Here is a 137,158-nt window from a genome sequence, read left to right on the forward strand (position 1 = left end):
ATTCCGGAGAAGCCTAAAGGAGAAGTCTGGGAAAGTGCGACCCTTGTAGTTTTAGGACTTTGTCGGAGCCTGCCGACGAGACGAACGGTTCCTGAAGTGGGGAGTGAGGATTGAGAAAAAAATAGACAAGAGACAAAGATGGGATCGGGAGGGCTAGCAGTTCTAATTAGACTGCAGCACCTGTTTTATTTTCCAGCTTTCTTTTATACACACAGAAACAAGAAGGTTATATAGAGCAGCTGAGGCAGCAAGTACAGATTAGTTATGTTTTTTCAAAGTTTGACCCTGACTGTCTTTACCTTTTTGATAATTCCTCATCCCCAGAACAGCTGGTGTCTGTTCTTTATGCTTATCGGAGTTCTCCTTAGCGATCCTCCCAAACTCTGCTTGAAGTTACATTTTCTTAACCCTTAATGTTCCAGCTCCCTACAGGACTTCATGCGGCCGCTTGAGGCCGACTCCTTTCAGCTTGATTAGGGGTGGGGCCAAGATACCTGGTCAGAGGGGACGAGCAGGGACCGGAGGCCCCACGTGGAACTGTCCATACATTGGTTCCCTCCTAATGTGTAGAGGGTTTTGGCCCTGACACTGGCGTAGACTGCAGTCTTGTTTATGGGAACCCTGGCTGTGCCCAGAAGGATTGACGGTGCCCGGGGAGCTCTGGCTTGCCCAGAAAGTAGGTGGACATCAAAGGACACCCCCTGAGACATTACTTGAACTGGACTGTGACCTTCTTTTCTCATGAGCTGGGTTCCTGACACAGGCCCCATTGTAGAAGATGCTTGTCATGTAGATTGTGAGGTGAGACCCTGGAGGGGTGGAGTGTGGGGACAGAGTTCCAGAGAGCAGTTTCCAGGCTCTCAGCCTCGCATGGGGGGTGCTGGCTTGGGTGGTGGTTGGCTGTTGGTGTAGCCTGTTGGCCAATTGGTTGCTAATGTAACTGCTGTGACTGCGTTGGTTGGTTGGGAGGCAGAAAAGTGGACGGCGGATTGCGGATTGTGTGGATCCTACTTCGTGTGTCTCGCCCAGCCGCCAGTGAGAATATAGTGGTATGACTCCCCTATCTATGGCTCCATGGGTGTTCCTTTTTGGCCTCACCATATCCTGTGTTCTTATGTGAGGAGCGGGAGCTGAGATCCCGCATGACACCCTGCATGACAATATTATATTATCCGGTCTTATAGTAAAATAAGACCGGGTCTTATATTAATTTCTGCTCCAATCGCATTAGAGGCTATTGTCTGGCCAGGTCTTATTTTCAGGGAAACACAGTAGTCCTCCCAGTTCTATGGTTAAGCATCTTAACACTTTGTAAGTGGGCATTTTCCTGCCAAATCGCGTCGTAATGCGGGGCTTTTTTGACATTTTCTCGCCAAAATTAGACTTTCCGTAAAATATTCATATCTTTCGATCTATTTGATATTTTTCTATGAAACTTTCAGTGTTTTAGTTTAAAAAGAGGTCTCTATTTATTTACTTTGCAAAATTTTTGCCGGTTCCAACTAGAGGCGATATGACGAGTTTACTCGTTTCCCGCAAAAAATGTGTTAAGATGTCAGTTTACTTTTGACATTTCCCTTCTCTTGCTCAAGATCTTTTCTCTAAAAGCATCATTGATCAACAGGCAGGTCTTCTAGTCTCAGGTTTCCAGTGTCCAGCTTTTTGTCCCTCGTCGTCAGAAGGGCCTCTTTTGGGTATCATCTCTTAAATCATGGGGAAGAGTATATGGATCAGGAAACACCTGGTGTCCAGTGTCCACCGGCATCAGAAGCAGAGCTTAAATAGATCAAAGTAAAAGAGAATTAGAACATAGAGGGGCCGGCCCCGTGGCTCAGGTGGTTGTAGTACCATGCTCCTAACTCAAGGTCGCCAGTTCGATTCCCACACAGGCCAGTGAGCTGCGCCCTCTACAGCTAAGATTGTGAACAATAGCTCTCCCTGGAGCTGGGCTCCCGTCAGCAGCTGGAGGTTGGCATGAGCAGCTGCAGGCTGTTGGGGGCTGCTGTGTGTGCTGCCATGAGTGACCGGTGGCTAGCGTGAGTGGCCAGCAGGCATCATGAGCTGCTGTGGGCTGCCATGAACCAACAAGAGCTCCAGCGAGCTGCTGTGAGTGGCTGACCAATGACCGGCAACCAACTGCCTCAGCTGGGGGCAGTGCAAGGCTCATAGTACCAACATGGGCCAGGGAGCTGTGTCCTACACAACTAGATTGAAAACAACGGCTTGAACTGGAGTGGAGAGGGGCAGGCGGAAGGCGGGGGGTGGGGGGGGAAGAACCTAGCAACCTAGCTTATGTGGCAGGCACAGACCAGGAACTCAAGTTCCTTAGAGGTCACCTGTTTTAAATCTTGACAGTTTTAGTTTCAGCTCATCAGACATTTTTTCAGTCAGGGTTTGCTGCCTTTTTTAGGTGTGACACACGTATCCAAGAATCTGCTCCCTGCAGTTTAAAAATACAGGGGTTAGTCAATAGTACCTGGTAAGGGCTCTTCCAGCATGGCTGGAGGGAATCCTTTTTGAGGTGTATTTTCCAATAAAAATCTCTAGGTTGTAAAGCATGAATTTTTAGTTTCACTTCCCAGAGTGTATGGTGAAATGATTGCTTGATTAAAGCATGATTATTGTCGATAGAATCAATTAAGCCCTTACAATATTCAAGTATGTCTCCTTTCACCAGCTGTGGATCAAGAGAAGCAGGGGCCAGATGCATAGGGTGTCCTGTAATTATCTCAAAAGGTGAGATCTCATGCATAGATCTGAGATTTAAAAGGATTAATGGCAATGCTTTTGGCCAAGGTATTTGAAGTTTCCATAAATTTTGCCAATTGAGTATTAATAATGTCATTAGTGTGTTCAACTAATTCTGAAGATGGGATGGTGAGCACAGTGAAAATGTTGTAGGAATGACCAAACAGCATAGACTTGTTTTAGCACCAGACCCGTGAAATGGGTTCCTCGATCACTGTGGAGTGAGTTTGAGTTCCCCAAGTAGGAATAATCTTTTCTAACAGTACTTTGGCTACTGTAGCTTGTCTGCAAGGGAAATCTTCAGTCCAGTGAGAAAACACACATATTATGACTAGAACATACTTATATCCATGAGATGCGGAAACTGTATGAAGTCTATTTGCCAGACCTCAAGGGGGCCATTTGGCAATTTAAAATGTCCAGGGGCAGTACAAATAGGCTTCCCTGAGTTATACTTTGGACAGGTGGGACACCTGAGGGAGGCACTTTTTGTGGCCTTATTAATATTTCCCCACCAATATTGGTGCATGAAAGCTACCCTTTTGTCAGTAAACCAATGGTTCAATGCATGTACAGTGGTTAAAAGTGGGAATTTCAAACTTTCTAATAGGGTTGGGTTGTTATTTGATCCAAACCAGAGTCTTTCTTCCTTATTAAACCAACAATTGTTGGATTTCCAGTTGTTTTTCTTCTTCAGAAGTTGGTTGTTGGACTTCTCTGGCCAAGTTTTCTGTCATCAGTGGGAGAAGATTCTCTCTGGACTATGACAGAGACCTGACTACTGTTGATGTCTTTAAGGGCAGCATTTTTAGCAGGAATGTCAACGAGGTGATTTCCTTTGGCTTCCAGGGAATCAAGTTTAGAGTGCCCCAGAACCTTTTTTTTTTCCCCTCTAGTTCACGTCAGATGGGTAATGTGCCGATTTCGTAACAAGGTTTGTGGGAGGCACATCTCACACAAAAGCGTGAACACCCAATCATCACACTTATGAACTACAAAAGGATCTCCCCAGAATCTTAATAATGGCTAAAGCATCAGGTAAAAGTATAGTGTCTAATAATTTCTGTACATATGGACCATTTTTAATTTTATCTCCATTGGAGGTAAGGAAACCACACTTTTTCCATAGCATTCCAAAGTCATGAGCCACCCCAAAGGCATATCTGCTGTCGGTATAAATGTTGACAGCTTTACCCTTTGATAAAATGCAAGCTCTAGTGAGGGCATATAATTCAGAAACCTGCTATGCCGAAGTAACCAGGGGCAAAGATGCTGCTTCAATAACTTCAGAAGGAGTTACAAAAGCATAACCAGCACAGTACTCACCATTGTCATTCCTTAAGAACAATTAGTAAACCATGAGAAATTAGCTTTACCAAGAGGAGTTTTCTGCAAATCATCTTGAGGAGTCAGGAAGTCATGAGGGGCTTCCTCAGTCTCATAAGAAATCCAGCATGATATGTCTCTAAGAAGTCTCTGTCTAATAAATGGCTAGGGGCAGAAGAACTAAGGATAAAACAATGTTAATGTTTATCTCTTAAGGGACCTAGACAAAAGGGAATAGCTTTAGATATGTAAACCTGTTTTTCTAAGATGATTTAGGGGAAGTACTGGAAAAAAAAACTCCTGTAATTCCTCAGAGCCCTGTCACTCTGAATTAGGAAAACCTGAAAAAGACTGGTTAGTTGGCAGAGAGCGTCTTGTACACTTTAACTTATGACAATCCCTTTTCCAATGTCCTTGTTTCTTGCAGTGGTGGCAAAAAGTTGTAGTTCTTTGATTTCCCACAGGGACTCCCTTTTGCCATGGCTGAAAGTCAAAAGTCTTGGCGATCTTGTGTTTAGGCAGCCCATCTAGGGTACTAGCAAGCTCCTTAGCGAAATTTACCAAGTCTAGGGTAGGCATAGTTCCCCATCCTATCCTGAGTCTCCTACCCAGAAGGTAAAGGTTTTTATTTAGCCCTTTTACAAAGAATTAAAAACTGTCCCTGTGTGGCCAGCATCTAAAGGAAAACCTGAATGTTCCTTAAAAACGGCCTGGAATCTTTTATAATAGTCATTAACAGATTCCTCAGGCTTTTGTGAGCAATCCTGAATTTTGTTCCAATCAACCTTTGGAAAAGCCTCAGGAAATGCTCGATGTTGTTTCCTAGCAAATTGCCTGGTTTCCTCCCAATAATCAGGAGTTTGCTTTTCTAAATCCCTTTCAGGATGTTCCCATCTGACAATTCTCATTCAATATCTGGCTTGGACTTCACCAACCAACATATTAATTAGCTGATATAAATCAGAAAATCCAGGCTGATAAGCTTGAATAGTAATATCAAATTCCTTAGCAAAATTACCAGAATCCTTAGTTACTATAGGAAATTCCTCCACTATAGCTCATAACTCAGCTTTAGTCAGGGAACGAAAGAGATGTGGGGTTTGCTAGGATCCCCAGGTGTCATCTTAAATGCGAAAGTACTGATAGGTTCTGAGGAAGTTGAGAGAAGATTTAGAAGTTTGCAGCCAGGGGCTGATTTGAAGGTGGTGGAGGTGGCAAAGAGGAACAAGATGGCATTGGATGTGGAGTTTGAGACAAAGAAGCAGTGGGGGAAGGACAAGGCAATGCACAGGAGGGAGGACACAAGGTTTCAGGTGCCATTCTTTTTAAATTTTTAACAGTCTCTGTTAGCTTTGAGACTTTATTTTGTAAAAATGTAACTTTAGATTCACAATCTCAATCGAAGGCCTCCATTTACCACTCCAAATAGGCTTCTATTCCTCTTCTTAGTTTTAGCGTTGTAATTACACAATCTAATTTTCAGAAATTCAAGTTTGGGAATATTGAAAGTTCCTCAAAGCGGCCACTGATATTTATCCATAGTCAGATCTTCCCATTCATTAAATACGTGCACAAAATTTCTCTGTGGGTTCCAAGCATATACTCGGCGGGTGTCCCAGGAGGAGGGACAGTTTGAGAAAGCTTGGATATCAGAGATCCCTTTAAAAAAAAAAAAAAAAAAACTGGGCTCAAACAATTTACTACTCAAATAACTTGCAGGTCCTTTAGTTCACCTCATATTGGAACAGCCGGATCACTGTGAACCAGGCTGAAGGCTAGAGCCAGTTCCAAGCAGATAGGAAGGCTAGAGCCAGTTCCTGCTTTCCGAAATCAAGCCAACATGCCATGAGTACACAAAGAAATAAGCCGTAAAGCCGTCACACATATGCACATCAACAAACAAATAAGTGACAAAAAAAAATTTTAAACAATTCCCAAATAAAACCTGGAGAAAGCCAGATGCAAAACCTATTGGCTCGGACCCAGGAAAGGAACTCACCAGAGGATTCTAAGCCAGGGAGCAAAAATCCAGCAGAAAGCAGCTCAGTTAGGCACCATAGTTTGCTCACTGGTCAGAAGCCGTTGGAGTGCCACTACTCTCTGGGCCCCACATAGGGCACCAATAATGTCGTCTGACCAAATAATTCTCCAGGTAATCCACCAAAATAAAACAGTTTGTTCAGGAAAAGAAAAGAAACGGAACCACATTCGCAACCAGACTACCTTCCGGCTGCCTACATGGAAAAAGGTGCAAGCTCAAACATGCCTTCTCCCTTTATTTGCATCCCTCTCCCACCCCCACCCTCTCACCCATGGTCACCATAGAGTTCAACAGGAAGTCAAGACTAGAGCGTTAACAAGGGGCCCAGCTCCACCCATAGTCCTCCCAGCTCTATGGTTAAGCATCCCAAGATATCAGTTTACTTCAAACAGTGGGCTAGGATGTTTGCTCCCCTCAGACTCATACTTGTCTAATATAGGACATTTTCTGCGCTTAATCGGTGTTACTGGTATAATACTATCTCTCTTGGTCCTAGTTTGTACATGTTATACTAGATACAAAAAAAACACATAAGGGCTGGCCTAGTGGCTCAAGCGGTTGGAGCTCCGTGCTCCTAACTCTGAAGGCTGCCGGTTCTATTCCCACATGGGCCAGTGGGCTCTCAACCACAAGGTTGCCGGTTCAACTCCTCGAGTCCTGCAAGTGATGGTGGGCTTCGCCCCCTGCAACTAAGATTGAACATGGCACCTTGAGCTGAGCTGCCACTGAACTCACGGATGGCTCAGTTGGTTGGAGCACGGCTCTCAACCACTAGGCTGCCAGTTCGATTCTTCGACTCCCGCAAGGGATGGTGGGCTGCGCCCCCTGCAACTAACAACGGCAACTGGACCTGGAGCTGAGCTGAGCTCTCCACAACTAAGACTGAAAGGTCAACAACTTGAAGCTGAATGGCACCCTCCACAACTAAGATTGAAAGGACAACAACTTGACTAGAAAAAAGTCATGGAAGTACACACTGTTCCCCAATAAAGTCCTGTTCCCCTTCCCCAATAAAAAAAATCTTTAAAAACAACAACAACAACAACATAAAACAGAGGAAAAAAAACTCGATAGCTCAAAGATTAAAAATGAGCTAGAATATATTTAATTTAGACATATAGGATCTGATTGCCTCCCATTTTCTCACATTTTCTTTTAAATATAAATAAATAATTCAGCCTTGACTGCCATCTAAGATTATGGTCTTCCCCACCCACAATGGTCCAACAATCAGCAAGACAAATACTGACACTAAGTCTTCTAGGAATGAGCCTTTCTAACACCGTAGGACCACATTATCCAACCAAAGGATGGTCATCAATGCATCCTTTGGGTTGATTTATGACCAAAAGAAGGAAGTGTGGACAGAAAAAGGGCCACATATTAAACCTGACAAGCTCAGAGACTGAAAATTTCGGGACTGTTTTTTCATGCAGGCACGGCTAGGAGCTCCATCCCCCTCCTCCTCCCATACCTTATTATCGGAGATGTCTCTGGTGGGCACCATAGTTAGAGGCCTCCCTGTCAAAACAATGTTGAGCGATCACAGCTGCTAGGGACGGACCTCCCCAGCACTCCAGCCAGATTTCCCCCTAACCCGGAGGCCAAACCTTATAAAACAAAGCACCTGACCCCAGTTAGTGCTCAGTGTTTGGGAACAATCCCACTGAGCCCGCTGGCGTAATAAAGCTGTGTTCTCCCTGATCTCTACGTGCCGCTTGAGTCTCTCAGTCTTCATCATTTTTCCGCAACAAAATAACCACATAACATGGCGTGAGCATAAAAAATTTCATAACTAAGTGGGACATGGCGGGAAGTCACATCTTTAGCTTCCTTCATAAAGTTAATATGTGCCTTAAAGTGGGCCTGTCTGTTGTCTTTTTGCACCTAAGATAACATCTTTGCAGTGTCAGTAATCCTTTTTCAGGACCAGAACTGGAAACTACAAAATCCCGCATTGTTATGCTTGTCTACTGATTAATATCTCTATGTGCTGTAAAAAGGGAACTGTAAACTATTCTGCACCCACCTATATAAAAGAAGTACCTGTCTCTCCAATTTACTTTTATCCAACCCCAGAGATTTCCCCACTTTGCTTTCTCCCACCCCCGTAACCTATCACCAATAGATTTCATGCAACCTCCTTTCCTTGATTTTATGTGTAAAATAAGCTACAAACCACCATTTCGCAGAACATTTTCTCAGTCCATTGGGATTTTGCTTCCCAGCAATTGTCAGTTTGGCTCAAATAAACTCTTATAAGCTTCCTCTTAGGTTGGATGTTTTTCACCGACACAGGTAAGGATGGGAGTGGTCCCCAAGATATTACAGGTGCATGTGTAGACCTAACTATGTATGTCCATGAAGCAGCGCAGCATACTATGGTAAACTGCCAGCAGACACTCCATGGTTCCCCTTAGCCAGAGTAAGTCAGTTCCCAACCACTACACACTGACGGCCCTATGGCTTCTCCCTTCTCACGGAGATTCCTGCTGAAGGGTCAGATCTGTCATGGGCATTGCAGGTGGAGATCAGAAGAGGTACGCCTGTGCCCCTTCTGTAGCATTTCTCTCCACTGGCTGCTTCTGGTCCTCGTGGAGGTTGGTGCTGAACCAGGAGCCTCTCCTCTGTGTTCCCCACATGAACACTTCAGCCAGGAGTGCAACACTGGTGTGTGGCCAGGTAGCTTTGAAGATGTGTGCACACATGTCACTGGGTGGGCTTTCTGGGGCTGCCTGGTGGTCCTGGCCTGTGACACTGACCACGTTGGTACAGGTGCACTCTGCTCAAATCGCACTCCCCCCCACTGCCCCCCCCCCGCACTCTGTGATGACCTTGGGGTGGGCTGGGGACTTCTTCACAAGTGTGTGCCACACCCAGAAGGGATTCCATGGGCTCCAGGGCAGGACAAAGACACTGAGATTTGGGTGAGGTGGGGGCCCAGCCAAACCACAGCACAGAAGAGCCAGACTAGGGACTAACCCACAGGATTGGTGCATGTGAGACAGGTTAGAATATCCTTAGGTAGACAGGGAGATCCCTGGTGGAATCAACAAAGACAGCCATATCCTGAAACTTCAGGTTTTGAAATCACTCCTTCGCTCTAGGACATAATGTAACAAGGCCTTGAGGTTAATCATAAAATTCCTTTTGGCCTGACAAATGGAGCAGATCTGATAGATAAGAGTGGGTTACTTTGCTAATTCCTTCAGGATGGGCAAGTAAACAAACCTGGTAGACGAATTTCATTAGAAGGTGCCAGTTCCCTTCTTCAGACAGCAACCTTTCCCCAAACAGGCAAGGGAAGGTATAAAAGTAAGAGCTTTTGCCTCAGTCACTGGGCACCCCCATTTGGGACCCCCTCCGGCTCGGGAGCTCTGACCGTTTGCTTTCAATAAACGATCCTCTTTTTAAAACTCTTGCCTCTGCTGGGTCCGTGTTTCCATTCTTCGGTCTCACGAGACACGATCTTGACACTCACTCACTCACTCCAAAGTCCCCTACATCATTTGGGGACTCACAGAGACATATTCCTCCTTTATATGTGTCAACAAAAAACATCCAGGCTAAGAGAATGCTTATGAGTTTATTTGAGCCAAACTGACGATAATTGCTGGGAAGCAAAATCTCAACGGATTGAGAAAATACTCCATGAAATGGCAGTTTGCAGCTTATTGTATACATAGAATCAAAGGAGGAGGGTTGCATGAAATCCACTGGTGATAGATTAAGGGGGTCAGAGAAAGCAAAGCCGGGAAATCTCTGGGATTAGATAAATTGGAGAGACAGGCACTTCTTTCACATAGGTGGTACAGGATAGTTAATAGTTCTCACAGAGAAGTTAATCAATGCACAAGAATAATAATGAGGGTTCTATACTTTCCTGCTCTGGTCTGGAAAAAGCGATTACTGACATCCCAAGGATGTCATTTTAGGTGCAAAAAGACAATAGACAGGCCCACTTAAAGGCACAGATTAACTTTATGAAGGAAGCTAAAGATGTGACTTCCCACCATGTCCCACTTAGTTATGAAATGTTTTAGGCTCATGCCATGTTATATGGTTATTGTCAGTCTCCTGAGCTTGTCAGGTTTAATATGTGGCCCCTTTTCCATCCACACATGCAAGGAGGGCCTGCTTCTCCAGTTAGCCTGTCTGCAAATGGGATTCATCCCACCCTTAGTGATGGTGACAGGAGTGCCAAACTATTGAAAAGTCAGTGACACTAGGGCCCCAAATCCTCAGAGGGAACAAGTGCCTGTCTGCCTCTAAATAATGACTTTCTATGATTCAGGAAGTGAGCTGCTCAGTGTTGATAAAAAGGGGCCATGTACTGAACCTGACATGCTCAGGGGAGGCCAGCAGGGCAGGCCCTACAAACTCAGAGACCGTCTCATTGATAGCTTGTTCCCCAAATACCATCACTATGTGCTGTAAATGTTAATTATTAATCATGTCAATGAAAAAACATCCAGCCTAAGAGAAAACTTATTAAGAGTTTGTTTGAGCCAAACTGAAATAATTGCCGGGAAGCAAAGTCTTAATGGATTGAGAAAATGCTGCGGAAAATGGCTGTTTTCCAAATTATCTTACACATTAAAGGAGGAAGTGTACATGAAATAAAGCAAAGCAGGTAAATCTCTGGGATTGGATAAAAAGTAAAATGGAGAGACACACACTTTTTTTTACATTGGTGGGTACAGAATAATAGTATTTTACAGCACATATAGTATTTGGGGAAAAAGACAACAATGAGGGATTTTGTAGTTTACTACTCTGGTGTGGTGGGTTGTGCCCCCTGGGGGTTCTGGAAAAAGGGATTCCTCTGATATTGCAAAGGTATGTTATCTTAGATGCCAAATGACGACAGTCTCACTTAAGGTAAAGATTGACCTTTGTCAAGGAAGCTACAGGCCAAAGACGTGACTTTCCGCCATGGTCCACCTTAGTTGGGAATTTTTATGTTCACGCCATCCTATGTGGTTATCTTCAGTCTCTTGAGCTTGTCAGGTTTAACATGTGGCCCCTTTTCCATCCACAATTGTCATGGACTCGCCCATATAAAAGAAGTATGTCTCTCTGTTATACACAACCCCAGGTATTTCCCCGCTTTGCTTTCTCCCACCCCCTTAACCTCCTACCAACGGATTCTATGTAACCCTTCTTATGGCTTCTTTGATTCTAATGTATAAAATAAGTTCCAAAACTGCCATTCTATAGAGCATTTTCTCAATCCGTTGAAATTTGACTTCCCTGCAATTGTCATCAGTTGGGCTCAAATAAACTCATTTAAATTCTCTGCAGGTTTGGAGGACAGCAGAGAATGTATTGGTTTCCTATGCTGCTGTAACAAATTACCACATATTGGGTGGTTTAAAACAACCCAAATTTACAACTCTGGCGGCCAGAAGTGTGAAGTCAACTTCACTGGCTAAAATCAAGGTGTTACACTGTTTCCTCCTGAGATTCTGGAGAGAATCTGTTTCCCTGCCTTTCCCACATGTAGAGGCCCGTATGCACGCCCTGGCTCCCCCACCCTCACAACACCCCACCTCTTGCTTCAGTTTTTTCATCTCCTACTTCCTCTTTTCTTTTTTCATTGACATTTAATTTTTCAGGTAGCAAAGGGACTTGTTAACAAACAAAATCCAACCAAGTAAATTTGAAGACTAATTGATTTGTTAAATGATTCATGAATGGGCAGCATCCCATCTAGCAACTAGAGGGGCACTCTTAGGGGTGTACCAAATGGAAGGTTTCTATAGGAAGCAGGGTGGGGCAAGAGAGCTATTGACAAAGAAAAGGATGTTTTCTGAGCAAGGATGTCTTTTCTTTAGGGGAGGAGAACAGGAAGGGTTTTTATCATACAAGATTGCCTCTTTTTCTATTGAGGGGGACGGGGAAGGAGAGGGTCCACGTGACAGATTACCTTACTGGTGTTGACAGGAAAATTCAAGACCGGTTGATTAAGATTATGTTTCCGGGAAAGATTGAAACTGCGATGATATCAGGTAGTAAATCTAAGTTTGATATCTTAGGCTTTTAGCAGGAGTGACACCATCTTGGATCTAAGGTTTTCTCTTTGACATTGACCCACAGAGAAGTCAAACTGCTGGGGGTGGGGGGTGGGGGGAGAGCACACAGCCACCAAGAGCCAAAACTGGGTTTTGAACTCCTCCGCCTTTTAATCCACCCCTCTTGTTAACTTTATACTTAGTGCTCCGCACTGGGGTCGCCTCTGGAACCTCAGTAGTTTCTAGCGTTTAGTCTTGGGGGCCGCTTGTATGGGCGTGGGTATCTTAGGACCCCAGCAGAACGACCCCACAGAGGGTGGTGCGCGACGTGGGACTCCACCTCCCAGCATCCCGCGCAGTGATGTTTGGCAGTTGCCCTGGAGATCCGGAAAGGCATCACCTTCCAGCGCGGAGAGCTGCAGGAAACTACGCCTCCCAGGAGACGCTGCGCGTACGTCGCGCGCACATTGGGCCAATGAGGGTGACGGGGCCGGACTTCCGGCGTCCGGCACTGTCACTTTGCTGCCGGGCGTCGGACCACGCCGGTGTTGTGGGCCGAGCGCCGCTGGTCGGGCCAGGTTTCCAAGAGGTCTGGAAACCCGAGCCACGGGCACGAGGAAGGCGTGGGCGCAGGGCCCGCTTCGCGCCCCGACGGCTCCGCCCCCCAGCCTGGGTTTCTCCGGGGGTAGTGTGGGCGACCCCGTGGGGCCTTCGGGCTGTTCCCGGAGCCACGTGCTCTTCGGCCCCTGAGCGGCTCTGGAGGCAGCGCCCTGCTGCCTTGACGGACCAGGAGACTGAGTCCAGGGGCGTCTGGGTCGGCCGCCTCAAGTGCAGGTTTCGATGTCTGCAGCGGCACAGGTTAGTAGAACCTCAGACCCCTCACCCGCCGGGACCACACCTCCATGGACCTAAGACCCGACTGAGGGAGGGACTTCACCTGGACGTCTTGTCTCTTGATTCGCCTTAGGCCCCGGTGTCCATGCCTTTGGGGCATTCACGTGTGGGATTCCCCACTACTGGCAGCGAAGGGGGTGAGGTGTGGAAGTTCCAAAGGAAGGATCCCGCACGTACAAAAGTTGGGAGGGGTGACAGCCTAGGTGCTTACGCAACTGAGCTTCTCAACGTGGAGCTCGGGCGAGAAGATAAGTGTATCTGAAAGCCAAGCGGAGGAGTTAAGACTATCCCGAGAGCTCAGGAAGCCATGTAAGATTTTGACCTGAAGCTGGACATGCTTTAAATTAGGATTTTTAAAGTATCCCACCGTTTGCCGAGTGGAGAACAGGCGCAGAGGAGGCGGGTGGTGTGCAGGGAGGAAGCACGTGGACCATATTAGTTCAGTGGAGACAGGAAAGTGGTTGAATTCTGGATAGATCTGCTGATCATCAGGTACGGGGTATGAGTGAAGGACTGTCAAGTTTTTTAGTCTGAACACCAGAAGAATGGAGCTGCTGTAGACAAAGTAAAATTTAAAGGGAAAGCAGGTTTCGGGGGAAAATAAGGAAGAGTCTGCCGTGTCCCAGAGTGGAGGCATCACATGGACCTGGAATTGTAGATATCCAAAGACAGAGTCCTAGTATCCTGAATGGAGGCAGGACCTGGGAATCAAACGTAGGAGAGGATTTCACGGACTCAGCAAGGGATGGGCAGTTGGTGCTCTAGGGAGATCAAGAGATGCTGGCAGTCCCTGGGGCACTCAGGAAGTCTGGCAGGTGGCTGAGAAAAGGGAGGGTGGCAGCCCAGAGAGGAGGAAATAGAGGGAACTGGCTCCTGTGTGCCCACGCCATCGTTGGGGCCACCACTGTGGAGACTGGTGGGAATCAGCCAGTCCTTCAGGCTGGGGCAGCAGCCTTAAAAGGTCAGGCAAATTCAGCAGGGGCATCTAAGGCTCAGATAGGTGAGGGAAGTTGCATCGGCAGAGCCCTGGGGATGGAAGGTGAACGTCGGAGGGACATCAAGGAGGTATCATTGGGACAGGGAGTTGGGTCCTGGGTCACATGGCCATAGCTTAGATTATGTCCATCTTCCCCTACCCACTGTTATAGGGCCTGATGGTCTTTGAAGATGTGGCCGTGTACTTCTCCCGGGAAGAGTGGGGCCTCTTGGATGCTGCCCAGAGGGCCTTGTACCACCACGTGATGCTGGAGAACTTTGCACTCGTGGCCTCTCTGGGTAAGGCCCTGGGTCCTCCATGGGAAAGCTCAATTGTTGCCAGGTTGATCCAGCAGCACTAACTCCTTACCTCCTGGCGGCCTGTGAACAGCTCCATACCCAGTGGCTGAGTGTCCCTGTCTGGCTGTGGCACCTCTGTGCCTGGGCTCAGTACCCTTCCTTGGGCACTGCCAACACATTTCTCCTCACAGGCACCACTGAGCTGTTCCTATGAGTCCTGACTTGTGGTGCAACCTGTGGGTTTTCTTGGTTGCACAGATGACACTGTCTGTGTCCCATGAAGCCCTGACTCCTACCATCTGTTGGGCAGTTGGTTGTCCTGAGCTGGGGCTGGTCCCTCACTTGGTTGTTTCTCACAGGACTCTCTGCCTCCCGACCCCGTGTAGTCATCCAGCTTGAGCGTGGTGAGGAACCCTGGGTCCTCAGTGGGACAGATGTGACCCTGGCCAGGAACAACCAGAGGAGGCCCAGCCCTGGTGAGTGGCCAGGCTTCTGTCCCCTCTCCCCACCCTCCTGGACATGTTCCTCTCCTGCCTTATACCGATTTCCTTTTGTTCTCCTTCCACCATTAGCCTCTCCTGAAGGCTCCAGCCTTGGCTTCCCTCAGGGGAAGCTCCAAGAGCACCCCCAGGCCATGCTGAGACCTGCTCAGAATCCCACCATAAGTCAGGGTGTGTGGCGTCAAAGCTTCCCTGTCCTACCTCACCACCTCATCTGTGACGCCATTCCTTCATTCATTTATGTGTTCATTGTTTCTTGAGCACTTGCAGTTACCAGTCCTGTTTCCGGCACTGGGGGCACAGCCTTGATCAGGACGCTCCTGGTCCTGCCTTCGAGGGGTTGGCCGTGCTAGGGGAGAGGCAGTCAGTAAACAGTTTGTGAGTAAAACTATAGCATCGGGGAGCCATCAGTGTAAGGAACAAAAGGAGGCTGGGGTATCCCTCAGACAAGTGAGCTACATATAGGAAGGGTCTCTGGCTCCTCTTCTCCCCAGCTTCCACACCCAGACCTTAGGGTCCCCTTGCCCACTCACTCGGTCTGCCTTGGTCACGCCCTCCTGGTGAGGATGACCCCAGGCATCCACTGTTTTCTGTGTCTTCAGGTTCCCAGCATCTGGCAGAGGACAGAGATGTTTCTGGAGAAGCAGTGTGGCCAAGAACCTTCCAGAACACCAGGGTCCCTCCCACCACTGCTGTCTGTGTGCGTGGGAAATGCCTGGGAGCCGGCAGGCCACCTCCTCATCCCGGGAGAGAAAACCCACGGGGTCTCTGTGATCTATTGGGAAAGGCTCCTGCTAGGCCCTGGCAGTGGTGAGGCCAGTGTCAGTCTGCGACTGACTTCCCGCTGAGGGCTACCACGGGCAGCCCAATCACGGAGAAAGCCCTCACAGACCACCTGGAGCCAGGCAAGCAGCCAAGGGTGCCCGAGCAGCAGAAGCCGTCGCGCGGTGCGGCCGCCGCTTCTGCCGCAACTCGCACCTGATTCAGCACGAGCGCACGCACACAGGCGAGAAGCCGTATGCCTGCGCGCTCTGTGGGGCCGCCTTCAGCCAGGGCTCCTCACTCTTTAAGCACGCGCGGTGCGGCCGCCGCTTCTGCCGCAACTCGCACCTGATTCAGCACGAGCGCACGCACACAGGCGAGAAGCCGTATGCCTGCGCGCTCTGTGGGGCCGCCTTCAGCCAGGGCTCCTCACTCTTTAAGCACCAGCGCGTGCACTCTGGGGAGAAGCCCTTCACTTGCGGGTGGTGTGGCACGAGCCTCAGAGACTCCAGGAGCCCCGACCTGGGATGAGCCGCGCGGTGCGGCCGCCGCTTCTGCCGCAACTCGCACCTGATTCAGCACGAGCGCACGCACACAGGCGAGAAGCCGTATGCCTGCGCGCTCTGTGGGGCCGCCTTCAGCCAGGGCTCCTCACTCTTTAAGCACCAGCGCGTGCACACCGGGGAGAAGCCCTTCACTTGCGCGCAGTGCGGCAGCGTCTTCGTGAAGAGCTCCGACCACCGGGCGGCCCCACGTGCGGGCAGTGCGGCAAGGCCTTCAGCCAGCGCGCGGTGCGGCCGCCGCTTCTGCCGCAACTCGCACCTGATTCAGCACGAGCGCACGCACACAGGCGAGAAGCCGTATGCCTGCGCGCTCTGTGGGGCCGCCTTCAGCCAGGGCTCCTCACTCTTTAAGCACCAGCGCATCCACACGGCTGAGAAGGCCTTCCGTTGCGGCGAGTGCGGCAAGGCCTTCAGCCACGGCTCCAACCTCAGCCAGCACCGCAAGATCCATGCGGGCGGGCGGCCCTATGCCTGCGCGCGGTGCGGCCGCCGCTTCTGCCGCAACTCGCACCTGATTCAGCACGAGCGCACGCACACAGGCGAGAAGCCGTATGCCTGCGCGCTCTGTGGGGCCGCCTTCAGCCAGGGCTCCTCACTCTTTAAGCACCAGCGCGTGCACACCGGGGAGAAGCCCTTCACTTGCGCGCAGTGCGGCCGCGCCTTCAGCCACAGCTCCAACCTCACGCAGCACCAGCTGTTGCACACGGGAGAGCGGCCCTTCCGCTGCGGTGACTGCGGCAAGGCCTTCGCCAAGGGTGCGGTGCTGCTCAGCCACCGGCGCATCCACACGGGTGAGAAGCCATTCGTGTGCGCGCAGTGCGGCCGCGCCTTCCGCGAGCGCCCAGCTCTCTTCCACCACCAGAGGATCCACACGGGCGAGAAACCCATGCGGAGGCTCAGGGCCAGGGCGGGCCTGAGCTCCCATGCCAAGCCTCCGGAGGCACCCTCAGCTGGCACTCCTGGGAGGGAAGCCAGGCCCACTTCCAGCTCAGGCCCAGCCAGGGTGCCGAAGCCAGCTGAGGCCTGAGGTCCCAGCTCCCCGTTTCCGACCTCTCCTGAGTCCTTTCCACAGCTAAAGGGCCACGCGTCCTTTGCAAATCCACACTCTGGAGAAGCTCTGTGTGCACTCTGCAATTCCATCTGTATGTGGTGACAGGATTTGCCATTTCAGCCACAGCTGACTCCTTCATCCCCAAGAGGTCAGGCTGCGGAAAGGTCTAGAGGAGGGATATGGAGGCTGGGACTTTGGTGGGGCTGAGACATTGCAGAGCCAGTGGCAGGACAGCAGGATGGCGCCACTGCTTGCATGTCGTGACTGAACGCTAAGAGGAGGGCAATGCCGGGATGGGGTGGAGGCAGGCCGAGAAATTTTTTACATCGCACATTCAGGATATTCCCCCCAGGCCTGGATTCATCCAAGGCTTCCTGGGAGCTGGCCCAGTGGACGAGAGGTCATGTGTGGGTTGGGTGCTGGCCTTGGGTTAATAGCTGGGCTCTGAGCCTCAGCTTCCTCCTCTGGGGGAAAGAAAGGGAAAAAAGGGATTTCATCCTACAGAGGGTATTTGCCATACCCTGACAGACAGGCTCTTGATAAGGCCAACATGTGCCAAGTGCCAGTCCCTGTGAAATTGCTCCAAACAGCCCCGTGAGGTGGCTGCTGTGGCTGGTATCCCCACTTCTCGTAGGAGGAAACTGAGGCACAGAGAAGGGGTATGAATTGCACAAAGTAGAGCCAGGCCCCACATCCAGACAGCTTACCACTGCACATCTACGCTCTAATCTGCTTGCTGTGAGGGCTGAGAGAGGCCTGGCCTGGCTTCCTGAGCATGGCCGACCCATAGGAGGCGGAGGTCCGCAGGGGAAAGACAGATGGAGAATGATGGCTCCTTAACCACAATCGTTCCAATTCTCATCCAAGCCTCAGCATTTCCGTGTCCTACTACCAAAGTCAATGTGATAGGAGCCTTTATAACCTACTATCCTGACAGGAGGTGACTGAAGTGACAGGTTCAGAGGACACAAGATGGGGCTGCTCATTTCTGCAGGGCCCAGGGGCCACATGCCTACCTGTACTCTGCCCATATGAGGTACCCTCCCGAGATCCCTCCTCAGTGTGACACCTCCACACAGCGGGAACACTGAGGTAGACAGGTGCGTGGGTGCCCAGTTTACTTCCTGTGGCCCTTAGCAGACTGAGGCCCATCTTGACTTCAGGCCTCATGCCTAGGGAAGTTAATGGTCTTTTTACTGGGAAAAAAAGACTAGAAGTTACAACTTGGAACGGGCATATATTGTAAATTCTTGCACAGCGCTGTGGAATTCCACCACTTCAGCCTCCCTTCCCACCAAGTCCAGAGAGGCTCCCTGATAAAGGTTTCTTTTTAAAAACGTGTGAATGGTAACAGCCTGATTTCACCCTAGCACAGTGCAGACATGCCCTCAGGGCATATCACTGTCACAGAGCTGTGGGGACTTGGCTTCAACCTGAGTCCCTTTGAGAAGCCACAGGGAAGAGATGCAGCCTGTCTGTGGCCCTGAGGGGTTGGGATACCTGTGTCCCCTTGGCAGCCAGAGGTGGGTGGGGAGCCACAGGAGACCTGGGTAGGGTCTACTAGGAGTTGGGCCTTTGTGGATCCAAGCTGTGGAGTCTGAGTCAGGGGCCATCACAACCAAGACCTCAGAGCCATCTGCCATATACAGTGAGCACAGACATAATCTCCCTACTCCCCACCTTCCAGCAGGACCTATCTTCCCCAGGAACCTCACAAGTTCCTACAAGGAGGGGAGACTTGGAGGCATGGAGAGGAGTCATGCAGGACCCAGCTCCCTAAGACCCTTCAAGGGCAGGTCCTCCAAGCCAGGCCTCCTGATACCCTGTGGGCCCCTGAGCCATAGTCTGCCCTTCCTGGACTCATCCTCTCTGCTCTGCTCTGCTCGACACCCTCACCTTTCCCCAGGCTGTCTTCCACGAGGCAGCCTTGAACATGTCACATCTACCTCAGTCTGCACAGCTGTGAAATGCAGACACCCTCACCCTGATAAGGATTTTTCTGGGGACCCATAGGATTCAGGAACAAAAACATCTGTCGAACTGCAAGTGGGTACCCAGAATCACATGCAACCTTTTCTGCACTTGGGACACGCATAGGAGCCCAGTTTCCACCATGAGCCCTCCAGACCACTCATGCTGGCCCTGATGCCCTTTCCTGTCTTCTGACTAGCCGCCTCCTGTTTTCCTTGAGCTCCTCCTGGGTAAGGCCCTGGGTCTCTGTTCTTTCACCCTCCACCAATCCACCCCTACCAATACCCAGGACTGGTCAGTGGCCTCCACCCTGTTCCTGTGGGAACAGCAACCATGAGCACTTTCCTTCACCCATGTCTTGAGCACCCAACTTCCCCTAAGTTACTTTCCCCAAAACCTCTGTGGCATGTTGGGCCCTGTACTGCCAGACTGGCTGCTCTTAACCCTGAACAAGCTCTGAGTGTAAGTGTCCCTGGTCTTTCTGGGTCAAGATGGTGAACTGAATACATGCTTCTCACTTGGTTCAGAAGCCCACTGAAACCAGAGTTTAAAACACAAATCCTGTGGGTTGATGAGGATGAGAATGGTGAAAGAGGAGGCAGTTACAATGGTATTTTGAACCCAGGTGGGGATGCTGGAGCTGTCAGTGACTTACAGCAATTCAGATAATGAGTTGCTACTGGGTGAAGTAGACGGACGTCCCGCCAGCCTTACACTGCAGAACTTCAGAAGGCTTGAAAACCAGCCACCTCCTGGGAGGGGAGACCTAAAATATGACAGGTGGGAGAATACTAGAGAAAGCTATAAGAGCTTCAGCTCTCTATCTACATGGTGGATGGTGGGAGAGTCATTTCTGGGGAACCCACACAGTCCAGAGAAAAGACCTAAGCCCCCCCACAAAACAGCCCAATCCTGTGACACACTCCTGGGAAGACTTGACAGGCCCTAGGCTGAGAGCTCCCAATCATGGCAAGATGGCAGTTAGGGATTCCTAGGTATCAGAAAGAACCATGACAAACAGTTGCAATTTATGATTGAATATACAAGTCACAGTTCAGCCACCTGATGTATGGAAGCAAAACTGGCCCAGTCCCAGTCAGATTTTGATAACATTGCCTGTTGAGATAAACTAAAAGGTCACCTTACTGGTTCTGGCTACCCAATTAAGTAAAAGGTTGAGCATGTCCCATAAGCCTGGACAAAAACTTCCATCCTTCACTTTGCAACACAATACTGATATCTGAAGATATGTCAGACTAGGTATAAATCATGGGACAGTTCTCTCATCAGTAAATGGGTGCCCACTAGGGGCAGGGCCCTCAGCGGAGATCGAATGAAGGACTTCCTCCTCCCTGGAGAATGCCCATGGATCAGGCCGGCCTTCCCAGGTGAACCCCGCTTCCTCCTGGGACCACCCGGAGGTGCTTTCTGCCGAACTATTAACAGTATATTACCTAGGCCGTCACTTCTGGCCTCCCGGGAGGGCAGGGCGACGCTCCAGCCGTTGCCTTTGAAACGTATGCAGGCGGGGACATGCTTTAGTGGTTACCAAGGGGACCGATGAGCGACCAAAATGAAGCCTCCGGAAGAGCGCTGGGGGAGGAGCCTGGACGGAGTGCAAGCTCTGATTGGTCAACACATCATGCTCCTCACCTCGCTTACCAATAGGAACCAGGTGCGCTGTGCACATGCGCAGGATTCTAACGACCCGTCCAGCTCGGCAGTTGGTGAGTCCTAGGGCTCGGATGTAAAGGAAGAGCGGCCTCCAGTAAGGGGAGGGAATTCCCCCCAAACTCTGTTCCTCTGCAGGTTACAAGGAAGAGAGCACCTCAGTTATGAGCGGCCTCTAAAAGTGAGCATCTGCCGACAGGCCGCGCCTGTCCTTATTTGCTGAGGCTCATGGGAAACGTAGTCCGGAGCGGGGGTGGGGGGCGGTGTCTTCGGAACATGAGCGTGATTGGCCAGGGCAACGAGCTGAGGGGCGGGGCGGAGGGGGGCGCTGCCATTTACCGGAAGTGGCCTTCCAGGCCCGGCGCTGAGGCTGAGGTGAACGTGGTCCCCGCTGGGCTGAGAGCGATTTCCATCACAAGGACCTGCTGCCTCCTGCTCCTTGCGCTCGGAGCGCTCACCTACCTTCCAACGTACCCTGCGTGCCCCACTCCAAACTTTTGCCTAGGACTTTCCTCCCACCCAGAGCACCGTTCCGCCGCCTCCAAGAAGACTTCCTCCCAGTCTTCCATTTTTTGGAGACCGACTCCCGGGGTTAGGCCTAGTGGTGCCGGTCTGACAGGCCCCCCCAGGTGGGCGTTTCAGTCCAGACCCTCTTCAGGGCCAGGTCACAGGTGCCTGCTCACGACTCCATGCAGCTCATGGTTTTGCTTTGCTTTAGCTTTTTATATGCACGGCGCAGATGGTATCCACAGCTCGCTGTGGTCAGCAGGCTCGGAGTCCACAGCAGCCCCTGCCTCAACCTAGGGTGCAGATGTGCCCCGTCCGTGTAGCCAGCCCCTCAGGGTGCCCACTTCAGTCAACATGTCTCGCTATAGCCCAGCCTGGTCCCACAACAACCGTTTCCGTTCCCACCCTGGTTCACCGCCTCCCTGGCTTCAAGTCCCCCAGTCTCCTGTGAACTGACTACTTCCCTTCCTCCTCTGCTGAGCACTTCCCCTGGCTCCTCAGCCTGACCTTGGAAACCTGTGATGACTCCCCGTGACTACATGTAAACCATCATCTCCCAGCAGTCCTCTGTTCTACCCAAATGTTGGCATTTTCCTGGAATCTCCATTGGACAACCTGCTTCCAAGCATTTGTCCATAAGGCTTCCTTCTGTTCTCAGTTCCCGACAACAGCCAGCTCCTGTGACCCCTCTCTCCATGAAGCATCCCCACCAGGGTCCTCTGTCCTGACCTCAGCCCCCAGGCTGGGCCTGTCTGCAGGTGTCTTCCTTGCCCAGGTGGTGGCCTCTTGGCTAGCATCCTGACCCCTCCTTTTCTGCAGGTCTCTCAGAGGCTCCAAGAAGACTTCCAGCACAATGCTATCCTCACTGGGCCCCCCATGCCTGCCCTCCGTGGACCCCACAGCCACCCTGGAGGAGATCGATGCAGCTCGCCTGCGCTTCCGGGGGTTCTGCTATCAGGAGGCAGCAGGTCCCCGCGAGGCCCTGGCCCAGCTGCGTGAGCTGTGCCGTCAGTGGCTGCAGCCCGAGGTGCATACCAAGGAGCAGATGCTGGAGCTGCTGGTGCTGGAGCAGTTCCTGGGTGCGCTGCCCCCGGAGATCCAAGCCTGGGTGCGGGGGCAGTGGCCAGGCAGCCCTGAGGAGGCTGCAACCCTGGTGGAGGGGCTGCAGCATGACCCTGGGCAGCTGCTGAGCTGGGTGAGTATGGCCAGTTTTGGCTTGGAGGGACAGAGCAAGACTAGAGCCCCTGTGACTTGCCTCTCCCCTTCAGATCACAGCCCATGTCCTGAAGCAAGCAGTGCTCGCGGTAGCACAGAAGACAGAGGAGTCCTTGGGGAGCCCCCACCCTTCACGGATAGTGGAGCCCCTCAGGGCAGCCTCTGGGGAAGGACCACAGGATGCCCAGATCGAGGGGTCTGCCCAGCTCAGTTGCAGCGTGAAAGAGGAACCTGATGCTGATGGGCAGGAGATGGGTGAGAGTGGGGCCACATTAGGTTGAGCTTCTGGCGGGAGTGTGGGCATCCTGGGATGGGGACCCAGGAGGGACCACAGACTGCAGAGCTGGGTCTCTGGGAGGCAGAAGGAAAGGACTAGCTGGCTGCATGCCATGTGACTGGCACACAAAGTGGTCTCCTGCCTGCTGGCAAAGGAAGGCCAGGGCTGTAGTACCAGCTCCTCCTCTGCCATGGCTCACCTGGGCAGCCCCTGACCCCCGTCTGCCTCACTTCCTAGCACCCTCCAGTGCCCCAAATCAAGCCCAGTCCCGCGAGGGGCCCCTTGGACACCGGGCACCAGACTCCGAGTCCTTCCACCCATCCAGGATTCAGGTGAGCAGCCCCAGGTGAAGGTGCAGGCAACAGTGGGAGGACAATGTCCTGGTGACCACTCCACTCTGCCAGTTTTCCAGGCTCCTTGGTCAGCGGCTCTTGTGCTGTTTGCTGCCCAGAGTGGAGTTGGTATCAGGGTGCCCTGCAGGGCCTAGGGGACAGAGGGACAGTCTGGTGGTCTCCAGTTGGGAAGGCTTTTAGAAATCTGGTTTAGAGTGACTGGAACTAAAGTGAGGGCTGGCTTCATCACTTGGAGAGATGTCAGTCAGGGGGTTGCAGCTCTCAGCAGTCTTGAGCTGGCACCCTCGTGTGCAGTTGGGGAGGGGACAAGATGCCCAACCTTGGCAGGAAAGCCTGAGCACCACGCAGCTGTCCGGCCTCCCCAGTACACCTGACATCGGAATGGAGAGGCTCTTCCTTGGAAATGCCAACAGCCACCTCTCCAGCTGGGTGGAAGCTCAGCTGAGGGCCCTGCTACCTGAGTGGGTAACACGGATCCTGTCCTCTCCCAGCAACCTTGCTCCTAAGCCACTCCCCTCTGCTCATCCCAGCCAAAGAGCTGGTTGAGATGTGCTTGGTGCCTGAGAAGTGGCACAGCAGGAAACAGGCAGGTGGCAGAGACACCCTCCACAGTCTCTTCACTTCCAGCCAGCATCACCCTGGCTGTGGGTCAGTGTGATTGCCGCCTCCCTGCCCCTAACTTGTTGTGGTTTGTCTGTCAGGACTATTTTTCCCAACCCAGCAAAGCCCCACCTAGATGATGGGAATTCTGGGAGGAGAGGAGGAAAGACCTCTCCCCGGAAAGTCTGCAGACCTCACCCTCTGGCAACAGGCAGGACCCAGCCCACCACCCCCACCCCCACCCTGTCCACACACATCATCTGCGACCGGTGGGCGTGGGGGGGGGGGCCTGCATCTCCTAACACAGGTGCCCACATCCGGGAATGCTGGCAGCCCTCCACAGCTCCCCAAGAAGTGTCTGTTAGGAGAGGGGGCTGGGGCCCCGAGGCCCCTGGCCCTTTGCTTTCCATGCAGCACACCACCCAAGGCCCGGAAGTGGGAACAGCCACATTTGTCCCTGCCACTCCCAAAACCCAGGAGGCCTCAGCTCAGCCTGTCCGCCCAGAACGTGGGGTGGGGGCAGCTGAGGAGGACGGGTATTGGCAGCTGCCAGGTTAGCTTCACGCCGTTCCCTCCTCACCCCGCTTTCCCAACACTCCACGATGCGGAGTGGAGGCCGGCAGTGATGGGCTGTGTCCCCGCAGGAGGAGTGGGGGCTACTGGATCCCTCGCAGAAGGAGCTGTACTGGGACGTGATGCTGGAGAAGTACGGCACGGTGATCTCCCTGGGTGAGGACCGTCCTCGACCCCCTGCTCCGCTGCCTACTTCCTGCTTTCCTTTGTGCGCACCCGCCTTCTCCCTCCTTCCCAAGGGGAACCCCTGTTACCCGCCAGAGCCCCCACCCTGTCCCTCTTTCGCGCCAGCCCTTCACCTGCAACTGAGCCGGGACTGGCGCCTGACTTCCCCTCACCCCAACAGGTTTACCGCCCCCCAAGCGGGATGCGCTGGTGGAGTCGGAGACCCGGGCGCCGAGGGCAGGGACGGACAGCAAAGGAAGCCTCTGCCTGGGTGAGTGCTGCTCCGGGTGACGCGGGTCACCCAGTTCTCGGGTGGGTGGGAGCTTGTGCTACGCGGGGAGAGGCAGGCTGACATTCTGGGGCCACTGGGTCCGCTGCCTCTCCTTCCCCCAGGAGACGATAGCGAGAGCCACCGCGAGGGTCCGCCCGACTGCCCAGAGGCACCGCTGCCCTGGGAGGGCCCGTCTGAGACTGCAGCATCCACCACACCTCCACGGGTGCTGAGCCCTGCGCTGAGCAAGCCCTACACGTGCGACCAGTGTGGCCGCAGCTTCGACTGGAAGTCGGTGTTTGTCATGCACCACCGGACACACGTGGGTGGGCAGGGTGCACAGGCCCTGGCGCTGGCCGTTGGGGATACTGAGAAACCTCCTCAGGGCCCCCGGGAGCCAAGTTTGCCTCACCACCATCGGCGCACGACCCCGGGGCCCCAAGGCTATGTGTGCGAGGAGTGCGGGTGCAGCTTCAGCTGGAAGTCGCAGCTCGTCATCCACCGCAAGAGCCATACTGGCCAGCGGCGCCACTTCTGCGGTGACTGTGGCCACGGCTTCGACTGGAAGTCCCAGCTAGTCATTCACATGAAGAGCCACAGGCCGGGGGCCCCATGAGTGGCTAGAGAAGGCAGCCTCGCCTTGGGGTCCTTGGAGTCCTTGGATGCAGCCCCTGGGCCTGGGCCTGGGTCTGGGAGAGGCAGCAGAGGTCACCAGAGTAAATCAGGAGGGTCCCTTGCCCCTGGCTGTCTACCCCCAAGAGCCACCTGGGTACAGGGAAAGAAGCTGCTCCTTACCCTCTTGCCTGCCTTCTGGAGTGAGGCCTGGGTTCGAATTCATCACCGAGCAAGCTCGGATCGCCCTGCCGGTGACATGATGCAGACTGACGACTCTCCCTACCCCTGGGACCTCACTGGCCGCAGGTAGATTCTCAAAAACTGCCCCTTCCCACCCCTCCTGAAGCAGTGGGGTCCTCAGTCTCTGTTTGGAAGGTGCACAAGAGCATGGCCTGCTTCTATTTGCAGGCAGATGGAAAACTAATGCCCTTCCATGTGTGTTGTAGATTTTTAACAAATTGCACTTTTATAATATGGAAGTCTCTGCATAGGAATCCTGATTCCTGGTTTCTGCTGGTTAGAAGGTCAGCAATGCTGCTCCTCCTGCCTGGCAGCCTGAGCCACAGAGCACCTACCCATGAGAAGGTCCACTGGCCCTGGCCCCTGGCCCCTGGCCTACCTTGTTTCTGAGCTGCCCACATCACTCCCCTGGCCTCCTTGTCCTTTGAGTTCTCACATCCCAAATTGAGTGGACACTAAGGGAAGTTCCTTTTCAAATACGGGTGGACAAGGGTGTTCTCCGAGAAAAAGGGCCACAAACAGATGTCACTTAGTCCATGTACACATGCAGGTCAGGGCTGCATCCCTACAGCCCACACTTTTGGTCAGTTGGTCACAAAACAGGAGAACAAGGGCTCAGCTGCCTACTGTCCACAGAGGTCCGTCTGGATTCCTGCGCAGTCATTTGGGATTTTAGTCAATGTACTGTGCTATTTTTCTGTTGTTGTTCTAACAACTTGGTGGCTTGAGACAGCAAAAATGTATTCTCTTATGGCTCTGAAATGAGTCTCACTGGGCTAAAATCAAGGTGTCACAGGTCAGGTTCCTGGAGGTTCTAGCGGAGGATCTGTTCTATTGTCTTTCCCAGCTTCTAAGAGAGTGCTGCATTCTTTGGTTTCCTGCCGCTCCCGCCATCTGCAAAGCCAGCAGTGGTGGTCAAGTCTTTGTTATGCTGCCATCTCTCTGGCTCTTATACTCCTGCTTCCTCCTTATAAGGACCCTTGGAGTGGCCTTTAGGGCTCATCTAGTAATTCATGATACTCTCCCTATCTCAGGATCCTTAATCACATTTTGTCTGCTCCTGACCTGCACACCTGATTGATCTGCAAAATCGCTTTTCCGAGTGAGAGAATGTATTCACAGGTTCCAGTGATCAGGACCTGGATGTCTTTGGGGGCCGTTATTCAGCACCCTTCTCTGAAAATAAGGGGCATTTTTGTGGGGGATGGTTTTAGGAAACAGGTGCACTCAAGAAATCCTCTGCAGCCTGGGACACATGCCGGAGTGGCAGGTGGGTGGTGAAGGTGGCTGCTACCATGGCTACCCAGGTAAGAGGGGGGCTATCTGGGGGAATCACTTGGGCTGGGGGTGAGCTGAAGCCTGAAGCTAGGAGTGGGAAGTCTCTGTTTGGGGTGGAGTGTTACCTCTTCCATCCACAGCCTTCTGAGGACTTGTTGACCTGTTGCTCTCACACTGGGGCCTGGGGAAGCACTGACAGGCTGGAGATGGAGCTGGGGGCGTGATCTGATGGGCAAGCAGGAGGCGAGATCACACTGGGACATGGAGCAAGAGGATGGTGGATCCCCTCGTCCCTGATAGTCCCAGGTGTCCCTGGGGAACCCCAGTGTCTCTGGTGGATCAAATCATCCCTAGTGGACCTTAGAGGATCCTGGTGTCCCTTGAATCTGGTGGTCCTGGGTGACCACTAGTCCCTGGTGGATCCCCTTGTCCCTGGTAGATTCTGGCAGCACTTCTGGACCGTGAGGCCTCTCACTACACATCCCAGAGGACTAGACATCCACTGCCCTCGCAATCTTCCACAATGCTCTGGGTGGTACCTCCAGACCCTGTGGAGGCCCAGTCTAAATCACAGCAGCCTCACCATCTGCTGGCCTCTACCTACAGCTCCCACAATGCCCTGAGCAGCACTTACAAACCTTGATGGCCCTCCTACAATGTTACTGAAGGCACAGTCAACGTTACAGAGGATTCGCCGTCGACTGTCCTCTTCCTACAGCTCCCAAAATGCTGCATGCGGCACTTACAGACTGACAGCATACCTCTACATGTCACTGGTGGTGGAGTCTACATGTTCACAGAGGCTTTGCTGTCTGCTGGCCACTGCCTACAGTTTCCACAGTGCTACAGGTTGTACTTCTGGCCCATGATGGCGGGCCAGTATATAGAGCATTTAAAATATATATGTAGATTGAGGTTTGCAAAACAAGTTGTTTATTAGTAGGGACAGGACTATGGCCACATATGTGTGAAACTGATAAGAGTGAAGTAAAAAACATGTTTTTGTGTGAAACTGAGCATAACAAAATTGAGTGATAAATACGTTCACCAAAACAGCTTCTGCTTATCACCTAAGAGGTAAACAACTCCTGGCAAACAACTTCTGGTTCTCACCTAAGAAGTAAACAAGTCCAGAAAAAGAGGATAAAAGCAGACCTCCAGAGCAATGCCATGAGTAGTCTGACTGGGCGCTCCAGCTAAGACCCTCTGTGAAGCTCTGAGGAAGACATTCCAAATGACCCTCCAGGACATTCGTCTGGGCGATCCCACAGAGTCCTCTGTGAGATGCAAGCTGCAATACTCTGGAACTCTCCAAAGTTCTTCCTTGCGAGACCAGCTCGCCTCAGACCCGTCCTGGGCCCAGTCGTCTCTCCCAGACCAGGGACCTTCTCCACCTCGATTTGACTCTGGACTTGGGTTCGTTATTAAATTCTATTTTATCTGTATAACCTGTGCTTGCCAGATCATTGGCCTCTGGAGGGACATTGGTTCCCAAATAAAACTGTGTTATTCACTCTATCTGAACCTGTGTGCCTGGGACTTTGTTCCCCACTCACGTCACAAGTACCATGTAGGGATGTAAGGCCCTGCTGCGGGGTTAATGTCCCCTTGACTTTCAGGAAGAGACTGAAATGTGGCGACTGCCCTTCCAGAGCTAGAAACTGATGGCATAGTCGGCATCATAAAGGCCACAACATCCACTGGCCTCTGCCAACAGCTCCCACAATGCCCCAGGCAGCATTTCCAGCCTTTGAGATACTCCATGGAGGGTTGGGCTATTGGGGCTGCCTCTTCTTCTTTCTCTTTTACCCTTCTATCGATCCCACAATGCCCCGGGGAACACTTCTGGCCCCGAAGACACTGTGGACCCATTTTTCAGAGGACTCTGCACCTGCTCCCCTGCTCCCCAGGACTTGCCTCCGGGGTTTTGCAAGTGTACTTTACTGGGACTGCTCCTCTCCCAGTTACTTCCTGTTCACCCTTCATGCCTCAGTCCAATGCCTCAGTCCAATGCCTGCAGGCTCCTGTCACATCACCCATCGGACTTTTCCCCACATCCTCCGGAGCACATGCATGTCCGCTGGCCCAGGCCCATCAGAGGCCCAAATAGACCAACAGATGGAGTCAGTGCCCTCCTCTCTCCACCCTGGAGTGGTTGTAAGGTTGCTGGCTCCTCCCACACCCTTTGCCTTGCCCACAGGACTACTCCTTGAGGCTAGCTGAGGTCTTGGTTGGGAGACCAACGGGGGCCCTGAAGTAAGGTTTTTGGAGAGCCACTGGGCCCTGCATGCCTCACTTGTTTCTCTATCCATACATGTCACGTCCAGCGCAACATGGGCAGTGAGGGTGCGAGAAGGGGTGGCTTTGGGTTAAGTTTTTAAGAAAGAAACATACAGAGACTTAATGCAGTTAAATCTCAGAAGGCCAGGGGTCTCACAGTTCTGAAAGACTGGAGCCCAGATTTGAGCCAACTGGAGGTTTTTATTGATAAGTATACAAGGGAGCAGCAGTGTTTTTGGCACGGTCTGTGAGACTCAATTATCACGTTATAGAAACAACCCAAACCAATTATGTTGATCTTCAAACAGCTGAAGCAGAAAGTCCTTGAGGTGAAGTATGCAACTCTTTTAAGGGACATATATTATATGTTGAAATTGTTTCACAGAGCTGAGCAGAGAAAGTTTAATCTTAATCACTCTCAAGACTTTTCTCCCAATTAGGTGAGAAGGGAAAGCCAGAGTCAGCAGTCGCTTTTCTCAGGCAGGGGGAAGGGGAGACAAGGCCCCTTCCCAAATCTTTCTAAGGCAGCTCATGGGGGGGAGGGGGTCTCCATGGGGTTCCGCCTGGCTTGAGTTGTCCCCCTGGTGGGGGATCTTACTTGTCTTTGGCCACAAACCCTCTTTTGGAGACTAAATAGAGAGAAATATATAGTCCCAGAGATGCACAGTCTCACAGACTTGTCTTTCCTTAAGGAAAGACACGGGGGGACAGTCTGCTAGGCTGCTGTGTGACAACACATACAGACATCTGTGTACATGTGAGTTTATTCTCGCTGATGCGGGGTCCAGTGTCAACCCTCTCTGTGCAGCTAGGATTCGGGATGACCCATGAAGGTCCATGGTGGAGAAGACACTTCAAGCAAGCGTGGTGGTGTTAAAAACAAAAAGGCCTTACAAAGTGAGAGGAAACAAGCATTTATTTGAAATTTTAAAAGAAAGAATAGACACTCAGGAAGAAGCCAAATTTGCATTCCAAGTAGGACACAGAGACAAGAGGTATTTATGGGAAGGGGAGGGAAACAATTAGATTAACAGAAGGAAGTCATTGGTGCAGATTAACACAGTGATGTTAATTCTAAAGAATGTTTTTAATTTTCAGTCTGGTAGTCATCAGTCCAGTAATCATAATATGTGCTTTCTTCTTATCTTTGAAAACAGTTTTGGGACACAAGTTTCCTTTAGTCTCAGTCCAAAGGTTCTTTTGCCCTGTTTTAACATCCAAAGGTATGAGGCATAAGACATGCAAGGCAGTTCCTCTGGGATGGCAGCTCCTGCTCCATTTTAAAGTGGCTCCATTTATTATTTATTTTTTGACAGAGGCCAGCATTGGGCCCTGCCCCTTCAGATGTCCTGTTGACTGGCCAAATGGTCAGAGTTTCCAGGTACCCTCACACACAGCCTTGTACGTGTCAGGCGTCAGGGGCCGGAAGGTCTGGGCTTGGCTGTCCAGCACGAACAGGGAGTCGGCAATGACGCCCACGTTGAAGCCCTCACGCACCAACTGGGACTTCACCAGTTTGAACGTGCTGGTGATCTCCATGGTGTCCTGCAGGGGCAGTGGCTGTAAACTCACTGTGACTACCACCGCCAAGACTTCCCACCTACCGACTACAGCCACCCTGAGCTCACCTGGATACGGATGAAATGGGGAACAGCATAGGCAGGGAGCCAAGTACAGACGTGCTGGTACAGTCTCTGCCCATCGAAGGTCTGGCCGGGTGCCAGGTGAACAGCCGCCATGCCCACCTTTCCCTCACACCCTGGGAAGCACGCCAGTCACTCTTGGCTGACCCACCTCACAGAGCCCACTGCTGATCCTCTCCCCCTCCCAGTTCTGCTCACTGATTGTGTCCCAGCAGCTCCCCAACCTGTAAAATCGTGGTAACACACCTCCACCCACAAAGCTGTTGGAGGTTAAAATGAGGTGACCCCTTCGCACCTGGCACAGACACACCATACACATTCACCTCCTGCAGGAAGTCCACCAGCGACAACACGCCCTCCACCTCCCGCGTGGACACGTTCTCACCCTTCCATCTGCGGGGTGGAGCTCGTGCGTGTGAACACGCCCTTGGTAAAGTGGAGGCCCCGCCTCTTGCCCACCAAGCCCCGCCTCCCAGGGAATCTGATAACCCTCTCTGCCCAACTCCACCCCCTTCATGATCGAGAACCCCGCCCCCTCTGGCACCCGGAAGTCCCGCCTCTTCAGCCAGCCTCCCTCCAGGATCAGGAAGCCCCAGTGGCCCCGGCTCCCAGTCCTGCCCCGGGAAACCCCTCCCCGGACCGGAAGGTGTCCCCGAGGCGGTCGCAGAAGTAGAGGAATCCTTCACGGTCCATGGAAAGCAGGTCCCCTGAGTTGTAGTAAACGTCGCCGTGGCGCCGTACGTCCCGCACCAATTTCCGTTCCGACAGTTCTCGGGGCCCGTGGTAGCCCACAAAAGGGTGGCGGCCTAGCACCTGAGCCAATAGGAGCCCGGGCTCCCCTGTGGACCAGAGTAGGATTTGGGACATTTACTATGTACAAGAACCTCAGGAGCCCAGCAGCCCCCGGCCAGAGGTTTCCGACAGCGATGGACTCCATCACCCAGGACCCTGCCAGAGAAGAGACAGAGACCCAGAGATACAGACGGCGAGATCCGGAAATGGGAGAGACAGAGACTCAGAGACACAGGGAAATAGAAAATGAGAGACAGGAGAGAAAAGGTGGCATGGGAAGCCCACTTAAAAAACAGGAAACTGAGAACTAAATGTATTGACCAATTACTTTCCTCACCAATGCCTCTTCCATTCTGTTCCTTCCATTTACATTCCAAATTTTTCTTACAGTCTTTAGTTGAATTACTGAATTGTGAATGTCCCTGAGAACTAAGCTCTGTCCAAAAGGGATGGAGAGGGACAGAGACAAATGGTGGGAAGAAAGAGATGTGTCTAGGACCTTGCGAGGCCCCAGAAGAGAAGACCCTAGGTAGAAGGCAAGAGATTGATGCCTGGGAGGATGGGGCTTCCACAGAAAGCTCGAGATAACTCAAATGGACACCCAAAACCCAGGCGAGCAAGAGATTGAGGCGCGGAGCTGGGCAGAGTTCAGAAGCTGAGAGGCAGAACGTCCCAGACAGTGGTCAGACAGGCTGGGGACTAAGGGTCCAGGTGAGAACTGCCGACACCACCACTGGGCACTGACCTCAAGGCTTTGGGTAGCTTGTTCCAGCCAAGGAGGAGACAGGGTCCCCATCTTTCCCACACCCAGGGAAGGCTCCCCAACCCCCTACCTGGCCCCACAGGCACACAGAAGCCTTGTTTGTCCCTCACAGGCTCTACGCCTTCCGTGTCGAACTGTACAAGCTCGAAGGGGGACAGCATCTGAGTGGAGGGTGGGGAGGTGTCAGCAAAGGTCTTGTGGGCTCAGCCTCAATCAGGACCACTGTCACACCAACCCACTCACTCGAAGAAAGCAGCTTGTCTTGCCCACTGCCCCACAGCGCCCTGGATAGTTGACAAAGCCGATGTTGCCTTCTGTGGAGCCGTAGACTTCCAAGATCCGAATGGGGCCAAAGCGCTGCTGGAAGGTTTCCCACACATCTGCCCGGAGTCCATTGCCCATTGCCAGGCGGACTGTATGTGTCTGGTCCTCTTGCCGCTGCAGGGACATGCCAACGCAGGTGACAAGGAGGTGACCTCGGGTGTGCCCAGATACCATTTCTGCGGAGAGCTATCTTGGGTCCTCACCTGGGAGGTGATGGAGGGCCATAAACCTAGGGGAAATACCTGGGGTTCTTACTTGAGAGTAGTTACCTGGAACCTGTACCTGGAGATTATCTGCAGAGGTTGCTTGGGGATGGAGGAGTTACCTGGGGGCTTTACCTGGAGGTAACCTGGGGAGTAACGTGAAGCTTCATCTTGGGGAGTTACTTAGGGGCCTTACTTGTGGGTAGTTACCTGGAGACTCCCTGAGGGCTTACCTTGAGGCTTTATCTGGAGGGATATCTGGGCACCTTGCTTGGAAACAAGTTACCTGAGCTCCATACCTCATTGCTCTGGAAGGATAAGGCTGGTTCACGTCTAATGAGTTTGCCCTGAGTCACACCCTGTTCTAAGCAATTTAGATATGTTTAATTCTCATAGTACCCCTTGAGGTATTATCCTGTTTTCCAAATGAGGACTCTGAAGCAGTGCAAGGAAGTGCAGCTGATCACCAAAGGATCCATGATTAGAAACCTTGTGTGGGACTCATTAAAGTGGCTCTTGCCTGGGGAGTTTTACCTGAGTGACATTGCTTGAATCCTGTACCTAAATCTACCTGAGACCTTTACCTGGGATGACAGCTGGGGTTTCATACCTAAAGTATGGAGCCCTAATATTAGCCCCTCACCTGGGGAGTGTTACACAGGTACCGCAGGACCTCGCCCACATACTGGATCACAGTCACACTATGCTGCCGACAGTCATCCCAGAAGCAGGAGGCAGAGAACTTAGGGGCCAGGACACAGGTTGCTCCTGGGAGGCAAGAGAGGAAAAGGTTTCAGGTCATGCTTCCAAGCCACTGTGAGAAACTGCATTGATCCCTTGACTGTGGCCCCCTGAAGCACAGGATGGTATCAGACTCCTGTTAGACTCATCTCTGCGTCCCTGGCTAAGCCAGGACGGCCTCTATGAGAAAAGCATAGGCGGGCCTGTGTTCACATCCTGGATGTGTGGAAAGCTCGGTGCCTGGTACAAAGTGAGTGCTGCTAAATAGGGCTATAAATATTAATCATTCTTGATTACAAATGTTTTATGAATGTTTAGCTGAGCAGATGGATGGGTGGGTGGGTGGATGGAAAGGTGAGTGGATGGATGGATGAAGAGGTAGGTGGTAGATGAATGGGTGTTTTGGTGGATGGATGGATGGATGGATGGACACATTGATTAATTAATTTTAGGTGCCACAACATTCACTCCAGGAAAGCGACCCCTCCTTTTCTGATCCTCTTCTCTACAGCTGGCTCTGTGGAAGGCACTCTCCCTAACTCAACTTTTATCCTCAACAAAACCCTACAAGCAAAATATCATCTCTGCACCCAAAGGGACAGTTGCGCATATGTTTGATGAGTAGCAAGTGTGTGTCTTCTTTGAGGCTGGATTTTTGACAGGGAGGTAAATACAGTGCCCTTTCTGTGAAAATGGGTGCTGGGTCCTTGGATAGCTTGATTTGCAACCCCTGATGAAACACCCGATTCAGGAAAGGTCTTCAAGAGGTAGTAAAACCAGAAGGAAGGTTGATGGGGAGTTTTCCAATTAAAGCTCCCCAATTCATCTTAGTCTCTTGAAGGAAAAGTAACAGTTATGAGCTGCCTCCAGTGTGACAAAGTAGGAAGCACAATGCACCCCAGCAAGGTTCTTGCCCAGAATGACTGAATGACTCTAACAACATCTCTAGAGGGAATTTCCAGTCTAACAGGAAACACAGGAAAGAGCAAAGACCAAACCATGACGAGATTAACTGTAAAGACAACGAGGTAACTAGGGACATTTGAGCATGAAGTGGGCATCAGGCAATATGTTAATTGTTAAGGCTGGGTAAGGACATGTGAGACTTCATCCAACTATGTGCTCTACCTTTGTGTATATTTGAAATTGTCCACAATAAAACAAAAAATATTTTAATAAAATATGAGAGTAAAAAAGACAAGCAGGAGTGAGGAGGTGATAAAAGAAATAAGTACAGCAAAATGCTGATGGTGGCTGAAGCTGGGTGGTGGGTACATGAGGATTCATGTGGAAACATTTAGAATTTTTATGTTTCAAAATTTTTGTGATAAAAATTTGAAGGGAAAAAAACAGACTATATAGAGATCCCAATGTGGATTCCTAGTAGGGGGTTCAGGGAGACAGCACAATGGCATGGACTATCTGGGTGTCCCAGGCTCTGCCCAGGATCTCTTGGGGCCCTCTGCTGCATGTCCCTTTTTAAAGGTAAGAATCCAGGGTGTTGGGTAAGGTGTGGGTTCTTGTCACCCTGACAGCCCCACCCTGACTTCCAGTCTGGCAGTCCCATGGATTAGAGGGGTCTTCAGGGAAGGGCTTACCGAGCTCCAGGCAACCAAGGACCCCAAGGACAAGCCCCATCACATGGTACAGAGGCAAGACCGTGTAGACCACGTCATCAGCTGTGACCCCGCTCAGGGACAGCATCCTGCACATTTGTAGAACCCGCTCATGCGTGAGAATGGCTGGTTTCGGTAGCCCTAGGGGATGAAGGAATGGGAAGGGTAGGGTGGTTAGGACAGCACAAGAGGGACCAGCACCCAGGGGTGGGTCTCCATGGTCAGGTCTGCAGGGCCACAGGTATGGGAATTTGTGGGTGGGTTCAAGGAACTCAAGTTGGGTTTGGGGTTCAGAGGCTGAATTCTAAAAGCTGTTTGCTGGGAAGAGGCAGGGTCCTGGCGCTGACCACTCAAATCACACTGGGAGTCAGAGTTCAGGCCAGATGTCTCAATCAAAGCACATGGTAGGTTTCAGAGGTCAAGTTAGAGGCATGGGTCAGTGTGGCTTGGGATCAGGTCAGCATGAGAGTTCAGAGGTCAGGACTAGGGTTGCTGGGTGCCCTCACCGGTGGTCCCTGAGGTGTAGATGAACAGGGCAGGGCTCCGCGGTGTGATCCCAGCACGCAGGTCTGCCGGCACAGGGTCCGGGGGTGCATCCTGCAGGGCAGCCCCCAGAGCCCCCACCCCCGGTGTTGGGGAGGAGAGACTGAGGTAGAAGCAACGGATGTTCTCTTCCTGCAGTCTGGGAAGGACCTCCTCCAGGTTTTCCCGGAGGTCTGCAGGGATGGATCAGAGGAAAAACTGAGGCAAGGCCCACCCAAAACCCAGAGATGGAGAACAGGAGCCCACAGCCGGCCACAAAGGAAGCAGCCAGCAGAGCAAAGCTTCGGTGTTCTTCTGTAAAGAACCCCATGGTTAGTATTTTTTGGCAGAAAGGATTGAAATAGCCACGGTGAATAAAAAAACAAAACTGTGGTGTCCTCAGAATTACTTTGTAGAGGCTAAGTACTACTGCCTGTGGGGGTGGGTGGGGAAGAAGGCGCTTCTTGCCCAGGACCCTATGAGCAGCAGGCCTCCACGTCCGTCCCCGCCCCTTTCTTCCTCCACTGGCCTCTGGGGTCCTCACCTGCGTCCACCACCAGCACCCGAGCCCCAGAGCTCAGTACCGAGTGCACCAGGGGCGCCCCTCGGCTGTGCGGATTGATCCACGCCACGGGGCAGCCCAACTTGGCCAGCCCCAGCCACAGGCCAAGGGCGGGAACGACCTGGGAGGCCAGCACCAGGAGGGCAGCGGGCTCCCTGGCACCCCGGTCCGTTGGACTGCCCAGCTCCGCCTTCAGGGCCCACGCCGCACGGCAGGCCCTGGCGTCCAGCTCCCGGTAGGTGACCGAGCGGCCCCCCGGTCCTGTCCACACCAAGGGTGTGTGACCCGGCTGCGCCCGCGCGCGCCGCTCAAAGGCATCCACGAAGGTGTCGGGCGGCATGCGGCTCAAGCGCGTCCTGATATCCAGGCCCGCGTGGAGGATCCCAACGATGAAAGCCACGTCTGCCGGCAGCCAGCGCAGCCCCGGTGGTGGCCTCACTGGCAGCAGAGCCAACGTGAGGGCCGCGGCCGCCAGACTGAGCCAGTGGGGCATCCAAGGTCTGAGCCAGGGCCGCGCCAGCGCGGCCAGGCCCAGCAGCGCACAGCAGGCGGGGTCCCCCAGGAGCCAGCGCAGTGCCAGGGCCACAGCGGCCGGCCACGTATGCTGCCCCAAGCCGCGCAGCAACAACAGCAGCAGCAGCAAAACGGCCAGTCTCGACCAGACGCCCATGCTCCGTCTTCAGAGGAGTTCCTCGGAATGCTCTCCTCCGCGGGCTGCCAGCCTCAACCTCTGGCCCGCTCGGGAAGCCCATCAGCCCCGCCCCGTGCTGTGGCCCAGGCGCTGTTGACAGCGGGCTCCTTGCCCCAGACTCCGCCCCCAGCCCTCTGTATTTGTTCAAATACAGTTCACATTCAATATTATATTATTTTCAGGTATACAGCACAGTGGTTAGACATTTATATAACTAAGTCATCATCCCCATAAGTCTAGTGCCCACCTGGCACCACATTACAATTTTATATTCCCTATGATTATTTACATCCCTGTGACTATTTTGTGCCAATCCTTATTTCTTAATCCCTTCCCTTTTCACCCAGCACCCTAACCCTGCCTCCAGCCCTTCTGAACCATGTTTGTTCAGCTCTGCCCATGTGGTCACCTGCTGTGGACCAGACACTTGGAAAACAAGCCCAAGCACACAGAATCAGCAGAGCAAAGCGAGTGGGCTTCAAGCACTGCTTGCTGCTCTTCACAGCTCACCTGGAGGTTCTCCTGTGACACCCACTTAAGCTGCACTTAAGATGGTGCTTGGCCAGACTGAGCCTCTAGCCAGGTATACAGCAGCTGCTCAGTAAATGCTGAAAGGGATAAATGCAATGCCAGCCCTCCCACCCATGTGCTGCACTGACAGCCATACCCCTGGCATAGGAGGGGACTGTGCTTAGGGTTCAGGAGGCTGAACTCTGCCTGGAACGTGGGAGGTGCAGTCAACACATGGTGGGATGCCCCCTCACCTCTGAGAGGCAGTCACAGGGTGGAGCTCAGAGATGTGCTGCCATTGGACCAGGAGTCAACAGGTCTTCTGGGGAACCTCCCTCCAAGCTACACCCGCCCCGAGCTGCCCCAAATCCTAAAGGCAGGGCACCCAGGTCAGCTGTCACACCAGCACTGGAGGCGGGAGGTACAGCCTTGCTCTGGGCTGGCAGTTTAAGTGACACGGGGTTGCGTGACACCAGCTCACCACCACAGATTGCCCTCAACAGCAGCCCAAGGGTGTAGCTGCCACTCCCCACCACCCTAACCTGCCCAGCACTCAAGCTTGTCCCCCTGAGCAGGCATCCAGGGGCTAAGGTCTTCTCATGGCAGTCTGGCCCCAAAGACCCCCTGGGTCCTCCAAAAGGAAGTTCAAAGGGTTTGGAGGATCTGGGGGCAGAGGCCTCAACATTTTCAACTTGGACTGCAGCAAATGTGACTGGGGTGGGGTCCCACATGTGGCCTCCCTCCCTGAGACCCACCTCGTATGGAGTTGGCCTGTACCCCACCCCACAGGACCAAGGGCTCTAGGACGCAAGCACTGATCACATGTGCACCCCATTGAGGCATGAGATGACCAAGCCCAAGTGGGGAAGCAGGGGTGTGGCCCAGGGAAGGGGGCGCTGAGCCCTGATGCCCACAGCCAGTCTGTGAGTGAGAAATTCACGGTTTTGGCCCCATGGGCCACAGTCCTTTATTACAAAGTGGGTATCCCAAGGTCTGGCCCCAGTCCATGATGGGTCCATCAGAGCCCTCTTAAGTGCCAGATGAGGGAGGGGTAGCTTGGGGTGGGGCACCCAGCCTGACACTGGGTTAGAGAAACAGGCCTAGACCCCACCCCACTCATGAGAGGTGGGGTGCGAGACAGTTGGAGCCACGAATCCTGGGCCCTGCCCCAATTCTGAGCGTCCAGTTCAGACTAGAGATGATCCAGTTCTCAGGTGGTTAGGTCTCTCTGACCAGCCCCAGCCCCAGCCTGCCACTACCTGGAGGGTCCGAATGTAGGAGTTAGGCAGGTTGGGCTCCTGGTTGATGGTGAAGAGGGTGGGAGCAGGGGGAGGGTCTGCACTCAGAGGAAAGCCTGGTCTGGTGGTGGGAATATGGTCATGGTGCCCATGGTGTGACCAGGCTCAGCACGGATATTACTAGTCCTGCAGTGGGTCTGACTTAGCTCCACAGGATATACAGACCCCGCCGTGGGTATGGCCAACTGCGGAGTATGGTCAAACCCACGATGAGCGTGGCGAGACTCCGGCCTGGATCAGGGCGCAGGGTGGGAGGCCAGGTGGCGCTCCAGCAGTGCGCGGTGCGAGAAGACCTTGCCGCAGGCAGGGCAGGGCGCGCGCTCTGGCCGGTGCGTGCGCATGTGCACGTTGAGCGAGCTCTTCTGCGTGAAACGCTTGGCACAGACAGCGCACTGGAAGGCACGCACTCCCGTGTGTGTGACCATATGCTTGAGCAGGTAGTCGCGCAGCGAGAAAGATCGCCAGCACACGGCGCACTGGTGGGGCTTCTCCCCTGCGGGCGACATGGGGGGCCGCGCACGCAGGGTCAGCTGGGAAGGAACCCCAAATGCCTTTGCCCTGCATCCCCTCCCCGACCAACCATCAACCCGGAATCCCCCACCCAGCAGGGACACCTCCTCCACTCTGGGACCACCCCATCACTCCCGCACCTTACTACCCAACAAGGGCCCTCACACATGGCCTGGTGTGTCCCCTCACCTCCGCCCAGCTGTAACATCCCCCTCCAGACCCTTATCATTATACCAGGACAGTGCTGTCAGTGTCCCCCACCTGCAACAGGTAACCTCCCTGCAGGGAACCTCGCCAGTGTGGGACATCATTGCGCACTGGAACTGACCACTCAGGTCTCCCGACGTCGAGGGATCTTCCCTCACCCGTTCCTCCCATGCCCATAAAGCATTCTGAACTCTGATCTCTGGCCATTCTAGGGACAGTCTGGCAAGGCTTAGCAACCTTACACTGGGAGAGAGCCGGGTACACCCGTCCCCTTTCTTCTGGGAGCCCCTGCTGCCCAGAACCCCTGCCTGCTGGTGGGTATAATGTCCCTCAGGTGTTAGAGCAGGCTACCCCACCTCACCCTGGATCAGAGAAACGGAGGCCTGCTGTGTTGGCCTCTAGAGTCAGCCAGTATTAACAAAAAGCCTTTCTGAGCAGCAAGCGGCTGCAGGGAAGTGTCTGGGAAGGGGTTCTCCCAGACCACCTGGGCCTGGCACCTAAAATCCCAAATTCCTGGCCCAGCAGTCCTCCCCACTCTATTCCCACTGGCCTTCCAGCCACATCTTTGCTTTTCTTAACAGCCAGCTAGGCCTTTGGAATTCCACACCTCAGTACCCAGGGAGCACCCTAGCATCCGCCCTTCAACATACCCACAACATGCCAGCTACTACCTTGGCCCCTCACTCCACAATCCCCAGGGCTCTACTTCTCCCCCAGCGACTGAGGAGCTGCCTCCTGGACACACAGAGGTCCAAGGGGCCCTCTCTGCGGCCATGGGGAGCCCCATCTCTCTTTTCCAGCCCTGATCAGGCCACCTCTCTGCTGGCTTTCCACACTTTCCCAAGGCCGGCAAACCCACCCTCCCATGCATCCAGTCTCAATCACTGGACCTGCTGACAGCCGACTAGACCCGGGAGGGTCCTTTAATCACTGCTCCCGAAACTGGCCATGTTCCCTCCCTCCAACCCATCTCAAGCTCTGTCATGGTGACTAAAGGCTCCACTGCCAGCTTTCCAAAGGCCCTGGGCAGGTTACTTGCTCCACAACCCAGCCTTAGGATCCCTGCACCAGCCCCTCTGGCATGCTCACCCCAATAAATTGAGGTAGGGGACCAGCAGGAGAGCCTGCTGCTGCCCACAGGCATTGTACTTGGGGCTCAAATTCCGGGTTCCCCTGGGGACATGAAAGAGCAACAGAAGTGCATCACTGCCCCCACCCAGCACCCAATCCTGCCTCAGGTGTGAATCTCAATGACCCAGGGGCTCCGAGACCCCACCACGGCTCACCGGAGTGGATGAACATGTGCTTTGTGTAGTTTTTCCGCGAGCTGAACGTCTTGCGGCAGTGACTGCATTCATAGGCGGGTGGCTCAGCACCCGAGGCACGTGCAGGTGTGGCAGCAGGAGCAGAGGGTGGGTCGGGAGCCTCTCCCAGAGGCACACTGGAGGCCCCATCAGGCTGAAGCGCAGTGTAGAAGGCAGGCGGGGGTGCAGCGGCTAGCCCAGAGGGTGCGGAAGGGGGTTGAGCCGATGGCCCTGAAGCGCCCAGATGGAAGGGGAAAAGCGTGACAGGCGACCCGGGGGTCTTCACACCAGGCGGTTGGGATCCGGACAGAATGCAGTCTGTGGAACAGCTTTCGATGACTGTACCGTCTTCCTCTTGCCACGGGGATACGTAGCTATCGGGGAACACGTCCTCTGCACCCGAAGGCCCCCGAAGGAAGTCCCTCCCGGCGCCACCATAGTCAGAAAGGACTGCAGACGCAGGCGGCTCCTCTCGCATGCTGTCAGCCGCGGTGGTGAGGAAGCTGGCGGCGCAGTCAGGGAAGGATGGGGGTGCCTGGCCCTCACCCCTGACGCCGCCTTCGCCTTCCTCACCGTCGGTCTCATCATCGGTCTCGTCGTCGTCGTCACCACCGCCGTCTTCTGGGGCCATGGGTAGGGCGAGGTCGGTGTCCGACCCCTCTGTTTTGGCGGGCGCCGAAGGCGCAGGCAGCTGCAGGCGTGCGGGCTGGCGCTGCTTGCGGCTATGTGCCGCACCAGGATGGCTCAGGGGGCGCGCGGCCAACAAGTGGCGCAAGCGGTGGCGCAGTTGCGCGGGTGCAAGTGAGGCCGGAATGGGAGTGGGCAGGGGTGGGGGCACGGGGGTGGCAAGGGCGGGGGCGCGGGCGCGGGCGATGATCTGTGTGCACTCGTCTATGACGGTCTGGATGCGCAGCACCGACGCTGCCGTGAGCACCTGCAGCGCTTCGCCTTGTGCCACCACGAGCGAGCCGCTGTAAAGGAACTCAACCAGCTGGCGTACGGTTTGCGCAGGCACCACCGGCGGCACGCGGATCTCGGAATGGCCAAGCAGCAATTTATCCTGGAAGAAGGGCGAGCCAGCGGCCAACACGCAGCGGTGTGCACGCAGCGAAGCCTCACGGATACGCACGGTCACGTCACAGAAGTGCCCACCCAGCCGCTGCCCGTTGAGGGTCTCAAGCAGTGAACGTGAGAAGTTCTGCAGGTGGATGTGGTGCACCGCCTCTGCCGCTGCCATCTACACCAGACGAGGGAGGGGGGGTCAGCCAGGGACCCCCCCTCTGCGCTAGCGTTCCCAGTCCCTTAAGCCTTTTTTGCAGGACAGGGCCCCAGGGCAAACCTCAGCCCTCCCCAAGGGACTTGCGCAGTCCTCTGCCCAGCACACAGGTCAGAACAGGACTTTCTCTATTCCAGGACTTACGCATTTCCCTCCACCTCTGCAGCCCCCAGTGAGGGAGGGTTAGGAATATCAAAGGTCTACTTGCTCCCAGTCTTGCTTACTGCCCAGGGGAGGGTCCAGGGATCACTCCCCCTACTTAGGCCGTCACCCACCCTTCTACCAACTCCAAAATCTACAAAGGCCATCCCCACAGGCCCCTCTCAGGGGGCAGCCCTGTAGAGAAGAGACCAGCACCCAGAACTGGCTGACTCCCCAACACGATGGCTGCAATTCCCTCTACTCCTGGTCTTTTGTTCTGCCTGTCACACTGTCCAACCTTAGAACATCCAAGGCCCTATGCAGACCCAGGTCTGCTGCCTCAAACAGGTTATGTTAAACAGTGTACACCGAGATCTTCACGGGTGGGGTGACATGACCTGCCTCTTGGACTAAGCAATCAGAAGTCTGCATAGTCACAAAGGGTTGAGAGATTAGCCTGGCAGGCGCTCCACAGGAGGAAAACACAGCCTGGTGCTTCTTGGAATACGGAGGGGCCAGTGGGAGCATAGGGCATGTGTAGGGGGGTCACAGAGAAGGGGCTTCTGTGGACTGGGCAGGGGTGTGTTGATTGGGTTGGTGCAGTGGAGCAGCAACAGCCTCAGATCAGCATGTCTGAGCAATCCGGATACTTGTCCAAATGTGACAAGAGGAGGGGTTACCACCACCCCCTGGGGACTCTGAAACCCAGCCTATTTCCCCTCTATCGAACAGCGGTGAGATACCTGGTTTATCCCACATCCTGGCCATACACATCTCCAGTGTAGGGGGAGGAGAGTCAGGAGACCAGACAAACCCTGGGACCCGCCCACACGTCACCAGGCCTCACTCAGGCAGGGTCATACAGTCCCAGGGTGAGACCTCTCTTAACCCTCAGCGTCTAATGGGGTCTCAGACTCACCCCATCCGGCTCTTTATACCCAAACCGCCTTTACTGTGACCAGACCCCTTCGTTTCTTGTATGCCCCACATCTGACCGCTCAGACTACTTCGCACACCTCCACTGCCCGGGTAATGCGGGTCTAGACTGATGGCAGTAACCGCCTCGCGCGTTCTCTTACCTCCGGGTCTCTAACCCACGCGACAGCCAGAGGGAGCCTGTTAACACCTAACGCATCTGGACCCTCTGCTCACAGCCCTCCGTGGGAAGAATTCTTGGCGATTCCTCAAACAAGCCTAGTCTTTGCACGTGCCGTTGCCTCTGCTACAACACTTAAAGTCTTTATTCACCCAGCATCCAAAGGACTTCAAATCAGTGCCCGGACGATGAGGCAGAAACCAGTGCATCGGCCCGCAGGGCCTAAGCCCTTCCTTTTCCGATCCACTACTGCGCTACTCTCCGACTCCTCGGTCCAGATGCAGCAGGGCCTTCCTGGCGCCTCAGAACAAAGGTCCACCTGGAGACGCGGCTCCAGGCCCACCTTCCCGGGTACGCGGCGCATTCTCGCCGCCACGCCTTTGCCCACGCCATACACTTCGCTCACAGCACCCTCTCCCTCACTCTGCGCCACTGCGCGCGCCCTACCCTGAGACCACAGCACCCCTCTGATCCGTCCTGGCTGCATCCGCTGCAGCCCCGACCAACCTAGATTTCCAGCGTCCGCGACCTTGCCGGCGCCGTGCCCCCATACTGCAGCGCCCCCTCACGTCCGCAGCGTGCGCTCCACCCCTAGCGCCGGCACCCCTCCCAGGCACGCCCCAGCCTCCCTGCCGGTCTTGCGGCAGGGGGATGCCCGCTCGACCCCACCTCCGGCTCCTCCTCAGGCACCAGGCTGCCGTGGCCGCCTCCAGCTTACCACCGCCAAGGCCGCACTTCCGGGCCTCGACAATAGCAGAACTGAAGCCCGCAGCCGCTGCGGCACTGGGAAGCACTAGGTGGGAGCACGTTTCCGGCGTTTCTATGGAGATCAGCTGCCGCCGTCAGTCAGCACTTCCGGCTCTCGTCAGAGTTGGAACCAAAGTCGCAGAGGCGGGGACGGAGCGGCGAAGAGGAATCTCTGGGCCACAGCGTGCTTCTGGCGTCGCCGTAGAGACGGGGCGGAGGCGGGGCCTGAGCTGTCAATCCGCGGGCCACGCCCCCGTGCGCCGCGGCCGGCTGAAGCTGATGCCCAGTAATGAACGATGGGAAAGCAGTCTGCGGTCTAAGTTCGCGATCGGCTTAAACCCCACTGCGACCTCGGAAGGCGGCTTTCTCCCCATAACACGGGTAGAAGGAGTAGGGTTCGCGAGTGGGATGGGGGAGCAGACGCAACCCTGGCCTTGGTGGCCACCTTCTGCCCTGCCTGAGCTGGGATCCTAGGTAGAAGGTGGAGACAGCCTGACTGGATGCCCCCCTACCCCACCTCCCCAACCAGGCCCACTCTCCCCAGGGTGAATAATGACAAATAAATGAAGTGATATCGAACTGAAAGCCTTCTGCACACCACTATGGGCCGGAACTCAGAAAAGAAAGGGAGTGGTGGTGGGGGGGTGAAATGGCTGGTACCTCTGCCAGGAGAGTGGTGAGCAGCCAGACTCCAAAGACTGGAAGTCGCAAGGGACAGAATCTGTCGGAACAGCTGTCCAGACAGGGAACAGCATAGTCTGAAGAGACCTTGAGATAGGGCTGGCTGTCCAGGACATGCATGAACCATGCCCACTAGATGGTGAGGCTGGAGTGGTGGGCTGGCCTGGCTTGCTCTACTCATGGGGGCTGAAGGGAAGCAGCAGGGCCTGGACCTCACGGTCGGAAGATGCCCCCGGGACCTTAGTGGACCCCATGCCTTATGCAACAGGTGTGGAGTCCAGTGGGAGGGAGGGGGCTGACTTTTCAGCCTTTAGTATTGGGACAAGGTCAGAGTGCCTGTCTCCACCTCTGGCAGCTGCTGGGCATGTATTGGAAATGTGTTGAAGGTCAAGGAGGGCAGGGGATATACCAGGCAGGGAATCACCATCCCCACTGGCAGCCCATCCTGTGGGCCACGATCTGAGAAACCTTATGAAAATCCAAGTGTAATGGCCTCATTGTCCTTGTTCAGAATGTGGGCCACTCACAATGGCCTGCCTCGTCTACTGGGTCTGCTCCATCTAACCTCAAAGATGCCTCTTGATTCCTCTCCTCCCCAATTCCTATTACTGATCATTCCTCTCTGGCTTCACAGGCCACTTTGCTGTTCCCACTTCAAGGACTGCCCTTGTAGTTTCCTATGTCTATCGCACGCTTTCACACAGCTAGCTGCCACCACCTTCCCCAGGGAAACTCCTTGACTTCAAGCCCATGGCCATCTTCTATCACAGCACCTATGAGAACAGGGTTTCATCTGTGTCCATCACCTTGACAGTTGCTGCCCCTACAACTTACACAGGTGCCAACAGCTGCTTCACCATACCCTGGATCTGATTCCATTGCATTCAGGGGCATTGTAAGTGTGGACGGAAAAGGGGCCACATATTAAACCTGATAAGCTCAGGAGACTGAAAGATGGCGTGAGCATAAAAAAAAAATTTTAATAACTAAGTGGGCCATGGCGGGAAGTCACAGCTATAGCCAAGAGCTTCCTTTATAAAGTTAATCTGTGTCTTTAAGTGGGCCTGTTTATTGTCTTTTTGCACCTAAGATGACATCCTTGGAATGTCAGTAATCCTTTTTCCGGACCAGAGCTGGAAACTGCAAAATCCCTCATTATTATGCTTGTTTCCTGATTACCATCTCTATGTGCTGTAAAAATGAGCTATTAACTATCCTGCACCCCACCTATGTGAAAGAAGTACTTGTCTCTCCAATTTACTTTTATCCAATCCCAGAGATTCCCCCCACCCTTTACTTTTTCCCACTCCTTTAATCTACCGCCAATGGATTTCATGTAACCCTCCTCCTTTGATTCTATGTATAAAATGAGCTGCAAACTGCCATTTCGTGGAGCATTTTCTCAGTCTGTTGAGACTTTGCTTCCCGGCAATTGTCATCAGTTTGGCTCAAATAAACTCATAAACTTTCTCTTAGGCTGGATGCTTTTCGTTGACATAAATCATCTGATGTAGGGGGGTAAAATTTTTTAAATGCCCGCCCCCCCCAAGATCCCATGCCCAAATCCCCAGATCATGGCAGCTATAATTAAGATTCCTGATCAGCTGACCTCAAAATATGGAGACAATCCTGAATTGTTTGGGTAGGCCCAGGGTAGTCACAAGGGTCCTTAAAGGTAGCAGAGGAAAGCAGACAGACTTGAAAGTAGGACTCCAAGTACTTTGGAGGTGGAGGGTCCATGTGACAAGGAATATGAGGGTGATGGTGGACTCCTGAGTCTGAGAAGAGCCCTGGATGACAGCCAGCAACAAAATAGGGATCTCAGTCTTACAACTGCATGGAAGTGGATTCTGCCAACAACGTGAATGAACTGGGAAGCTGATTTTCCCCCAGAGCTTCCAGATAAGAGCCCAGCGCTTCCTGCAACTTGACTGCAGCCTTTGTGGGAACTGGAGCAAAGGATGCTGCCTGGGCTTCTGACCTACAGAATGGTGACCGAATAAATAGGTGTTGTTTTATGCTACTGAGTTTGTGGTAATTTGTTAAGTAGCAATAGAAAACCAATACAGCTGCCAGAGACCCAGGGCGTCCACAGAGAAAGTGTCTGATAAATGCCAGTTTCCCCATCTGATTCTGATGAATGCCTTCCCATTGCCTCTCTCTTGACAAAGGCTTCATGTCTGCCTCACCAGCATTTACCTGGTGGTCTTTCATCCTACAAGCAGAGGGACTTGGGCATGAGAGGGGGAACCAACTGTCCAGACACAGGACTAGAACAGCATCAGGGCAGGTGGAAAGGCATGTGTGAGGGCTCTGAGGAGGGAGGGTGTGGGAGGCAGGAGGGAGAAAGTCAAACACTGACTCTTCTCAGGCAGCCAAAGAGGTGAGAGCTGTGGCCTCCAGCATCACAAGCCTCTAGAAACATGTTTTGCTTTCCTGTCCAAAGACCTTTGTCACTGTGGTTGTGAGGGCATTTTGGGGAATAGTGTAGCTTAGCGCACAGGTTTAATAAGACAGGGAGGGCCAATGTGGCCTGCAAATATTGAAAATTCCTTGATCTGAGAGTCTTGAGAGTAGTGGGGGATAACAAGGGACAGGCCACACTGGCTCTCCATCCAGGGAAGAACATGTGAGGTCACAAGGATCACAGGGGGCAGAAGAAATTGAGTTCCTGAGTGGCTAGTCCTCCTCAGCTGGCAGAAGCAGAACCCCCCACCTCCACCCCCAAGGCTTAGATTAGAAGTCAGAAGGCTCAGCCCGATCCAAGCTCAGTCAGGGACCCCAACCTCCTTCCACCCTCCATTGTTACTAGGACAGCTCCTCAGGCAGGATCCCCCACTCTAGCAGAGTAAAGCCCAGCAATCAGGCCCTAGTGTCTATAAACCCAACTCTCTCCTAATGGGTGTGGGCTGTGCCAGGTATGTGATGCAGGTTCCAAGACCCAGGTACACACCTCTGTCAGCCAGGTGTTTCCCCTTGGCCCAGGGGTTAGATGCTAAGCATGTCCCTAGAAAAATGCTTCCTGGTACAAGGTGGATAAGGTGGAGACTGAGGGAGGTCCCTGGCAAGACAGCTACCAGCAGTTTAACTCTCCTGACTGGATTGAGAGGAAATGAGGAGCCCTTTTGGGTGGTTAGGGGCAGTGGCAAGATCCCATTCAGACACCAGAAAGGCTGACCTGGCCCGGTGGAGATTACTGAGGCTAGGAGCAATGGGTGGGACCTAGAAAAAGCTTACCAAGAAAGAAACATCCGGCTGATCAAGGACTGTGGATGAGGAGGTGAGTGAGGGTGGGGTGAGGAATATTTGCAACACAGAGAAAGGTTTAATTTGCTTTCATATGTAAAAGAAAATCCTATTAACTTTCTAGACAGAGGCCTAAGGAAGCCAAGTGGGAAGGAGGAGACTTAAACTGAAATAATCTTTAATGACACAGCTATCTCTGTCATTTTTGCAGGGCCTCTACACCTGGGCCATTAATTTTGAAGTAAAAAACCTGATAAACACTACAATACACACTGGAGCGCTCACATCCTCAAATTAGCAAATTTGTTTTCTAAAAAACATATATATATTTTTTTAATTAAATTTATTGGGGTGACAATTGTTAGTAAAATTACATAAATTTCAGGTGTACAATTCTGTATTACATCATCTATAAATCCCATTGTGTGTTCATCACCCAGAGTCAGTTCTCCTTCCATCACCATATATTTGATCCCCCTTACCTTCATCTCCCACCCCCCACCCCCCTTACCCTCTGGTAACCACTAAACTATTGTCTGTGTCTATGAGTTTTTGTTTCTCATTTGTTTGTCTTGTTCTTTTGTTGTTTTTGGTTTACATACCACATATCAGTGAAATCACATGGTTCTCTGCTTTTTCTGTCTGACTTATTTCACTCAGCATTACACTCTCAAGATCCATCCATGTTGTCACAAATGTTCCTATATCATCTTTTCTTACCGCCGAATAGTATTCCATTGTGTATATATACCACAACTTCTTTATCCATTCATCTATCAAAGGACATTTTGGTTGTTTCCATGTCTTGGCCACTGTAAACAAAGCTGCAATGAACATTGGAGCACACGTGTCTTTATCTCTAAATGTTTTCAGATTTTTTGGGTAGATACCCAGGAGAGGGATTGCTGGGTCATATGGCAATTCTATTCGTAATTTTTTGAGGAACCTCCACACTGTCTTCCATAACGGCTGCAACAGTCTGCATTCGCACCAACAGTGTGTGAGGGTTCCTTTTTCTCCACAGCCTCTCCAACACTTGTTACTATTTGTATTGTTGATGATAGCCATTCTGACTGGGGTGAGGTGATATCTCATTGTGGTTTTGATTTGCATTTCTCTGATGGTTAGTGATGTTGAGCATTTTTTCATATGTCTATTTGCCATTTGTATGTCCTCTTTGGAGAAATGTCTCTTCAAGTCCTCTGCCCATTTTTCAATTGGGTTGTTTGTTTTTTTGGTGTTGAGTTGCATGAGTTCCTTGTATATTCTGGATATTAGCCCCTTATCGGAGGCACTGCTTGCAAAAATCTTCTCCCATTCAGTTGGTTGCCTCTTTATTTTGTCGATGGTTTCTTTTGCTGTGCAGAAGCTTTTAAGTTTCATATAGTCCCATTCGTTTATGTTAGCTTTTACTTCCATTGCCTTTGGAGTCAAATTCATAAAATGCTCTTTGAACCCAAGGTCCATAAGTTTAGTACCTATGTTTTCTTCTATGCAGTTTATTGTGTCAGGTCTTATGCTTAAGTCTTTGATCCATTTTGAATTAACTTTGGTACATGGTGACAAATAGCAGTCCAGTTTCATTCTTTTGCAAGTGGCTATCCAATTCTCCCAGCACCATTTATTGAAGAGGCTGTCTTTGCTCCATTGTATGTTTTTAGCTAAAAAAAAAAAATATTTTTGATGCAGTGTTTAGTATATTAAAAACAAAATTTAAGTAAAAAACAACAAAAACATTTTTATTTATTTATTTTTTAAGTAAAACTTGTAGGTGAAAGGGAAAGCCCCTCGAGGTGGCACGCCTAGGTAGTTCTGTTCTTTAAGGCCTCTAGTTCCTTCCCGGTTCCGCCACTGGACACCAACACTCAAACAATGATCATTTCAAGAGTATCTATGATCCTATCATTTTCAGTAAATTTACCTTGTTGTGTGGCCCTTAGCACCCTCCCTTTTTTGGACACCTGCGCTTTCACTGGGAGTCCCTGTGCCCACTCTTGTCCCAGGATGCCGCGAATCTAAGGTCACTGTATATTGGCCTCTGCTGGACATTTCACATCTGTGTCATCACACAATGAGGTGTAGGAGATTGTGCCTCCGGCTCCTGTGCCATCTGTAAGTTGTGAATTTTGTCTAGTTAGAGAGTTTTCCATTCAGGAGCTGTGTCCTTGGCTTCTGGTCTGAAAAGCACTTCCTGCCATTTGAGATGGGGCAGAACACCACCCAGCCCTGATCTTTGTGGCTATCCTCCATGGTGGCTGACAACACCCTGACCTGGTCCTGTCCCCCAGGATAAGGGCTGTTCTCCACCCTGCCTTACATTGATTAACTCCTTTTTTAACCTCCCAGTGCTCCTTTTAAAAACAAGTATGAAAAACAAAAACAAAAACAAGTATGGTTTCCTACTTGCCTGTCTTCTGGAGAGCACTCACGCCTTAGCACACCTAGTCTACATCGCCATGTCACAAGCTGTCCACAAATGCTCCCTGATGGCTGGTTTCTCTCTGCCTGGGACCCATTCAGGGCTGGGCCCTGTTGACCCAGAAGTCCCACTCCCCCATTTAAAATTAAAGTGAAATTCACATAACACATTTAACCATTTCAAAGGAAAACATTCAGTGGATTTTAGTATACTTACAATGTTATGTAGCCACCACCTCCATCTAACTCCAAAAAAGTTTACTCCAAAATAAAAACCTGTACCGGTTGGCAGTTGCTCCCAGCCCCCACCCCCAGATTCCCCACAACCACTAATCCACTTTCTGTCTATGAATTTGCATATTCTGGATAGTTCATATAAATGGAATCATATAACATGTGGTCTTTTGTGTCAGATTTCCTTCAGTGCGTAATGTTTCTAAGGTTGATCCATGCTCTAGCACATATCTGTGTTTTCTGCGTTTTTATGGCTGAATAAGACTCCATTGTATGGAAAAGCTCATTGTTTTGTTCATTCATCAATTAATAAACATTTGGGTTGTTTTCCACCTCTGACCACCGTGATTAGTGCTGCTATGAACATCCCTGTATAAGGATTTGTTAGAACACCTAATTTCTATTTCCCTGGGTATGGACCTGGGAGTTAATTCCTGGATCATATAGTAAATCTATGTTTAATTATTGGAGAAAGTGCCAAACGTTTTCCCACAATGGCTGTACCATTTTACATTCCCAACAGCATGTAGGAGGGTTCCAATTTCTCCACATCCCTGCCAACTCTTGTTATTGTCCATTTTTTTAAAGCCATCCTAAGTGGCTGTCAATCGGTATTTTCGTAGTCATTTGATTTGCATTTCCCTGATGACTAATGATGTGCAGTCTTTTCATGAGCTTATTGTCCCGGCCATTTGTACATATTCTTTGGACTACTACTAATCTGGTGTCAGGCTAGAGATTTACAGCCCCCTCTTTGAGGACTGGTGGAGGACAGTGGACCCTAGCTGCTGGCAGGACATAACACTGCTTCTGGATGGACACACTGGCGGTTGCTCTTTCTCCCTCTGACATCCCCTTTAGTTCCCATAGACCGGAAGTTAGATCTAAAGACTTGGTTTTCAGGTCAAACATTGCTGGCTAGAACATCTCACAGGGCGTGTTGGGTGGGTCCCACTGCATTCCATGTAGGATCTCAGTGTTGCTGACCCTAATGTGGGGGCAGTGACAGCCTGACTGTCTACTGCCCACTCATGTGTCCACCCCGGATGGCCACAGTGACACCCCACCCTCCATTCACCTTATAGTGTATACAGTAGATAATTCTGGCCTGCTCAGGAATCTCATTATGGGTTGGGGAATGATGTTTTCCGAATTTCAGCATGTAATTATCTAAGCAAGAAGAGGACCATGTGTTCCTCTGAAATACAGTTTCCCTTGGGAAGACAGGATCAGTGCTGAGTTCTCAGAGTGAGGGGCTGGCTTGAAAGTGGCATCATGTGGTGACAGATGGGCTTATTTTTCTCTTTTTTGAGAACCTTTAAGGACTCACAGATAGGTGGATTCATTGTGAGTCAGTCAATAACAGTCTTTTTTTTTTTTCTGATTGCTTGAGTTATATATCGTCATTCAGATGAAAAAAGGGGGTTCTAGGGAAAGTAACCCCACAGGGTGATAAGATCATAAATTCCTACCTGGGCAGGTCATGGTGGGTAGTCACACCCCAGGTCTATAACTTCTTTAGTGAAAGGTTTTAAGCCAGCCCTGTCTATTGCTCCTGTGCATTTAGGTTATCATACCTTTATAATGCCAGAAATAATGCCCTCAAAGGGGGCATTAACCCTCAAGAGAACACATAATCTGGTTAGCTGTCCTGTAATCCATCCCTGCCTTACTTTCTCCAATCTTCCTTATGTCCTCTCCTTAATGTCAAATGCATAAAAGAAGCTGCAAAAGTGTCCTTCTCCAGAGCATTTGAGATCTTGCTCCCTGGCATATATCATCAGTTTGGCTCAAATAAACTCATAAAAATTCTCTACAGGTTTGGATGTTTCTTACGTTGACAATCATGTTTGGCTTCTGTGTCCTTTTAACATGTTCCTGTCATTCTTTGGGTACTTGTTACTTTGTGACATAACAAGGTGTTCCAGGCTCACCCGGGAATTTCTCTGTACAGTCCTCGAATCAGTCATCTCCTCTGGTTCCTCTCTGCAGAGAAAGGAATGACACTTCAGGTTTTGGAAGACTCCTGTCCTTTCCCTCCCCACCCTCCCTGGGGGACATAGATTCCTCCAGAAGGCAGCTGATGGGAGGGTGAGGGCACCCACTGAGCCCAATAACTGGGTTGGACTCATATAGGCTGTGGAGCTCTGGACAACTCCTTTTGGTCTTGGGCATGGGCTTGCCTATCTGAAATGTGGTAGGAGGGGAAAATGGCCCCCAGGGATATACACAATCTAATCCCTGAAACCTGGTAGTATTACCTTATAAGGATAAAGGATCTTAGCAATTGTATTTAAAGATCTGGAAATGGGGAAATTACCCATGAATTATTTGAATTCACATACATCCTTATTGGAGGAGCAAGGCAGAGGGAAACTGGACAACTGTCTTAGTCTGCCAGGCTGCCATAACCAAATACCATAGACTGGGTGACATAAACCACTGAAAATGTACTTCTCATGGCTCTGGAAGCCAGGAAGTCCACGATCAAGGTGCTGCCATGAAAGGTTTCATTCTGAGGCCTCTTCTCTGGGCTTGTAGGAGGCTGCCATATTGCTGTGTGCTCACATGACCTCTGATGGTGACAACAGCAAACTTGCTCTCTGGTGTCTCTTCTTAATAGGACACCAATCCCATCATGAGGGCCCCACCCTCTTGACCCCCACCTAACACTAATTACATCACCAAGTCCTCATCTCCAAATACTGTCACATTGTCAGAGCTTCGATATGTGTATTTTGGAGTAGACACAATTCAGTCCACAGCAAGGGCACACAGAAGAAAAGGCAATAGGAAGGTGTTGGTCTCGAAGACTAATATGGTGCAGCCACAGCCAAGGGATCCCTGGAGCCACCAGAAACTGGAAGAGAATGTCGACAAAAAAAATCCAGCCTAAGAGAAAGTGTATAAGAGTTTATTTGAGACAAACTGATGACAACTGCTGGGAAGTGAAGTCTCAATGGATTGAGAAAATGCTCCAGAAAATGGCCATTTTGCAACTTATTTTATACATTAGAATCAAGGGAGGAGGGTTACATGGAAATCAATTTGTTGTAAATTAAGGGGGTGGGAGAAAGCAAAGCAGGGAAATCTCTGGGATTGGCTAAAAAGTAAAAAGGAGAGACACACTTTTTTTACATTGGTGGGTACAGGATAGTTAATAACATTTTACAGTGTAAATAGAGATAATATTTGGGGAACAAGATAACAATGAGGGATTTTGTAGTTTACTGCTCTGGTGTGGTGGGTTGTGCCCCCTGGGGGGTCCAGAAAAGAATTAGTCTGACATTCCAAAGGTATATTATTTTAGATGCAAAAAGACAACAGATAGGCTCACTTAAGGTAAAGATTCACCTTTGTTAAGGAAGCTACAGGCCAAGCATGTGACTTCCCTGCCATGGCCCACCTTAGTTAGGAATTTTTATGTTCACACCATCCTATGTGGTTATTTTCAGTCTCCTGAGCTTGTCAGGTTTAACATGTGGTCCCTTTTCTGTCCACAAGGCAAAGAAGGATTCTTTCTCCCCTAGAATCTTTGGAGGGACTGTGGTCTGGCCCTCCCTGTACCTCAACCTCAGAATTCTGGCCTCTAGGACTGTGAATTAAATTTTTGTTTTAAGCCATCAAGTTTGTGGTAATGTGTTACAGTAGCCACAGGAAACTAATGGAGGAACAATCATGATTTTAAAGGGTGATTTAGAGGGTCTAGTGCCTTCTCTGCCTTACCTGCATGAATGCTTATCTCTTGCTTTCTGTCTCCAACCCATCTACTCCCCACCTGGAACCCTTAAAATGGGAATCAGATCATGTCATTCCTCACAATTAAAAAACAGCCCAATCAGAAGCCGTATGTGGGACAGCGTTTGTGTGCATTACAGCACAAGAAGGAGGGAGGCCCAAATGTGATCAAGAGGAGGATGCACAAACCAACTAGGGTATTTGCGTGATGGGGCCCACATACAGCCACACGGATGTACACTCAGGGAAGGAAACCAGGCAGATGTGCAAACTCTGCGTTTCATTATACAGACCAGCGAAGCTTCTGTGTTGAGAGAAGTCAGGATGGCAGTGGCTATGAGGGGCATGGAAGGCTCCTGGGAGCCAGAGACGTTCCGTTTTTTTTTTTTTTTTTTTCTCTCAGAGCTGATTCTGCAGGGAGCTTGCTGTATGTAAGATGTGTGTGCTTTCCTCTACTTATTAAAGCTTCCATCAAAAAGTTAAAAAGTTCATAGAAACAGAAAGATGATCAGTGGTTGCCAGGGGCTGGTGGGAGAGGGGAAGGGGAGTGCTGATGGATACAGGGTTTCCTTTTGGGATGTTGAGGTGGTGATTGCACAACATAGTGAATGTATTAAAATGCCACTTACTAACTGCATGCTGTAAAATAGCTAACATGATGAATCTGAGGTCATGTGAATTTTAACCACATTTTAAAAACAGCTTTAAAAGTAGTAGAACCCAAAACTCATCTTGTAGCCTACAAAATTGGCAGACTCCAGACAGTCATCATCTCCATGCATCTGTTTGCCCTTTTATACATGTACTGAGTGCCTATGGTGGACTAGGCCCTGGGCTAGGCATGGCAGATAAACTGCAGTGAGCACAAACAACTTGGAGCGCCTGTCTTTGTGATTCTCTGTAGTTGAAATGTGTAGGAAGAGGGGAACCAGGCACAACCCCAGCTCTTATCAAAATCTGATTTTCATTTGTGTGGTAAAATATACACAACATGAACTGTCCATTTTTACTATTGTAAAGCATGCAATTCAGTGGCATTAAGTATATTCATGATGTCCTACAACAACTACAACTGTCTAGTTCCCAGATGAAATCTGTGCAGATGGAGTAAGAGATTGGTGTGATGCAGTCACTAGATCTCCCAGAGAAATAGCTTTGGGGGTGACACCTGAAGATTGGAAGGAGAGCCAGGTGTAGGTGTGGGGTGTGGGGAAGGGAGAGGGTGGCTGCCTGCAGGCCTTGGCTGCCCTTGGTGCAGTATGAGTGATTCCTATAGTCTCAACCCTTGAGACCTGTCTGCAAAGCCAGGATGTAGACAATTTCTAATGAGCAAGGACTGGAAAGGGTGAGATACTGTAAAGGATGGACAGGGAGCACAGGGGATGAGAGCACAAATGACACTGACTGCTCTGTCAGACCTAGTAGCCCGGGGTGGGGGTGGGGGGCAGAGCCAAGATGTACCTGTGTCTTCTGGATCTCTGGATAGGCTGACTCCTCAGAGAGGACCTTTGAGCAAGGGTTCTGCCCTGGCCTTGCTCGCTTGTATGCCCACTCTAGCTCAGCTAGTCTTGGGATGCCCCTTTTGCCCGAGTCTGCCTGAACCTGGTTTCCAGTTGATCCCCCTGTCCCAATGCTGTCTTGGCACTTCCAGAAGCCTTGGTTTCCCCATTTGGACAATGGGGCTGGCAGTGGCCCAGCATTGGGTGGTAAGGCGACTCTCCAAGGCCTGCTGCTGGCACCCTGCCTGTGTGGCCATGTACTGGGAAGGTCCCGAGTCCAGGAGGAAGGGGGCTGTTTAGAGAGAACAGGATAGGCCTTGGCAGGCCGTTGAAACCACAGGACCAGTTACCAGAGTCTAGTGAAGGGCCTGTAACCAGGCAGCTGTCTGGCAACTTCTAGGTATGATGCACCCCTGCTCACTTCCCTGCTCCGCATGTGCCCAGTCAGCTTCAGGCCTTTGCACTTGCTTCTGCCTTAACTGTCCTTCCTTGAAGGTGTTTGGGGACAGCACCTACGGAAGTCCACTTCTACACTCTTTACCATCAAGTACTTATTTTGACTCCCTGACCCACGTGCCCCCCTACCCCCCCTCCCTCGTCTGCCCCTGGGGCCAGGGTAGGTATGGGTTACACCCCCTTTGGGGCCCAGCGCGGGACGGGGTCGCCCAAAGTATCCAGCAAATATTACTAAAGGACGTCACATCTCACCCTATGGGCGGCCAGCTACCAACTTTCCCTCCCAATTATCAGAGAAAGGAAAAAAGAAAACAAGGGCCCGCGGCCAGAGCCTCGGAGGGGGGTGGGGTGGGGAGGGGGCGTGGCCCCACCCGACGAAGCTTAGGGGGCAGCGCCAGGGTTGGAACAAAGGCAGGCACCGAGACAAAGCCCCAAGGCCCCCAGTACCCTCCGGGAACAAAGGCTACGTCAGTCTCTCCTGGACCAGACACGCCTCCGCCGCCAAGGGTGGGCGCCTGAGGAGCTAGGTGAGGGAGGCCGCAACTGCTCCCCCTGCAGCCTCGGCGTGTGCGAGCCGGGGAGACTCCGAGCAGTGTCTTGCGGCTGGACGCCCAAGCCCCCGGCTCTGCATCCTCTAAAGAGCTGACCCCCGCAGACAGGATTCACTTCTCCAACCCTGCTTCCCTGCTTAGAACTCCACCGCTGTTGAGGTTCGGTTCGGCCACCTGGAAAAGCATCCAAGTCAACATAGCTGCCGGCTGGAAACGGAAAGGGGCGCTTGGTGGGCCAGGCGTGATCTCAAGACTCACTGCTCTGTAGCCCCTTGGGACCTATTCGATTCGGGCAGGTTTCAGTGTTTCTCATGTTAAACAATGAAAAGGTTAAAACCGAAAAGTCAGCCGGCCGGATCAGAACGCAACTTCTTTCTGGGATGGGAACCCTCCGCCCCTTTCTCGGGCCCGCCGTCTCCTCCAGATCTCGGCCCCGCCCCCTCTCCCGAATGCCTATTGCAATGACTGGAGACGTCTCCCGGCCGCCAAAGGGGCGGGCATTGAGGCGGAGGCCTGGGCTGACTACGCGTGCGCAGCACAGCGGCCAGACTGTGGGCCAGAGGGGAGGTGAAGCACTCTAAAAACCGTGAGCGCGGACTATGTTGTAGCTATAACGTCAATGATGCTCCGCCCTGCCGCACAGGCGGCGCCAGGGTGGTGCCGGCGAAGGTAGGAGGCTCCAATTCAGGCGCGTGCGTACTCGCTGCCTCGTCTATAGCGATCGGCCCGGGCCCCGCCCCCAAGCTCAAGGCGCCCAGCGCGCGTGCGCAACAGCGTCGGCGCCAGTTATTTCTGTCCCGCCCCCGAGCCGCGGCTCTTTCTGCGAGTGGGCGCACGGGCGAGCGGTTGTTCGCGTTGCGTGTCTTGGGTCTTCGAGGCCACCGAGAAGGAAGCGCGGGCGTCGGCGGCGGCGGGAGGCGAGCAGGCGGCGGCTGGCCGTGCCTCTGCAGCGCCCTGCGCGCAGCGGGCGGAGGCCCAGGCGGCGCGTGGCGGCGCTCGGCCTCGCGGCGGCGGCGGCATCGGCAGCGACCCAGCCGTTGGCGGCGAGTGCATCTGCGCCTGCGCGGCGGGCCCCGCGCCCCTCCTCTCCCTGGGCGCCCGCGGCGGCGTGTGAATGGCGGCCTCAGCAGCAGCGGCCTCGGCCTCGGCGGCGGCGGCGGCAGCCGCTTCGGGCAGTCCGGGCCCGGGTGAAGGCTCGGCGGGCGGCGAAAAACGCTCCCCTGCCGCGGCCTCGGCCTCGGCCTCGGCGTCGGCTTCCGCCTCTGCATCGTCGCCTGCGGGGGGCGGCGGCGAGGCGCTGGAGCTGCTGGAACACTGCGGCGTCTGCCGGGAGCGTCTGCGGCCCGAGAGGGAGCCGCGCTTGCTGCCCTGCCTGCACTCGGCCTGCAGCGCCTGTCTTGGGACCCCGGCGCCCTCCGTCGCCAACAGCTCTGGGGACAGCGGCGCGGCGGGCGACGGAGCCGGTGGGTACAGTTGGGTCCCGCTCTCCACCCGGCAGCTTTCGATCCCACCTGGCGCGCAGATTGGGTGTTTGTGCTCAGTGTGTGGCGGGTGAATCGGCTAGGCGAGAGGATAGGGTCCTAGAGAGTGCTCTACCGGGCGCTGAGATGGGGCGTGTGCTTCAAGTTCGATGAAAGAAGGGTTTGGCTTCTGCTCTGGGAGGGGAGGTCCGGCCCAGTATGGGATGTCTGAGATGGAAGCTGGGGTCCAGTGGGGCGATGGGTGTATATATAGTCTGGATGTGAACATGGAATAGTTTCAATTCTTTTTATCCTCAGCAGTCGTGGATTGTCCTGTGTGCAAGCAGCAGTGCTTCTCCAAAGATATTGTGGAGAATTATTTTATGCGTGACAGTGGCAGCAAGGCTGCCGCTGACTCCCAGGATGCAAATCAGGTATATTTTGTTCTAGCAACAATTAGGAGGCTTTGGGCCTTGGGGGGGGGGGGGGCGGGTCATCAGCTCAGGGGCATGGTTATATCTCCAAAGTTTACTCTTCTTACACTGAGCATCTGGGTAAATTGTTAGGCTAGGGAAAGGCACCACTTAACATTTCTTGGATTGCAAATGCCAGCATTTCTGGTGGTTCTGTTTCCTGACTCTATCTTTGTCTGGCAGTGCTGCACTAGCTGTGAGGATAATGCCCCAGCCACCAGCTACTGTGTGGAGTGCTCTGAGCCACTGTGTGAGACGTGTGTGGAGGCACACCAGCGGGTGAAGTACACCAAGGACCACACCGTGCGCTCCACTGGTACACAAGGCGGATGGAGGGGGGCCTTGGCTGCTCTTCTACATAAGTCCTCAGCTGCTCAAGTGGGTTGCAGATGGTGGATGTGTCCCAGGAGCTTCACTAGGGGGCACTACCTGAAAGGCCTGGTGGCAGAACTCAAAATCAGGAGATTGGGGCTCTGGTATGCGGTCTGATGGTCCAGGTTCGGGAGGGGAAGAAAGGCCCCAGGCAGGGGGGTTGGTGCTGGGGGGAAGAGGAGACAGAAGAAGCTTACAGGGACCTACCTCATTGTGTCTCAGCGTGTACAGAGGGTTCAAGGAAGCTCATCAGGGGAGGCTCCCCCCCCCCCCCGTGGTGGAGGAACTGCCCTGTGCAGACAGGAAAATGCAGTGTATTTTGGAGAGCGATGTGAGGGGCCTTTTTGACCTGGGGTTCCTTGGCACCTGCCTTAAGGCTCTGTAGGAAAAAGGCCCCCCAGCCACAGCGTCTTGACAAGCTGTGAGGTCTGGCCTTCGGGCCATTACTGACAGTCCTGTTTTATTTTTGGGGTGTGGGTGTCTTAAAGCGCAGCTGGGTATTTCTAGATTTTCTGTGAATGTGCTGGCAGTGGTATGGTAACCGACTTGTTAGCTTTCTGAGTGTAGCCTGGTTTTTCATCTACAAGTTCTGAGTGGCCTTTGGGTAGTTAAACTGGCAGCTTCAGCACAGAGGACAGTACTGGTGGGAAGATGAGGATGGCAGTGGTGGCTGTGCGGCATGAGGAGCGAGGAGAGACAGGCAGAGGATCCTGGATTTTAGGCAAAGGTCAGGGTGTAGGATGAGTTAACATTGAAGGAGCTGATGCCTGGTTTGTATCCCAGTGTCGCGTAACTCAGGCTGGGTTGGTATTGCCAGGATGTTTTTGGGATTGGGGAGGAAAGCGGAACAGACTCCCAAGCAGCTTTCTAATGGTGACAGACTCTGGGTGGGGCAGGGGTTGTCAACGTGGTATACTGGTCTTTGGGTGGTGTAACAGCACCGGGACCTGCCGCCCCCAGGGGGCCTGACACCTTTTTGAGAGTCCTGGTCTGACACCTCATTTCTGCCAGCCTGAGGAGGCTCTGCAGTGCCGCCTGTGGGCCTATGGCTTGTAAGGTACACGGCCTTTTCTGACCAAAGAAGAGGGGAGGTCAGCAGGCATGGCTCCTAAGGAAGTTGCCTGAGTGGTGCCTCTAGGCCCTGATTCGCTTTCTGTCTGTGCCAGAAAGCAAATGTTCTTCGTGCCCGGGATGCCTCAGTAGCCAGAAAGCCCCCCTGCTGGACAGAGCCTGCTGTGAGTGGAAGAGAAAGGGAACCCAGTGGGGGGTTCGGAGGCGGAGGAACTCTTTGGAGTGTCCACCTGGAGAAGGTTCCAGTAGAGGGACCAGCAGGGGGGAGGTATCCTGTCAAAGGCCATCATCCTCACAATGCCAGAAGCTGGAGGGGGTGGTCTCTTGGTCAGGCTTGGGACAGGAGGTTTTGAGAGGAAGGGTCTGGGCTCGGGGGCCTGTGCTCTTCCTGGGCCCTGGTTGCAGGGCCCCTGGGTTTTCCCAGTAGGTAGCCCAGGGCTGCAGGACAGGCAGGAAGTGAGGCCCGGAGTTGGACATGCTGAGGTTGGGCTCCCTCCTTAAGGTACCCATTTCCCAGGGCCAGCCAAGTCCCGAGATGGCGAGCGCACAGTGTACTGCAATGTTCACAAGCACGAGCCCCTCGTATTATTCTGTGAGAGCTGCGACACCCTCACCTGCCGGGACTGCCAGCTCAACGCCCACAAGGACCACCAGTGAGTCCTGCGGTAGGACCGGGGAGGGGGCCCTTCTTTGTCCAGCGCCCAGGCTCATCTCTTTCTGCCCTTAGGTACCAATTCCTGGAGGATGCAGTGAGGAACCAGCGTAAACTCCTGGCCTCTCTGGTGAAGCGGCTTGGGGATAAGCACGCCACCCTTCAGAAGAACACCAAGGAGGTTCGCAGCTCGTAAGTGGATGCCAGCGCCATGGGGTGTCCCCAGGTGAGGCCTGCCCGGCTTGTCCTGACCCAAACTGCCCCTCAGGATTCGCCAGGTGTCTGATGTGCAGAAGCGTGTGCAGGTAGATGTAAAGATGGCCATCCTACAGATCATGAAGGAGCTGAACAAGCGGGGTCGCGTGCTGGTCAATGATGCCCAGGTGATCTGTGTGGTGGGAGGGTCCTGGGGACTGGTCCCCTCTGCTGGTCACTGGCCCCATGTTTGGCGGGAGGGTCCTGTGGCCTGGCTGCTGATGCTCCCCTTTCCACCCGTGCCTACAGAAAGTGACTGAAGGGCAGCAGGAGCGCCTGGAGCGGCAGCACTGGACCATGACTAAGATCCAGAAGCACCAGGAACACATCCTGCGCTTCGCCTCCTGGGCCCTGGAGAGTGACAACAACACAGCATTGTTGCTCTCCAAGAAGCTGGTGTGTGCTGGGGCAGCAGGCGGGATGCAGGCAGGTGCCCCTAGCCCCCTGTGGTGGCCTCTCACTGCTGTGCTCACATGCGTCCCGCCCCCAGATCTACTTCCAGCTGCACCGTGCCCTCAAAATGATCGTGGACCCTGTGGAGCCACATGGCGAGATGAAGTTCCAGTGGGACCTCAATGCCTGGACCAAGAGCGCGGAGGCCTTTGGTTGGTCCTTGTCTGTCCCCACGCTGCTCCTTGCCAGCACCTAGGCACTGTGACTCATGTCTCCCTCCTTCTTGCAGGCAAGATTGTGGCAGAGCGTCCTGGCCCCAACTCCACAGGCCCTTCGCCCATGGCCCCCCCACGGGCTCCAGGGCCCCTGAGCAAGCAGGGCTCTGGCAGCAGCCAGGTGAGCAGGGGAGGGTCCTGGGTGGTGGGATGGTGTGGTCCTCTGGGATGCCTGCCCACTGAGGCCCAACCTGCTTTGTCCACAGCCCATGGAAGTACAAGAAGGCTATGGCTTTGGGTCAGGTGAGTGAGTGTGCTGGTAGGTGGGAGACCCCAGAGCACTGGACCACCCCAGCCCACTGTCCGTTTTCTGTCTTTGAACAGACGACCCCTACTCAAGTGCAGAACCCCACGTGTCAGGCGTGAAGCGGTAAGTGTGGCTGTTCTGGGACAGCGGGTGGATGTAGGGATAGAGGTGTTGACACCAAGCTATATCCATAGGTCCCGCTCAGGTGAGGGTGAGGTGAGTGGACTCATGCGCAAGGTGCCACGGGTGAGCCTGGAGCGCCTGGACCTTGACCTCACAGCTGACAGCCAGCCACCAGTCTTCAAGGTCTTCCCAGGCAGCACCACGGAGGACTACAACCTGATAGTCATTGAGCGCGGGGCTGCGGCCGCTGCTGCTGGACAGCCAGGGACTGCGGCCCCTGGGGCCCCTGGGGCCCAGCCTCTGCCCGGCATGGCCATTGTCAAGGTAAACTTGCCTCCAAATGACCACAGCTGGGAAATGACTACTGCTGCTTAGGCCTGCACCGTGCTGAACACCCATCATTTTTCTTCTAGGAGGAAGAGACAGAGGCTGCTATTGGAGCCCCATCTGCTGCCACTGAGGGCCCCGAGACCAAGCCTGTGCTGATGGCCCTGGCGGAGGGCCCTGGTGCTGAGGGCCCACGCCTGGCCTCACCCAGTGGCAGCACCAGCTCAGGCCTGGAGGTGGTGGCTCCAGAGGGTACCTCCGCCCCGGCTGGTGGCCCGGGTGCCCTGGATGACAGTGCCACTATCTGCCGCGTCTGCCAGAAGCCAGGCGACCTGGTCATGTGCAACCAGTGCGAATTCTGCTTCCACCTGGATTGCCACCTGCCCACTCTGCAGGATGTGCCAGGGTGCGGGGCTGTGGGCACTGGGGTAATGGGCTGGCCGGGGTGGGGGCAGCTCCTCATTCTTTGTCCCATGTAGGGAGGAGTGGAGCTGCTCACTCTGCCATGTGCTACCTGATCTGAAGGAGGAGGATGGCAACTCGAGCCTGGACACTGGTGACAGCACTGGAGTGGTGGCCAAGCTGTCACCAGCCAACCAGCAGGTGAGGGTGGGACCTTTCCTTTGATGGTTCAGCAGCTCTATGCCCCATACCCACTAACGTTCTCCATATTGCGTTCCTCTATAGAAGTGTGAGCGTGTCCTGCTGGCCCTGTTCTGCCACGAGCCTTGCCGGCCCCTGCACCAGCTGGCCACTGACTCTAGCTTCTCCCTGGTGAGTCCTCGGACTTGTGGGGAGTTCCGGGCAGGACTGGGCACCCTGCCTCACCTCCCACCTGTGGCCTTTTACTGTAGGATCAGCCTGGTGGCACCTTGGACCTTACCCTGATCCGGGCCCGCCTCCAGGAGAAGTTGTCACCCCCCTACAGCTCCCCCCAGGAGTTTGCCCAGGATGTGGGCCGTATGTTCAAGCAGTTCAACAAGCTGACAGAGGTGAGCCTCTGGAGAAGGGCAAGGTGGGGGTCGGCTGGGGGAGGGGGAGGGGCTGGAACCCACCCTACCATGCCACCCATCTTGCTCAGGACAAGGCGGATGTGCAGTCCATCATTGGCCTGCAGCGCTTCTTCGAGACGCGCATGAACGAGGCCTTCGGGGACACCAAGTTCTCTGCTGTGCTGGTGGAGCCCCCGCCCCTGAGCCTGCCTGGTGCTGGCCTGAGTGCCCAGGAGTTGTCCAGTGGCTCTGGTGATGGCCCCTGAAGCTGGTCCCCTTGAGCCAGCTCAGCCTATTGGTCCTGTCAGCCCTGCCCATCCCCCTCTGGTGACCTGGCTCCCACTCCTTGGTACCCCATTCCCCAGCCCTTCACAATATGGTTTTTACTTCTGTGGATTTAATAAAAACTTCACAAGTTCCTCAGCCTTGGTTGGTGGGGGCAGTGTTCTGGGGCTTGGTCTCTTTCTGCAGCTATCTCACCAAGCCCTGGTGGGCCCTGCAGGGGTAGGGCGTCCCTCCTGGACAATCCCTGATGTGGTGAGTCTCAGTTGAGTGGGAGGGGGTGCCCTGTGGGTAGGCAGGGGGAAGCCTGTTATCTGCTTAGTGGTGGCCCCTTTTTCTGAGCACTTCCTGGACTTGGCATGACTAGATGATGCACTGGTGAGCTGGATGGGCTGAGGCTCCAGAATTCTACCAGAGTATTAGGAGCCTGCTGTTTTGGTAGTGATAGTGCAGTGTTGAGGCCAAGGTACTGGAGGCCTGGAAGGGATGCTGCAACTGGACCCAGAGCCCCAAGTGTGAACATGGGTGAGCTTGGCCTGTGTACCCCTTCCTTCCCCAACCCACACCCCAAGTAATCTGGCACTTGTCCTCTTGAGAGCCATGCCCTGAGTGATTCAGGCCCCAAGAGACCTATGTGAGGCCAGTCACAGGCCCAGGAATAAGTGTCCAGTATCTTTTATTACAGACAGGGTAAAGTGAAAGTGGGTGTCACTGGCCTTGGATGGGATGGGGCAGTCAGTCCCTCCGCAGGTTCTTGAGACGTTCCTCCAGGTCCGCATCTGCATCCACAAGGGCTGAGGCTGAGGCCGCAGCCTCTGCCTTCTTCCCACTGGCAGCCACACTGAGTGAGCCTCCAGTGGATGGGAGGTCTGCAGAGAGATGGGGGTTAGAGCCCCTTGTGGGAGACAGTGTTGGGAGGGAAAACCGAGCCCAAGCTGTGGGCACTCACTGGACAGCTCGTCTGTCAGGCTCAGTCCCAGCTCATCCAGGACCTGGGACACAACTGCGTCACTAGATGAGAGAAGACAGAAACTGAGGGTCAGGCACGAGAGGGGCAGTATCCACTCCCACCCCTACTGGTGTCCGTACCTCTCCTCTTCATCTTCCTCATCGCCCATGGCATCGTCAATGGCATCATTCATCATCTCCTCTTTCATGTCCATTATCTCTGCCTGCCGCTCAAACTCCATCATGATTTTCTGGATCTGGGGCAGCTTGAGCTATGGGAGGAGGGGTGTGTGTGTGTGTGTGCACGCGCGCGTGCGAGCCTGGTGCCTGAAGGGTATGGTGGGGGCGGGGGCCCAGGGCGGGAACAGGCTTACCTACCTGCCTGTTCATGGTGCCCATGGCCTTGGTGACGCCTTTCATGGCTTGTGCCATGGAGTTGTTGGACTTGAGCGTCTGAATCTTGAGGGACACAGCCTGGATGTTGGCCCGCATCAACACAAACTTGCGCACGTAGCGCCGTGTGCGCACCAGATCCTTGGCCATGATGCGCACAGCATCCTGAGAAGACGGGACAGGTGGCAGGCAGAGGCCCTGTGGCTAACCCCAGCAGTTACTGATCCCTCTTTCCAGCTTGGTCCACAGGCTCCTCTCTGAGCTCACATGCTGGGAGGGAGGCTGGGCCACACAGTCACTGCCTTGACTTACACACCCTGTCTTGGCCATCTCACACCTGGCAGTTGCAAACCTGCCCAAAGCCAGCTTTTCACTTCCTCCCCAAACCTCTTCCTTGCCTTGCCCATCCCAGAAAATGGCACCTCCTCAACCCAGCTGCTCAGGCCCAAACTGTCACCCATCACAGGCTTTGCTCACTCCTGGTTCAGTCAGGCTGTCTCCTCATGGCCCAAAGGTCCGAGTACCCCAGGCCCTGTCCTTCTCGCAGCAAACCCTTCGGCTCAGCTTCCACTGTGGCCCAGGTTTCTGAGTGGTCTGAGCTCAACCATCACTTCACCTAACATTTGCTGCCTGGATCTTCACAGGCACGCTGCATTACTCATGGTTCAGCTCTGATCACTTCCTGGGAGGCCATTTTCCTCAAAGCACGTATCTGTTGGTGTCCTGTCCCACTTGCTGCAGTCACAGCAGTGCCTGGCCCCGTGTCCCAGCTCCTGCCCAAACGAACTCACCATCTGGCCCTGCTTGGCCATCTTCTTGATGTCTGCAATGATTTTCTTCTCCTGTGTCTCCAGCTTCTGTCGTTCACGGTCTAACTCTCGCATGGCCCGGTTCAGGGCCCGTTGGTTCTGCCGCAGTAGCTCCTCCGGTGTCTTCCGGCGCCCAAACAACAGGTCCATGGCAGCAGGAGCCTGCTGGGGGGCCTGGGACAAGGGCAAAGCCTAGCTGCAGGGTGGCAGAGGCCCAGAAAGGTGGCCAGAGGCAGAGCCAGGGTCATGGCGTGTATTGGGGGAGGGATGAGGGAGCCAGCAGGGAGAGGAGTTGGGGATGGAAGACAAAAACAGTGCAGCATGAAATATCGGGGTAGGAACAGGAATGGGAACAGCCAAACCTGAAAGTCATCCACAGCGTACCCACACAAGCCCCATCTCCATCACAGAGCCCCAACAGAGGCTCAAGGTTTCAGCCTCCCTCTCCAGACCGGGAGGTGAGGTCTTGTTGTCTCTGATGTAATGAGACTGGAGGTGGATGTGTGTGGGTGCACTGGGGGCATTTGGGACCCTGAGCGACAAGGGCAAGGCGGCTTGTGATGGCAGGGCAGGGTAAGTGGAGACCCTCGGTGCCAAGTTGACAGCATATGGATCTTATTCGTACCGGGAGGTCCTTGAATGCTGAGGGAACCTGGTTTTGGAGAACACGGTTGGGGGCGGTCGGAGACCCCTGTACCACGAGAATGGTATGGATGTTGGGGCGCCCTGTAAACACAGGCCAGGGTCTGGAGTCGTCGGGGACCCCTGAACATCGAGGACGGGATGGTGGGCATTGGGGCGCTCTGCACATTCAGAACAGAGTCTCGCGGTGTTAGGGGTCCTGCGCTCCAACAGCAAGGCGGCGTAAGGCACCCCGATGGTGAGGCCAGGGTCCCAGGGAAGAGCAAGGTCCTCGACGCCGGGGCGAAGAGGCCCTCGTACTTGGCCGCCCACGAGCCGCCCCCCGGACCCAAGGCCCAGCAGGGGCCACTCACCGGAGCTGGGACAGGGACCCGCTTCCGCTTCCGGGCCTCTCGTTCGGATTTCGGGCGCGCCCACCGACAGCCCCTCCGATCTGTCGCCTCTACCGTCGCCGTTTCCGGATTAAACGACCTGACGTCATATACCCCGCCCGCACCCGGAATGCTGGGAGGTGGTAAGAACGCGCGTGCGCACGCGCCGTGGAGCAGGCCGGCGTGCACGCGCATGCGCACTATTTCCCGTTTCTCCGTGTCAGGCCTGAGGGTGTGTCACACGTTTGTGTCCCGCCTCAGGAAGCCGGGCCACACCCGAAGTCCCGGTGCCCGCAGGGTTGGTGCACCTTCCGACACCTTCTCCCAAGCCACCCCAGAGGTCTTGCATTCCATCACTTCACACACTAGAGGGCCCAGCTCATCCAAGGGCCCCTGAAGTCTCCCTGATGTTTTTGGATCTCAGGCACCTGGTAGTACCAGGCAGGGTCCTCTCCTGTGGGTCCACCAGGGCAGGAGGGGGCTGAGGTGGAAATGGCGCACTTTCCCCTAACCTAGTCTGCTAGCCAGATAGTCAGTGCTTACTGGATCCCACCCCTGCCTCATCCCAAAGTGGGAATCGTCCCACACAGCCCAAGACTTGGGGCTTGATCTCCCCATTGCCCAAGGTAATGGACATCCTGCTGAAGGGTGCCCCAATGCCACCTGGGACCACACACCTCCCAGCACTCTTGTCCAAGGAGCCCTGCTGGATATCACCTGCCCCTCCCCGTCCACAGAAGGAAGAGGCGGAGGCCATGCAGTAACATTCCCCTTTAATAGCCTGGAGGAACCTCCAGTGGTGGAGGGATGGGGTGGCAGGGCCCAGGCCACCCAGTCCCCTTGGCTACCCACCCCAGTGCCCAGAGTGGGGGGTCGGACGGCACCCAGCGGGGGGCTAGACAAGCCAATTCATTTCCCATTGCTGAGCAGGTCGGGGGGAAGACAGAACCGACCTTAATCACACGGTGGTTAAAACAAAAAAAAAAAACTAGGAGTGGGTGGTAGAGAGGAGGCAAGGCCAGGGCATGGGATCTCCCCCCACTTGCCGCCCCATGCTCCCCACCTGTGGGCCCCAATAAATATTTGCAGGGGACGCCAGGGCTGTTGGCCCTGGCAGGGGTGGGTACGCGCCAACCCTATTTCAGGCAGCGCTCGAAGTAGGTGGAGCCGATGTAACCACCTCGCATGGAGCGCTGCACATTCTGCTCAAACAGCCGCCGGTTGTTCTGCAGGACCTCAGCGGCCTCCTTGTTCAGCGGGTCTTCAGGGTTGGGCTCCTGTGGCCAGTATGGGCAGGGGTCAACATGCCCAAGGGGCCGACAGCTAACCTCCCCAAACCCTACCCATCCAGCCCTACTCACCAAGAAGAGATACTGCAGGCCATAAATTATGGAGTTTATCGTAAGGACTGGCTTCCAGTCCTCTCTGTGGACAGAGAGCATCAGGTTCAGGGACTGGTGAATGTGCGGCTGCCACACGCCCTGCTGGAACTGGACATGTCAGGCCCAGGGCGTGGGACAGTGCAGATGTGAGAGGCTAGGGGGAGGGTGCAGAGCAGCCCAGGCCAGGGAGAAAGCCAAGGTCTAGCCATGAGGAAGAAAACATGGAGATGAAGAGAGATAGGGACACAGACCACAGGGGGAGGGAAGGGACACTGGTTCAGTGCAAAGCAATGAGGGGGGCCTGATAGGGCTGGGTAGAGCAGTGGAGGGCCAGCGCCCTCACCTGAGGATGTTGAGGCAGACGTTGCCCTCGAGGTCAATGTTGGGATGATAGACCATCGTCTCACACTTCACCTTGGGGGGGTCATGCGGGTAACCCTGGCCCACCTGGCTCCAGGAAAAGAGAGGGGGAAGTGGATAGGTACCCAGGCAGTGCTTGGCTGGGGCTTCAGCTGTTGCCTCCTCAGCCCAGGGAGCCACCCCTGCCCACCTGGAACTCACCTTAAAACTGAACACAAACTTCCCACTCTTGTAGAAGCCCTGTGCGGAAAGAGAAAAAGGTGTTAGGGCCCCATCCTGCAGGGCCTGACAGGTGAACCAGGTCTCCCTACTTGGGAACCAGCCCCTGGACTGTGCCTGGGAGTCCAGCTGAGTGTGCCCTCACCTCATCAGGACAGATAACCAGTTTGAAGTTGAGGAGATCGTCGGGATCTGAAAAGCTGATGTCACACGTCTTGGGCAGGTTTAGCTCGTTTATGTCTGGGTTTGCACAGCAGAGAAAGGGAACAAAGAGGGAAGAGTGAGAGAGGAGGGTGCTCGGAGCACGTACAGGTGCCAGCAGAGCCCCTATGGCTTCATCCAAGACTCCCGGGGCTGTCCTGGGCTGTGCCCCACATCCCCAACTCTCTCCTTGCTCTTTCTGCACCTCAGTCTCCAAGCAGGATCTTCTGGGTCCACAACAACACCCCAAATATGCATCTTCAGTTGTGGCTGTGCCCTAGCTCCCGGCCCAGGATAAACTCTGACTCTTCTGAATACACTGCTCCCAAGTGGCCCCCAAGAGTCTCTGACAACCCCAAACCACAGGATCCCCAGCCTTGACCTCCAACTTTCTAGTGGACCCTGCTCGTCCCCACTTGTCCACCCAAACTCAAGGACCCTGGCACCTCCATACTCTAAATCATCCCCTCACCAGTCCCAGGTCTCCAGCATCTCTCCTCTGCCTGTCATCCCAAACCCATGTTCCTATCTGACCTCCAGACCTGTGAGTCCCCAGCCTCAATCTCCCTGGCACCCACTATCCCTCCCTCCTCTACCTGTCACCCCAAACCCCAAATTGCCGTATGATGACCCCCAGTCCGTCTCTACCCATCTGACTCTCAGATTCCCAGTGACCCCAGCATAATATACGAAATCCTCTCCCACTCTTATCCCCAATCGGTGGCTCCCACTATCCCCATCTCCTTTGCTTGTCATTCAGGTTCCCGTTTGACCCCCCGACTCTCAGTCCCCCGCCCCCTACCACCACCCTCCACCGCCTGATCCTCAGATTCCCGGTCCCCAATACCAGACGCCTGCCTGGCTTTCCAAATATCCTAACTGCCCCATCCTGTGCCCCGCTTCTCTGATCCCCTTTACCCCCGTGACTGCATTACCCCACGCGATTCCCCCATCACTCCATCTCAGGCCCTGACCTCCGACCCCCCACATCCATGGCCTCCAATCTGACATCTCTGGCCCTGGGGGGAACATTATCCAACTCCTGGTCCCCCCATAACCCGACCCCGGCCCTGACCCCCGACCCCTACCCTTCTGGATCCGCAGCTGCGCCGCCGACGCCTTCTTGCTGCTGCCCTTGGTGCCGCCCGCCGACTCCTCCTCCTTCTTCTGCTGCTTCAGCGAGAACAGCTTGATCATCCTGCCGCCGCCGCCGCCGCCGCCGCCGCCGCCGCGGGGCCCGGGACCCCGGCCACACGGCCGCCCGCCGCTGCCCGCGCCACTCGAACCCGCCGCCGCGGCCTTCTCCGCTGCTGCCGCGGCCCGTCCGGCCTGCCGCGCCGCTCCGCGCCCACCGCGCGGCCCGCGTCGGCTCCCGTAGTCCAGCTCCGGCCTGCCCCGGCGCCTCGGGCTCGCTCGGCAGTGCTCGAGCAGACTCGGCTCTCCTCGGGACTGTTCGGCCCCGCCCCCACCCGGCCGCTCCCTCCGCCTCCTCGCCCGCTCAGGTCTCGGGCCCAGCTGTGGCTGCGGCTGCGGCTGCGGGCTGTCTGGGACGCGCCGTCAACTCGCTCACTCACTCCTCCGCGAAGGGGTTGCAGCAAGGGTGGAAGGAGGCGGAGGCGGTGTATAGGAGTCTCGGCAGCAGCGGCTTTGGCGCGGAAGTCCGCAACGGCCTCGGGCGCCCTACCACTTCGGCTATTTCCGCCGCCTTCCCGCTTCGGCTCTTCCCGCCCGGCCTGCGCTGTGCGCCTGCGCAACCATCGCCGCCATCCCCGCCCCGCGTTGCTCAGCGATGGTGCATAGGGTTCGGGCTCTTTCGGCTGGGCTCGAGTATTTCCGCTTGTCTATGCGTCTCGTGGTCACTTCCGGAGACGCTCGCGGATACAGGCCAGGGGCGGTGTCGCCGCCATCTTTAAGTGGGGCAGATGCGGCTGCTTCGCTCGCTCTCGCCTATTCCCACTGGCACTAGTGCAGACCGCGGCGGGTGTGGGTCAAATGGGGTTTTTTCCCCGGAGGTCACAGACAGGGGCATGGTGATCGCTGCGGGCCAGATCCCAGCGCAAGGCCAGGGGCGTTTCCCAGCGAGTGCGGAGTCTAGTACTCTCGTGTTCTATCTTAAATCCAATCAAAGAACCCGCTCGGGGAGATTCTAGTTGAGGTAAACTAACAAAATGTATTGTGCCAGAGTGGTCAGCACCCTGGACGGCAATGCGGGTGGACACTCGGGTGGGGGTCGTTCTCGGTGCCTGTCATGAGCTCTAGGGGGGCGCAGGACGACCTTACGCCGCCTGCAGGGGCGCTGTGGGCGGGGCCAGCCTCCCCTTCAATCACAGCTCAGGCTGTCCCGCAGGGTTCCGCAACTTCCTGCTGTCACCGCGGAAACCGTGAGGTGGGTCAGGAGTGGCGTCACGAGGGTTGGCCAGCACCCGGGCGGACCTGTGGGGGCACCCGGGGCTCTGCAGCTCAACCCTTCCGCGACCCCTTCTGTCCCTGAAACAACTTGCCGTCCCCTCCCAGAGTATTGCGGGAGACATGGTCCCGGCGGTCCAGTTGGGGCCACGCTACGGTCGGCCAAGTTCCTCTCGGCTGCCTGCCCTGTCCCAGGCCCGTGGCCCTCATCTTGGCCCCATCCCCCATCCTCACCTCAAGGAGTCGCCTCCTCCTCATCGCACCTTGGTCTGGCGTCTATCCCGGTCCCAGCCTCCGCGGAGGCTCTGCCGTGTGAGTGCCGGTTACCCTTAGCGTCCTTGGTCTCCGTGGACTGATCACAGCTGTATTTCTGTAATTGCTCCCCCTTTCGGACCTTCCATTCTCAATGTCAACCAACCCTGATGCCCCCTTCAGCCCCCTGGTTGTTCCAGCCTCACACTCCTAGCATCGTTTCTTGACTCCCGTGACAACTGAGCGCTGGAGGGGAGCCAGGGGCTAAGGATGGGGGCTCAAACCTCAAAACAGCTCAGGTTTGGGGCTGACGTAATTGCAACCGTCCCAGCGTTCTCAAGCTTCAGACATAGTTGGTCCTGGGACTCAGAGGTCCCCTCCAGACTCAAGCTCTCCCTTTAACCCTTCCTCTCCGTTGTTCTTAGCTGTTCTGCTTTTGCTGATTATTTTCATAAACACTGTCTCCACATTAGGGTTGATGACCATCATGCTGTTTCCAGCCAAAGTTTCAAGGGGGAAGTTTCTATTGGGCAACCTGATCCATGTGTTCATCCTCAGGCCAGTTGCTGAGGCCCATCAGCTAATGGCCCATCTGGGGGTAGGGTATTGGTTCCCTGGAGAAGTGACACTGGACTAGCCAAAGCTAGACTTTCGTGGTCTCTAACATCGTGGCTTACCCACAGTGCAGTGGGACTCAACCATGCAAGCAATACGAAGCCATTGGGTCCAGATTAAGGAGGTAGGGCATGGCCAGACTGAAGTAGAGGGGCGGGTTGGAAGTGGTGCATCTGTGTCTTCCTTGTCACCCTCACGACCACCCAAGTGGTAGAAGGGCACAGGTGGTTTGGGTGTCAAGAATTCCTGTAGGCCCTGGGCCTGCAGCCTCTTCGGAGGCACAGGGCTTGGCATGTGTAAAGGTCCTGAAGGAAGCTGGGGTCAGAGCCTTGGAGGAATGAGGCAAAACATGATGGGCGAGGAGTGAGGTGTTAGGGTAGCTTTTGGGAGCTGACACTGGGAAGATAGTGTCCATTTTTTAAAGGAGGGGCAGGAGCAGGCAGGGAGGCTGAGTGCTGTGGACCTCCAGGCTGGAGATGTGTGGCTGGGATCAGAGCAGTGCTTCGGAGTGGACAGAAGTGGACAGATTTGGAAGGCTGGGGTTGGGGTGAGAATAACCGGGTTTATATTGCATGGGGAGGCTGGGCTTGGGAGAATGGGGTAAAGTCCTGAAAGAATGTGGATTTCCAGATAAATCCTTCCAGGCTTTATACCTAAGAAATGTATTCCTAGGTTTCAAGTTTTACAAACACACATCCCAGGCCGGCTGTGGTCTGCTGTGCATGTTTGCTACTTATATTGTATGTGATAATCTTGGCTGGCTGGGGAGAACTGGGCCAGTCCAGGTCCACGCCTGGCAGCTGGCTTGATGTGGATGTGTGAGTCGAAGGCATCTTGGGCAAACAGTATACAAGAGCCATGGTACAGGGGGCACCCTGCAGACGAGGGCAGCTGCTGCTAGGAGCCACCTCTGCAAGGGGACATGGATCTCCTAGGGTTGCAGTGGAAGTGGTGGATGGGTGGGGTGGCAGGGGGACCCGCGCAGGTGGGGAGGCACGTGTGTGTGAAGACCCAGACCCAGGGTTCCTTCTACTGTTTATTGAGCACCTACTGGGGGGGTCAGGCCCTAGGTGGACCTGCTTCTATGTATGCGATCGCAGGCACAGCAACCCTGTGAGGTAGGTGTTCTGTCCTGCTAATCCCATGCACAGCACCGAGGTGGATGCAGACGGGGTGCACTGAGCACTGGCTACTCCATGCTATGGACGCGCTGGTGCTGGATGAGCTTGGTGCTCTGGTGGAAGCGCCGGCCACAGTCTTGGCAAGCAAAGGGCTTCTCGCGCCGGTGGGTGCGCAGGTGTTGTGTGAGCGTGGGCCGCTGGCGGAAGGCCTTGCCGCACTCGGGGCACGTGTAGGGGCGCTCGCCTGTGTGGATGCGCCGGTGCTGCGTGAGGTTGGCGTGCTGCCGGAAACTCTGGCCGCACTCCGGGCAGGTGAAGGGCCGCTCGCCCGTGTGGATGCGCTGGTGCTCTGTCAGCCGCGAGACCTGTGTGAAGCCCAGCCCACACTCGCTGCAGTGGTAGGGCTTCTCCCCGGTGTGCGTCCGCTGGTGGCGCGTGAGCTTGAGACGCTGGCTGAAGCGCTGGCCGCAGTCGGGGCAAGCAAAGGGCTTCTCACCCGTGTGCACGCGCAGGTGCTGCGTGAGCGTAGGCCGCTGACGGAAGGCCTTGCCACACTCTGCGCAGGCGAAGGGCCGCTCGCCCGTGTGGATGCGCCGGTGCTGTGTAAGGTTGGAGCGCTGACGGAAGCTCTGGCCGCACTCGTTGCAGGCGAAGGGCCGCTCGCCGCTGTGCACGCGCCGGTGCTGCAGCAGCACCGAGCGGCGGCCGAAGCGCTCGCCACATTCCACACAGCCGAAGGATTTGTCCTCCGTGTGCACTGCCTGGTGCTCCAGCAGCACGGCGCGCCGCGTGAAGCTCTCGCGGCACTCACTGCACGGGAAGGGGCCTGGTGGCTCGGGCACACTGGGAGGCGAGGGGAGTCCAGCACCTGGGCCCGGAGGGTCGCCGTGAACGCGCTGGTGCTGCAGCAGGTTGGAGCGCTGCCTGAAGCTCTGGCCGCATTCGGCGCAGTGGAAAGGCTGCTCGCCCGTGTGCACGCGCCTGTGCTCCTCCAGGCGCGCGCTGCGAACGAAGCCCTGGCCGCAGTCGTCGCACACAAAGGGCCGCTCCTCCGTGTGAGTGAGCTGGTGGCGTAGCAGGTGTGAGCTGCGGCTGAAGCTGCGGCCGCACTCGCCGCACATGAACGGTCGTTCTCCGGTGTGTATCTTCTGGTGCCGCAGCAGGTTGCTACGTTGGCTGAACACCTTCCCACACACGTCGCAACGGCCACCTCGCACGGCCCCGGCGCCTGTGCTCGGGCGGCCCCTGCCCCGGCCCCGTCCCCGTCCCCGGCTCCTACCCCTGGGGGTGTGCCAGCGGGCAGTGGCCAGTATGTGGCCCATGCCTTGGCAGGGATCCTCGTCCATGGGGTCCTGCTCACCTCCCGGGTCGCTGGGGAGCACGAGTGCATGTGAGAAGCCACCTTCTCGGGAGGGTGACTGGAGTTGGCCCATGAGGCTGGACACACCGAGGTTCCAGGGGATGTGTAGGTGGGGGTTCATAGTGCCTGAGCCAGCAGAGACACTGTCCATCTGGAGCGCAAAGCCTGCATTGCACAAGGGGACCCACTCCTTCATGACAGAACCCACTGTGTGGCCAGACCACACCAGCCCTGTGAAAAGTGTGAACTAGAGGGACCTGAAACTGACCAAGGAGGTAACAGAGCATGAAGAGGGAGACTGAGAAGCTGGGGACAAGCTTTCCAAGTCTGACTTAAATTTGCAAAAATTGCCTTTCTCGAAGGGCTATAGTGCAAAGGTGGGGCAGGTGGCCCTTGTACTATCCAGGTGGGTGAGGATGGTTTCCACAAATGCAAGGAAGCAGGTGGGTTTGATGTGCCTTGCTTGATGCCCATGAAGCATCCAAGGGACAGAGATTGCAGGCAGGCTGTGGGGTGTGGGAGTTGGGCCCAGCATTCAAGGAAACATAGACATGGGTGCCATGGCACATCCATGGCACGTGGATCCCTCAGCCTGCATGAGAGCAAATGTACGGGTGTCTGTAGAGAAGAGGAGCGGGCCCCAGCCGTGCCCTGAGCACTCCAGCATGAGATGCTGGGTGACAGATGAGGAGTGAGCAAGGGCAAATGAGAAGCAGGGACCAGAGAATGGAAAGCCCAGGGGAAGTTAAATCAAGGAGACCAAGAGAGTAGCAAGGGCTTTTCTGGGTGACAGAAAATCCGCACCGTCCAAAGTCAGATATATGATACTGCATCAAAAGAAATAACTTGTGCTCAGCAGAAACAACCTGTGAGTTAAAAAATAAACTGAGAAACTCTCCAGAGGCAAAGAGCTAATGACCTTTTTAAGAGTTCAATTAACCAACAAGACCAACAACCTGACAAATGTGGGCAAAGGATGCAAACAGGGGAAAAAAGTCACTAACACTTAAATCCCATAAAACATCCTTCACTCCCTCCCAATAAGAAAACTACATTAGAGGTGTACTCATCTACCATTTCCATACCCACTGTAGGAACCCAAGCGTTTGTGTGTATGGCTGGTGAACATAAATGGGAAGCCAGTGTGGCAAAACATCAAAATGGGAAGTTTCCCACACTTTGATCCAGCAATTCTTTTAGGTACTTCTCGAATGGTTGTGTTCCCGTCTGTATGAAATGACCTGCGTTCAAGGTTTCTCACTTCAGCACTGAAAAGTAACTCAAATGTACGTCAGTGGGAGCCTGAATGTACACAGTGGGGCTCTACGCAGCTGTCCAAAGACGAGGTCACTTGCATAAAAAATGTCAGGTGTGGAGCAGGATGAAGAGTAAGCATCCATTTGTGTTCTAAAGAAGGGAAATAAGTATGCATCCGAATTTGTGTTTGCTCTTCTATGCACAGAATCTTTCTGGAAGGACACATAAGCCGGTAATGTTGGTTGTTGGGGAGCAGGACCATGTGACACAGGCAGGGGAGGGGCATTTCACTGTGTACTCCCTCGTGCACTCTGAATTTTCTAACGTGAGTGCATTAGCTATTCAAAATATTCTCATGATGAAAACACAGAAAATGTTCAGTTGAGGGGCAAGGGGAGGGGGCAGGAGCCCGGGGCGGGGGGGAAGGCTACAGTGGCAGAGGGGAACCTGTGTTTGAAGATACAGCAGTGCAGCCTGAGGAGAAAATGGGGCTGCAAAGGAACCCAGCAGAGAGTCTTGCAGTGGTAGTATGATGGGTGGTGGTGTGGCTGAAGAAAGCCGAGACGGGCTGTGAACTGAGAGAAGCAGGTCCAAATTTAAGGGAGTGACCATCCAAATGGGAGGAGGAGCACATGCCAGATCCTACTCTCTGCTCTGACACAGAGCATAAGAAGGGACAGCTGGTGAAGTTCGGGGATGCAGAGCCTTGAGCAGTGAGCTGTGGAGGCCCAGGGACTGAAGCGGGAGGTTGAGGGTATGGGCTGGGTCGGCCCAGGGCACCAACAGACCTGAATACGAATAAACTGCCTGCTTTCAGTGGGGCTGCAGAGGCACTCACACCGAATGGCCTGGGGCCCACATGATCCTTCGCTTGACGGTTTTGATGGGCCCTGTGGCAGCCCCTCACTTAGGATAATGCTTAGGGTGGGGACAAACAGGCTCCTAGAGCTGTGATGGGCAGTGCCTCCAGTAGGAGAACGCACAGCCAAGCTAACCACCCAGTCTGGAAAGGACACAACTATTTCCAAGGCCTCAAAGGAGGGACCAGCATCCAGGAATAAAGGACATTATGAAAAAAGAATGGTAATAACCATGGCATGTATTTAAATTTGTTCCATCCTGAAACAACAGTAAACACCACAATAAAGTTCCTTTTTTTTTTTTTTAAAGCCATAAAATCCACAAAGATAAAAAGGAAAGGGAACAAACCCCTGACCTTTTCTACTCTGGAAAGCAGATGGGTAAGTGGTGACTGTAGCAGACTGGAGAAGGGGAATACTAAATCAGCAGTGGGGAAAATTGAAAAAAAAAAAAAAAAAGAAATCAGCCTGTTTTATTCCAAAGAAGACTAGAAAAGTTTAGGAGTTGGAGGCACCAGGTACCACTGGCTGTGCAGGTGAAAGAATAGGGGCACCATGCAGATGGGGGAAGCTGTTTTAGAAGCAGAAGCTGGGCAGGGCTCCTGTACACGACAGCCCTGGGCTCTGTCTGCACAGGATTCTGAGCAAGTGGTGAGCTCTGCTGTGGACCTGATTCCTGGCAAATGGCTGGGTTGTAAGTGGGAGACAATACTGAAGAAGTTGAGGAATTAAGTGAAGTCATACTGTGTGCTGAGACACCAGCCTCTCTTCTGGGATGGTGGCAAGAAGCTGCAAGTATCTTCTTGGAGGACTCAAGAAAGCCCTGAAGATGCTCAGAGCAAGGGGTGCCCCCAAATGGCCCAGCCAGATTGCCCTACAGACCCTTCAGTGGCATCCACTAACACTCCACCCTTACCCTCACATCACTCAAGATATGGGTCTCCTTGGGGAGTGGCCCCCCCATATCCTTCCCAGCCCCACACCCATCTGCTCAGAGCCACCAGATTTGTGGTCCCCCTTCTTACACATAAGCAGACAACTTAGAGGGAACAGAGACCATATTACAAAACAAGTTATTGCTGTTCCCAGAGAAATAAGAAAAGGTGTTACAACAGTAAGAACAACAAGAAGTGGCTACAAAAACATGAATGTTCAAGGAATGAAAACACTCTTGGAAATCAAAACTATGCTGGCAGATATGGCAATCTCAACAGGTCTGGAAGATGTAATTGAAAAAATTTTCTGGAAAACACAACGAAAGGGATGGAAGATGGGAGTGAAAAGATAAGAACATTAGAGGACCTCCTCCAGAGGCCGACAGCCAAGCAACAGGTATTCCAGAAACAAGAACAAAACAATGGAAACGGAAGTCCAAGAAACAGTTCTAGCCAGTTTCCCACAACTGAGATGTGGTTTTCAAATGGAAAGGGCTCTCCAATAATGAGATAAAAAAAGTTGAGACTGCCAAGGTAATAAAAATAATTCTTCATCCAGCTAAACTTCAGTCTAATGTTGAGTGTTAGACACATGTGTTATGCCCCACACCAGTTTATGGAAAGGTCAACCAGAACAAGGGAGTAAACCAAGAAAGGGGTCCAGGGAGCAAGTCCAGGAGCCTGGATGATGGCTGACCTAGGGCCGAGTGGCTGAAGTAGACAGCAGGGGCCTCTGGCCTGAGATGCTGCATGACTGGGCAGAATCCTATTGTCCTGCCCACCCTCTCTCTCTACTAACTTGCTCTCCCTGCAATCCCAACCCTCCCTGCCCCGCCACCCTGTCAGTGGGATGTGAGCCGAGTCTCAGGACCAGCTGGGATACCAGGGCTGGGAGACATGGGTATGGGGAACGCAGGTCCCTCTCTTAGGAGATTTTACTATGGGGGGAGCCGCAGTGCAGGAGGGGTGTGAGGGCTTGGCTTTTGAGGCCAGTGGAGGGCTTGGCTTTTGAGGGCAGGACAGTGAAGCAGGTTGACGTTGCAGGGAGCAGTCCAGGTAATAGGGTAGCAGGGTTACGTAGGAGTGGGGCAGGCGGATGTGCTACTGCCCACACAGAGGGCCCAGCCCCACTGTGCCCTGTCTTACTCACCTGGGGAGAAGATGCCCCCAGCCTCCTCTTGCCACAGGGCCTCAGGGTGTTCTCTCCATGAAGGCCCCTCAGGTTCAGTCTCACTGTGGGGCGAGGCCTGGTCCAGTGCCATCCCACAGCCCTGAAACCAAAGTGGTCACGGCTCGTCTGTGCCCTACTAGGCCCAGGGGGGTACCTACCCATTCCCCACCCACGGTGGCTCCTGGGGCAGGGAGCGAGACACAGCCTGTGCAGGGCTCACCTGGGCCTTCTTAGGCAGGAGAGTGGAAGTGGCCTCCTGGGGGTTGGCTATAGGCCCAGAATCCAGAAACTCTGGAGAGGAAGGGTGGGGTCAGTAGGCCCAAGGCCATCTCCACCCCTCTGCCCTCCTCAGTGGTGTGCCAGATACTGGGATCAGGTGGGGTGAGAGTTGGGGGCAGGCTTGGGGCTGGACACGGCAGAGTAGCTCTAAGGGCCCAGCTCAGGGGTGGAGTAAAGCAGGATTAGGCAGGCTCAGGTTTGTACCCTGTACTCTTGCATAAAACGGGGGCCGATAGCCAGGGAGGGCAGGAGGGGCACTGCACAATGGACCACACAGGAATGGTGGAGAGTGTGGGCGGTCAGCTGTGGCATCTGCATGACACGTATGAGTGGGGTGTGCCCCACCAGCACTTTCGGGTCCTCCCTCAGCTGCACCCACCCATGCTCCTCAGTGACTGGCCGATAAACTGCCCACTGATCTTCTCGGGGAGTGAACCCCACATGCCTCTCACACATGGAAACCCAGTCTACACGTGGAAACAGCCTGGTCCATGTCAGGGGAGTGTGGGAACACAGCTTTGACAGTCAGGCTTGGCGTGGGAGGGATAGTGACAGCTACTGGCTGGGTGGGATGTGGAGGCCACCAGTACATGAGAATGGTTCTATCTAGCAAGTGACTGGCCCTGTGAGCTTCAGGCCAGGCGTCTATGGTCCATCCAGTTAGGCCTTGGGCCCTGCCCACTTTGCCTCCCCTCACCTGGGTCCTCTGTAACCTCGGGCTCCTCTTTCACCTGAAGGCTCAGCAGTGACTTCTGCGTGTCCCCAAAAGGCGTCTCAGGCCCAGGTTCTGTAGTCTGAGGCTTGGTTTGAGGGTGGGGCTGGAAGTTGAGGGGCTCCATCTTCTCTGATAGCACCTCCTGACCCTGCACCTGGACTGTGACCTGGGGAGGTACCCCATCTCGATCAGTGGCCCAGGCAGGGCACTGGGCCAGGCATTCACCCCACTGTGGAACTCCAGGGGTCCTGACTTACTAGGTCCTCCAAGGACCCACTTTCCCTGGGGACTAAGCAGGGAGTGAGGGGACCACATGTAGCTGCTCTCCTGCGGTTGACACCCACGGCTGCCCAGTGCCCTCCCTCTCTCCCCCCTGCATCCCTTCCATGACTCCAGGTGATGTAGGAATGGGCCAGCAACGCTGGCCCTGGAGCCATCTACCTTTGTGACCACTTCCAAACTACAAGGGACAGGCGTCTAGCAGAGCATGGCACCCCCGAGGGTAAGGCAGAGCTGGGCACATTCCAGCCCTGATCCTGGCCCAGGGCCCCTGACTCACCCATCTGCGGGGACCTCCCGACTCCCGACGCAGCCCCTCGACCAGGGCTGCAGCCTCCTCAGGGCTGCCTGGCCGCTGCCCCCGCACGCGGGCTTGGATCTCCAGGGGCAGCGCGCCTAGGAACTGCTCCAGCACCAGCAGCTCCAGCATCTGCTCCTTGGTGTGCACCTCGGGCTGCAGCCACTGGCGGCACAGCTCGCGCAGCCGGGCCAGGGCTTCATGGGGACCTGCCACCTCCTCGTAGCGGAAGTGCCAGAAACACTGGCGTGCAGCCTCTGGGCCAGTATCCCACAGAGTGGCCTCCTCCTCCTCAGAGTCCTCCAGCTTTACCACGACAGGCCTCTTGTCCTCTGGGGGTATGTGTCCTGCAGGCCTCATTGGAACTACGGGGGACTGGGCTCTGAGGCTAGTGTCTACCCCTGGGGGAGGAACAGGTTGCTGCAGTGAGGACAATGGCACGGAATGGCTATTGAATGACTACTGTGTGCTGTGCTGTTCCATCCTCAGACCTGCCCCGAGTGGAGGGCAAATGAGAGGCAGTCACATGCCAGGAACCTGTGGGGCTGGTAAACCCTCCATGAGCCACCTTTTCCTGATCGCTCTAGCTCAGCCTGCAGAGTCTCTGGTAGCTCCCGCTCCAAAGACTTCTTAGGGCCAGAAGTCACCTCCTCTCCCCTGAATCCTGCCCTTCTTCTACACGCATGTCATCCCTGCCCTTGAGCTCTCCCTGACAGGTAAAGAGCATCTACAACAGCCACCACTACTATCGCCCCCATGCTAGTCCATCATTGCACCATCCACTCTCTCACCCAGTCTCAAACCATCCCCTGCCATCTTGGTTCCTTCCACAGGGCAGCCTACCTTCACCTCCTCTCGCCTCCCGCGACTGTGCAAGCCCCCAGTAGCATCCTCCCCAAATTAAGCCCTATCCTGAGCCCAACTTATCACACCGTACAATGCCCCATCGTATCCTATTTCCTGATTTAGGTGGAGCTAGGAGGTGACGGGGGAGTTCCCATAGGACCCACAAAGGCCCTGAGACCAAGGGAGCGGGAGTCTGTGAGCTAGGTCGAAGATTCTGATCTCGCCTATTTGCCACGAATCCCTGGTAGGTCGCTGTGCCTCTGTGAACCTTAGTTTCCTCATCTGCAAATGGGGACGCCCCTCCGGTGTTGCTTCTGCAGCTGCGGGTAAGGCACGGGCTTTGTGAGGGAATCTGTTTATTAAGGGGATGGATTCGATTTTGAGGGCCGCCTGGTCCCGTGAGCCAAACCTCTGATCCTCAAGGTTCCAGTTCAACCTGCAACTGGCAGAAAGTCGGGCTATCGCCCAGCTGGCCGGCTCCTGCGGAGGTTCCTAAATTACATTTACCAAAAGTCTTAGAGGGGAACTTCCGCTTTAGGGAGTTCTCCCCGCAGGTCCTGGCGCCGCCATAGCAACCGGGGCGGGGCTCCCAAAGCCTGTCGCCAGGCAATGGTCAGTGACTGATGGGCCTCAGGCGACAGAGCCAGGCCCGCCTGGAGGGAGTGCCCAGGTCCCAGCTCCATACTCCCAGTCCCGCAAGGCAGCCGGAATCCACGAGTCGGCAGCCGCCACCCGGGTCCCCGCCCAAACCTTTCCGGGAGAGGTCCCCGCCCTCACCTCCGCGCTCAGCGGGCCGCTTCCCGCGCTCCTGCGCATGCGCACTCGCCGACTTCCCCTCCCCGGCCGGACTGTGTCTCCCAGAATGCTTTACGCACCAGCGCAAGCGCCTCCTTGCCCTTCCCCCCACCCTCGCCTCTGTTTCCACCCTCCTCCCCGTTCCCCGGGGGTTGCGTTGTTCCCAATCTGGTTACACTCCCGGACGCCTCTTCCCGCGGTCCCCGCCTCAGAGCCAGGCGTCCGGGCCCCCGTTGACGTACGCAAGCTTCTCAGGGGACAACGGACAGCAGCACCTCCTTCCCAACGGCGCATGCCTCCCACCACCTTTCCCTCAATTCTCTCCGGGCTTTCCAGGGATTAGCAGGGTTCTGCACCAATCACGGACCTCGCTAGGACGCTGTCAGCCTGGGTCTCCATGGCAACCCCCTGGTGAAGAGGACGCACCTCCTCCACTGCCTGTCCCGACCTCACAATGAAGCGGCTCCGCCGGGTGCTTTCTGGGAGGTGTAGTCAGCCGGGACCCCAGTGCGCGCGCGTGCGGCACGACGACGTTCCTCTGTGCTGGCGGGAGGTAGGCGGACCTGTGTGTCTCCATGGTAACCATTTAGGCCGACCTGGAGGTCTCCAAGGCAACCCGGGGACTCGGCGGGTGTCAATGAGAAAGAAAGGTGAGAGCGTGGGGAAGAGACTGGGGTTGAGACGCCCAGAGGGAGGAAGGGAGGGCGAGAGGGAGGGGTGGAGAGAGAGAGAAACAGACAGGAGAGAGACACTCAGGGGCAGGGAGAGATCCAGAGCTTGCGAGGGTAGAGACTCAAGTAACTGAACAGACTTAAGAAACACATGGAGAGGGATTTCTACTCTGAGACCTAGAGAGTGTGATAAGACGCCAGCGCGTCAGGGAGTCAGGCCCCGGGAGACAGGTGTGTGAGAATAGTTAGCAAACAGGGATGGAGGTTAGGAAGGGATGGAAGTGAAAGGAGAGACAAGTGGAGAGGAAGATTAGATTCACAGAGACAAGAAGTGCAGACATGGAGAAATCAAGGGACAGATAAGGATACAGGAGCACAGAGACGAGGGGAAAAAGGGACAGAAGTCAGATACAGTAAGATGGATTGAGCGTTTTCAAAGATTAAGACAAGGTGACAAGTTGGAGGGAAACTTGTTAGGAAAACTTATCTAAAACTTGACAGTAAGACAAAAACGATGACTGGGAGCCCTGATTCACTAAGGAAAACAATTCTTTTTAATAGTACTTTGGAATCCGGATACTGTGAAGTTAGATGCTAACTTGTAAAAGGTTGATAGGTTGCAAATGCTTTCTGGTTAGAATGGTCACTTGGTAGGATTCCAGGCAGGACACTGAAATGCCCGGGCTGCCCACTGCCCTCTAGGACACTAATGCGACTTTGCGTTTTTATTTTAATGTTCGTTTCATCCTTTCAGTTGTTCCTTCTCTCTCATCTTACCGGAACCACCAATGTCATCCTTATAGTTCCCTTCATGAGGTAAATCAGTCCTTGAGATTTGTTTTTAAATTTTTTGAAAATCATATGTTGACAGCCTGAAGGGAACCAGTTCTCCAGGATGGGGGGACAGACAGGAAAAAAGAGCCAGGAAAGGAAGGAGGTAGAGAGGATGATGAAAATACAGAAAGTAGGCTGTGGGAAAGAGGCAGAAGGGAAACCGTGTTTCCCGGAAAATAAGACCGAGCCGGACAATCAGCTCTAATGCGTCTTTTGGAGCAAAAATTAATATAAGACCCGGTCTTATATTACATAAGACCCCATATTATAGTACACTGTTATATTTTATTTATATTATATAAGACCAGGTCTTATATTATGGTAAAATAGGACTGGGTCTTACATTAATTTTTGCTCCAAAAGACGCATTAGAGCTGATTGTCCGGCTAGGTCTTACTTTCAGGGAAACAGAATTAAGCGGCGAGAAAGCCAGCTTTAGGTAGAGACAGCCTCCGGCGCCCCTCCCTGGACTTGGCGCGTTTGGGCTTCGTGGCCGAACTACAGTTCCCGGCAGCCCCGATCGCCAAGAGCGCAGCCGGAGGCGCGTCCCACGTGGCCGCCTCCAATTCCGGCCCCCGCCAGACAGGCTTAGCCTCCGCCAAGATGGAGGCTGGGCTCGGCCGTCGCAGGGAAGCGGCGCTGTGAGGCAGGACATGGGGAAGGGCCGCAGCCCTACCGGCCCAGCTGAAGCAGCCGACCTGCGTCGCGGTCCAGAGGTGAGGGCAGTCGACCATGGCTCGGGACAGGGTAGGGGGAAACCGGAAGGCCGCTGCGCGCGCAGTCGGGGCACGCGCTAATGCGCAAATCGGAGCTTTCGGCGGCCCCCGCGGCCTTATGGGAAATGTAATTTCGAGAGACGAGCCCTGTCTTCCACGGAGACGTGGGGGCGGCGAGCCTACCCCGGAGGCGCGGCGAGACTGGGGACTTTCAAGACGGGGAAGGACAGAATAAACGAATGAATGGTGAACTTAAAATTTTGGTTGAGTAGGCGAGGGCATGGTTGTCGGACAAAGATGGGCGCGAGTCGTCGGGAATTCTGGGCCTCCCAGGCAGGAGCCCTCCCATGCCCACCTGCCTCCCTGGCTCGAGGGCCTTGTGGGCTTTGTCACCTGGTTTCTAGCCAGGTACAACGAGACCCTGAAGTACTCGTCCTAGGTGCCATATCCTTTCCAGAAGTCCCTGCGTTTCACACGCACTCCTTCAAAAAAATGTTTTTACTGTTTTGATCAGATGCTACTTTGACCTGGACAGGCAAGAAACCTGTCCCACCACTGTACGTCATTTAATAATGTACTCAGCAAGCGACTACTGGATGCTTGCAAAGTGCCAGGCACTATTCTGGACCTGGGTACACACCAGAATGTTCAACAGACACAACTCCTGCCCTCAGATAGTGTATGAGGGATGCACAATGAAACATAGGCGGGGAGGGCCTCTCTGATTTGAGCAGAGACCTGCAGAAGGAGAGGGAACAAGCCATGCAGACCAGAGGGAAGACCCTCCAGCTCTGGACCAAAGGAACCATGGGAGCAAAAGCCCCGAGTCAGGAGCCCCCTTAGTCTGCTCCAAGGATGTGGTCAGGAACTAGCAAAGGAGAGAAGGAGGCTTTGATGCCTTTGAGGAAGTTGGTGGGGACTGTGGCTTTTACTCAGAGGTGGGAGGCAGGAAGGGCTCTTATGTGACTTAGTTCTTCAGACTCATTCTGGCTGCCATGTGGAAAAGCACCTTTGTCGTGCCCAGGTACTCCCAGGTATTAATTAGGGATGTTCCCTTGAGTTTCCTGTGACTGCCGTTAAGTATTCTTACAAACTTAGTGGTTTAAAACAACATGGATTTATTATCTTAGAGTCTTGAAAGTCAGAAATCTGAAATGGGTCTCACTGGGCTAAAATCAAGGTTTTGGCAGGGCTGGCTCCTTCTGGAGGCTCTAGGCTACAGTGGTCACATTGTCTTCTTCTGAGTGAAATCTTCTGCCTTCTTTTACAAGGATTCCTGTAATTACATTTAGGGCCCATTTGGGTAATCTCCCCATCTCAGGACTATTAACTCAGTCACATGCAGTATCTCTTTCGCCATGTAAGGTAATTTATTCATTGGTTCCTGGGATTAGAATGTGGACAGCTTTAGGAGACATCTTTATTCAGTCTCCTACACTGACGATGGATGTCTCTGAGTGAGAAGCATGGAGAAGGGTAGCTCATCTGCTCATCAGTGTCAGGGAGTTGGGGGGTCAGGGTTTCTAGATGCTCTTGGCTCCCCCTTGTGGTTGCAGGTGGTTTGCTTGGGAGAGTGAAGCCTGATCTCATGATTTTATGAGCTAAAACTAAGTGACACGCTTTTCTAGATGCAAAGAATGCTTCAAAGTGATTGTGCAGTGCCTTTAGCGTAGGGAGAGAAGGACCAGGGCGTGTCTCTGAGCAGGGCTCAGTGCTCTGTATCAGCATGGGAAGGCTGGGCAGTGGTTGGGAGTTCCATGTGCTCACATATTAATGCCTGTAATATCCCTCTCTTACAGAGAGGCCAAGAGGCTGCCATCCTGGGCACAGTAGTAGCTACTGTGGAGAGGCAGGGGGTAGAGAGCTCGAGGTGTATAGCGCAAGAAGGTAGAATGAAGACAACCCCCCACCTGCATGTGTCGGGGAAGGCACCCCTTGGTGGGATTGGCCTCCGCCATGGTAGCAAGCGGGACCGGAAATCCATCACCCTGCATGTGAAGTTGGAGGTGCTTCGGAGGTTTGAGAAGGGTGAAAAGCTAACACAGATTGCCCGGGCTCTGGGACTGGCCACATCCACTGTCGCCTCGATCCGTGTCAACAGGGACAAGATCTGGGCCAGTTCCCAGGCAGCTACGCCCGTCAGTGCCAAGCAGCTGACCCGCTGCCGCGGTGTGGTGATGGGCCACATGGAACGCTTGCTGAGCCTGTGGATCGAGGAGCAGAAGCAGCAGGACCTGCCTGTCAGCACGCTGCTCATCCAGGACAAGGCGCGCCAGCTCTTTGCACAGCTGCAGCACGAGCAGGGTGCCAGCGCCCAGGCTGCGACCTTCGGGGCCAGCAATGGCTGGTTTGCCCGTTTTAAGGCACGCCACAATGTGCTGTTGACGGACGAGCCAGCTGTGGCTGATGCCCAGGCTGCCGCCTGCTACCCGCCAGTGCTGCACACCATTCTGGAAGAGGGCCGCTACTCACCACACCAAGTCTTCAACGTGGATGAGACGGGCCTGTTCTGGAAGCGGCTGCCCGAGCGCATGCTGCTGGTGCTGGAGGGGGTGGCCAGCCCCGGGCCCAAGGCTCCTAAGGACCACCTGACCCTGCTGCTCGGAGGCAACGCAGCTGGTGACTTCAAGCTGAAGCCTCTGCTGGTGTACCCCTCAGAGAACCCGCGTGCACTCAAGGGCTGCTCCAAGGCCAGCCTGCCTGTGATCTGGCGCTCCAACCGCAACGACTGGCTGACACCCAGCATCTTCCAGGAGTGGTTTACTGGCTGCTTTTGCCCCGCTGTGGAGAGCTACTGCACCAGCCACGGCCTCCCCCACCGTGTCCTGTTGCTCCTGGACGGTGCGCCCTGCCACCCTGCCAACCTGAGAAGCCTCTCAACCCACGTGCGCGTCGAGTTCCTCCCAAAGAACACATCAGCCCTGATCCAGCCCATGAACCAGGGCGTGATCGCGGCCTTCAAGACCTGTTACCTGCGCCGCACCCTTAGCCAGCTGGTCCAGGACACAGCTGGTGGAGACCGGCCCTCTGTGCAGGAGTTCTGGCGCAGCTATACTGTCATGACTGCAGTGGATAACATTGCCCAGGCCTGGGCAGACCTGCAGCCTGCTACCATGAACAGCGCCTGGAGAAAGCTCTGGCCCCAGTGTGTACCCGCCGGCACTTCGGAACCTGATGCTGTGCCCCAGCTCCACTGCAACATTATAGCACTGGCCAGCCACGTGGGCCTTGGGGACATGGCTGAGGCCGATGTTGCCAGCCTGCTGCAGGCCCATGTGGAGGCCCCACCCTGCGGGGTCCCGCAGGGTGCAGAGAATGGGGATGCAAATGGCTCTGGGCTGCCCTGGGAGGCAGTGCAAGACCTGGCCCCCAAAAGACCAGAACTGGATCTCACTGAGGCCATGGTGGGTATGGAGACTGAGAAAGCTGGGCCGGGTGCCCTAAGCCCTGAGCACCTGGCTCAGGCCCTGTCCCACTTCACTGCTGGCCTACGGGTCCTCACAGAGAACGATCCCAACCGGGAGCGCAGCCTGAGGGTGTCCCGGGGCGTCCACTGTGCTCTCACCCGCCTCTGGGAGCTGTACCGGGAAGGGAGGCGACAGGCTCAGGCAGCTGCATCCTCAGGAGGCCCTGTGGTGGCGGCAAGGGCATTGGCAGGAAGCCCGTGCTTGTCCCAGGCAGGGCCTCCAGTGGGTGGGCGTGTGGCTAAGGACACCGACGCGGAAGGACAGACCTCTGCAGCTGTCCTGCATGATTTGGGGCTTGGGCCTAACCTCAGATGAGCCCTGTCTGATGACATTTTGTTTCTGGAGGGCAAACACTGCCACTTCTCCCCCATGGTTCTTATATTTCATGTCCTGCAGTTTTTGTACAGTGACAAACACACTGCCACGCTTGGAGAACAGGATGGTGATGTTCTTTGACTGGCAGCTGAGCTGCAGGGCCCGGGCGTGCCCATCCATGACAGGGACACCCTGTAGTACTGTGGTGGCCCAGCACAACCCACCAGCGAGGTCTTCCTTGTGGTGAGGAGCCAGGGTCGAGACCAGCCCTTCCCATTTGCCAACCCTGACCTGTCACTCCCTACACCATTGTGTTGGCCTGCCCTACCCAATTTTAGATGAGGGTTTCCTGATCTCGGCATTTTCTTGTGTATTTTCCATGCCATCCTCACCCCCTCTGGCTTCCATGGCCTCTGTTGTCCTAGGTCTCTCATACCTTCCCTGCCCAGAGCCCATGGGCACGTGGCTTTTGATACTAGGGGTCATTTCTTTGGTTTGGAGATGTTTTCCTCCTTGGGTTTCTGTGGTATGGTCGTCTTGGTTTCCCTCCAGCCTCTGAGGCTGCAGCTTTTGTGACCCTGACGGTCTTCCGGGTCTGGCTCCCTGTGGGAAATCCCATGCACTCCTAAGGGCTCAGTGGTCACCTCAGGATTGGCTTTTGGTGCACTGGCTGCAGCCCAGCCTCTCTGTGAGGTTAGACCCACAGCTCTGATTGTGCTGGATGGCCACCTTGGACAGTTTCGATCTCTCCCCTCATTCCACCTTGCTCTCCTATCTCCCACATAGTAACAACAGGCACTCCGGAGTATCCACTCTGCATACACAGCACATGGGCCACCAAAACACCCATTTTTAAATTAAGAACATACTGAATGTGCATTATGTAGTAATTCAAACCTTAACACAAGTATATAAAGTTCAAGCCTCATACCCATCTGCCTCTCTGGAGAGGGCCACGTTAACCATTGTGTGTCCTTCCTCCCTTCTTTGTGCACACGTGTGGCACACGTGCATGTGTGAACGAACATGGTTACATAGACTTTCCAAAGGAAAACCTGCACCCCGCTGTTCTCCGTCTTGGGTTGGGGGAGCCCTTCCTCTGGCACAGCAGCCCCACCCTTTCTCCTCAGTGGCTCCATTGGAGTCATTTGCCCAGCCTACCTGGGGCATGTGGGCTACTGTCTGTTTTCATCCCAGAACACATGCTCCTGTCCTGGCTGTTGCCCTTTCTCATCTCTGCCCTCCGGGCCTGCCTGTCCTCTGGATTGCCCCCAGCCTCCAGCGCCTGGATGTCCCGGGGCCCCCGCTTTGGTGCTAAGCACTGTGGAGGCCAGTTCACCTGCAGTCCTCACGGTAGCTCCATGTGCTTGTTCTTTCTGGCCAGAGGACAGAGCCTAGGTGGGTCACAGCCGAGAGCTCTCCTCCCATTCCCCTCAGGGTTTCCTTGATACAGGTGCCTCTTGGGCCTTGGGCACATGCAGCCTCCCCAGGGATGGCTCTGCCCATGAGACAGGGACCAAAGCTTGTCTCTGTCACAGGGCACTTTTGTGTGTGTGGTCCTGGCAGGTAACCCAAGGGCTTCCCCAGGAGGAGACGGTTACTACGCCTACATGGGGAGGAGGACAGATCAGCCAAGGAGCATGGCTGGGGGTTTCCTGGCTGGTGAGTGGGGAGGCTGGGTCACAACCCAGCAATCCCTACCCTGACTGATGGTCCTGGAGCTTCCTCAGACACCCCAAGACCTGGGAACCCCTATGGTGGCCCTGTCCAGACCTATCCAAGCTGGACTCAGTGAGTCACTGGCATGCTGGCAAGCCTTGAAGAACAGCCAGGGCTGCTTTACTGTAAAACTGATCACAAATCAAGAGCATAGAGCCGAGCTCAGACAGGTGCTTTTCCTGGAAGTTTGATCTGTCCCGTTGAGGAAGGACATGGGAAGTGGGTGTCCTTGGCTGCCTCTGGGCCCTGAGGTAGGAGGGAGACCTGCCCCTTGTCAGTAGCCTGTCTAGGTTATTTTACCACGTGTCTGTATTGCCTCCAGCAAAAAAGCAAAACCATGAAAATCATAAGTCCTGACATCCTTAACCACATTCAGGACCATGAAAATGTGTTTCCTATAGCTGGACAGCTTCCCCTCCTTTACTTAGCTGCCTGGAAGCTCAGCGCTCGCTTCTATGTCCAGTTGCTGTAAGTCCCTGTGCCCAGCCTGACTGTGCTGTTACCTTTCCCCCCTTTCCCCTAACCTGGTAATTTCTGAGTTTTGCATTGAGTCCAACATCAGTTCGTGTATGGACCCACCCTGGATGTTTCAGGAGGCTGGTGACTGGTGACTTGGGACCAGTGGGGGGAATCATTATAAAGTGGTAGTGGTTTTTCAGAGGCTTGCTGCTTTCCTGGGGGTGAAGCACATTTACCCCCCCAACCAGAATTCATCCATTAAGAAGTGAGCTCTGGCCAAGTGTGGCCCTGAGCCTCCTACTTAGAGACTGGTCATAGTCATAGGTCTTTCACAGGTTTAAATGAGCCTGTGGACACTTCCAACCAGTAAACATTTCCCATTTTACAGCAGATCAGGGGCTGGGGCTGCTGCAGATGCGCTGAAATCAGCGGGCACAGGGTGGGAACGCAAATATTCTTTTGCGATTTCTGGAGAGAACGATACGGAAGAGCCGCCTTCTCCCTGGCCTCCCACCTGATAGAGGTCGTGGAGTGCCAGCCAGTGTGGAGGCGCCAAGCGGGACCGCAAGGCCTTCAGACTGCAGGTGAAGCTGGAGGTGCTGCGGCGAACTGAGGCCGTAGAGAAGCTCAGCAGAATCGGGCAGGCACGGGCTGTCTATGTCTACCATGGCTACCATTCATGACAACAAAGACAAGATTCCAGCGAGTTTGCAGGTGACCACCAGGTGGATGCGCAGCCGCAGTCTGGTGATGGAGAACATGGAGCAGCTGCTGAGCATGTGGATCGAGGACCAGAACCAGCAAAACGTGCTGATCAGCGTGGTGCTCATCCAGGAGAAGGCCCGCAGCCTGTCCCAGGACCTTAAACGTGAGCAGGGTGAGGGTGCCAAGTCCGAGACCTTTGGGGCCAGTGGCAGATGGTTCGGCCACTTCACGGCGCGTCACAACCTGCCCATCCTGGGTGCGAGCAGCGAGGCCTCAGGGCCTGGCGTGGAGGAGGCGCACAAGTACACGGTGCTACTGTGCAGGGTGATCCGGGAGGGCAGCTACACGGCCCGGCAGGTGTTCAACGTGGATGAGACTGGGCTTTTCTGGAAGCGACTGCCTGACAGGACAAGTTGGCCCCCGGCTTCAAAGTGGCCCAAGATCTGACACTGCTGCTCGGTGGCAATGTGGCCGGCAACTTCAAGCTGAAACCCCTGCTGGTGTACCCCTCGGAGAACCTGCGTGCACTCAAGGGCTGCTCTAAGCCCAACCTACCTATGCTCTGGCGCTCCCACAAGAAGGCCTGGGTGACCATGAGCCTCTTCCAGGAGTGGTTCGTGCACTTCTGCCCAGCTATGGAGAGGTACTGTGCTCAGCATGGCCCCCAGCACAAAGCACTGCTTATCCTTGACAGTGCACCTGGCCACCCCGATAACCTGGATGACCTCTCAGACCCAAAACACCACAGCCCTCATCCAGCCCATGAACCAGGACGTTGCCACCTTCAAGGAGGCGCGGGCAGGAGGCACCCACGCGCAGTCAGCGGTCCTGGACTTCTGGCGGGACTACAGCATCCTTGACGCTATGTACAACATCTCTCAGTGCTAGGAGGAGGTCCCAGCTGCCACATTGAACGCGGGGTGGAGGAAGCTGTGGCTGGAGTGTGTCCAGCACCACGCAGGTGGCGTGCACGTGGAAACCGTCCCACAAGTGCGGCGGGGTATCGTGGCACTGGCGCATGGCGCAGGTTTCAGAGAGGTGATGCAGGCAGATGTGGCGGACTTGCTGCAGAGCCACGGGGCAGACCTATCCAATCAGGAGCTGGTGGCGTTGGAGCACGAGCAGGTGGCCGGGGAGGAGGGCAAGGAGAGCTCTCCAGCCTCACGCCAGCTCACGGCCAGGCACCTAGTCAAGTTCCTGGTACACTTTGACGCTGGCCTGCAGGTCATCAGTGACAACGACCCCAACCTGGAGCGCAGCCTCAAAGTCTGCTGGGGCATCAACAACGTTATCAGCTGCTATCCAGATCTCAAGGAGAAGAGGGGGCCCAAGTAGAGGGGGTGGGGTGGGGGTGGGGCGGGTGTGGCTTGGGATTCCTGAGGCTGCAGAATTGTGTCAGGGGCAGGGCTTCTAGGCTGCATCCTTCATGTGGAAATCACACTGGTCTGAATGTTTCCATTTCATTTTATTCCCAAATGTTTTTTTAATGAAATAATTTATTATCTCAAGTGAACTTCTGAAATACATGGTTTTAAAAGCCTGATGAATCCTCAAGTGTGATTTTATTGCATCCTGGGCCCTTTGGAGCAAAGCAAACCTAATTTCCTACTGGAAGCCCGTGAGAAAGCCAGGCTTACAGTGCACCACCCTGGCCCCTGTTCCTGGCATCTGTGCTTACTGTACTGCACTGTCCTTGTGTCCAGACATGAAGCTCTTAGAGCTGGGTGGACCTCCAGTCAGGAGAGGGGCTGTGCTTGTCTTCTGGTCCTGTCACCCTTCAACTGGGTTTTAGGCCCCCAAAGAGACTCAGGGATACAGAGAGTGGGCCTGGGTTGCAGGAGTGCCTGGCCACATACCTCCCAGCTCTGTTCCTCCGCGGCTCTGGATCCTTGTTACCCTGCCCTGTCCTCGGAAGTGATGCTGTGCCCTGGCTACCCGGCTGGGGAGAGGGAGAACTTCAGCCTGTGGTGGGTGAGCTAGTGAGGCAGGCAGCACACTCACCAGGCCTCTAGCCCCCAGCTGGAGTCCCCTGGTCAAACCTGGTGCTAATTCTCCCTCTTTTCTTATCTCCTCCTCTCTCCCTGCTCCTGCCCCGCGCCCCTCTCTCCACCAGTTTATATTTGACTCCTGCCTTGCCCCTTTGCCTCTTCCCGTGGACATGGGCCCATTCCAGGCAGTGGTGGCATTTTGAAACAAGGCCCCAGATCCCACGCAGAAAGATGTGGCCACCCAATGCCCCACAGAAGGAGGCCTGAGGGGACATGACGTGGATAAGGATGTGGGTTTTGGGGTGTAGGTTGGCCCTTACGTGAGTGGGTGCTTATTAGAGGAGGCCCTTGCCTGAGCCTGCCTGCCTTCCACATGAGGTGGGGGCAGTGAGCCCAGGGGATTGTTCAGGAGCTAAACTTGACAGTTTTGCTGGGTAGCCCAGATGCCCACACATCTTCCATCTGCCCTACATACACACCCGTGCACACCTGGCTGAGGTTTGCCCAGACCTGGCCTCACGTGTGCAATGGGCACTCCCTGCTAGCTGAACCTCTGGCACCTGAGCAGACACTTGAGTGTCGTAGGGACCCACAGCTCTGGGGTCTCCTTGAAGTGGTCACCGTGGGTGTATTGGGATTGCAGGGGTGTATCAGCTCCTCCTGTTCAGGTGTCCACACCATTCAGTATAGAATCACAGTCGGATGAGACACCATCTTTGGGCCTGTTCATGAGATCAGGGAAGTCAATACATTGTTGGTCATGGGGCGTGTAACCATCTCCATTGGGCATCCCAGCTCACTGGTTAGTGAGTGCCCAGCTGCTCTGGCCAGGAGACCTGGCTGAGTGTTTTCGGTAAGCTGGAATGTTTTCTGCACCTGCATTAGTTTCCAGCAGGTACTTCTCACAGCTCCCACATCCAGGGGGGACCTCATGTGTGACACCATGTGACAGTTTTATCACCATTTCTACTGTTTATGGTCCAAAAAGAGAGCAGACAATTCTACATGTTTCACAAGAGACAAGTGCAGTGGGATGGCCAAGCAAGTGAAACACCAAGCTGGGGAAATGGCAGTTCTCCCTGTCACTCTGCTGACTGAAGTGGTTTCATGTTTGTCTTTGTGGTGAGCACATGCTCACTGAGCCCCTGTCGGAAGGCAGCGCCAGCTTTTGCTACGACATGGAAATGACGTGTATGATGAGACACATGAGGCCCACATTAGCACTGGGCACAGTGGGAAGCACACGTGCCGGGGGTGCTGGAGAAGTGCCAGATATCATGCAGGGGGGCTGTCCTGCTATATGTGAAGCCATGCCAGCCAGCCCTGCCAGCAGAAGGTGTACCTGTGAAAGATGGTTTGGTGAATTCCATGACATTTGGGAGCCCAGGAGATGATGGACAGTTAGATTCATCTTGTTTTAGAAGGGTCATACCACCCTGCTTGTCCAGCTGTGGCCTCTGACCTGAAGCACTGCGGACGTGGCCAGGTGTCTGGTAGACATCTGCATTTTTGGGGCCCCAGTCTGGCAACAGCAGTGACTTGGCAAAGGAGGCGATTGGTGCACTGAAAGCCATGTGGAGTGGCCTCACGATTGTGAGTGGGCAGCACTGTCTGAGCTAGAGCCCAGGCAGCACAGAATGGGCCCAGCAGGACATACGGAACAGGCTTCTCACATATATGCAGGCTGAGGGAATCCATGTGTTGGCCCAGGGGCTGCATTTTGTCCAAGATGAAGAGCAGAGTGTTTCATGAGAGTATCCAGAGCTCACTGGCCGAGGCTATGTTTGGCCATGACATCAAGCGGGCCTGTCGACATCCTCACTGTGCAATGGGGTGGTCAGCTGGCTGGAGATGGGGGAAGAGAGCCTGGAGGAGCTCCTGCAGAGTCAGAGGACGGACAGGTCTGACAATGGAAGTGACGGCCCCCTGCCTGGTGGCTGGCGGTGCCAGGAGCCTGTGGGGCCGTGTGCTGTGTGCCCCTTGGGCTGTGCGGAAGTCCATGTGCATGAGTCGCACCACACACATGTGCACCTGTTCTGTGGGCACAGGCGCTTGGGTCCTGGGGATGGACAGCCTCGCCATTTACCCCAGGATGCATCCACCTCCATTTAAAAAGGCGAAGCTGGGAGATGTCATCAAAATGGCGGCATGAGGTGAGCCTCTGGAAATCTCCCCTGGAATTCACAACAAATTGAACAACTATAACTCCACAAAGCACTCCCTGCACAGCAGACAGGCAAGACGAAGAGTCTCACTACTGAATTCACCTAAAGGTGGGCAAATTGCGCGAGCAGGGGAGGAAGGAAGAAATGCGGAGACAGAGCCGCGTGGGCGCAGGATGCAGACCTAGCTCAGTGCTCTGAGCACGCTACATCCTGGAACTACCGCAGCTGCGGGAGAGGGAAGAACTCGGACTGCTAGGGCTCCGTTTATGGCCCACAGGGCTAAGGGAACAGCATATAACACGGCTGAACCCAACGCTCACGGCAGAGACCTCGGAGCAAAGACTGAGGGAAGAAGACTGAAAATGGTGGTTTAAGCCCTCACTGCTGCAGAGAACGGAAGCCTTAGGCACTGAGACTAGCTTCCCCCTCCCTACCCTCCCAGAGCGCGCCCCGCCCCCACCTGCCTAGTGCTAGAAGCGGAACAGTAGCAGTGTCAGATCAAAAGAACAGAATGTTTGTAGTTCTGAGAACTGTTGTCTTCAGACAGAGATTCACAGCCCAATTAGTTCCGGCAAAGGGGAGGGAGCTGTGGAAGCAGGACCGGCTGTGGTGGTGGTCGCCGCCATTGCTCTGGGCCACCTCTCATAACTCACCCCGCCCCTGGCCCCACCTATCTGGGTGGATCCCTGCAGGAGTAAACAGAACTGCTGAAACACATGGGCTCTGAATCTGGTGCAGGAAGAGCTTTGGAATGTCAAAAGCTCTCCACATACCAACATGGACACTGTGCACTATGACCCACGCGAACTGTTAACAGAGGAGAAGCCTGTCTTCCAGGGAATCCCCCATTGTGTGAGAAGCTGGAATAGTGCAGAGAAAACATAACACTAAAGTGTGAGAGAGAAAAAAGGGCTGCAGTCAGAGAAAATAAAACATTCTACCAACACGTACTGGAAAACAAAAGAAACACCTCTTCCTATCGACCTGTTGCAAAACCCACTCCTGCAGATGTCTAGGAAGAGAAATACTAAATCAGTAATTGCCATGAATAACCAAGGAAAAAGACAGCTCAGAAAGAGAGTGAAAAGTCTCCAGAAAATGAAGTTAAAGATACGGAAATATGTGACTTAAATGACAGAGAATTCAAGATTGCAGTTCTGAAAAAACTCAACGAGATGAAAGAAAATACAGAAAGGCAGTTTAATGAACTCAGAAACACAATCAAAGAACAACATGAGCGTTTTACGAAAGATATTGAAATTTTAAAAAAGAACCAAATAGAATCTCTGGATATTAAGAACTCAACAGAAGAAATTCAGGATGAAATAGCCAGCTTAGGTAGTAGAGTTGACCAGATGGAGGAAAATCAGTGACATCGAAGATTGAAACCTGGAAATGACACAGATGGAAGAAGAAAGAGACTTGAGACTTAAAAGAAATGAAAGACTGCTACAAGAACTTTCTGACTCCATCAGAAAGAGCAATATAACAATAATGGGCATACCAGAAGGAGAGAAGGGAACAGAGAGTATATTCAAACGAATAGTCAACGAGAACTTTCCAAACTCGTGGAAAGAACTGGATCCTCGAATCCAAGAAGCAAATAGAACACTTAATTACCTCAATCCCAACAGGCCTTCTCCAAGGCACCTTGTATTGAAGCTGTCAAAAATCAACGACAAAGAAAGAATCCTCAAGGCAGCTGGGGAAAAGAAGATGGTAACCTACAAAGGAAAGCCCATTAGATTATCATCAGATTTTTCAGCAGAAACTACAAGCCAGGAGGGAGTGGAACCACATATTCAAACTATTGAAAGAGAGACATTATGAGCCAAGAATAATATACCCAGCAAAGATATCCTTTAGATATGAAGGAGGAATAAAGACCTTTCCAGACATACAGAAGCTGAGGGAATTTTCTAATACACGACCTGCACTACAAGAAATACTAAAGGAGGCTATTTGGCCACCATCAACAGGGACAATTTGTGGCAACCAAAACAAAAAAAGGGGGAGAGTAAAGGCCTGAACCTGAATATGGGAATGGAGAAAGTAAGCATGCTGAAGAAAATGGAATACTCTAAATATCAAACTTTCTTTTACATAAACTTAAGGGTAACCACTCAAAAAAAATCCAGAACTGAAATATATACTGTAATAAAAGAAGAAACAGAGGGAAACATCATAGAATACCACCACACAGAAATAATAGACAACAACAAAAGACAAAGAAACAATGGAGACACAATCTTACCAGAAAACTAAAGATAGAATGACAGGAAATCCTCACATATCAATAATCACCCTAAATGTAAATGGACTGAACTCACCAATAAAAAGGCACAGAGTAGCAGATTGGATCAAAAAACTAAACCCAACCATATGCTGTCTCCAAGAGACACATCTCAGCTACAAGGACAAGCATAGACTCAAAGTGAAAGGGTGGAAATTGACACTCCAAGCAAATGGTATCCAGAGAAAATCAGGTGTAGCCATAATGATATCAGATGAAACAGACTTCAGGGTGAAAAAGATAACAAGAGACAAAGATGGACATTTCATAATGGTAAAGGGAACTATACAACAAGAAGACATAACAGTCATCAATATTTATGCCCCCAATCAGGGAGCACCAAAATATACCAAGCAACTACTAACAGAACTAAAGGGAGAAATTGACCAAAACACAATTATACTAGGGGACCTAAATACATCATTGACAGCTATGGATAGATCATCCAAACAGAAAATAAATAATGAAATAGCAGCCCTAAATGACACATTAGACGAAATGGACGTAATTAACATTTATAGAGCACTTCATCCTAAAACATCAGACTATACATTTTTTTTCTAGTATACATGGAACATTCTCAAGGATAGACCATATTTTGGGACATAAAAGTAACCTCAGCAAATTTAAGAAGATTGAAATCATACCAAACATATTCTGATCACAAGTCTTTGAAATTGGATATCAACTGCAAAAAGAAAGCAGGAAAAACCACCAATACATGAAGATTAAGCAACATACTTTTAAAGAATGACTGGGTCAAAGAAGAAATTAGAGGAGAGATCAAAAGATACATAGAAACAAATGACAATGAAAATACATCCTACCAAAATTTTTTGGCTGCAGCGAAAGCAGTTTTAAGAGGGAAATTTATATCTTTACAGGCCTATCTCAAGAAACAAGAAAAATAAAAAAAAATCCCAAATAAATAACCTCATGTTACACATTAAAGAACTAGAAAAAGAAGAACAAATGAAACCGAAGGTCATCAGAAGAAAGGAAATAATAAAAATCAGAACAGAACTAAAAAAAAAAAAAAAGTCAGAACAGAACTAAATGAAATAGAGAACAAAAAGGCAATAGAAAAAATTAATGTGACAAAGAGCTGGTTCTTTGAAAAGATTAAGAAAATTGACGAACCCTTGGCTAGGCTCTCTAAGATAAAAAGAGGGACAACACTAATAAACAAAATCAGAAATGAAAAAGGGGAAGTTATCACCGATACCACAGAAATGCAAAGGATCATCCAAGAATACTATGACGGACTATAGGCCACCAAATTCAATAACCTAGAAGAAATGGACAAGTTCTTAGAAACATATAGCCTTCCAAGGCTGAACCATGAAGAACTGGAATATCTAAAGAGTCCGATCACCAGTGACAAACTTGAATCAGTCATCCAAAACCTTCCCAAAAGCAAAAGTCTGGGACCAGATGGCTTCACTAGTGAATTCTACCAAACCTTCAAAGAGGATCTAATGCCAATTCTGCTCAAACTCTTCCAAAAAGTTGAAGTAGAGATTGTACTCCCTAACTCATTTTATGAGGCCAACATTACCCTGATGCCAAAACCTGGCAGGGACACACAAAAAAAGAGAACTACAGACCAGTATATCTGATAAATACAGATGCAAAAATCCTAAACAAAATTCTAGCAAATCGAATGCAACAATGTATTAAAAAGATTATTCATCCACGACCAAGTGGGGTTCATCCCAGGGGCACAAGGATGGTTCAACATATGCAAATCCATCAATGTGATACATCACATAAACAATATAAAGGACAAAAATCATATGATTATATCAATTGATGCAGAAAAAGCATTTGACATGATACAACATCCATTTAGGATTAAAACACTTAATAAAATAGGTATAGAAGGAAAATACCTTAACATAATAAAGGCCATATATGACAAACCCTCAGCTAATCTCATAATTAATGGTGAAAAACTGAAGCCCTTTGCTCTACATTCAGGAACATGATAGGGCTGTCTCCTATCACCTCTGCTTTTCAACATAGTGTTGGAAGTCCTTGCCAGAGCAATCAGGCAAGAGAAAGAAATAAAAGGCATCCAAATTGGAAATGAAGAAGTTAAATTGTCACTCTTTGCAGGTGACATGATGCTGTATATAGAAAATCCTAAAGACTCCACCAAAAAGCTATTGGAAACAATCAACGAATACAGTAACGTGGCTGGCTACAAAATCAACGTACAAAAGTCCATTGCATTCCTATATATTAATAATGAAATCTCAGAAAAAGAAAAAAGAGAAACATTTCCTTTTGCAATTGAAGCAAAAAGAATAAAATACCTAGGAATAAACTTAACCAAGGATGTGAAAGACCTGTATGCTGAAAACTACAAGGCATTTTTAAAGGAAATTGAAGAAGACACAAAGAAATGGGAAAACATTCTGTGCTCATGGATTGGAAGAATCCACATAGTTAAAATGGCCATATTACCCAAAGCAATATACAGATTTAATGCAATCCACATCAAAATCCCAATGGCAGTTTTTAAAGAAATAGAACAAAAAATCATCAGATTTGTTTGGAACCACAAAAGACCCCGAACAGCAAAAGCAATCTTAAGAAAAAAGAACAATGCTGGAGGTATCACACTCCCTGGCTTTAGCTTGTACTACAGGGCAACAGTAATCAAAACAGCGTGGTATTAGCAGAAAAACAGACATGTAGACCAATGGAATAGAATTAAGAACCCAGAAATAAACCCCCATAAATATGGACAGATAATTTTTGACAAAGAAGCAAAAAACATACAATGGGGAAAAGACAGCTGGTGCTGGGGGAATTGGAAAGCCACATACAAAAGAATGAAACTGGACTGCTATCTGTCACCATGTACCAAAATTAATTCAAAATGGATCAAAGACTTAAGCATAAGACGTAAAACAATAAACTGCATAGAAGAAAACATAAGTACTAAACTTATGGACGTTGGGTTCAAAGAGCGTTTTATGAATTTGACTCCAAAGGCAAGGGAAGTAAAAGCTAAAATAAATGAATGGGACTATAAGAAACTTAAAAGCTTCTGCACAGCAAAAGAAACCATCGACAAAATAAAGAGGCCACCAACTGAATGGGAGAAGATTTTTGCAAACAGTGCCTCTGATAAGGATCCAAAATATACAAGGAACTCATGCAACTCAACAACAAAAAACCAAACAACCCAATTGAAAAATGGGCAGAGGACCTGAAGAGACATTTCTCCAAAGAGGACATACAAATGGCAAATAGACATATGAAAAAATGCTCAACATCACATCACATCACTAATCATCAGAGAAGTGCAAATAAAAACCACAATGAGATATTACCTCACCCCAGTTAGAATGGCTGTCATCAACTAAACAAATAGTAACAAGTGTTGGAGAGGCTGTGGAGAAAAAGGAACCCTCATACACTGTTGGTGGGAATGCAGACTGGTGCAGCTGCTATGGAAGGCAGTGTGGAGGTTCCTCAAAAAATTACAAATAGAATTACCATATGACCCAGCAATCTCACTCCTAGGTATCTACCCAAAAATCTGAAAACATTTATCCATGAAGACACATGTGTTCCAATGTTCATTGCAGCTTTATTTACGGTGGCCAAGATATGGAAACAACCAAAATGTCCTTCGATAGATGAATGGATAAAGAAGTTGTGGTATATATACACAATGGAATACTATTCTGCAGTAAGAAAAGATGAAATAGGACCATTTGTGACAACATGGATAGATCTTGAGAATATAATGCTAAGCGAAATAAGTCAGACAGAAAAAGCAGAGAACCATATGATTTCACTGATATGTGGTATATGAACCAAAAACAACAAAAGAACAAGACAAAAACTCATAGACACAGACAATAGATTAGTGGTTACCAGGGGGGAGGGGGTGGTAGATGGGGTAAGGGGGATCAAATATATGGTGATGGAAGAATAACTGACTCTGGGTGGTGAACACACAATGGGATTTATAGATGATGTAATATAGAATTGTATACCTGAAATCTATGTAACTTTACTAACAATTGTCACTCCAATTAACTTTAATTTAAAAAAAAAGTCGAAGTTGGACTCTGTTGAAGCATTTCCTGGTCCTGGCATCGGTGACACCATCAGAATTCCCATCCCGGATTTATAGCAGGAAAGGCTAAGGTCAGAAATGTCCCGTGTGCAACGCTTGCCATCAGAGACAGGCGGCAGCAGACTGGGGACAATTCTCCAGCTTTTCATGCGGACTCAGTTCATGGTGTGCCCAGAGGCTTCTGTTTCTGTCTAGGTCTCACCCGAGGAGCAGTCCAAGTGACCTCACAAGGGTCCTGTCTCTCACTGGCAGGCAGGGGTGCAGGCAGTGCACGTGTAAAGCCAAGTGTGGGACCAACAACTGTCCCTGCAGGGCCTCCGGGCCCTCTGTCCTCCCAGTGTCATTTGGGCTGGTTCTGCTGTAATAAATGACCAGGGGCTAACAGTTCTGTACAGCCTCCTCCCTGCGAGTCAGAAATGGTGACATGAGGAGCCAGGACCTGAGCCTCTGGCCTGTCCCCCTGCACTGCTGTGCTGACCTGCACGGACTGTCCCCATGGTCTGGGATCAGTCTTCAGTGTGAACAACTTCAGTGTGAACACATTCAATAAAGAACTACTTTTATTTGTGTGTTCTGTTCCGTTCCGGGTCTGTTTCATTGGCACATTGTGGCTTCGGTGGGACAGGAGAGGTGACTGGCTGTGGCCAGTGTCTGGGGTGGGAATGGGCAAGGCATGGATATGGTGTTGGGATGGGGAGGGAGAGCCAACTCCTGGTCTCGTGTGCTGTCTGAAGAGCCTATTCCCAGGATGTGGCATCTAGCTGAAGGTGGCCTGTGGCTTTCCCAGGGGAGATGCACAGGGCGAGAAGCCTGTGGTTTATGGGGAAGCTGAGCAGGTCTCGGTTCCAGGGAGCCCTGGACTTGGCCGTGAGCTCCTGGCTGCTTGCTCCGCTTCACACACCCAGCCTGAAGGGAGACCTGGTCTGAACTTCTGAACCTGTGGGAAGGTGTTATGGGCCCTGGTCTGTGGGGCCTTGGGAGATAGGGAACCCTTGTCAGGGCCACCTTCAGCCAGACAGAGGCAAGTGTGAGGCGCTGGGCCTGCAAGGGCGCATGAAAACCATCATCATTCATGGGTGAGAGGTGTTTGCAAGCATTCTGAGGGCATGGACAGGCTTCACCCACAGAAAGCTTCCTGCAAGAGGGTGAGTGACAGGCAGCATAGGTTGAGGCTGGGCCCCGGGAGGGGACATTGTGGGCAGAGGAAGTGGCTTGGATGAGGCTCAGAAGGCTGGATTCAGCCTGCTGTCTGTTGGGCATTACAAGCCGTCCGTTCCGGGAACCAGAAATTTTGAGGTGGTGACACAGGGGCATGAAAAGGGTGGGACTGGGTCATGAAAGGCCATGAATACAAGGCCATGCTGTACGAGTTACCTACTGCTGTGTAACAAGTTACCCCCAAATGTCCCAAATAATAGCGAGTTTTTGTGGTGGTCGCACAGCAGCCTAACCATTTGTCCCCTCCTGCCTTTCCCCAAGAAAGGAAGGATTGTGGAACTGTGCCTCTTTGGGATTAGAGTTTTATGACTCATGTCTCTCCACCTGGTCTCCAGAAAGAAGGGTTCGCAGTTAAAGATGAGTAAGATTCCTTATGGAAGGAACAACTCAAGCCAGACGGGACCCCGTTGAGACCCCTGATGAGCTGCTGTAAAATAAATGGAAAGGAGCCTTGTCTCCCTTCCCCCTTGCTTGAGAAAAGCAGCTGCTGACTCTTGCTGCTCCCTCTCACCTAATTGTGAGAGAGGTCCATTAGAGCGATAAGATCTCACTCTTACTGCTCAGCTCATGGAATGGCTCATCATGAGAGACTTTCTCCCCTCTGGGAGGTGCATACCACACCTTAGATATCATGGGACTATATGCTTCGGTTGCTGTGGGACGTACAATTGGGCTCAAAAAGTATTTTATAAATTTTGCAAGAGTTTCACAGGCCGTGACTAAAATCATGTGATTCCTTTGTTTGTAATCAATAAATACCCCAGTCGACCCTAATCGGTGCTCCAGTCTCTTGAGGCTGCGAGTCCCTTGGTCCTCTGTGATTTAACTGTATTTGAGTCTCTGTCTCTTTATTACAGTTTAACCCTCGCCACCTCCCTGGTCTTCCTACGGCTTGTGGTTGTGCAGATCGCAACAAGATTTGTTGGGGAACGGGCTGCTTGCAGGGAGCTGTGATGAAGCTCTTTCACATTCATCGCACTCAAGGCCTGACCCTGCCCTGGGTGCTCATAGTCAGTGAGTGGAGAGGTTCTACTGAAGGTGTGCCCACACTCATTGCTCAAATGTCTCTCTGTCTGTTTGAATAAAGAATGCTTTCTGGGGCCGGTCCGGTGGCTCAGGCGGTTGGAACTCCCCTAACTTTGAAGGCTGCCGGTTTGATTCCCATATGGGCCAGTGGGCTCTCAACCACAAGGTTGCTGGTTCAACTCCTCAAGTCCCGCAAGGGATGGTGGGCAGTGCTCCCTGTAACTAAAATTGAACACGCACCTTAAGCTGAGCTGCCACTGAGCTCCCAGATGGCTCAGTTCGTTGGAGTGCGGGCTTTCAACTACAAGGTTGCCAGTTTGATTCCTCGACTCCCGCAAGCGATGGTGGGCTGTGCCCCCTGCAACTAGCAATGGCAACTGGACCTGGAGCTGAGCTGTGCCCTCGACAACTAAGATTGAAAGGACAACAACTTGACTTAGAAAAAAGGCCTGGAAGTACACACTGTTCCCCAATAAAAAAAAAAAAAAAAGAATGTTCTCTGATTAGGGGCCTTTCCACATTCACCAGTGTCTAGGCTGAGCAGGCCCCTCTCTGCTGCCACATTTGCTGTCCTCCCACATATCTCCCCCAAGCTGGCTGGGCATCACATTCTAGAAAGCTTTTATATGTAGGTACACTGGGCTGTCTACACTGATTGACAAAATGCGGGCAGCCTCTCTGTCTGTCACTAACACCTGAGAGGTATTTGTTATTTGCCCCCATCTCTGTCCTGAATTGCCTTCTGCCTCCCCACCCCCACCTCACCCTGGCACTTCCAGGCCTTGTCTACTCGGACATCTGGGACATAGTTCTTGGCGAGTAAAGGTGACTTCTCATCCCAACTGTCCTCTGTGAAGCCTGCAGTCTGAGACATGCAAACAAAAGTTCTCTTGAGTTTTGTGCTGGGAATTACATGGTATGGCAATAATGAGATTGGGTACTATATCAGAGCATAGTGCCTGGCAATGTTATTAAAATCCACAACTAGAAGAGTCCCCATTAATTAAATGTTTTCTGTGGGCTAGATATATTTCCTAGCACTTCATGTGTGATTGACAACACTTATTCTCACCACTACTCTCTGAGGTAGGTCATATTGTCACCTCCATTTTATAGACGATGAAATGGAAATAATTGCCAAAGGTTATAAACTAATGAAGCACAAACAAAAGCATGTAGCTCCACAGATGTTGCTTCAAACTCCTTTAAAGTAGCATGCCACCAATTGCTCATATGTACACTCTAAAAATTATGTTAAAAGCCATTTGTGAAAATGAAAATAGTTCTTTTTTGGGTGTGGTAAGGGACTACTGGTGACTTTTGCATTTTAAAAATTAGTTGTGACAAATCAAAGTGTCTTTATTTCTGGGACTCTGGCCAGCTAGGTTATTCAGACCAGTCGTCCCTCTGAAGAAAACCCAAAGTGCTATATACATATAAAGAGCATCTTCCCAAACCCCCCCAAGACTTGACCAAATAGTAAGGAGCGATCAGCTCCAGTCTGAGGCAAAGGTCAACCCGAAACGAGTTACAAAAGGGTAACCCAGGGCCTGCCCAGTGGCTCAGGTGGTTGGAGTGCCGTGCTTCTAACACCGAAGTCGCCGGTTCTATTCCCACATGGGCCAGTGAGCTGCACCCTTTATAGCTGAGATTATGAACAACAGCTCTCCCTGGAGCTGGGCTGCCATGTGCAGCCAGAGGTTGGCCTGTGCTACCATGAGTGGCCGGCAGCCAGCATAAGTGGCTGGCAGCCGGTGAGAGCTGCAGTGAGAGATGCACTGGCGATTGACTCCCTCAACGTGGTGGGGGTGGGGAGTGCAAGGCTCACAATACCAGCATGGGCCAGGGAGCTGTGTCCCATACAACTAGACTGAGAAACAAAGGCTTGAACCGGAGTGGTGGGGGGAGGCGGAAGTAAGGGGGAAAAAGGTAACCAGGAAATCACTCTCTGATATAAAACCCAAACACATTGCTAAATAACTCATGAGTCAAACAAGAAATCATAATTAGGAAATACTCAGAATGGAACAACTGAAAAGTGACATTTATTAAAACTTGTAGGGTGATGAAGCTCAATCGATATTTATGAATGAAAAAGAGAGTCTTAAAAGTCCAAACTAAAAAGGTTAGAAAAAGATGAGAAAATTAAACCAAATGAAAGTAGAAGTAATAAGCAGGAGAAATTAACAAAACAAAAAAATTACAATAGAGTCTTAACAAAGGCCTTAAAATTGGTTCTTTGAAGAAAAAATTAAACTTCTGTTGAGGCTGATCAATAAAAAAGAGAAAGGCACAAATAGTCAACATTTTAAATGCTTCAGACACATAAAAAAGTGTCCAATTCTGTGACAATGATTTAGTGCTATGAGCTCGTATGAGAAAGAAACATGTTTTGGGTCAGTAGACGGCATCCCTGGGTTTCAACCCAGTCTCCAATCACGTGGATCAGTGACAGTGTCACTCATTGCTTACATCCTAAAGGTGCCTCTACAGTGTCTGTTCCTGCCCTGCTCCAGCCTGTGTTTCTGGGGGTGTGGGCACCAATACTGTGCCCAGATGTTATATGAATGCCCCAGCATACAACCCTGTGGGAGATGCATGTGGGCCTCTTCCGCCACCATCACCACTCCCCGCCTCCTTTCTGCCACTCAGCAATCACACCTCTGGTGCAGCAGGGCCAAGTGCCCAAAGGCACTGTGCACATGATTCTGATGCCCTTCCCAGCTCTAGATGTTGTATTGACAGGAGTGAGCCTACAGGATGGTGTCTACAAGTAGACCTGCCAAGATATCGACATAGGTTATTGCCATTTTTCAAATTTGTAGTTAGTTTGTTTTCATCTTTCTTCTGTTTACAGAAGCCCTTTTAATATTTCCTGCAATGCTGGCTTGGTGGTAATAAATTCCTTTAGCTTATGCTTTTCTGGGAAGCTCTTTACCTCTCCTTCAATTTTAAATGATAGACTTGCTGGATAAGCAATCTAGGTTGTAGGCCTTTGTTTTCCATCACTTTGAATACCTCCTGCCACTCCCTCCTGGCCTACAATGTTTCTATAGAAAAGTCAGCTGATGGTCTTATAGGAGCACCCTTGTAAGTAACTTGCTGTCTGTCTCTTGCTGCTTTTAGGATTCTCTCTCTGTCTTTAGCCTTTACCATTTTAACTATAATGTGTCTTGGTGTGGACATGTTCAGGTTTATACTTGTTGGAACTCTCAGCATTTCCTGGGCCTGTATGTCAGTTTCCTTGACAAGGTTAGGGAAGCTTTTGGACATTATTACTTCAGATATGTTCTCGATCCCTTGCTTCCTCTCTTCACCTTCTGATATTCCTATGATGCACATGTTGTTGCGCTTGATGTTATCCCAGAGGTCTCTTAAACCATTTTCATTGTTTTCTTTAATTCTTTTTTCTTTTTGTTGTTCTGTTTGGGTGATCTCTGCTAACTTGTCTTCTAAGTCTCTGATTCGATCCTCTGCTTCATCTAGCCTGCTGGTAATTTCTTCAAGTGTGTTCTTTATTTCAGTTATTGTATTCTTTAGTTCTAACTGGTTGTTCATTTTGATTTCTCTATCCTTCTTTATGTCGTCACTAAGCTCCTTAAACATTCTTATCATCAGTGTTCTGAACTCTATCTCTGATAGGTTGTTTACCTCTGTTTGATTTGGTTCCAATTCTGGAGGTTTCTTCTTTTGTTTGGGACATGTTTCTTTTTTTCCCATTCTGGCTGACTCTCTGTGTTTGCTTCGACATATTAGGTAGATCCCCTAGGGTTCTTGGTTTTTGCTGGGTTATCTTATGTAGTATGTGTCCTTTATATTTGACTTGCACCACTTCCTTCTTCTGTGCGTGTGCTCCAAAGGTGACTCTTGTATTGTGTATATTGTCCTGTTAAAGTTGATCTTTAATTGCTTTTGGCTTGTCAGTAGGTGGGATTGACTCCTAGGCTGACTAGTTGTGAGAATTGGCTCTGCTCACAGTGTATGAGCTGCTGCGTGAGGGTTGACTGCTCAAATGAGGCTTGGCCCCTATGGGCTTTTGTGCCTGTAGAGAATTCCCTCTGGGTGTGTCACTTGTAGGTCAAACCCGGTAATACTCTGGTTTAGTCTGGAGTTGGCCTCTGGTTGTGTTGAATCTTGTGCCTCTTGAGCTGGGCCCTTCAAGTAATCCTTGCACGAGTCTCTTAGCTGTTCTGTGTGATGAGCAGAGAGTCCTCTGATGGGTTATAGATGTTCAATTTGTGGTAAGTTCCGGAGGAGAACTCAAGAAGACCACCTCGCTGCCGCCATTCCTATGATGTCACCAAGATGTCCACATAGGAATAAGATTGATGCAGGCGACTTAAGGGTGACATCTGATGAGAGATTTGGGGCACCAGGGATGCCACAGGCTGAAGGAAACAGTTGCAAAGTGGCCTCTGTGAAAATGTCTGGGTGGGCTGGAGGGTGGTCAGGCTGGACTCTGCTGCTATGACCACGTGGCTGTGGGCCCAGCATGGTGTCCTGCTTTTTCCCTCACCATGTGGCTGCTTTGCTGCTGTCTGCACAGGCCTCCCCCAGTCGGCTCAAGTCACCTCCTCTGGGAAGCCTTCCAGATCCCCAGACCACGCTGTTGCCCCAGCGCTTCCTTTCCCTATAGCAGGACTTATCTCCAGTGTGGGACCTGGCCCATTACCATCCTGGACACGCAGGCTCCAGGAGGCGGGGGTCTCCTCAATTCTTGTTTATCACCATATCCCAGGGCCTGGAGCTGGAAGGATGCTACCAATGGTGACTCACGAAGATGGCTGAGTGGTTGCTCTCCCTCTCTTTTTGGGACTCTCAGGGGTCTGAAGACCTAACATGTCCTCTAATATGTCCTCTGGGCAGGCTCCAGTTCCCCCACTCTTGGGTGGTCACAGCCATACTCTTGAAGGTCACAGACATACCTGGCTCATGGGAAGGACCCACGTGGTACACTAAGCCCAGGGCACGACCCTAGCTCCTCATTCGGGGGCACTTCCACAGGGACGTTTGGGATCCCTTAGCCTTCTGGGTGGGTCAGGGAAGGCCAGTGACTTGCTCATCCGTGGTCATAGGTCCTTGGGGTGTCTAGAGTGGGTGGAAGGATGAACAGGGCCCAGAGAGGGAGGAGTCAGGGACCATTCAGAAGGAGAAACGGACTGACAAGTGCACTGCATCTGTCTTTGCTTCCCCTTCACAGGCCAAGATAAACCTGGCCCATCTTCTGGTCTAATGATGGCCAGGGAGGCCCAGGACCATCAGTCCTCAGCTCTGACTGGGCCCCAGATGGGGTTAGACAGGTGGTGGGCCACCGGGAGACACAGGTTGCCACAGATTCCTTGCTTGTGGTGCACCGTTGGGGTTGGGACTTTTGTCTCTCACTGACACATGTGAGGCTGCAACTCTAAGGGCCAGGGTAAGTGTGGGCCCATGGACATAGTCAGGGGCAGTGAACAGTGTCGGACTAGCCCAGGCTGGGCTTTGTCCACAGCAGGGCTTGGCTACTTGCCAGCTTCGTGACGCTGGATGAGTGGTCACCCTTCCTGAGAAGCACTCTCCTCTGGGAATAATGGATCAGAAGGTGCAAGGCTGGCGCACACACCCCAGGCAACCTGAGATTGGGCCCAGCTCTGGCCCTGCTCTCTGAACATCCTGCCCAGGGCAAGCCCCTCACCTGGGGCATCTGAACTAGCTTCTGTCTTTGTTGGGTGACCCCAGGGCTCTGCTCAGCAGTGTCCCGGGTGCAGCCTTCATGGCTTCTCTGGAAGCCCCATCTCTACCTCAGTAGTCAAGCTGACTCCACACTGGGCCCCATCCCTGGGCCAGGCTTTGGGGCACCTACTGCCCAAGGGACTAGAAAGAGGCACAGGCTATAGCTTCAGGGTTCATTTGACACACTCTCCTCTCCTTGGATTGGGAAGGACACTCACCCATCCCTGTCTGTTCCAGTCCCACTCACTTAAATGGTGGGTACAGGCCTTCCCATTGCCTCTTCCGTTGTACCCTGCCCACTGGGCAGATTTGCCTTCCATTCAACCCTCAGGTCACAGACACAGCTTGGAGGCCCCATCCATGCCCCAGGTACATCTGTTCCTCTGAGGAGATGTACAAATCTAAAATGTAAATGTACAACTGAGGGAACTTCATGCACAGGGACCTTAGCTGGAGGTGAGGGTAGGCATAGAGGGTGTTCTAGGCTGTGTCAGGTTTGTGGAGGTTGGAAGGTGTTTGAAGGCCCCTTGATGTTCTGAGGGGGTTTGAGATGCTGCAGGAGGAGGTGTGGATTGAAGGCTGAAGGAAGGGTAGGGGCTGGAGACACAGTACCTGCCCCTGGCTGGGAGCCAGTGGCACACAGTTCCAGGGGACAGTCCCAGGTCACGGAAGACTTATCGAGGGTCAATCCCATTGGAGGGGAGACAGCTTACTTTCCTTGCTGCAGCTCCAGAGAGCCCAAGAAAGTGTATCTTCCAGTCATGTCAGCTGCTCCTTTGGCCTCTTACCGCATCACTGGCAGTTGCTGCTAGATTTGTACCTGGGACACACATGGGCTCCTCCCTCAAGATGCCCAGAATCCCCTTGCAGACAGTGTCAGTGCAGCTGCAGGGGTCACAGTGACAATCACTTTGGGGGACAAGTTTGGGAATCCCATGCCTGCATCAGTGGCTTCAGATGCCTCCTGCACATCCTGTTGGTCACTCTCCTGCCTAGGGCCCCAAGCAGCAGACAGAGGTGAGCCTGTGAGTGTCACTAAAGTCTTTATTTTATTTAAGTTCCCATATTCAGGCTCAGTATCAGTGCTAGTGCCACTATCTGTTAAAGCCTTCACCAACTATCCAACCAGGCAAGTTAATGCTGACAGGGGGGCACCTGTAACCATATTGGGATGTTATGATAGGAAATTGAGACCAGGAGAACAAACAGTCCTCATAGAGTCTTGATACTGCGCCAATGATAGAGACTTTATTCTCTATGTTGGGGGGAAGCTGTTGGTAGTTCTGCGTACAGGAAATGACAGGATTAGATCCCTAATTTAGAAAGATCAAACTGGTCACAGTGTGGAGGTTGCACTGGAAAAGAGATGGACGGGAAGCAGGGGTACCAGTGAGAAGACTGGTGAGAGGTGATGCTGGCCTGAGCTGAGGTGGGGACCATGAGTTTGGAGAGGAGGGGTGGTGAGAAGACCAGAGAGGGGCTGTGGTTAATGCTGCCCTGAGGATGAAGCTGGCACAGATGCCAGAGTCAGCACTCAGGGACTGCGGCTGTGTGGACACCAACAGGAGAGTTCATTCTGCTACTCAGAGACTATTTGCTAAATTCTTGACTTGTCTAGCCCAAAGAAGGTAAAGAAAGTAATAAGAAAGGAAGAGGGAGGGGGAGTGAGTGCCAATCACATATCGGGCAGGAACTAACCTGCATGACCTCACTGAACCCTCATAGCCACCCTGAGAGGGAGCTTTATCCCTACCTGACAGACCTAGAGACTGAGTTTCCATTTCTTTGCCTGAAATCACACAGCTAGTAGGTGGTGGGGCCAGAAGCCAGCTCTGTGCCTGTCTGAGGCTCAGGCACCCCTCCATAAGGAAACTGTCACCCCAGACTCCATTCTGAGCAGCTAGGAAGCTCTTGTCATTTGTGACCTCAGAGGAAGGGAACACATGCTCTGGTCTGAGGAAGAACAGATTTATTTATTTATTTATTTGGAAGAACAGATTTTAAAAGGCTCAAGGACAGGCAGGGTATAGAAGTGGGGAAGTCACTGTCATAGGGATCTGGCCCTGGTGATGAAGACAATTTCTGGTGAGTGCTGGGATCCTGTCTCGTGAAACTGAACAATGGAAGCACGGACCAAGGAGAGGTGAGGAATTATAAAAGAGGATAGTTTATTAAAAGCAAAGGGTTGCAGCTCCCGAGTGGGAGGGGTTCCCGAATGGGATGCCCAGTGACTGAGGCAGAAGTTCTTACTTTTATATCTTTCCTTGTCTGTTTGGAGAAGGGAGCTGGTGCCTTCTAATGGAATTCATCTATCAGATTTGCTCTGCCCACTCTAAAGGAATTAGTGAAATAATCCATTCCTATCTATCAGATCTGCTCCATTTGTCTGGCCAAAAGGGATTTTATGAGATAATTTATTAACCTCAAGGCACCATTACATTTTGTCTTGGAGTGAATGTGCTATCTCAAGTTTTAGGATATGGCTGTGTTTTGTTTATTCCACCAGGGACCTTCCTGTCTACCTAACAACCTGCTAACTAACCTGTCTCACTGGTTGTACACTGTGAGGGGCCAGATCACCTGCTCCCTCCCCACCTGTCCTAGTCCCCAGCTGCCTGCCCAAGTTCCACCCAAAGCTATCCTGGGTGAGTGGATGGAAGCTGGACCATTAAGTTGTGTGCAGATTTTCTTAAAATGAAATGACCAAGATTCCACCCAATGCTTCAAGGACTATTTGGATTACTTTATTTGTCCAGAATCTCATGTGTGCAAGCTCTACTAGCCCATGTTGGCCCATTTGGGCCTTGGTTTTGGACTCAGAACCGTGTTAGAATCAGTCTTCCATTTAAATACCCGTGAGATGGAGATAATAATTGTCTCTGCCTCCTCTGATAAATGGGAGCAGTAGGTGAGATGAGGCCTGTGAAGGGCCTAAACCGGACTTATCTCAAAGCGAGTTTAGAACCAGGAATCTGGATTCTCATTTTAAGGTGGGTCGGCAGGGAAACGCTCTTCTAAGCTGCCATCTAGCGTTCATTTTGGGAACAACACCAGAGTGTATGTCATCAGGAAAAGTGGTCCGCTGTCCGTGTTTCCCGGAAAATAAGACCTAGCCGGACAATCAGCTCTAATGCGTCTTTTGGAGTAAACATTAATATAAGACCCGGTATAATATTTATTATATTATATTATATGGCCCGGTCTTATAGTGAAATAAGACCGGGTCTTATATTAATGTTTGCTCCAAAAGACGCATTAGAGCTGATTGTCTGGCTAGGTCTTATTTTCGGGGAAACAGGGTATGTAGTGTGTATTTTGGGAATAACACCTGTGTGGAGACCACTGGAAAACGCCTTTTCTCTGCTGCCATCTCGTGTGCATCTTGAGAATAACACCTTTTTGTGTGTTACCTATAAATGTTATTCTCTGCTCCCAGTTTGTGGACAGCTTTATAATAACAGTTACACTCCAGCATGTTTCTTTAGATGCTTGAATTGCCCATATCATCACCAATATCCACTTCAATTAAAAGGGGAAAAACTTAGCAAATGATACATAAATATTTTATATTCAAGGTTCATGCTTCCTTAAGTAATAGAGAAAGAAAGAATGAATAAAGATAAGGATACCTCCTGGAAATATGTTTTGCCCATAAAAGAATTTCCTAAGGTCCTTGGTCAGAGTTATTGAGACCACAGTAGATGGTAATATGGGATACCAGCTGTGATTTCACCTGTGGGTTTGTTGCAACTTAAACAAGTGAAGTTTCAATAATTGGATTTAAACTAAGTTTTGAGGGTTTATTTTTTAATGCTTCATTGACTTAATTACTACATTTAGAAAACAACCTGATTCAGTCTTATACTGCAAAATGTACTTTAATTTTAACTTAGTTAAATGTATTTATATACAGTATTATCAGGTATTTCTAGTTTAAAAAGAACTCAGTATCTTTTTTTCTTTTAAAGTACCTGTCATGCTGGGTGTCATGCCGGGTCTCAGCTCCTGTTCCCCACATAAGAATGCAGAATATGGTAAGGCCAAAAAGGAACACCTATGGAGCCATAGATATGGGAGTCATACCACTATAGTCTCGGTGGTGGCTGCGTCGGACACACAGGAAGCAGGAGCCACACGATCCGCAAACCGCCGTCTGCTTCTCTGCCAACCAACCAACCTCACTTGCTAAATGCAATTCATGTTTGCTAGCTCAGCCACCATCTTCTTGCTAGCCCCCATTTTCTGCCAGGGTAGCCACGGCAGTTATGTTGGTGGCCCATGGCTCACTGGTTACAGCTGGCGGTCAACTAGCCACAGCTGATGGCCATCCAATCACAGTTGATGGCCATTTACTACCAGAAAGAGAGTGGAGGTGCCCTGAGAGGCCCTGGCTGTGCCCAGGAAGTCTGGCAGTGCCCTGAGAGGCTCTGGCTGTGTCCAGGAAGACTGGCTATGCCCAGAAAGAGTGGCAGTGCCCTGAGAGGCCCTGGATGTGTCCAGGAAGTCAGGCTGTGTCCAGAGAGATTGGCAGTGCCCTGAGGGGCCCTGACTGTGCCCAGGAAGTCAGGCTGTGCCCAGAGAGAGTGTGTCATGCGGGAGACCCTGCTCACTGCGCCATTTGTCATGCGGGAGACCCTGCTCGCTACGCCATTTGTCATGCAGGGCGGCCTGCGGGGTCTCTGCTCCCGCTCCCCATACAAGAACACAGGATATGGTGAGGCCAAAAAGGAACACCCACGGAGCCATAGGTAGGGGAGTCATACCACTATATTCTCTCTGGCGGCACTATACTCTCACTGGAGGCTGGATCCACACTGTCCGCAAACCGCCATCCACACTTGCCAGCCCAGCCGCCATCTTCTTGCTAGCCCCCATTCTTCCTCTTCTTCTCCTTCTCCTAGCGTAGCCACAGCAGTTATATTAGTGACCAATGGCTCACTGGTTACAGCTGACGGCCAACTAGCCACAGCTGATGGCCATGCAATCACAGTTGGCCATTTACTACCTGAGCCAGCACCTGTCTATGTGAGGCCGAGAGCCTGGAAACTACTTTCTGGGGCTCTGCCCCCACAGAGTGGCAGTACTCTGAGAAACCTGACTGAGTCCAGGAAGTCTGGCTGTGCCCAGTAGGACTGGTGGTGCCCTGAGAAACCCTGGCTGTGCCCAGGATATTGCATTCACCTCCAGGCTCCTCACATAGGGCCCCTTGCGGAAGATGGTTGTCATGTAGATTGTGAGGTGAGACCCTGTAGGGATGGAATGTGGGGACAGAGCCAGGAGTTCAATTTCCAGGCTCTCGGCCTCATGCTAAAGGGTGCTAGCTCAGGTAATAAATGGCCATCAATTGTGATTGGATGGCCATCAGCTGTGGCTAGTTGGCCGTCAGCTGTAACCAGTGAGCCATTGGCCACTAATATAACTGCTGTGGCTACGATAGCAGAAAAATGGGGGCTAGCAAGAAGATGGTGGCTGGCAAGTGCAGATTGCAGAGAGGTGGATGCCGCCAGTGAGAATATAGAGATATGACTCCCCTATTTAGGGATCCACGGGTGTTCATTTTTGGCCTTACCATATTCTGCATTCTTATGTGGAGAGTGGGACCAGAGACCCTGCCTGATGACTCCCCGCACGACACCTACTTTCACATCTTTCACTTGGTCTCCACCTATTCTCATATTCACTCAGTGTAAACCATCATTTCTACCTGTCACTCAACTAAAACCACATCATATCAGAAAATCCAGAGGCTACTTGTCCTCATCTCTCTGTAGTGGTTGTTATGGTTGATCACCTCTTATCTTTGAAATTCTTTCCTTCCTGGATGCTACACCAACTAAACTTCCTGATCTGTCCCCTACTACCCTAGGCTGCTCTTCTGGTTCCAGGCACCCCCTGACCAACACCAATACACACAGTAGGCTGTACTGTATTGATCTTGATTTCTCTCTCTCTCTCCCTCCTTTAAAAAAAACTCTCTTTTGGCTGCTTGGTCTATATTCCATTGCCATGATTTTAGGTGTTGCTTGTATTCATCTGGTTTCTGTATTGTGTCACCTGCTCAGACATCCTCATTAAATTTTATGTCCATCACTACACCTAGTTCTTGGCTATTTTCATTTGAATGGATCATTAAAACCTAAACTAGGGGCGGCCAGTTAGCTCAGTTGGTTAGAATGTGGTGCTCTTAACAAGATTGCGGGTTCAATCCCCACATGGGCCACTGTGAGCTGTGCCCTCCACAACTAGATTGAAACAACTACTTGACTCGGAGCTGATGGGTTCTAGAAAAACACATTTAAATAAATAAAAGTTTTTTTTTAAAACCTAAACTAAAATGTCCCAAACTGAGTTATTCTCTTCTCCCTACATCTACCCCTTCATATTGACTTTCTGATTGGAGGAAGTCCCAGTCTCCCAGTCACATAGACTAGATCTTACCAAGTTCTTTTCTTCTTCTTTCCTTCTATATCCAAACAATTGTCAGCCTCTGCAGATTTAGCTGTCCCAATCTATTTTCTATCCATTCTTCATTTCTTAACTCAATGTATTATTGGTCAAGGTTTTTCAGAGAAACAGCACCAGTAGGATATAAAGATAGAGAGAAAGAGATTTATTTATTATTATTTTTTCTTTTTTTAAAAAATTTATTGGGGTGACAATTGTTAGTAAAATTACATAGATTTCAGGTGTACAATTCTGTATTACATCATCTATAAATCCCATTGTGTGTTCACCACCCAGAGTCAGTTCTCCTTCCATCACCATATATTTGATCCCCCTTACCCTCATCTCCCACCCCCACCCCCCCTTACCCTCTGGTAACCACTAAACTATTGTCTGTGTCTATGAGTTTCTGTTTCTCATTTGTTTGTCTTGTTCTTTTGTTGTTTTTGGTTTATATACCACATATCAGTGAAATCACATGGTTCTCTGCTTTTTCTGTCTGACTTATTTCGCTCAGCATTACACTCTCAAGATCCATCCATGTTGTCACAAATGTTCCTATATCATCTTTTCTTACCGCCTAATAGTATTCCATTGTGTATATAGACCACAACTTCTTTATCCATTCATCTATCGAAGGGCATTTTGGCTGTTTCCATGTCTTGGCCACCGTAAACAAAGCTGCAATGAACATTGGAGCACATGTGTCTTTATCTATACATGTCTTCAGATTTTTTGGGTAGATACCCAGGAGAGGGATTGCTGGGTCATATGGCAATTCTATTCGTAATTTTTTGAGGAACCTCCACACTGCCTTCCATAATGGCTGCACCAGTCTGCATTCCCACAAACAGTGTATGAGGGTTCCTTTTTCTCCACAGCCTCTCCAACATTTGTTACTATTTGTCTTGTTGATGATAGCCATTCTGACTGGGGTGAGGTGATATCTCATTTTCATTTTCATTTCTCTGGTGATTAGTGATGTTGAACATTTTTTCATATGTCTATTTGCAATTTGTATGTCCTCTTTGGAGAAATGTCTCTTCAGGTCCTCTGCCCATTTTTCAATTGGGTTGTTTGGTTTTTTGTTGTTGAGTTGCATGAGTTTCTTGTATATTCTGGATATTAGCCCCTTATCAGAGGCACTGTTTGCAAAAATCTTCTCCCATTCAGTTGGTGGCCTCTTTATTTTGTCAATGGTTTTTTTGCTGTGCAGAAGCTTTTAAGTTTCATATAGTCCCATTCGTTTATGTTAGCTTTTACTTCCATTGCCTTTGGAGTCAAATTCATAAAATGCTCTTTGAACCCAAGGTCCATAAGTTTAGTACCTATGTTTTCTTCTATGCAGTTTATTGTGTCAGGTCTTATGCTTAAGTCTTTGATCCATTTTGAATTAACTTTGGTACATGGTGACAAATAGCAGTCCAGTTTCATTCTTTTGCACATGGCTATCCAATTTTCCCAGCACCATTTATTGAAAAGGCTGTCTTTCCTCCATTGCATGTTTTTTGCTTCTTTGTCAAAAATTATCTGTCCATACTTATGTGGTTTTATTTCTGGGTTCTCAATTCTATTCCATTGGTCTATGTGTCTGTTGTTTTCTGCCAATACCATGCTGTTTTGATTATTGTAGCCCTGTAGTACAAGCCAAAGTCAGGAAGAATGATACCTCCATTATTGTTCTTTTTTCTTAAGATTGCTTTTGCTATTTGGGGTCTTTTGTGGTTCCAAACAAATCTGATGATTTTTTGTTCTATTTCTTTAAAATATGCCATTGGGATTTTGATGGGGATTGCATTGAATCTGTATATTGCTTTGGGTAATATGGCCATTTTAACTATGTTGATTCTTCCAATCCATGAGCACGGAATGTCTTTCCATTTCTTTGTGTCTTCTTCAATTTCTTTCAAAAATGTCTTATAGTTTTCAGCATATAGGTCTTTCACATCCTTGGTTAAGTTTATTCCTAGGTATTTTATTCGTTTTGCTGCAATTGCAAAAGGAATTGTTTTTTGTATTTCTTTTTCTGAGATTTCATTGTTAGTATATAGGAAAGCAATGGACTTTTGTACATTGATTTTGTAGCCAGACACTTTACTGTATTCGTTGATTGTTTCTAATAGCTTTTTGGTGGAGTCTTTAGGAATTTCTATATATAGCATCATGCCATCTGCAAAGAGTGATAATTTAACTTCTTCATTCCCAATTTGGATGCCTTTTATTTCTTTCTCTTGCCTGATTGCTCTGGCAAGGACTTCCAACACTATGTTGAAAAGCAGAGGTGATAGGGGACAGCAAAGGGCTTCAGTTTTTCACCATTAATTATGAGATTAGCTGAGGGCTTGTCATATATGGCCTTTATTATGTTAAGGTATTTTCCTTCTATACCTATTTTATTAAGTGTTTTAATCATAAATGGATGTTGTATCTTGTCAAATGCTTTTTCTGCATCAATTGATATAATCATATGATTTTTGTCCTTTATTTTGTTTATGTGATGTATCACATTGATGGATTTGCGGATGTTGAACCATCCTTGTGCCTCGGGGATGAACCCCACTTGGTCGTGATGAATAATCTTTTTAATGAATTGTTGTATTTGATTTGCTAAAATTTTATTTAGGATTTTTGCATCTGTATTCATCAAAGATATTGGTCTGTAGTTTTCTTTCTTTGTGCTGTCCTTACCAGGATTTGGTATGAGGGTAATGTTGGCCTCATAAAATGAGTTAGGGAGTACTGTCTCTTCTTCAATTTTTGGGAAGGTTTGAGCAGGATTGGTATTAGATACTCTTTGAAGGTTTAGTAGAATTCACTAGTGAAGCCATCTGGTCCAGGACTTTTGCTTTTGGGAAGGTTTTGGGTGACTGAATCAATTCCGTTACTGGTGATAGGTCTGTTTAGATTTTCCAGTTCTTCATGGTTCAGCCTTGGAAGGCTATATGTTTCTAAGAACTTGTCCATTTCTTCTAGGTTATTGAATTTGGTGGCATATAGTCCTTCATAGTATTATTGGATGATCCTTTGTATTACTGTGGTGTCCGTGATAACTTCCTGTTTTTATTTCTGATTTTGTTAATCAGTGTCTTCTCTCCTTTCATCTTCGTGAGTCTAGCCAAGGGTTTGTCAATTTTCTTAATCTTTTCAAAGAACCAGCTCTTTGTCCCATTAATTTTTTCTATTGTCTTTTGTTCTCTATTTCATTTAGTTCTGCTCTAATTTTTGTTATTTCCTTTCTTCTGCTGACCTTGGGTTTTACTTGTTCTTTTCTAGTTCTTTAAGGTGTGACATGAGGTTATTTATTTGGGAGTTTTCTTTTCTTGAGATAGGCCTGTAATGAGATAAATTTCCCTCTTAAAACTGCTTTTGTTGCATCCCAAAAATTTTGATAGGATGTATTTTCATTGTCATTTGTTTCTATGTATCTTTTGATCTCTCCTCTAACTTCTTCTTTGACCCAGTCATTCTTTAAAAGTATGTTGGTTAATCTCCATGTGTTTGTTTTTTTCCTGGTTTCCTTTTGCAGTTGATATCCAATTTCAAAGACTTGTGATCAGAGAATATGCTTGGTATGATTTCAATCTTCTTAAATTTGCTGAGACTGATTTTATGTCCCAATATGTCTATCCTTGAGAATGTTCCGTGTATACTGGAAAAGAATGTATAGTCTGATGTTTTAGGATGAAGTGCTCTATAAATGTCAATTATGTCCATTTCATCTAATGTGTCATTTAGGGCTGCTATTTCGTTATTTATTTTCTGTTTGGATGATCTATCCATAGCTGTCAATGATGTATTTAAGTCCCCTAGTATAATTGTGTTTTGGTCAATTTCTCCCTTTAGTTCTGTTAGTAGTTGCTTGGTATATTTCGTTGCTCCCTGATTGGGGGCATAAATATTGATGACTGTTATGTCTTCTTGTTGTATAGTCCCCTTCACCATTATGAAATGTCCATCTTTGTCTCTTGTTATCTTTTTCACCTTGAAGTCTGTTTCATCTGATATCATTATGGCTACACCTGATTTTCTCTGGGTACCATTTGCTTGGAGTGTCAATTTCCACCCTTTCACTTTGAGTCTATGCTTGTCCTTGTAGCTGAGATGTGTCTCTTGGAGACAGCATATGGTTGGGTTTAGTTTTTTGATCCAATCTGCTACTCTGTGCCTTTTTATTGGTGAGTTCAGTCCATTTACATTTAGGGTGATTATTGATATGTGAGGATTTCCTGTCATTCTATCTTTAGTTTTCTGGTAAGGCTGTGTCTCCATTGTTTCTTTGCCTTTTTGTTGTTGTCTATTATTTCTGTGTGGTGGTATTCTATGATGTTTCCCTCTGTTTCTTCTTTTATTACAGTATATATTTCAGTTCTGGATTTTTTTTGAGTGGTTACCCTTAAGTTTATGTAAAAGAAAGTTTGATATTTAGAGTATTCCATTTTCTTCAGCACGCTTACTTTCTCCGTTCCCATATTCCGGTTCAGGCCTTTAGTCTCCCCCTTTTTATGTTTCGGTTGCCACAAATTGTCCCTGTTGATGGTGGTCGAATAGCCTCCTTTAGTATTTCTTGTAGTGCAGGTCGTGTATTAGAAAATTCCCTCAGCTTCTGTATGTCTGGAAAGGTCTTTATTCCTCCTTCATATCTAAAGGATATCTTTGCTGGATATATTATTCTTGGCTCATGATTTCTCTCTTTCAATAGTTTGAATATTTGGTTCCACTCCCTCCTGGCTTGTAGAGTTTCTGCTGAAAAATCTGATGATAATCTAATGGGCTTTCCTTTGTATGTTACCGTCTTCTTTTCCCTGGCTGCCTTGAGGATTCTTTCTTTGTCGTTGATTTTAGACAGCTTCAATACAATGTGCCTTGGAGAAGGCCTATTGGGATTGAGGTAACTAGGTGTTCTATTTGCTTCTTGGATTCGAGGGTCCAGTTCTGTCCACAAATTTGGGAAGTTCTCATCGAAAATCTGTTTGAATATATTGTCTGTTCCCTTCTCTCTTTCTTCTCCTTCTGGTATGCCCATTATTCTTATATTGCTCTTTCTGATGGAGTCAGAAAGTTCTTGTAGAGTTCTTTCATTTCTCTTAAGTCTCAAGTCTCTTTCTTCTTCCATCTGTGTCATTTCCAGGTTTCTATCTTCGATGTCACTGATTCTTTCCTCCTTCTGGTCAACTCTACTACCTAAGCTTGTTATTTCATTCTTAATTTCTTCTATTGAGTTCTTAATCTCCAGAAATTCTATTTGGTTCTTTTTTAAAATTTCAATCTCTTTCATAAAATGCTCATGCTGTTCTTTGATTGTGTTTCTGAGTTCATTTAACTGCCTATCTGTGTTTTCTTGCTTCTTGTTGAGTTTTTTCAGAACTGCAATCTTGAATTCTCTGTCATTTAAGTCACATATTTCTGTATCTTTAAGTGCCTTTTCTGGAGATTTTTCACTTTCTTTCTGAGCTATCTTGTTGCCTTGGTTATTCATGGCAATTACTCATTTACTATTTCTCTTCCTAGACATCTACAGGAGTGGCTTCTGCAACAGGCTGATAGGAAGAGGTCTTTTTTTTTTTTTTCCAGTACTTGTTGGTAGAATGTTTTATTTTTTCTCCGACTGCAGCTTATTTTTCTATTCCCACACGGTAGTGCTGTGTTTTTCTGCACTATTCCAGCTTCTCACACAATGGGGGGATTCCCTCGGAGACGGGCTTCTCCTCTATTAATAGTTCGTCTAGGTCACAGGGTGCAGTGTCCCGGTGAGTATGCAGAGAGCTTTTGATGTTCCAAAGCTCTTCCAGCTCCAGATTCAGAGCCCGTGTGTTTCAGCAGTTGTTTACTCCTGGAGGGATCCACCCAGATAGATGGGGTCAGGGGCAGGGTGAGTTGTGAAAGGTGGCCCAGAGCAATGGTGGCGACCACCACCACAGCCGGTCCTGCTTCCATAGCTCCCTCCCCTTTGCTGGAACTAGTTGAGCTGTGAATCCGTGTCTGCAGACCACAGTTCTCAGAACAGCAAATATTCTGTTCTTTTGATCTGACACTTCTACTGTTCTGTTTCTAGCACCAGGCAGGTGGGGGCAGGGCGAGCTCTGGGAGGGTAGGGAGGGGGTGGCTAGTCTCAATGCCTAAGGCTTCCGTTCTCTGCTCGGCAGTGAGGGCTTAAACCACCGTTTTCAGCCTTCTTCCCTCAGTCTTTTCTCCGAGGTCTCTGCCGTGATCATTGGGCTCAGATGAGTTATATGCTGCCCCCTCAGCCCTGTGGGCCATAAGCAGTCCGAGTTCTTCCCTCTCCCGCAGCTGCGGTAGTTCCGGGATGCAGCAAGCTCAGAGCACTGAGCTAGGTCTGCGTCCTGCGCCTGCGCGGCTCCGGCTCCGCACTTCTCCCTTTCCTCCTCCCCCACCCCTCGCGCGAATCTCCCACCTATAGGTGATATCGGTAGTGGGCCTCTTTGTCTTGCCTGTCTGCTGTGCAGGGAGTCCTTTGTGGAGTTTTTGTTGTTCAATTCGTTGTAAATTCCAGGGGAGCTTTACATAGGCTAACCTCACGCCGCCGTTTTTCCACCGGAAGATAAGAGATTTATTTTAATGAGTGGGCTTATGTGACTATGGAGGTTGGCAAATCCAAAATCTTCAAGGTGAGTTGGCAGATTGAAGATGCAAGAAGAGCCAATGCTGCAGTTCAAGTCCAAAGCCTTTTAGCTATTATACAGTAATAGTACTGGAGGTATTGTTAAATAGTGTGATGTCAAGTAATGTGTCTGGGGAAATGTTTTTCTACAGTGGAGAGGTTATGCTTTCCCTGTTATCCCAACTTATTCTTAGAATAGAATGAGCTGATCATTTTTAAAATAGGTGTTGGTAAGTCAGGGAGCCTCTATAATTAAACACAATAGAAAACAAAATGCAAGAGTAAATAAATTCACATTTCTCCAAGTTGCTTATTTATTGAAGTGCAGCAAGCTTAGTTAGAAGAGCATGAATTGGCCCAGGAGCACTGGTGACATTTGGAGAGTGACTCCTGAGCATCTTTAACATTTGCTTACTTTTCTACCAATCATATGTTTAAAAGACTTATTTAGTCATTCAAAAATTAAGTAATTGGGTTAACCTATGCACACAATTCTAAGTGTTCTACAATAAAAGCTTATGTTGGTAGAACCCTCTCTATTTTCCGAAGCCCTTTCTGTATATACTACTTAATTTGGTTTTTGATTACTGATTCAGTCTTCTTACTAGTTATAGGTGTATTCAGATTTCTTTGTGATTTAATCTTGTTAGGTGTTGTATTTCTAGAAATATATCCAAGACTGTTACTATGTTTATGCTATTTTTAAAATTCCACATACGTCATGATTCGTACTACATAAATATTTTATGTAAATGTGATTGAAAATGGTTGCACAATATGCCATCACATGGGTATGTCATATATTATCAAGCCTTCCTCCTGTTGTTGAATACAAGTTGACTTAAACTGTTTTTCTGCAATGAATATTGCCACACTATGCACACATCTCTTCTTAGTTCCTTAGATAAACTTCTAACAGTAGAGTTTCTGAATCACTGGGTCTGTAAACATTTTTTTCCTGCTCTGACCAAGTCTTTTGAGGTGATACCAGAAAGGAAATTAGGCTCAAAGTGTAAGCTACCGTGTTTCCTTGAAAATAAGACCGGGTCTTACATTAATTTTTGCTCCAAAAGATGCATTAGGGCTTATGTTCAGGGGATGTCATCCTGAAAAATCATGCTAGGGCTTATTTTCCAGTTAGATCTTATTTTTGGGGAAACACAGTACCAGTTGAACAATGAGAACAATTTACGTAGAAAATTTTGTCAGTATCTTACTATTCCAATTTCATTTTCTAGTAAATTATCTGCTTAATAGACAGAAAATTATGGCTATAAATGAGATTAGTTTTGTCTAATAGCAATAAGTCTCAAATACAACTTTATTTACAGAAGTTTCACCTTTATTCTTAATGTTTACTCATATGTGAATTCATTAACCATATTTAAATGAGATAAACAGCTGACTAACTCATAACCGTCATCAAAACAATAACATTTACTAAAAATTTTCTTCATACCAGACATTGTGCCAAGCCATATATATATATATATATATATATGCTCATTAACTTAACAAAAACCCTAGTAGGAGGATATAATGAGCTCTAATTTACCAATGAACCAGAGCATTGTAAGTCCTGACCTTACACCCTCTCTGGAGGCAGAGCAAAGGCTTTCAAGTTAACACCTATTTCTTGCTCACTATGAAGCAATGAGTGTTCTAAGCTATAATAATAGGGGATTTTACAAGTGACTATACAAAGACCCTGAGAGGTTTATTATCTGTCCAAAGTAACATAGCTAGTAAATGGCAGACTCAGGCTCAGACAAATTCCAGAGGCCCAATGCTTAGAAGTTCCTTTTCTCAGAACCACTGCAATTGCACATGAAGAAGTGCAAATTAGGGTCGGCCTAGTGGCTTAGGTGGTTGGAGCACCCAGCTCCTAAGCCGAGGTCACCAGTTGGATTTCCACATGGGCCAATGAGTTGTGCCCTCTACAGCTAAGATTGTGAACTACAGCTCTCCCTGGAGCTGGGCTGTCGTGAGCAGCTGGAGGTTGGCGTGAGCTGCTGTGTGCTGCCACGGGCTCCGTGAGCAACCAACCGAAGACTGGCGACCGACTGCTTCAGCCGGGGAGGCGGGGGTGGGGTGAGGTGGGGAGGGGAGCGCAAGGCTCATAATACCAGCATGGGCCAGGGAGCTGCGTCCTACACAACTAGACTGAGAAACAACGGCTTGATCCAGACTATGTGTAGGGTGGGTGGTGGGTGGGAAGAAGCGCAAATTAGAAAAGGAGCCACTTTGGCTAAGCAATTAAAATAATTTATTTCCCCTTTGACTGACAAGAGGCTGGGTGATCAGAAAAGGTTGGACTTGGGGCCCCCACCAGTAGTATCCTCTTCTGGGAAATAATCTGTCCAACCCAGGAGTGCATTCTCTCTCTCTCTCTACACACACACACACACACACACACACACACACACACACACACATATATATATATATATATATATATATATATATATATATATATATATATATAATGATTTGCCCTTCACTTAAAGGACCACAGTCGTCTATTCCTTTTAGTTCCCATGAGACTATCTGGCTTCTCTGGTTGTCAGGAGACCTGGTTTCTTGTACTTTTCTCCCTGACTATGGGATTTGGCCTCACAGGCACTAAGGTCTCAAGGCCCATTTGGCACAACTCTGCTGCTGTTCTCTGATTGCCAGTGGTTGGTGGTATGTCTGTGCAGGTGTGCCAAACCTTGGTGCAATGTATTTTCTTTCATTTTATATTCATTTCCTTTCTAATAATAAACAGCTGTGCTCAAGTAGAGACTTAGGAAACTAAAGTAAAAAATTTCCAAACATGCTGATGTCATTTTAACATTTCAAAGGAACTGAACACGTGCCTTGCAGTGGTGGGAGCCCATCTCACACGCCACTCCAGGAATGCTGGTGTCCAGCTCCGAACCATGGCCCTCCCTGGGCAGGGGGAGGCCACTGACATCTTTGGCTGAAGAACTCGGTCCCTTCCAGCTCCTCTGTCCTGGGGGGACAGCCTGGCCTTCCCCACCCAGACACACAGCCCAGGCCCTGGGACCTTCCAATCGTTGGCTGCTTGGCTCCAAGAAGGTGCCAGATTCTGGCAGGGGGTAGAGGGTGGGCCTGTGCTCAATTCAGGGCCTAGAGGCACAAGGGATGATGAGAGCCAGTGGGGTGGAGCCACTGGGATTTGCCAATCAGTGCAGACTTGGTTTATAGGTTCCAGACCTGGGCTGGTGGACACTGTGCTCCCTGTTTACAGCCTGTGCGGACCCCCACATCAACCCGCACGTGTCCATGCATGATCCCTACTGTCATGCAGGGTGTCATGTGGGGTCTCTGGTCCCGCTCCCTGCATAAGAACGCAGGATATGGTGAAGCCAAAAAGGAACACAAACAGAACCATAGCTAGGGGAGTCATACTGCTATATTCTCGCTGGCGTCTGGGTTGGAGATACAGGAAGTAGGAGCCACACATCCGCTTCTGCCGTCCGCTTCCCTGCCACCGACACCACTTGCTAACTGCAATCCGTGCTTGCTAGCTTAGCTACGGAAGTTATATCAGTGGCTAATGGCTAACTGGTAACAGCTGATGGCCAACTAGTCACAGCTAATGGCTATCTAATACCCGAACCAGCACCTTTCCATGTGAGGCCGAGAGCCAGGAAACTGCTCTCTGGGACTCTGTCCCCACACTCCACCCCTACAGGGTCTTGCCTCAATCTGCACGAGGGGCCCTGTGCCATATTAGCCTATAGGCACCTACGTATGGAAAGAAATAGCAGTCTTAGGAACCAACAATGGCAAATCCCTTCCATCTGGGAGGATACATAACAGCTTTTTGTCCTGGGAAAGGAGGGTTGCTGCCACTGGCATTTTCCCGGTTTGTGGTACCAGACCTTTATGGCAGTGCTTGGGGTCCCTTGTGTAGTTTCAACATGTAATAGAACAGGGGACCCCATAATAGGCCATAGTGAGAGCACATAGGTTCCCTGCAAAATCATCCTAGCATGGGGACCTCCGTATACCACAGTCAGTTGCAGTGGCCACTTGGCCACCACCTCTGGCGTCACTTGCAAATCATGAGTCAAACCGGCCCCCCATGGAGATATCAGGCCCAACCACCGACAGTGGGGGCTTTTGACTTGCCAGGGCCAAGTCCATTGCTGCTGTTCCCCTGCTTTCAAGCATGTGGGTGCTGGCAGCAAATTATTTCCATTTCTGCCGTAGCCTGGCTTTAACAGAGTCTCACTTGTGGTAACTTGTAATTGAATGGGAGCAGCTGTTCGATGTAGCAGAGCTTCTACTAGTGTGGGCCCTCCCTTCCGTGGTCTCTCATTCAAGATTCTCAAGACATCCTATAGACGCGTGGCCCAGTTGTGCTTCGTGGGAGGGTGTTTTGATACCTGGAGGCCTTGCTTCAAAAGGCCGTTGTAGAGTTCAATCATGCCAGCTACTTGTGGGTTATACGGGGTATGAAACCACCATTGTACGTCCATCCTAGCAGCCCAGCGCTGCACTTCTTGTCCCGTAAAATGGGTACCCCTATCACTTTCAGTGACTTGGGGGTGACCATAGAGGGCGCACAGCTGTGTAAGAGTGACCACTGTATGCCACTGATCCGCAGCGGGACATGGCCAAGCAAACATCAACCCCGTAGCAGTGTCCACTGCTGTGAATGCATACATTGCATTGCAGGTCTTAGGCAGGGGTCCAGGGGTCCAATGTAATTCACTTGCCAGTGAGTGAGGGGCACCCTCCCTCACGTAATCTGCTGTGTCTCTCAGGGGAGCCTCCGCCTTTGGGGGCTGTCCTGGGCACAGACGGCACAATCATAGCAGGCATCTGCTATCACCTGCCATTTCAAAGGCAGACCCCAGTGTCTGCTCACTTGCCACATGGTTCGGCTTCCAGCATGCTGCAATTTCCTATGCAGCCAATGGGCCACATCAGTGGCAGGGGCCCGTTCTAACCATCGGACCCGTGCTAGGTTATCTGCTTCATCATTACCTGGGGACACCAAGGGGGAGTGACCTGTGACATGCATTAGGGTCACCCCCTTTCTCTGCCCTAGGTCCCAGAGGTCCTGCCAAATGGCTTGACCCAACAGTGGATGGTGTCCTACAATCAGTTCTGGTGTTTCCACATAGGGAGCCACAACGTTAGGCCCCAGAACACCACACAGCTGTCAGTACAAATAACTAGGGGCCCAGGCTCATGGCTGATTATCATTCACATAGCCCATAGCTCAGCCCACTGGCTACTCTGGCCCATCCCAGTATCAAACCAAATGGTGTCTGTTTTGGGCTGCACACCAATAGTCGTCCAAACGGCTGCAACTCCCCGGCTAGAGCCAGCAGTATGCCAGGCATCCTCAGGTACTGGGGGCTGTCCTTCTTTGTAGGGCAAGGGCTCGAAGTCCTCCCCTCTAGGCAGAGTGCTTCGCTCAGCCTGGGCTACAAGCTCCACAGGCCCCAGGACCTGTTGTAGCTCTGTGCTCAAAGGGCTTGAACTAAGGCTGCTACGTTGCTCCAAGTAAGCACCTCACTTGGCGAGGGTGGTGGTCTGTGCCATTCCCGTTTTGGGTCCCTGGGTCCACATACGGACTCACCCCTGGACAGAATAGGTTGTTCGAACAAACACCCATGCCGTTCCTGTGATGGCTTCTGTGGCCAGTAGGGCTGCATACACAGCAGCCAGCTGTTTCTCTGTTAGAGAGTAGTGGACCTCCGCTCCTTTCCACAATTGGGACCAAAATCCCACTGGCGACCAGAGACGCTCTTGCTGTTGCCAGAGGCCCCAACCGTACCCCTCTTGGGTTACCTGACCATCAAGTTCACACAGGCGACCAGGATCTACCACTTGCAGAGCCTGTGTCTGCTGCACTACCCATTTTGTGGCAACAAAGTCTTGCTCTACAGCCTCTGTCCTATCCCACGAGACCCCCTTTTTTATCATGTTATTCAAGGGCCTTGCCATTTGTGCAAAATGGGGTACAAATGCCCGCCAATACCCCAGCAGACCCAAATACATCTGCAGTTAGGAGACCTTGGTCGGCTGGGGAAAGGCTTGTATTTCGTCAATAATTACCTCAGGTATGACTTTTGTCTTCCCCGACCACAGAACACACAAAAACTTGATGGATAAGCCAGAGCCTTGGACCTTTTCCTCATTCACCACCCAGCCGCGTGACTTCAGGTGGTGGAGAAGAGAGGGAGCTGCTTGCTCTAAATCTGAAAGAGAATCAGATTTTAGTAAAATATCATCAACATAGTGAAACAAGGCCACAGAGGATGGGTGATCCCACTGTGTCAAATCCTGGGCTACGAGCCCGTGGCATATAGTTGGGCTGTGCAAGTATCCCTGTGGAAGGACTTGAAAGGCCACTGCCGCCCATCTCAAGTAAAAGCAAACTGCTCTTGACACTCGGGTGCAATGTCAATGGAGAAAAAAGCATTGGCCAAGTCCACTACATAGTGATATATTCCCAGGTGGACAGTCAGACGATCCATCAAATCGTGAATTGAAGGCACTGCCACGTGCAAAGGTGGCGTCACCTTATTTAACTCCCTATAGTCCACAGTCATTCGCCAGGTCCCATCTGGCCTCTTGACAGGCCATACTGGGGAGTTAAAGGGACTGTGCGTTGGCCTCACAGTATGTGCCTTCTCCAATTCCAATATTGTATGACCAATCTCCTCCTGTCCTCCTGGAAGGTGGTACTGTCGCACTGTAACCACGTGCCAGGGCTGCGGCAACACTTGAGGTGGGTGGCGAGCATGCCCGCATGTCACCACTTTCACTACCCGGATCCAGAGATGGAACTCTCCTACCAACATCTGTAAGCTGAGGCCATGTAGCACATCCACCCCTAGAATATACTCTGGAACAGGGGAGACATACCCCTTGTAGGTACGGGGGGGATGGGAGGAAGCCTTCCTATACCCAGTGTTAAGGAAACAGCTTTTACCGTCACTGTCTTTCCCCCATAGTCATCAATGCAGATTGCTGCTCCTGGAAACAGTTCTGAGTTCCCATAAACAAGACTGTAGTCTGCGTCAGTGTCAACTAGGGCCAAAACACTCTGCACATTAGAAGGGGACCAATGTATGGACAGTTCCACGTGGGGCCTCTGGTCCCTGCTCATCGCCTCTGACCGGGTACCTTGGCTCCACCCCTAATCAAGCTGAAAGGAGTTGGCCTCAAATGGCAGCATGAAGTCCTGGAGGGACACGGGTCACACTTTCCCAGACTTCTCCTTTAGGCTTCACCGGAATTGCTGTTCCAGATGTAACTGTTCCCAAAGTTCCAACAAGAGTGCATTGGGTTGTTGGTCTATTTTTTCCCGATCAACCCCTGCTGCCATGCAATTACGCCACATCTGCATGCGTGTTACTCTCTGAGGCCCGTGACCTCATGCCCTTACTTTTGACTTGGGCTTCCAGGTCTCAACTTCTCGGACCTCCTGTCTTAACTTCCTTTGCCGCCAGCTTTCAACATCCCCTAGGGTGGCCAGGGCGATGGTAACTTCATGGATCCGCTGCCACACATAGGGTGTAAGAATGGCAACCAAGGATCCTGTGGGGACAGAGCCCCAGAAAGTATTTTACAGGCTCTCGGCCTCATGTGGAAAGGTACTGGCTCGGGTGGTGGATGGCTGTTGGCTGTGGCTGATTGGCCGTCGGCTGTGGCCGGTTAGCTGATTGGCCGCTAGTATAACTGCTGCGGCTACCGAGGAGAGCCGAGGACTGCCGAAGATTGCCAAGGATTGCCGAGGAGCCGAGGAGAGCGGAAGAGAGTAGAGGAACAGAGTCGAGGAGAGTGGAGGAGAGTCGTTGGTCGGTCGGTTGGCGGAAAGGTGGACGACAGGTCGCGCATCTGGTGGGCCCAGCCTCCAGTGAGACCATAGTGGTATGACTCCCCTACCTATGGCTCTGTGGTTGTTCCTTTTTGGCCTCACCATATCCTGCGTTCTTGTGTGGGGAGCGGGAGCAGAGACACCACAGGCCGCCCCACCTGAAAAATGGCGCAGAGAGCAGGGTCCCCCGCACAACAGATCCAAAAGCACTCGCAGGTGCAGTATCCAAAACCAAATCTCTCATGCTGGCTGTAAAACGCTCATCATCTGGCCCCTGCATATTAGGGTTGAACATAACATGTCTCATACCCATTTCACGGATGATTTGAGTAAGTTCTGTATATGATTGCCATTTACTCACAGTGTCTGGCAGCTCGCCAGCCTGTCCCCATACTGTGCGTACCGCAGCAGTGAGCCACTCCATTAGAGAGTGGTTACCCTGGTTGTGGGCCAACCTATGGCAATTCTGTAACCTTTGTCGCAGGGACAGATGCACCGTCATGGAGGCTAACTTTTCTATTTCACCTGGGGAGCAGTGAATGTTGTCTGCTCCCTCATCCCATAAATGTAGTAGCCAAGCCGAGACTGGCTCTCCAGGGCACTGTCAGTACCGCCTCCCCAGCTCCTGCAACTCAGTGGGAATGTAAGGGGTGTAGGTTGTGAACTCAGTCGCAGCTGGGTTGCCGGCAGCAATGCTCCCGGGGCCCAAAGGTTGCTCATGCTTTACCTTTTCCTTCATGATGGGCCAGGCCTGGGGGTTGGGAGCTACATTGTCTCCACACTTGACGATGGCCTCTGCCTCAGTGTCTCCACTGTGGGGTTCCTCCTCTAACAGGTGGACCCGAGCTTCCAGCGCCTCTCACCGGGACACCTGGTCCTGCACCTGGGCTGTTCCAGCAAGCGCTTCCTCCAAGTTATGAGGCACCATTGTCAGAACCTCCTCCAACTGGCAGTCCTGAGCTTTTAACACCCCCCACCGGGGCTGCTGGTCCGGCACCAGAGCTATTTCATTAAGCGCGTGTCACGTGGGGTGGCATGCGGGGTGTCTGGTCCCGCTCCCCACATAAGAACGCAGGATATGGCAAGGCTAAAAAGGAACACCCACGGAGCCATAGGTAGGGGAGTCATACCACTACAGTCTCACTGGCAGCTGGGTTGGAGACACAGAAGACAGGAGCCACACTATCCGCAACCACTTCTCTCTGCCAACCAACCTCACTTGCTAGCTGCAATCCACTGTGCTAACTGCAATCCGCTCTTGCTAGCTCAGATACCATCTTCTTGCTAGCCCCCATTTTCTGCAAGCGCAGCCATAGCAGTTATATTAGTGGCCAATGGCTCACTGGTTACAGCTGATGGGCAACAAGCCACAGCTGATGGCCATCCAATCACAGTTGATGGCCATTTACTACCTGAGCCAGCACCTTTCCATGTGAAGCCAAGAGCCTGGAAACTGCACTCCTGGCTCTGTCCCCACAGTGCGTCCTCCATGTTATGACACAAAGCAGTGAGGAATATCCAGCCCACACGGCCGGCTGTACCCTTCACCTCCTCTGGCAACCGGCAACCGTTTAGTCAGAACCTGCAGGGCCCTCTCCACATTGGCCCGAGATCCATCCATGTCCTCCCACCCCTCCTCGGGGTCCATCTCCTGAGAACAATGGCTACTGGGTACCACACACTGTGTGGGGGCCACATGTCCTCCTGCCCAGAGTCAGACACCATTCCTACCTGGCCGGAATCCTGTCCACCATGTCAGGCATCTGATTGGGTGGAGGCCTCAGTGCAAGATGTCCACAACCCTCAGAGCCTACAGCAGCAGCAGATCACCAAAAGGAAGGCGATGCCTTCTATAGCCAAGAGGGTGGCGTGCCATCTGGAGGTTCCAGTCTCCCAGGGAGACCGTGCCTTCTGTTCCCGGTACAGCTCCTCATGGGCCTTATGAAACTGAGCATTCATATGTATAAACTACTCTATTACATTACAGAGAGTTTTGGCCGATACCAGAGCCTACTCGCTGCACCATTTGTCATGCAGGGACTTATGTGGGGTCTCAGCTCCCGCTCCGCACATAAGAATGCAGGATATGGCTAGGCTGAAAAGGAACACCCATGGAGCCATAGATAAGGAAGTCATACGGCAGTATTCTCGCTGGCAGCTGGGCGAGACACAAGGCAGTAGTATCCACATGATCCGCAATCCGCCATTCACATTTTGCCTGCTAACCAACCAACCAATCAATGCAGTCCTGGCAGTTACATCATTTTGCCTGCTAACCAACCAACCAACCAATCAATGCAGTCCTGGCAGTAACCAATTGGCTAACCGGTTATAGCTGACGGCCAACCAATCACAGTCGATGGTCATTCACCACCCGAGCCAGCACCTCCCCAGGAGAGGCTGAGAGCGTGGAAACTGCTCTCTGGGACTCCGTCCCCACACTACCCTAACAAGCAACAATATATGGTATTTGGGAAGGGGCTATTTTTGTTGGGAGGGATTAGAAAATTCTTCTGTCATACTAATTGATTTCGATTGTAATGACGTCAGGTTTACAGGAAATACTATGGCAATATGGCGTAATACTAAAATCATAGACAAATTAACTTTACCTGAGGTTAATAAAACCCATGATAATATTGATACTGAAAATCCAGTGTATTGGGAAATTGAACTTAATCCTCCCATGAAGTCATTTCTAGGGAAACTAATTGGCCAGAAGAAAAATTAGAGCTTTTCAATCATGAAATAGTAGAACATCTTCATTTTTCTGGCCAATCTTATCCTAAGGTACAAATAGCAGTAGACAAGGGAAGAAAACCTATTATTAGCTTAATTATACATGTAAAGGATTCTTCAGATAGCTGTGATATTTGCTCTCCTCAGACTCATACTTGTCTAATATTGGATACTTTCTGATCCTAATTGGTATAATTGGTTTAATATTGTTATTGCTCTTGGTCCTAGTTTGTACATGTTATATTAGACACAAAAAACAACGTAAGACAAAGGAAAAAACTCAGATCATGATAGCTCAAAGATTAGAAATCACCCAGAATACATTTAATGAAGACATATAGGATCAGACTGCCTCCCATTTACTCATTTTCTTTTTCTTTTTTTTTTTTTTAATTAAATTTATTGGGGTGACAATTGTTAGTAAAATTACATAGATTTCAGGTGTACAATTCTGTATCACATCATCCATAAATCCCATTGTATGTTCATCACCCAGAGTCAGTTCTTCCATCACCATATATTCGATCCCCCCCACCCTCACCTCCCCCCCCACCCCCCTTACCCTCTGGCAACCACTAAACTATTGTCCGTGTCTATGAGTTTCTGTTTCTCATTTGTTTGTCTTGTTCTTTTGTTGTTTTTGGTTTATATACCACATATCAGTGAAATCACATGGTTCTCTGCTTTTTCTGTCTGACTTGTTTCGCTCAGCATTACTCTCTCAAGATCCATCCATGTTGTCACAAATGTTCCTATATCATCTTTTCTCACTGCGAAATAGTATTCCATTGTGTATATGTACCACAACTTCTTTATCCATTCATCTATCGAAGGACATTTTGGTTGTTTCCATGTCTTGGCCACCGTAAACAAAGCTGCAATGAACATTGGAGCACACGTGTCTTTATCTCTAAATGTTTTCAGATTTTTGGGTAGATACCCAGGAGAGGGATTGCTGGGTCATATGGCAATTCTATTCGTAATTCTTTGAGGAACCTCCACACTGCCTTCCATAACGGCTGCACCAGTCTGCATTCCCACCAACAGTGTATGAGGGTTCCTTTTTCTCCACAACCTCTCCAACATTTGTTACTATTTGTCTTGTTGATGATAGCCATTCTGACTGGGGTGAGGTGATATCTCATTGTGGTTTTGATTTGCATTTCTCTGATGATTAGTGATGTTGAGCATTTTTCATATGTTTATTTGCCATTTGTATGTCCTCTTTGGAGAAATGTCTCTTCAAGTCCTCTGCCCATTTTTCAATTGGGTTGTTTGTTTTTTTGTTGTTGAGTTGCATGAGTTCCTTGTATATTCTGGATACTAGCCCCTTATCGGAGGCACTGTTAGCAAAAATCTTCTCCCATTCAGTTGGTGGCCTCTTTATTTTGTCAATGGTTTCTTTTGCTGTGCAGAAGCTTTTAAGTTTCATATAGTCCCATTCGTTTATTTTAGCTTTTACTTCCATTGCCTTTGGAGTCAAGTTCATAAAATGCTCTTTGAACCCAAGGTCCATAAGTTTAGTACCTATGTTTTCTTCTATGCAGTTTATTGTGTCAGGTCTTATGCTTAAGTCTTTGATCCATTTTGAATTAACTTTGGTACATGGTGACAAATAGCAGTCCAGTTTCATTCTTTTGCACGTGGCTATCCAATTCTCCCAGCACCATTTATTGAAGAGGCTGTCTTTGCTCCATTGTATGTTTTAGCTTCTTTGTCAAAAATTATCTGTCCATATTTATGTGGTTTTATTTCTGGGTTCTCAATTCTATTCCATTGGTCTATGTGTCTGTTTTTCTGCCAATACCATGCTGTTTTGATTATTGTGGCCCTGTAGTACAGGCCAAAGTCAGGAAGTGTGATACCTCCATTATAGTTCTTTTTCTTAAGATTGCTTTGGCTATTCGGGGTCTTTTGTGGTTCCAAACAAATCTGATGATTTTTGTTCTATTTCTTTAAAATATGCCATTGGGATTTTGATGGGGATTGCATTGAATCTGTATATTGCTTTGGGTAATATGGCCATTTTAACTATGTTGATTCTTCCAATCCATGAGCACGGAATGTCTTTCCATTTCTTTGTGTCTTCTTCAATTTCTTTCAAAAATGTCTTATAGTTTTCAGCATATAGGTCTTTCACATCCTTGGTTAAGTTTATTCCTAGGTATTTTATTCTTTTTGCTGCAATTGCAAAAGGAATTGTTTTTGTATTTCTTTTCTGAGATTTCATTGTTAGTATATAGGAAGGCAATGGACTTTTGTGCGTTGATTTTGTAGCCGGCAACTTTACTGTATTCGTTGATTGTTTCTAATAGCTTTTTGGTGGAGTCTTTAGGGTTTTCTATATATAGCATCATGTCATCTGCAAAGAGTGATAATTTAACTTCTTCATTCCCAATTTGGATGCCTTTTATTTCTTTCTCTTGCCTGATTGCTCTGGCAAGGACTTCCAACACTATGTTGAAAAGCAGAGGTGATAGGGGACATCCCTGTCGTGTTCCTGAACGTAGAGCAAAGGGCTTCAGCTTTTCTCCATTAATTATGAGATTAGCAGAGGGCTTGTCATATATGGCCTTTATTATGTTAAGGTATTTTCCTTCTATACCCATTTTATTAAGTGTTTTAATCATAAATGGATGTTGTATCTTGTCAAATGCTTTTTCTGCATCAATTGATATAATCATATGATTTTTGTCCTTTATTTTGTTTATGTGATGTATCACATTGATGGATTTGCGTATGTTGAACCATCCTTGTGCCCCGGGGATGAACCCCACTTGGTCGTGATGAATAATCTTTTTAATGCATTGTTGTATTCGATTTGCTAGAATTTTATTTAGGATTTTTGCATCGGTATTCATCAGAGATATTGGTCTGTAGTGTTTTTATTTTTTTTGTGTGCTGTCCTTACCAGGTTTTGGTATCAGGGTAATGTTGGCCTCATAAAATGAGTTAGGGAGTACTGTCTCTTCTTCAATTTTTTGGAAGAGTTTGTGCAGAATTGGTATTAGATCCTCTTTGAAGGTTTGGTAGAATTCACTAGTGAAGCCATCTGGTCCCGGACTTTTGCTTTTGGGAAGGTTTTGGATGACTGATTCAATTTCGTTACTGGTGATCGGTCTGTTTAGATTTTCCAGTTCTTCATGGTTCAGCCTTGGAAGGCTATATGTTTCTAAGAACTTGTCCATTTCTTCTAGGTTGTTGAATTTGGTGGCATATAGTCCTTCATAGTATTCTTGGATGATCCTTTGTATTTCTGTGGTGTCCGTGATAACTTCCCCTTTTACGTTTCTGATTTTGTTAATCAGTGTCTTCTCTCTTTTTATCTTAGTAAGTCTAGCCAAGGGTTTGTCAATTTTGTTAATCTTTTCAAAGAACCAGCTCTTTTTGTTCTCTATTTCATTTATTTCTGCTTTAATTTTTATTATTTCCTTTCTTCTGCTGACCTTGGGTTTTACTTGTTCTTCTTTTTCTAGTTCTTTAAGGTGTAACATGAGGTTATTTATTTGGGAGTTTTCTTGTTTCTTGAGATAGGCCTGTAATGAGATAAATTTCTCTCTTAAAACTGCTTTCGCTGCATCCCAGAAATTTTGGTAGGATGTATTTTCATTGTCATTTGTTTCTATGTATCTTTTGATCTCTCCTCTAATTTCTTCTTTGACCCAGTCCTTCTTTAAAAGTATGTTGTTTAATCTCCATGTATTTGTGTTTTTCCCCGCTTTCTT

General features: G+C 51.3%; 9 protein-coding genes, 1 long non-coding RNA gene and 1 other non-coding gene across 36 annotated transcripts; 5 read left to right on the forward strand and 6 right to left on the reverse strand.

The window, feature by feature from the left end:
* Window positions 1-3,648: 3,648 nt before the first annotated feature.
* On the reverse strand, window positions 3,649-3,752 carry LOC141567738 (small nucleolar RNA U13). Its single transcript, XR_012490573.1, has one exon. It is a non-coding gene; the product is annotated as a small nucleolar RNA U13 (small nucleolar RNA).
* An 8,894-nt stretch (window positions 3,753-12,646) lies between these two features.
* Window positions 12,647-18,514, forward strand: LOC109434534 (uncharacterized). Its single transcript, XM_074315871.1, is given in 9 exon segments — window positions 12,647-12,987; window positions 14,172-14,298; window positions 14,658-14,774; window positions 15,401-15,514; window positions 15,517-15,561; window positions 15,564-15,635; window positions 15,638-15,745; window positions 15,805-16,010; window positions 16,140-18,514. Coding segments are annotated over 9 exon segments (1,818 nt in total). The 5' UTR covers window positions 12,647-12,969; the 3' UTR covers window positions 17,151-18,514.
* Window positions 18,515-18,639: 125 nt separating this feature from the next.
* Window positions 18,640-28,428, forward strand: ZNF446 (zinc finger protein 446). Of its 9 annotated transcripts, none has more exons than XM_074315558.1 (9): window positions 18,640-20,872; window positions 20,955-20,997; window positions 22,143-22,518; window positions 22,592-22,793; window positions 23,053-23,147; window positions 24,413-24,497; window positions 24,688-24,777; window positions 24,900-26,939; window positions 27,517-28,428. In XM_074315558.1, the coding sequence occupies exons 3-8, from the start codon at window positions 22,177-22,179 to the stop codon at window positions 25,391-25,393; spliced, it is 1,308 nt and encodes a 435-aa protein (XP_074171659.1). In that variant the 5' UTR covers window positions 18,640-20,872; window positions 20,955-20,997; window positions 22,143-22,176; the 3' UTR covers window positions 25,394-26,939; window positions 27,517-28,428. The 9 variants fall into 9 exon arrangements, with proteins under 9 accessions (XP_074171659.1, XP_074171656.1, XP_074171657.1 ...); XM_074315560.1 differs by having other exon boundaries at window positions 20,861-20,997; window positions 24,900-25,698; window positions 26,847-26,939; XM_074315561.1 differs by having other exon boundaries at window positions 20,861-20,997; window positions 24,900-25,698; window positions 26,847-26,902.
* A 1,660-nt stretch (window positions 28,429-30,088) lies between these two features.
* SLC27A5 (solute carrier family 27 member 5) lies at window positions 30,089-37,519 on the reverse strand. The gene is made up of 10 exons (XM_019711582.2): window positions 36,339-37,519; window positions 35,779-35,988; window positions 35,255-35,413; window positions 33,559-33,683; window positions 32,632-32,826; window positions 32,459-32,549; window positions 31,474-31,672; window positions 31,129-31,226; window positions 30,819-30,949; window positions 30,089-30,735 (listed from the first exon to the last, which is right to left on the reverse strand). The coding sequence occupies exons 1-10, from the start codon at window positions 37,024-37,026 to the stop codon at window positions 30,559-30,561; spliced, it is 2,073 nt and encodes a 690-aa protein (XP_019567141.2). The 5' UTR covers window positions 37,027-37,519; the 3' UTR covers window positions 30,089-30,558.
* Window positions 37,520-38,492: 973 nt separating this feature from the next.
* ZBTB45 (zinc finger and BTB domain containing 45) lies at window positions 38,493-44,243 on the reverse strand. 4 transcript variants are annotated; one of them, XM_074315543.1, is made up of 3 exons: window positions 44,108-44,243; window positions 40,859-42,113; window positions 38,493-39,348 (listed from the first exon to the last, which is right to left on the reverse strand). In XM_074315543.1, exons 2-3 carry the CDS (start codon window positions 42,111-42,113, stop codon window positions 39,092-39,094), a joined length of 1,512 nt encoding a protein of 503 aa, XP_074171644.1. In that variant the 5' UTR covers window positions 44,108-44,243; the 3' UTR covers window positions 38,493-39,091. The 4 variants fall into 4 exon arrangements, with proteins under 4 accessions (XP_074171644.1, XP_019567171.2, XP_074171643.1 ...); XM_019711612.2 differs by having other exon boundaries at window positions 44,059-44,214; XM_074315542.1 differs by lacking the exon at window positions 44,108-44,243 and adding an exon at window positions 43,897-44,105.
* A 13,491-nt stretch (window positions 44,244-57,734) lies between these two features.
* On the forward strand, window positions 57,735-64,022 carry TRIM28 (tripartite motif containing 28). Of its 4 annotated transcripts, none has more exons than XM_019711572.2 (18): window positions 57,735-58,422; window positions 58,738-58,853; window positions 59,076-59,208; window positions 60,431-60,499; window positions 60,853-60,988; window positions 61,063-61,179; window positions 61,256-61,370; window positions 61,492-61,638; window positions 61,733-61,847; window positions 61,925-62,031; window positions 62,117-62,153; window positions 62,235-62,280; window positions 62,352-62,604; window positions 62,694-63,013; window positions 63,087-63,210; window positions 63,295-63,381; window positions 63,462-63,599; window positions 63,689-64,022. In XM_019711572.2, the coding sequence occupies exons 1-18, from the start codon at window positions 58,074-58,076 to the stop codon at window positions 63,863-63,865; spliced, it is 2,586 nt and encodes an 861-aa protein (XP_019567131.2). In that variant the 5' UTR covers window positions 57,735-58,073; the 3' UTR covers window positions 63,866-64,022. The 4 variants fall into 4 exon arrangements, with proteins under 4 accessions (XP_019567131.2, XP_074171551.1, XP_074171552.1 ...); XM_074315450.1 differs by having other exon boundaries at window positions 58,741-58,853; XM_074315451.1 differs by lacking the exon at window positions 60,431-60,499 and having other exon boundaries at window positions 57,737-58,422.
* Window positions 64,023-64,540: 518 nt separating this feature from the next.
* CHMP2A (charged multivesicular body protein 2A) lies at window positions 64,541-67,184 on the reverse strand. 3 transcript variants are annotated; one of them, XM_019711628.2, is made up of 7 exons: window positions 67,027-67,165; window positions 66,657-66,757; window positions 66,014-66,205; window positions 65,208-65,387; window positions 64,971-65,101; window positions 64,831-64,892; window positions 64,541-64,750 (listed from the first exon to the last, which is right to left on the reverse strand). In XM_019711628.2, exons 3-7 carry the CDS (start codon window positions 66,179-66,181, stop codon window positions 64,617-64,619), a joined length of 675 nt encoding a protein of 224 aa, XP_019567187.1. In that variant the 5' UTR covers window positions 66,182-66,205; window positions 66,657-66,757; window positions 67,027-67,165; the 3' UTR covers window positions 64,541-64,616. The 3 variants fall into 3 exon arrangements, with proteins under 3 accessions (XP_019567187.1, XP_019567185.1, XP_019567186.1); XM_019711626.2 differs by lacking the exon at window positions 66,657-66,757 and having other exon boundaries at window positions 67,027-67,184; XM_019711627.2 differs by lacking the exon at window positions 66,657-66,757 and having other exon boundaries at window positions 66,014-66,227; window positions 67,027-67,159.
* Window positions 67,185-67,800: 616 nt separating this feature from the next.
* UBE2M (ubiquitin conjugating enzyme E2 M) lies at window positions 67,801-70,632 on the reverse strand. Its single transcript, XM_019711631.2, has 6 exons — window positions 70,295-70,632; window positions 69,151-69,245; window positions 68,988-69,026; window positions 68,770-68,873; window positions 68,406-68,469; window positions 67,801-68,321 (listed from the first exon to the last, which is right to left on the reverse strand). Exons 1-6 carry the CDS (start codon window positions 70,401-70,403, stop codon window positions 68,181-68,183), a joined length of 552 nt encoding a protein of 183 aa, XP_019567190.1. The 5' UTR covers window positions 70,404-70,632; the 3' UTR covers window positions 67,801-68,180.
* A 434-nt stretch (window positions 70,633-71,066) lies between these two features.
* LOC109434556 (uncharacterized) lies at window positions 71,067-72,334 on the forward strand. The gene is made up of 2 exons (XR_002135832.2): window positions 71,067-71,361; window positions 71,554-72,334. It is a non-coding gene; the product is annotated as an uncharacterized LOC109434556 (long non-coding RNA).
* Window positions 72,335-73,502: 1,168 nt separating this feature from the next.
* MZF1 (myeloid zinc finger 1) lies at window positions 73,503-82,894 on the reverse strand. 5 transcript variants are annotated; one of them, XM_019711570.2, is made up of 6 exons: window positions 82,763-82,894; window positions 80,737-81,155; window positions 80,160-80,343; window positions 79,404-79,474; window positions 79,163-79,283; window positions 73,503-75,125 (listed from the first exon to the last, which is right to left on the reverse strand). In XM_019711570.2, the coding sequence occupies exons 2-6, from the start codon at window positions 81,112-81,114 to the stop codon at window positions 73,669-73,671; spliced, it is 2,211 nt and encodes a 736-aa protein (XP_019567129.2). In that variant the 5' UTR covers window positions 81,115-81,155; window positions 82,763-82,894; the 3' UTR covers window positions 73,503-73,668. The 5 variants fall into 5 exon arrangements, with proteins under 5 accessions (XP_019567129.2, XP_019567126.2, XP_019567128.2 ...); XM_019711567.2 differs by lacking the exon at window positions 82,763-82,894 and adding an exon at window positions 82,638-82,723; XM_019711569.2 differs by lacking the exon at window positions 82,763-82,894 and adding an exon at window positions 82,378-82,537.
* On the forward strand, window positions 82,850-92,824 carry LOC109434530 (tigger transposable element-derived protein 1). 6 transcript variants are annotated; one of them, XM_019711573.2, is made up of 3 exons: window positions 82,850-83,045; window positions 83,821-83,882; window positions 86,416-92,824. In XM_019711573.2, the coding sequence occupies exons 1-3, from the start codon at window positions 82,850-82,852 to the stop codon at window positions 88,396-88,398; spliced, it is 2,241 nt and encodes a 746-aa protein (XP_019567132.2). In that variant the 3' UTR covers window positions 88,399-92,824. The 6 variants fall into 6 exon arrangements, with proteins under 6 accessions (XP_019567132.2, XP_019567135.2, XP_074171590.1 ...); XM_019711576.2 differs by lacking the exon at window positions 83,821-83,882 and having other exon boundaries at window positions 82,908-83,045; XM_074315489.1 differs by lacking the exon at window positions 83,821-83,882 and having other exon boundaries at window positions 82,917-83,045; window positions 86,718-92,824.
* Window positions 92,825-137,158: the final 44,334 nt, after the last annotated feature.

This window comes from Rhinolophus sinicus, linkage group LG11 (genome assembly GCF_036562045.2).
Source record: "Rhinolophus sinicus isolate RSC01 linkage group LG11, ASM3656204v1, whole genome shotgun sequence".
In the NCBI taxonomy this organism is placed as follows: domain Eukaryota; kingdom Metazoa; phylum Chordata; class Mammalia; order Chiroptera; family Rhinolophidae; genus Rhinolophus; species Rhinolophus sinicus.

Coding starts and splice junctions, on each gene's coding strand:
- ZNF446 (XM_074315555.1), top strand. CDS start 22,177: ATGCTATCCTCACTGGGCCCCCCATGCCTGCCCTCCGTGGACCCCACA. Junction 22,519..22,591: donor CTGGGCAGCTGCTGAGCTGG/GTGAGTATGGCC, acceptor TCTCCCCTTCAG/ATCACAGCCCATGTCCTGAA. Junction 22,794..23,052: donor TGCTGATGGGCAGGAGATGG/GTGAGAGTGGGG, acceptor CTCACTTCCTAG/CACCCTCCAGTGCCCCAAAT.
- SLC27A5 (XM_019711582.2), bottom strand. CDS start 37,026: ATGGGCGTCTGGTCGAGACTGGCCGTTTTGCTGCTGCTGCTGTTGTTG. Junction 31,673..32,458: donor CTGTGTGCCTGTGGGGCCAG/GTAGGGGGTTGG, acceptor TCTGGTCCACAG/GGGAGCCCGGGCTCCTATTG. Junction 30,950..31,128: donor GTATGGTGTGTCTGTGCCAG/GTGCGAAGGGGT, acceptor CGTGCTTCCCAG/GGTGTGAGGGAAAGGTGGGC.
- ZBTB45 (XM_074315543.1), bottom strand. CDS start 42,113: ATGGCAGCGGCAGAGGCGGTGCACCACATCCACCTGCAGAACTTCTCA. Junction 39,349..40,858: donor GCACATGTTCATCCACTCCG/GTGAGCCGTGGT, acceptor TGTCGCCCGCAG/GGGAGAAGCCCCACCAGTGC.
- TRIM28 (XM_019711572.2), top strand. CDS start 58,074: ATGGCGGCCTCAGCAGCAGCGGCCTCGGCCTCGGCGGCGGCGGCGGCA. Junction 59,209..60,430: donor CCACACCGTGCGCTCCACTG/GTACACAAGGCG, acceptor TGTCTGTGCCAG/AAAGCAAATGTTCTTCGTGC. Junction 62,281..62,351: donor CACGTGTCAGGCGTGAAGCG/GTAAGTGTGGCT, acceptor CTATATCCATAG/GTCCCGCTCAGGTGAGGGTG.
- CHMP2A (XM_019711626.2), bottom strand. CDS start 66,181: ATGGACCTGTTGTTTGGGCGCCGGAAGACACCGGAGGAGCTACTGCGG. Junction 64,893..64,970: donor GAGGAAGATGAAGAGGAGAG/GTACGGACACCA, acceptor TCTCTCATCTAG/TGACGCAGTTGTGTCCCAGG. Junction 64,751..64,830: donor CCTGACAGACGAGCTGTCCA/GTGAGTGCCCAC, acceptor ATCTCTCTGCAG/ACCTCCCATCCACTGGAGGC.
- UBE2M (XM_019711631.2), bottom strand. CDS start 70,403: ATGATCAAGCTGTTCTCGCTGAAGCAGCAGAAGAAGGAGGAGGAGTCG. Junction 69,246..70,294: donor GCAGCTGCGGATCCAGAAGG/GTAGGGGTCGGG, acceptor GTGCAAACCCAG/ACATAAACGAGCTAAACCTG. Junction 69,027..69,150: donor TGGTTATCTGTCCTGATGAG/GTGAGGGCACAC, acceptor CTTTCCGCACAG/GGCTTCTACAAGAGTGGGAA.
- MZF1 (XM_019711567.2), bottom strand. CDS start 82,689: ATGCGCCGTTGGGAAGGAGGTGCTGCTGTCCGTTGTCCCCTGAGAAGC. Junction 79,475..80,159: donor CGAGGTTACAGAGGACCCAG/GTGAGGGGAGGC, acceptor CTTCCTCTCCAG/AGTTTCTGGATTCTGGGCCT. Junction 79,284..79,403: donor TCCTGCCTAAGAAGGCCCAG/GTGAGCCCTGCA, acceptor CTTTGGTTTCAG/GGCTGTGGGATGGCACTGGA.
- LOC109434530 (XM_019711573.2), top strand. CDS start 82,850: ATGAAGCGGCTCCGCCGGGTGCTTTCTGGGAGGTGTAGTCAGCCGGGA. Junction 83,046..83,820: donor GGTGTCAATGAGAAAGAAAG/GTGAGAGCGTGG, acceptor TCATCCTTTCAG/TTGTTCCTTCTCTCTCATCT. Junction 83,883..86,415: donor CTTATAGTTCCCTTCATGAG/GTAAATCAGTCC, acceptor CCTCTCTTACAG/AGAGGCCAAGAGGCTGCCAT.